This window comes from Peromyscus eremicus, chromosome 10 (genome assembly GCF_949786415.1).
Source record: "Peromyscus eremicus chromosome 10, PerEre_H2_v1, whole genome shotgun sequence".
Lineage (NCBI taxonomy): Eukaryota > Metazoa > Chordata > Mammalia > Rodentia > Cricetidae > Peromyscus > Peromyscus eremicus.
In genome coordinates, this window is record NC_081426.1 from 15,180,014 (window position 1) to 15,324,192 (window position 144,179).

Here is a 144,179-nt window from a genome sequence, read left to right on the forward strand (position 1 = left end):
CTTATGTGTGTTGATCTCTGTGTCCAAAGTTCCAAGACATTAGTCCTGTCATGTCAGAGGCTGGCCATAATCACATCTTATCTCTTAGCCTCTTTTTAATACTTATGATTTTTGTCTCAAATAGTTTATATTCTGTGACACAATGAGTGAGTATTTGCACAATGAGCATTTAGGGAGTTACAACAAATAACAACTATCTGAGTATGTGTGCCTATATATTGTTGTAGAAGAAAATCCACCCTCTTTTTACTCCTAATTGACTTTTGTCTTTACAATACAATTGTAGATATTTTCATTTTTAATAGAAATACATATTTTAATATTATTTTAATCAAAGCAATCCACATATGTATGATAATTAAAGCTGTGACTACTGACCAGTTGTTCCTCACAGTAAATTAGTCTCTAAGTATACCTAACGTTATTTCCCTTCATCATAATTTCATTGAGATAATTCATTTATCATGTAGAAAATATTTGCTTTTGTCATTTCTATTTTTGTGAATTTCTTTAGACCAGTGATTTTCCAAATGAACATACAATCTCTAGAGAAAATTACAAAAGCAAGTAATTTTCATTGTCCCAATGATGAAAAATTGCACATGCATTTGGAGTGCTGCATGTGGGGTTTTAGATGCTGTTATTATTATTATTATTATAATTATTTTTGATTTTGAGTATCTCTAAAGGACTATGTTTGAAGGCTTGATTTCTAGGTTTATTATCTCTTGCACTATCAGGAAGGGTGAAGCCTTCAGATGCAAGTCCTAATGAGTATTTAGGTTGTTGGGAGTATGCAGATGAAGATTTGGAGACTTGTCTGTCCTGTTGTCCATTTTTTCTCATTGATGATGTATATAAATGTTTGCTTTCCTCATTCCCTTATCACCTACTGCAGCTATAATGCACTACCCTTACAAACTTGCCACGAGATAATTATCTTACACTGGAATCCAAAGGAACATATGTGAAAATCTTACATTTGAATGCAGTAAAACTAAATTAGCTCTTATGATATTTATGATGCCGGTCTCAGTGTTTCATATGAGAATAACAAGTCACATGGAATATTAACACATAGGGAAAAAATTGTCTAATTGCACTACAATATACTAACTGCCTGCTTTAGATAGCTTCAATTATAGTTTGAGTTATAGAAGGAGATGACCTGATATTAAATTATTATAATTATGAGGAAAGTACAAGTGTGTTTGGAACATTCTAAGAATTTACTATTCTGGAAAACCATGTCAATAACTAATATTTTGAGGTAAAACTATTAATCAATACATATTGGTATTGATCAGTGCTTTTGTAATATTTGTGAAAAATCAACATATATGTATATATTTTGTATCATTTATGAACAGTCTACATTTATACATATATTTTGTATCACTTGTGAACAATCTACATATATACATATATTTTATAAATTTATCCTGCATAATGAGTGAAACATTGACATTTAGTTTCATAATTGAAATCACTTTTATACTTTTATACAGTCTTTTCATCTTCCAAAATATTTTTTAATGAAGGAAGGAAATTGTTAAGGGCAAGTAAACAGTTTGCTGACAAAGTCTTTAACGTGTAAAACATAGGATTGCTTGAAAAGATTAATATAGGAAAAATATTCCCTCTCATCAGGAGAATGAAGAATCAATTTTACATAAAAATAATGTAAAGTTTCCTCTAAAATGTGGAAAATTACAGAAAGAAAAAGTATCTTGAAAATATGAGATGGGTTATTAATACAATTACAGAAGTCCAAGTGAATAATATGAATAATATCTTCTTACCAATTAAACAATCACACTTTTGTGGGAAGAATCAATGAGAGCTCAAAATATTTGAACAATAAGCTGTTTGACAGGTTTAATGTCCTACAGATTTGCATTCTCATTCAGTGAAACCATCCTGAGTAAGAAATTGACTTTAACTGCTCACAACTTTAAATAGCTAAAACCTGAAAGCATCATGTGATATTAGCACATGATTAATATAACTAATGATAGATACTGGAGAGCTTCCAAGTGTGTATTGTTCTTGAAAATCACTTTTTAGAATAAAGAAAATCACTTCTTTACCTGCTGTCCTTGCCAATGTAATAAGGGAACAACTGTGTCTGTTGACAATATATGAGTTTACAGTACTTTTAGATTTCTTACTAACTATTCCAGCAATTTATTTCCTTGGTGTTAATTACAACTCCTAATAAAACTCTTCAAGTTATAAATATTAATATTGATTAATTAAATAATTACTTGAGGAGCTATTCTTTAAGTAATAAATTGTGTCATAAAATAAACTGTTCAAATATGTAACTATTATTTTATAGTATTTTATGGCAGTTTTCATTTTTCTGTTAATAAAAATCAAGAATCATCAGTTACACTTTCATTTAGAATTCAAAAAAGATATTAGTGATCTAATTTTTCAAAATACTGTAGAAAATGAGTTAATGAATAAGTAAAATTAATATTTATTCTGAAGCAATGGATAAGCTTATTTTTTTTCAATAAAGTAATTGAAGAACAATGAGCATGAAAATCTTGGTTGACTGAGGGAAGTATATATCTATCTATGGACAGAAAACCATAGTGCTTTCAAAGTCCCAAGTAAGTAGGAGTATTGGCTTGCCACAGGCTGAGGGTCTTTTACAATATTGTTCACACATCAAGGTTCTTTCTTATTCATTGGATTTTCAGGGACTTTTTAATGTCTACTACTAGAATTCACTCTTTTATTATTTTTGGTGCCTTCTATTAACTTATGATCTTTTTTCTAAGTTTGGTGATAGGTGCTCAATTTACCTTTTTTATTCTTTAAATTTTATTACTAAATTGTATAAGTATCAAATGTCCTCTAATAAATACTTTCTACCTATTACATAGATATTGAAATATTTTAAGTCATTTTTGTTAGAAAGTAAACTAGTTTAATTTGAATAGCTCTTTTGATATCATCATTCATTAATAGAAGGTGAGAATTGGTATTCTTAAAGCAAATATTACAAACATCTTTTAAGATTCTCATAAAATATATGCCCATAAGCTATAATTATATTAGCATAGAGAAAATGTGAATGGGATTATAATGTTGTGTAATATAATATTGTAATATTACAGCAAATACAGAATAATATAATGTTAATTCAAGATGCACTGTGGCTAAAGATACATCTTGCAATCCCTAGAACAGTTAAAAATGCAGTATTAACAAACTCACAATCAAAATGAATAGATAAAAAAAATGCTAAAAGAAATGACAGGACCTGAGCCAACGGAGACAAAAATGGACAAATGTGATCAAATGGAAATAAGGTGCAAGGTGGTAAAATGAAATCAATCCACATATAGAATTGCATTTAAGCAAAAGGCTAAATTCTGGAAATAAGGGCAGCTATTGTCAATATGAATTACAAGTCGAAAAACTGTCAACTATGTAATAAGTATGGTTGCAATATAACAGTATGGTTAAAATCTAAATGATTGAAAAATATATCCCATGGAAACATCAAAAACAGAAAATTCTTTAAAAAGACATCTTAATTCTATGTACTTAGCAGCAATATTTTAAAATAAATGAAACCAAGCAAACATCCCTTCAAATTCTGTATAGAAAAAAATTAATAAATGTGGCATTTCCCAGTGACATACTTGGTTGAAAAATTATTTCACTGCAATTATATAGACAATGCATAAGCAAAAACGAACAAACAAACAAGACATGTGCACTGCCTGGATGGCCAGAAACAGGTGAATAAATGGATAACCCAGAGACCTACGGTAGAACCAAATATGATTGACCACCCAAAAAAATCAGTGAGATGATTCCCAATAATATTGCACTATATTCATAGATTGGTGTCTTGTATAGCTATCGGAGAGTCTTCCTCAGGCAGCAGTTGGGAGTGGGTGCAGAGACCCACAGCCTGACATTGTATGAAGAAAGTCTAAATTGGAAGTCTTCATTGGGTCCTTCCCCTTGGAGCTCTGGGTACCACGCAGAACAAAAAAGACTATAGGACTCAGAGTGGATAGAGGACACAGGAGAATATGGCCCACAGAATTAACTAAGCAGGGCTCACATGGGCTCTTGGAGACTGAAGCAGCAAGACACCGGGCCTGCAAGGTCTGCACAAGGACCTCTGCATGTATGTTATATCTGTTAGTTTAAAATTTTTGTGGGACTCTTAACAGTGGGGGCACCTGTCTCTGACTCTTTTGCCTGCTTTTGAGACTTTCTCTCTTACTGGGTTACCTTGTCTAGCCTTGATATGAGGGCTTTTGCCTTGTCTTGTATCTTGTTTTGTGGTGTTTGAATGTTGTCTTTTCCGGCTCTCTGCAAAGGAAATGGAGGGAGAGTAGATCTGGGATGACAGAGGGAGTTGGGGGATGGGGAGAGGGGGCTTCGAGGAGTGGAAGAAGAGGAAACTGTGGTTGGGATGCATTATATAAAAAGTACTAAATTAAAATTGGTAAAAAGAATATATATTCACATCAATATTATGAATAAGCCTCAAATAGACCTCATCAATTTTATCGATAACTTGAGTCACAATTTGATTTACATTCTCTATATTTTTATAGTTAATGAAGCTGAATGTGGTTTGAAAATTGAACAGTAAGTGTTTTAAATAAGTTTTCATTTACCTTTTTTGAAAAGTAACTGTAAGGGGTTGTTCTGTCCATGGGTGTTCAGTATTAAACACATGATATCTTTGTCATCACTTGTTTAAAAGTCTGTGTGTCTATCTACATGTGGGAAGTAACAAGACACAAAAACAGTTTTATGATATTCTCCTAGCACTCAATCCAGTCCATTGATTCAGAAATTATCTTGACATCATAAATAGACTACAATGTAAAAAATATATATAAATCATACAATATAAAATAAAATACAAAGCCAATGTCTATGTGAATATCTCTATGTAAACATAATATATAATGATTACTTAACCCTGCTTAATAAACTATTTACCTTTATTCATGTCAAAAATGAGGAAGTAATTTTTTCTTTATTTAAACTAATTTTAATTGTTTCTAATATCTCCTGATGGTGACTGTTAAGGCCTTTAATATGCATCAACATACTTTAATTAACCTTTAAATTACACTCCCATCTTCATGTTCTCATTTTTGCATAACATAAAGAATGGCCATTATAAGTATATGTGAAAACCCAATTATTAAGTCTACTTGTGGCTTTGAAACAAACATTTTTCCCCACAAAATTTACTATGACAACTTTATATTGTGAGGGCACTATAAGTCATTTTGTAATTTGTATTGATGGATCACTGCCAATGAATCATAACTTAATTTTAGTCTTTAAAAATAAATTGTAAAATATTAACTAAAGTGAATGCTGTCTTGAAAGAGTAGATATTTGATTTTATATGCCAGAAAAAATCATGTCTAAACTATTATTGTTTCAATCTTTTAGTTCTTAAAAATTTCACTAATACATTTCACTAATCCTTTCTTCTTGTTGCACTTTGGCTTTTTTAGAAGTTATGGCATAGTTTTCATTTTAACTGTACAATTTCAGTTTTATCATAATTCTAACAATATTTATATTTTCTCTATTTTTAAATGAAATATTGGGTGTTTGCTTTTCAGATGAGGCTGTGTTATATTTACTTATTTTTATTTTTTAACCTTCTTTTTATTTTTTTTGTGTCTTTTACATCAAGCATCTCTATCCCATCCCTGTGTATCCCCCCTCTGCCTTTACAGTAACCCCCAATGAAATTTAAGAGAAAAAAGAAAAAGGAAAAGAAAAATAATGTAAAAAATCTCATCATTGAAGTTATAGTGTGACATGGTGAGTCATGCAGTAAATCCTTTACTTGAAAATATTCATTGTAAAGAGTAATGGGTCTGGTTGGAGGCCTCTGGTTTCTGCTACACTATCGATGCTGGGCCCCCACTGGGATTCCTCTTGGTTATTCTGCTGTTGCCCTGTGTCATGGAGATCCTGCAGCTTTGGGTATGAAGGACTAGTCTCTACACATGCTCCAGCAGATCACAGATGGTATGGATATTAGGGTGGGCCGAACATAACCTTGGTTCTGGCTTGGGTAGTTTCAGGGTTGGTCAGCTTACCAGCTCTCCCTTGTCCTCACCACCATGGTGATCTCAACTACATTGCCCTGGAGTGTTCACTCTTTGCAGCAATGAGCAAGGGGCAGGGCCACTTTTCCTACTTTTATATCCTCAGGGTCTGATCTCTCATACCTACACTTTCAGGGCCAGCTCTGCTGTGTTGCCCAGGCATGGTCTAGGGGTGATTTTCCCAAGCTCTGCAGCAGATGAGGGGCAGGGCTAGCTCTACCACCCGTATCAGGCATTGATGGGCTGGGGGAGGATCATCTCTCTCCTGCCCATGCTGCCATATGACAGGTGAGTAATGGGGACAGCTCTTCCATGCTCACAGTATCAGTGGTGGCTCGCTCAAAGCTTCTGACAATTGGGATGGCTCTATTGTGTTGCCTACTCAAGGTGCAGGGCCTGTTTTCCCAACTGTTGCAGCTGGTGGCAGGCAGGGAAATCTTTGTTTTTAAGCTTTGTGCTTATAACTAAGTAAAACATCCCTATTAATTGAATAATTTCCACTTAAAATTCCTTTGAAGGAGTTTTACTACTTATTTTGCATTTATAATATATCTTACTTTTGCCTATATATAATTTTAAGCTAACATTTTTCTTTCTTGTTACAATGTGCAAAAATTTTATTTATTGTCAGGTAATGGAAATACTTTTGTTATAAATTTGTAAATATTTTCAATATGCTATTCCCTTAAAGAAATAATAGTGTAAATTTGATTTGCTTAGTAAACAGTGTAACAAGAGGAGATAAAGAACAAGAAAACTGTTCTCTGGATGATGGGAAGAATGGAGGCATTGTTGAGGAGAGAGGAGTATCCTGGCTAGCTGCTGGCATAGCAAAGCCTGGCCTTGGTCCCTACCTTGTCAGAATTCCCCAAATAAAACCAGTTATCTTTTGTAATTTCAAGTAAGCATACTTCTGTCTAATTTCACATAATTATTTCTTAAAGCAACAGAATTCACTAACAGAGATAGGGCTTTAGACAATCAATAAATATTCTTGAACATAAGTTATTATAGATAGACAGCCATGCTGCTGAGGATACAAATTATTCCAGGGAATAGTTGGTGCCAGGTATGGTGTCAATGGCACCATGTGGATAACAGAAAGGAACCCCTTAGGTGGAATTCATCCAAGGATATACCCTTCTCAGGAGATTCTCAAGTGAAGAACTACGGAGTATCTCAGTGAGGAGAGTGAAAATGTGGCCTGTAAGAAAATAAACAAAGGTTTAATGTATGAAAACTGCATTGAAAGAAACCACAGGATTACCCTGGACCAGTCATGTTCAATGATGCAATGATTAGAAGACTCCAAAAATTGAGGAAGGAGAGAAACAGGATTTCAGATTTGGGAATTAAGTAGAATAATATCAAAATTTCTTTACATATATCCATTTACCTTATAATAAAGAAATTAGGTTCCCAAATAGAAAGCTGGGATTTCACTAAAACTTTAAAAGAGAAATGTTTAATTTGTGTTTACCCTAATTTCTGCCTTTGCATTTAAAAAAACCTTGTTGGGAGTATGTGCTGCTATTTTTGTGATCATTCATGGGTACTCTTTCTTTTCCTCTTAAACCAGTTTCATTGGCTAATTACAGACGTAGATCATGTGAGAATCAGGAGAAGCTGATGGGAGAAGGGACTACAGAGAAGATGCAGTGGAGAAGCTTAGTGGGTATCCTGGCCAGCACAGACCCAATACATACAGGTTAATAATTCACCCATATGCATGATCTTATTCATTATTGAAAATAAATTGCAATTGGAGAGTAAAATTCAATTGGAAACAGATCAATAGATATTATATGCGTAGTAGGTTATATATAATATGTAACTATATCATTTTTATGCATAGTACATATTTCATAATGTATAATAGTAATATTTAGTAATAAGTCATTTTTTCCCACAATAATTTAATGTTTATTTTTTTTATTCTGCTCAACACAGTTTTGTGGAAATATTTTGAGGTGTTGGCTTTCTAAGGAACCTATTTCTATTCAGTGCTGGGACCTTATGGTAGAAAGGGATATATAACTTTGCTACATCCTAGCATAGAAGCTTATTTTTCTTCATGAGGATGTATATATTCATGAAGACTCCATGCATTTAAACATATAAATATGTGACGTGCACATCAGGATTAGAAGAAGAGAGTGGAACTGAGGCATTTTGTGTTACCAAGCAATGTTCCCACCTTCTGATTTCATATTTACCTTTCCTGATGAAAGTAAATCAGAGGAGGTCATTTCCAGAAACACCTGTCTTTCCTTTGCACTCCAGTTGTTTACAAAGTGTGGACTGCTTGGCAGATTCTGAAATCTTCTCTGAAGTTCTGGGCCATCTTCTTTATGAAGTCCCTAAGCGACGTGACCCTATTCTAAGAAGAATTCTCTCCCCGATGATAATTACAGTAAACAAGCTGCTTGTAAATTTTTCTATGATAGGCTGCTGTGGCTAAGGACAACTCACAGTTCAATTTTGCTTTTTAATCAGATCTTGCACTCTTTTCAAATTAGAAATGGGCATGAAAGTCCTGAGAATTTTGCTACAAAGCAAACCCAAGGTTCCATTCCCAGGTTATACTTCAGTGATGAGGATGACTTGGATGGTGATATTTTGTATGCTGCTCTTTGAATGACGGAAGTCCAGTTCCCATTCCTGAGTTCTATAACCAACACTTGCTGAGCAGTTGTTTGGATTCCACTTTTTCACAGTTTTGTAACTTTAAGAATATATACCACAGATTACTTCTTGTTTCAGATCTGCCTTCTTTTAGCTTTTTTCCTCTAGGACTGTAAAAAACCTCATCAAAACATCAATATTAAGTGGGACTAATGGGGAGGGAGATTTAGGTAGAGAGGGGAATAGTAGAGTGGGGAAGAGGATAGGTAGTGAAAGGCAGAAGTAACACTACAATACGTAAAAAGCCATATGGAGAATCCTGTTTTACAAGCTTCTCTCTCTCTCTCTTTCTCTGTCTCTGTCTCTCTGTCTCTGTCTCTCTCTCTCTCTCTCTCTCTCTCTCACACACACACACACACACACACATGCACGCACACACACACACAAACACAAATGATATGAAAGAATTTAATTGGTAAAATCCTACACGAGGGATAATGATCCTCTCATAAGCCAAGGTTACAAATAAAAGACCAGTGTCAGGTGTAAGGTATATCCCCTCCATTTGTTCATGGGGTGTCCCAGAGAACCCCTAAACAATAGAAACAACTACACTGCTCTTTGCTTCTCACCAAAACTTTATGGTAAGACCCTTTTGCTGAAGATAACACATCTGCACAGTCACAGGACGTGGAGTGATCAAGTTTTATCCTTGTCTAGTTTTCAAGGTATTGGAAGGTGATAGGCAGGCTGCCGTGAGGAAAAATGTCATTAACAATCTTACCCAGCTGTGAGCCCTATGGACCACAATTATGACCAGTATGACAATAATGGCATGAATACCATGAAGGCAACTACCCACCTTCTGATTGTAATAAAAGCCAAGTTGACAGAGGAAATGTATGTCTGACGCTGTAAATCCTGCCAAGAACTAGTGGTTTTGTGCCTCACAGGCCCCAGGAGTGAAACTACTACTTTGCTAAATGGACATCTATCAAACTGTCCCCTATACCCATAGGTTAGTTAGGACAGCACTCACATCTCCTCAGAGAAATTTCTTTGAACAGTGGGCGTTGGGTAATGTAGAAACTCACAATTGATCAAAAGTCAGTGGAGTCTCAGTCACAAACGGGATGTCTATAGCATTTTGTCTCCTTCTGCTCCAGTTTCAGGGTCCGTCCACCAATGGAGAGGAGGGAGAAAGATCGCAAGAGCAGCAAATCAGGAAGGAACAGAGCAAAATTTTGTAGGAATTGAATATTCTCTTAAAATTAGTATTAATTTACAGTGAAATTCACTATAGCAGTTACTTTGGTTAAGAATTGGGATAAGGAAGGTAACACTCATTTATTCTTTTTGAAGTATTAATCAGACCTTCCATTACTTTTTATTTAAATGCTCAGAGCTTAAACTCATTTTTCCCCTGCACACCATGTCCATGATTCACTTTTCATTCCTGCTTGCAGTCTGTCTGCCTTTTGGATGAGTTTTAGCTTCTGCTGCTGCTGCTGAGGCTGCTCTTGTTTGCTGCTTTATTTAGACCAAGCTGTGGTATGCGGTAGATGGACAAGGCTGCTTGTTAATTCCATGGGTCTTCTTCATCCCCACTGAAAAGTCTGTCTTATTTTCCTATTCTTTTCTATGCTTAGACTCAGAGGAACTGACCACAGCCTTGCCTCTGGAACAAAGCTCATTAGCGTGGGAGTAATTATGTCCTTCTAGACAGTGATTAATTCTCAAATGAGTCTATAAACACATCTGGCCCAATGTGAAGCTAGATAATTTTTGCAAAGAGATGTAGAACACTCTCATTTTTTCATGTGAATTACTAAAAGATGTTTTTCTTTTAGAATTTTCTCATGATTGAGTATGACATTTGGGCATGCTATGATACCAAACTACCTGTCTAAAACCTAGACCCAGACAACTGAAGAGCCATGGGCTCTTGAGTTCCATACCACCTAAGTCTTCCAAGTGATAGTATTTGGTAATTTTACCTACTAGTTAGTCAGACTCCAGTGCCCAGCTGTATGATGCTACAGAAGTAGTCACTCAATATGAATCCAGTTATCTGAAAGCCTAACAGAAATGTCAGAAGCTTTCCAGAGGAGAAGGAATTCTGATTTCACACAGAAACACCGCAGAGTCTGCATGAAGGGAAAGCCTTGCATCCAAAATAAGATCCTCTTTAAAAAGCATGTGCATATCTACAATATACATTTAATGAATATTTAATATATGTGGGCAAATAATACTCAATTATGTAATGCAACAATATATAAATAGTTATGTACAATAAAACATATAATCATAGCAATATATGCTTACTTCTCTAGAAGTCCATGATATAAGCAGTGAAAACCCTTAGTTTTTCCTTTTATGTCTGTGTGTGAAGTATTACATGTTCATGTGTGTGTACACACGTACTCTTTGAGGTGCACACAGGGGTAGTGACACACAGGTCTGGTTTGAGGGACTTCTTGGGTCAATCTCCATTTTATCTTCTGAGACAGGGTCCCTCACTGAATCTATAGTTCACAGATTTCACTAAGCTGGATGGCCAAAGAACTCCAGTGATCTCATGTCAGCCCCCCTGGTGTTTGGAATGCAGACATGCTGCTATGCACCAGCTTTTTATGATGCAAGGCCTCTTGACTTAGGGCCTCTTGCAAGTTCAGCACATCCCTTACCAAGTGGGCTGTCACCCCAGGTCCACTGTCTTTGTTTTTAAAACATCTAGAATTGAAATTTTGATGCTTGTAGTCTAAATATCTTAATACTTCTGTAATATCTGCAGTTGTTTCATTTTTCTGTTTAGTGACCTCTTTTTATATAATTATCATTTACATTAATATAGTTCTTTTGATTTACTTCTTTTGTATCGTCTTCAGAAAAATTCCTTTCTTTACAATTGTTTTTGTTTTCAATTATATAAAATATAGTATATTGTAACTTTTTTTGAGACATTGCATTATCTGAGCTATAAAATCTGTTATTAATTTTGGATATATATATATATGCACATATATAAGTATATTTATTTATTTATTTATTTATTTATTTATTTATTATTAAGTTATTTAGTTTGGTATGTATTCTGAATGTTTCAAAGCAAAATTTAAAAAAAAAGAAAGAAAGAAAGTGTAAGGACCTGCAAATGCTTCTGTATAAAAACAATGGTACATGCCACTTAATACTCCTTAAAGCCTGCCCAATAACCCCTGACTGCACTCTATCCCCTGGTCTCCATACTAGGGCCCACAGCTCCAGCAGCCCTTGAGAGACCAGGCGGGTCTGATGAACCCCAGGTAAGACACTGTCTACTGCCCCACAAAATCCCATTAAAGCCTACCCAACAATCCAGACTGCACATCCCCCTACCCTCCAATCCCTCAATCCTGGCTCCGTATCCTGGTCTACAACTTTGGAAGAAGACTTTTGCTTTTTCAGAGGCCAGGCCAGATCTAGGGACCCTAGGTAAGACACTACCCACCACCCTCTAACATTCCTTAAATCCCGTCCAGCAACCTCAGTCTGCATCCCCTCCCCTGGGCTCCATATCTTCGTCTACAACTTTGGGAGAAGACTTGGCCTTACCAGAGACCACTCTGGATATAGGGATCTCTAGCCCCAGCAACCCCAGAGGGTACAGCCTACAGGAGTCATTCAATGGTTGGGAGTCCCCCCAAAAAACTAAAAAGGATGAAAAAATCTGAGAGCCAATTTAATATAAGTGAAATCTATAGAATAAAACTATCCAAAGAAAAATTCCTTTACATTTATACATAGAATGTTCTCCGGGATGAGACATATGTTAGGTTAGAAAGAAAGTCTTAATGTATTTGCAATGATTTAAATACCAGAATGTGATATCCTATTACAATGAAAATCTATAAGTGCAAAACATAATAAATTTAAGGAATTGAGAGAATGTGGACATTTGAAAACCCTGAACAAACATTAAATTATGCCATAAGTTACACAAAAAATTATCAAATTATTATACCTTCTTTTTTTTATTTAATGCCGAATGCCATTTATTGAAGGAGGGAGGAGGTCTTAAATACAGGCTTACAGCACAATGGGAGAACCCTGGAGGGCAGAAGTTCACTACTGATGCTTTACAATCTTGCATCTAAGCTGTTAATGCCCATTACACAGGATACACAAACAAGGAACTTCCCTTAAGCATTCAGGAGGGTGGAACCCGGCAGGGAATTAGCATAGTGAGGATATCAAGGTCAAGGTCAGCAAGCAAGTTAACAGTTACCCAGTTAACCTTTTAAAGTTAGTAAAAATGAAAAGAAATTACATAGAAGGTTATGTTAACTAATATCAAGAGATAACTGTATAGCAACTGTATAAGAAACTAGTATGTTAAAAAAAGTCTCTGGTCTACGGGCAGGCTTCTGGAACCTGGTGCCTGTGGTGTGACACCTTGCACAGCCTTGGTGCAGTGGGAAGGGGCTTGGACCTGCCTAGGCCCAGTGTGCTGGGCTCTGCTGACTCCCCATGGGAGACCTCGATTTGGGGGATGTGGGGATGCGGGGTGGCTTGGGAAAGAGGGCTGGGGGGTGGGAGGAGGGAAGAGGGGGGATCTGTGGATGGTATGTGGAGTGAGTAGAAAATTTCTTAATAAAGAAAAATGAGAGAAAAAAAAAAAAACCGCTGGGCGGTGGTGGCGCAAGCCTTTAATCCCAGCACTAGGGAGACAGAGGTAGGCGGATCTCTGTGAGTTCAAGGCCAGCCTGGGCTACAGAATGAGTTCCAGGACAGGCTCCAAAGCTATACAGAGAAACCCTGTCTCGAAAAACCAATGCCCCCCCCTCCAAAACAAAACAAACAAACAAACAAAAACCCCAGAAAACAACAACAACAACTGAAAACAACGTTCAATTTGAACAAACTAGAAAGATCAAACCAAGCCCAGTGTACACAAAGGGAAGAGAGTAACTCAGGTCAGGGGAACACTGAACTAAGACTAGAAATAATGCCATCTGTCCTGGAAGAAAGACCAAAAGTTCACAGAGCTTTAGTCAGAGGAATCCAGAAAAAGGTGAATAATTATTTGAAAAGATTTAAGTTATTAAAAGAAATATTCTAGTACTCAGGAGGCTGCGGCAGTGGTTGAATTCAAGCTAGGCCTCAGCAGATAGAGAAAGCCCATCTCAAAACGAAGTAAGGCAAGCAAAAAAACAAAAACCCCATAGGAATAAAAATCGAAAAAGAAAAAGTAACTTTACCACTACTACTGGGAACAGTTAGTTAAAATGGAATACCACAGCCCACAGCCAGTATGCTTATTTGCACTCAAATGCTTACCACTACTCAAAAAGCAGGGTTCAGAAGAAGATGTGTTCAAGGATAACATGAGCTACACTGTGTGACTGAGAGCATGCAGGTTAGATATAAAGGTCCTGCTTCAAACCAACCAAACGAAATAACATGCATTCTGGTTAATATAACCTAAATAAAATGGATAAATTCCTAGACAGCCAAAAACTAACACAAGTTAAAAATAGAATTGATTACTTAAAATAACAGAAGGGATTAAATTAATAGTAAATGCTAAAACTTGTGAAAAAGAAATGATCAATGCCAGATGGCTTCATTAATTCTACCAAATGTTCATAGAAAAATTAATATGAATCATTTAGAAAACACAAATGCCACAAACTATAAGATGGAATATGTTCCAACCCGTTCCATAAAGCTGGTTAGTCTGATAAAAAAAAGGGCTGGCAAAAGACACACAGGCAAAACCAAACCAACTGCATATCTCTCATGCAAACCGGCATCCCCCCTCCCTCAAAAGTACAGCAGTTTAAATCCAAGGGCATCGATGGCCATTTGCAAAGCAAAACTAAACCAGCACATGTGATCTCTTATAACACAAAATTAGTCAACATGCCATATTAACAAAGGTAAGTAAAAATGAACATTTCAACGGATACAGAGGACACTTGGTATGATCAACCATTCAGCCATGACACAAAATTCCACTAATTAGAAAAAGAAGGATGTCCTAAAGCTGAGAAGATGCATGTAAGGCCCACACATAAGCATTCTACATAATGGTGAAGCACGTAATAATTTTTTTCTAAACTCAGAATCGGGACAAAGAAAACAGCTTTTCCTATTTCTTTTTAGTATTATGCTCTATGAATTTAGGTCCAGTAGTTATAAAAGAAAATAAATAAAATGTATTAGGATAGGAGAAATACTGAAAATCATAATTCAAGCAAGGCTTCAAGAGACAATATCAACTGTATTCTATAAAGTTAATCCTAAAAATAAAATTAGAAAACAATTTCATTCATAACGGCATTTAAGATAATAAAACACTTAAGAATTAGTCACACAACTATGACAAATAAATACAAAGTCTCATTTTCATCAGTTAAAAAATATTCAGTTGGTTATGTCTCACAAGTCAAATAAAATTGAGGTCCCATGAGCAAATTTTTATATTTATGGTGAAATATTGTTCAATTTAAGAAACATGACAATTTAAGAAACCTGAACATCCTACTCAGATAACGGCTTTTGAGACAGGTTTCTGTTGGTGAGGTAAGAATAGAGGTGGGGCCTTATGTCATGCAACATGCAGCCGAGAGCTTAAGAAGGACCTTTGACCTAAACGCAGGACAAAAAGGAAGGAACTCTGACAGGAAGGATGCGAACACTGCCTGGGCTTTCTGTCTGTCTTTACACTCGCTGCTGAGCACTGACTGATACAAGACACATCAGAGGACTGTTTGGCTTTGTCTTTTCCAGGGTAGAGTGAGCTGAATTTCCACTTAGAAGGTACCCCCCCTCCCCAGTTTAAAAAAATCTCCTGGTTGTTTGGGCACACATCTTATTTTTATAAAGAAAATTTCTATTCATTTTACATACCAACCACACACCCCCTCTCCTCCCTCAATCTTAGTTAATTCTTACTGCCCAGCATATTTTTATCAAGCAGTTTGAATGACTAATATCTTTTTTTAAAATTTTATAATTAATTTAACTTACATATCAGCCATGGATTCCCCTGTGCTCCCTCCTCCCGCCTCCCCCCGCTCCCGACCTCCCCCCAATCTACCCCCCATTCCCACCTCCTCCAAGGCAAGGACTCCCCTGGGAATTCAGCTCAGCCTGGTAGATTCAGTTGAGGCAGGTCCAGTCCCCTCCTCCCTTCACCTAGGCTGAGCAAAGTGTCCCAGCCTAGGCCTTAGGTTCCAAAAAACCAGCTCATGCACTAAGGACAGATCCCAGTCCTACTGCCTGGGAGCCTCCTAAATAGTTCAAGCTCATCGACTGTCTCACTTATCCAGAGGGCCTGGTCCCGTTCCATGGGGCTCCTCAGCTATTGGTCCACAGTTCATGTGTTTCCAGATAGTTTGGCTATTTGTCCCTGTGCTTTTTCCAATCATGGTCTCAATATCTCTTGCTCATATAATCCCTCCTCTCTCTCTCCCCGATTGGACTCCTGGAGCTCCGCCTGGGGCCTGGCCGTGGATCTCTGCATCTGCTTCCATCAGTCACTGGATGAGAGTTCTATCATGACAGTTAGGGTGTTCAGCCATCCGATCACCAGAGCAGGTCAGTTTGGGCTTTGTCTCACCACTGCCAGTGTATCTTATGTGGCCATGAAAACACCAGCTACTGAGAGATTCCTCTTCTCCATGTTTCCAAGATGCTTGTGGCCAGCTATGATGTTTTCTCCTTTTGTTCTATGCTAATTGTGTTTGACGGTAAGTACTTACTTTTTAACTTTACTTACGATGTTTAAAAATGTTCATAAAACAAAAACTGTATTGTGCAAAATTATGTCTAGTCTCCAAAATTCCCATGACGTGTTCGGCTTTAGGTGTTGACCTAACTGAGGTGACAATGGATAAAAAAAAAGGCATACAGAAACGCTGCGGTCAAGAGGTTCACGTGCTCTGATGGAGCTGCACTAGAAGCCGTGCAGAAACTCAGTCAATATCCTACATAGAGACGGAGGAGAGGGGCTACCTGACCTCAGGAGGGGGTCTCTTTAAAGGAATGTCTCAGGCTGCAGTCATCTAGGAGGAGGAAGCTGTGGTGGATAGTTTCACTGCACAATTGATTTAGCTGAAGGTCAAATGCCCTTCAACTCCCATATTTGGATGAAGGGAAGGCTTTTCATTCTTCTGGATCTGCCGTTCCCATGGATCTTAGCCACTGAAGTCCTTGACATAGCTGTGCTCATGTCAATAACACATATTTACTCAGGGCTTCATCTATTTCTCATATTAAATTCCTGTGTGAACAAACTTGTATGTGCTTACTATAATATAAGAATACCAACAGATCTTATCACTGATTTCCCACTGCTTCTAACTCCCTCCTGCATACTTCTCATCACCTCTCAAGCTCAGTTCCTGGTTTCATGAAGACAGCCATCTCTGAGGATGCAAGCTGTGTTTTTGAGTGGCTTTTCTGGTTCCCGTGAGTCACTGTGTGCCCTTGTAATGTGTCTTGTATCCACCCCCAACTATTATATTAGCTTATTAGTACAAGTGGGAATTAAAAAGAAGTCTTCTATCTTCTATATGTTTTCAAACATTTTTACTACATATGCAGAGCTGAGTATGGCTCAGACATACTTTAGATTCCTAAAATAACTAACAATAAATATTTAAAGAGTAATACAACAATAAACCTATCATGAAGACAATTAAGCTGTTAAAACTAAAATATTGTGCTACCACCTTAATCTTCATTTTCCTCCAAGAAGTCAACATCTCAGGAGTTGGTTAAACGATGGTTCTTGAGGGATGGCCTCAACTGCAAGACCAATTTCACTTCAAAAACTTGTGACATGGGTTATTTCTCAGGGCTGCGATTTTTTTTCCCCTATTGCAGCCACAGTTGGTCTAAAGGCAATAATTTCCTGGGCAGGGATCCAATTCTCTAACCATCTCTGGCAGCATGCAGCTTCTATATTGTACCTATAAGACTCAGTCTGATCTATCAACATAAGCTCAGATAGTTTTCCTATAAAGTTTAAGTATGGTCTGAAACTAAAGCATTAGAAGCAAAGTTGACAATTGGAAATACCCACAGTATATTGGATAAGTAAGCATTTGAATGTTATTGATACAAGTAATTACTTATATGCATCATACAGGTTTGGCGCTTATCTTACTTCGCAAAATTTCTTCACATAGATCTCTCTCTCTCTCTTTTTTAACTAGTTAGCTGCATTATTATTGATTTCGCTCCATTCCCCGTGAAGCTCACTGATCTTAGTTTTGTGATCATTAGTAAAGATGACTGAAGCATGGGAGGTTATCCATAAGAGACTTCTAAGTTTCTAAAAGGTGGTATCTTTGGATGTACTTATATAAAGGAATAGCCTAAAAAGAACAGGGTGGAAGTTTGAAACTACTAAGGATGGAGTGACTGTTTGCAATGGGAAAACCTAAGAGAATTATACACACAAATGATGCAAAGTCAAAAGTCACACTCTTAGTATTTGAGTAGCAATTTTTAATGTATTTGTATTTGTGTTAAAAATAAATCCATTTTGTTACAGTTGAAGATTTCACATCTACTTCAAACAGAGAGACTTGGTGACCTTAGAGAAGCAGTTCTTTGATAAATGGGGTGAGATTCTATCTTCTTACATAGTGAAAATGACCTATCCATTTGAAAAATGCTCAGAGGAAGTGAACTTTTTTTTTTTCCTTTCCCCATCCTCTCCTCTACCTCTCTACTTCTCCCTCATATATCCTCCCACCCCATTTCTATTTCTGGGAAAAAATCCTTATAACATACACTGCACACTGGTACAATTAAGCTGGGTGCTGCCTATTCCACAATTCAAAGAAAAATTAAATAACCTAAACCTACTTAGGCCTAAGATACTCGCAAGCATAATTTTATTTTTCATAAAAGTTTAACAGGAACATCTTCCAACTTAGGCATCTCTTTTTCCACCTTTCATTTTCTTATACAGAGAGTTTATATATTTATATCTGTATACATGCCATATTTGATATATCAGAGGCAAAAATCCAGAAGTTTATTCTATAGGTAGATTGAAGCAAAATGGGTGCCCCTTGCCTGACATGTACAATGTACGCTCTGAATATGTAGCCTTAGGCAAATTTTTATAATCCTCTAGGCCAATAGATAGATCATAAAACAAAATAAATAAGATGACAATTTTTAGCCAGTTCCTTGAAGTGATGATCATTAACTTACCAAATCTGAAACACAGAGCAGAAAATGCTATTTTATTTCAAGTACAAGTTACTAAGTTTGTGGTAGACTGTTGATTCATCTGTTAACACAAACATTGAAAGGAAATATAATGACAAAAAAATCTACATTTTAACAAACTTACTTTTTATTTTTATAAATTTCATACATGTGTACTTTATTCACGTAATGTTTTACTTTCTCCCTTTTCTCAAGTGGTTCTTGTGCCCCCTACTCTACTCTATCATAAGTCTATAGCCTCTTTTTCTTTAACATATCAATGGTTATGTAAATATAGCCAGCTGAGTTCATTCAGTGCTGCTCGTATATATATTATTTTAGGGCTTACTCACTCGTATTGGATAACCAGTTAGGGACTCACCGTGGGGGACGCTTATGCTCCCTCTCTCAGCAGTAATTAATTGCCTTTAGTTCTTCATCTAAGGTTGGGAACTCCCGAGGCTTTCCCCCATCTGTTTACAGGTCAACCAGTGTTGTCATTGTTCAGGCTTCACTTAGGTATTCATTTTGATGAAATTACATAAGTGCAGCTTCCTGTCATATACAGAAGACACATTTTGCAAGAGACATAATGGTCATTTGGCTCTTACAGTCCTTTTGCCTCCCTTTAAGAAATGTTTCCTCAGCCTTTTCCTCATATGGGAGTTGTACTTGTTCATACTTTTCTCCCAAATGAGGACAGTGTCAAATAGAAAACCCCTTTCTTATCAACCTGGAAGTATAGTTCCAAATGCAATGAATATTTCTTTAGAATCATTGTTTGTTATTCTTTTTTTCTCTTTTCTTTCTTTCTTTCTTTTTTTTTTTTTTTTTTTTTTTTTTTTTTTTTTTTTTTTTTTTTTTTTTGGGACAGGGTTTCTCTGTGTAGCCCTGGCTGTCCTGCAACTCACTCTGTAGACCAGGCTGGCCTTGAACTCACAGAGATCTGCCTGCCTCTGCCTCCTGAGTGCTGGGATTAAAGGCATGTGCCACCACTTGCCTGGCTGTTTCATTGTTATTTTTTTGAGACAGCGTCTCACTATGTAGTTCTGCTGGCCCGAGAACAGGGATCAAAGGCATCTGAAACCACACATGGCTAATCTAAACCATTTTTAAACTTGATTGAGTTACTTGAGAAAACAAATGTTTGTTCAAATTGAATGAACATATTTGTGACTTTTTTTCTGACCAAATTTCCCTTGAATGGAATTGGGCTAAGATCACAGATCAATGGTACGTTACTTCTAGCATGCTTGATGCCCAGAGGTGAAAACCCCAGTATTACAAAAAAAAAAAAAAAAGGTGGAGACTATCAAATATGAGTCAGAATTTAATCCTTTCAACTTCAAATCAGTTTTCTGTTGGTTAAGGTTAAACTAGTTCCTAAGTATTTTAGCTAACTTAGTGGAAGGAAGTGTATTTTAGTCTAGCCAACAGTAACCTCTCTTGCTTGCCCATGCACATGTAGGCAACCCTAATTAAACCCAGGAGCTTACAACCACAAAAGAAATGGTAAGTAGCAGTGGCACTTCTGGGAACTAGAAGGAGTTTAGCATGACAAGGGCTGATTCATGAGAAAGCGTAATGGTGTGAACATGAAAAAACCAAAATTCATTACATTGCATGCGTGAAGCTGTCGAAGAATAAAAATATAAACTAAAAGAAGTAAAACCAATTTCCAATCACAGCTAGCTGTGAGGGTAATGTGATTTTAAACTGTATGAGGGAAATTTAAATCACTTTTAGAATATGGCCATATAATGGTAAAGTGGTTCATAGTCAAGGCATTGGACACCTGAAATAAAAGAGAAAAAAATATCACTTTTGAAAACTAGTGAATATGGTCTTTGGTTTGAGTTCTTTCCATGTTTAAGAATGTGGAGCCAGAGACTGTACACAGCTCTCTCTAGATTATATGCCAGAAGAATCTGCATTGAGTATACAGATGTGTCTCCCTCCAAAGACCCTGCTATTCCTGGGACATCATTTTTCAGTTCCTTGTGGTTTAGAAAATTAAAAAAAAATATGATAAAGTGCATAAAAAGCTGCCCAGGGGCAATTGTCACATCAGTGATGTGGCCATTTCTTTCCAACAGGAAGGACCTATGATTTTATTTTGGTTCTTCACAGAATAGTAGGTAGACCATACAGAGTTCATGCCTGGGCCTTTTACATAGCTTGTTATCATGAAGTTAACGATATTTATAATGCTGCATTTCAGCAGAAGTAAATGGGCAGCTGTAGAGCATCATGGCCTTTAAAAATAGGTAATTCTCCTTGTTTGTCATCAACAGTCAATAAGTTTTTCTGTATGATTTTTTTCTTAGGTCCTGGATACATTCACATATCCTTATCTCATTATAGTAGATATTGTCAAATCTGATATTCTTGTTTGATATTTGAGTCTTTTGTTTATTAGAACTGTTTCTCAAATTGCAAAATTTAGAGTAATCATTCAGGCCTGAATTGCCTATGTGCAATTTGGCTAGCATAGGTGTCATGTGTAGTGCAGAATATGGCATGAATTTAGTTTCTTTGAAGTTAATTGTAAGCTCTTATTGCTATAGTGACTGTAGAGTAGTGAGCAAAATACTGCAATCACTGTCATTAAGAAATGTTGAATGGCTGCCTTTAGGTGAAGCATAGAGCTTATTGATGTAGGAAAAAAGATCATTTCAGAATACTGAACATTTATCATATGGTACTCCCTATCGGCAAGTTCTTAATTATATTTTAAGACATTCTTTCTGAAAGAAGCTGCGCAGAATAGAGTCAGCTGTCAAATTCCATGATGTTGATAACAAGAAATGACAGAGAGACATCAAAATGAACATGCATACCATCGACTGTTACTAGTAGCACCGTAAACTTTATTATTAAGCATCTTACAGATAAATGACTGAAGAGACATCAGAAAAATTCTGACTTGTAATAACTGAGTAGGGAGGAAAATGTCAGTCTCTAAAGAAGATCTATTACATAATGACAATACTATCTACAGCCATAATGGTGAGTGGATGTAGGATGACCTGAAGACACAGCTCCTGTCATGTCTGGAGCATCTTTTTAGAAATACAGAAGTGACTGTGAGGCCTTGAACAAGCCAGAGAGCTGGATGACAATACTACACACCTCACAGGTAAAATACTATCATTAAAAAAAATTCAATTCTTAGGCAGTACATTTTGCTTTTTCATAAGTGACTTCTTTTTCAAAAAAAATGTCAATGATGATAACAAAATATATGTCTGACATGCATTCTATGATTTGGGTCATCACCTGGCTCATCATTATAAGCATTATTTCTTTAGTGAGTAATTGGTATTAGCTGATAATTTTGATCTCTTCTCTATTTTCACATATTTACATATTGAATGTATGACTCATGCTTCATGATAATGAACTGTTATTATGTCTGTGTGTAAACTCCATTTTCAGTGCTAATTCAGAGCTTGATGGTGTCAGGTTATTTTCATTTAAGTTGCCCAACCTTCTTGTGGTTTGGATATTATTATGAATCTAATTGTAAGAGGAGAAGGCTGGCAATAATAAGTTGTACAACTGTAAACTACTAAGAATAGCAGATATATTAAATGACAAATTACACAACTCATTTTCAGCATTATGCTGCCTCCAGGCAAGCTGGTTTCCTTCTCTCGCAGAATAAGTTTCCAGAAAGTAAATAATGTATTGCTGCACAAAATTTCAGCAGAATAAGATATATGAAATGAATCTGTCTTTTACTATTTTTACTTACTTCTTGAATTGGCTAAAAATAAATTTAGGGACATCTATAAAATTAAATAACACAATTTTGTCTTCACCGTCCTAAGAGGAAAGTTCTATAATCTTGTAATAAATATTTATCTTTAATTGTACCTATGGATAATATAATTGATATCCCTCAACCTTTGGATATGTTAATCTGTGAAGAGATACTGCAGTGAAGGGGTAGGAGGGAGGAAGGGATGGGCGGATGACTAGACTGAGGCAGTGTCATTTGCTTTAGGAATTCTATTTCATAATGCAAGGAAAATGGTGATTACAAGGAAAGTCAGAAGTGTGAAGAATAAATTCTAAAATGTGAGAAAATAAAAGTTATCCAGAGGAATTCAGAAGTTTGTCATGATGGAAGCTAGAATATGGAAAGAAAGAGAGAGAAAGACCTTGAAGAAACCTCATATGGGCAAGTGTCTGATCTGTGGCCCAAAGGCCAAAACTGATGTGACTTAGGGACTCAGTCCATCTTTTCACCAGTTTCACTTCCTAAGTAGTCCTTTCTGTCACCAAGAAGACCTGCATGACTGCACATTATGTAGTGTAAAGCAGTTTTTATGGATTAAGTACTAATGCTACCTGATCACCCATTCTTACGGTCAGCCACTCACTCAATGCTCAGCTCATGACTTTCATACCATAGACATCTGTGAAAGCTCTAATGAAGGCATCTAGTGTCTAAATATGTTTAGATCAATGTACTATGTATATGGTCTTGGTATGCTTGGTTTCCCTACAATCCTGTCTATCAGGAGCCACTTTGCCTTCCAAGCATGTTTCTTATCTTCCGTGGGGTTTCAGACCGCCTCCTATAACATTGACTGTTTTCTCTCTGTCTCTTTTGCCATTTATTCTTTTACCACATTCTTAAAACTTGAAGCCCCTCAGGCCTGTGTGACCTTCCTTTTCATTTCATATCATGCATGTTCTCCAATCATAAGCCAATGACACATTTTAGTAGTTAGCCCAACTACATGTCTTAATCTAGGGCTGAACAAGAATACAGACACACCAGATGAGTGTGTCACATCCGATTGCACTGGCAGGATCTTGTTCTTATCTTCACTAAGCAACAAGCCCCTGGGGATTGTTTGTTGTCTCAAAACACAGTGATAAGAGAGTGCTAAATGACATATTCACGTCTAACTAGCTCTTCAAGACACATCTTTCCATATTTAACTTTCATTCCCACGCACTATACGTTATTGCTTCCTAAAAGAATGGTTTCCTAAATGGTAACTACCCTGCAACTATGGGAGTAAGTATTTTCTGGGGTATAGTTTGAAAACTGTTTAGTATTAGCAAGAAACAGGACTCTAAAGTTTTAGGGTAGTGACTCTGTGAATGTCTCTAAGATTTACTTTCCCTTTTGATATGAAGAGAGTTCCTTCTCTTGTTTCTTTCTTTCTTTTCTCTTCTCTTCTCTTCTCTCTTTTTTTTTTTTTGAGACAGGATTTCTCTGTGTAGTTTTGGTGCCTGGCCTAGATCTCACTCTGTAGACCAGGCTGGCCTTGAACTCACAGAGATTTGTCTGGCTCGGCCTCCCGAGTGCTGGGATTAAAGGCATGCACCACCATCACTCAGCGTTTTAAATAGTTTTTCTTTCTGTTTTTTTAATTTAATTTAATTTAATTTAATTTAATTTAATTTAATTATTATGTATACAGTGTTCTGCCTGCGTGTCAGAAGAGGGCATCAAATCTCATTATACATGGTTGTGAGCCATCATGTAGGTACTGGAAATTGAACTCAGGACCTCTGGAAGAGTAGTCAGTGCTCTTAACCTCTGAGCCATCTCTCCAGCCCTTCCTTCTCTTGTTTATGTGAAAAAAATGCTATGAAAAACTCACCTTAAGGGATAAAAGATTTATTTTAACTCACAGTGCAACATGAGGAATTTGAGGAAACGGGAGTGTGATGATGCTGATAACATTGCATCCACAATCAGAAAATAGAGAAGAATGAATGCAAGACCATGTTAAGTTCCTTTCTCCAGTTATAAGGTCCAAGATCCCAGCTAGGATCTTGGTGGATGGTCCTTTCAACCTCAATAATCATAATCAAAATAATGGACCAAAGATATGCCCAAAGTCTCATCTCCCAGGTGATTCAAAAATCCTCTTAACTTTATAATTAACACAATTATCAACTGAGAAAAAAACTCAGCTAATTTAAAACTAAGAAGGAGAAAATGAAGACATAGATAGTTAATGTAGCTGCTGGCAACTGAGTGTTGGGGCTCTCTTCCCTTTTATTACTGACACTATTTCTTCACACTTTTCCCCTCAGACATACTGGACTTTTGAAAGAACTGTTGAAGGAACCTAACTATTCCAAAGTATAATTTTAGCATATTCATGATTTCAATTCCTTTTTCTTTGCTACTATCATAATTGTATTTGTCCTGTAACTCCTAGTTTTATATTAAAGTACTACAAATACTTTTAGAGGAATAAAGGAACCCACACATTTTTTTTTGAATCTATTAGAGAATGAATTGAATTTACAAAGGACTCAAGAATGCTTGAGGTTTCAAAGAAGAGAAGGATACAGAAACAGGAAAGAGGCCCAAATACCAATAACGATAAGAAAAGAACAGGCAGTGTGTTGTAGTCTGTGTGGAAATGATGTTTGTAAAACTGAAAAGGCTAGGGATTTTGACAAAGAACCAAGACTGTGAAACATATATCTTTTTTTATTTTTCTCTTGGTAAGAGATAATTAGGCCTGTTAGAAAATGCTAACTTCTATTTGTAACAGTTTTAGAGAGGTAGAACGATAAATAAAAACAATCTATATTGAATCCGATGAGTGTATATATACTCAATCTGCCATTCCACAGTCAGAATCATAGATGCGGTCAACACCTTTCAAGGTTGCCTTGCCTTTTGAAAAATTAATTGATTAACAAACTAAATAATTAACCAATCTATTTAACTAATTAATTAATTTATTTATTTTTGGTGACAAGAATACATTATCTCTCAACTAATTTTGAAATTTTTAATCTTGTTTACTCTAGGCACTTTACTGTACAATAGATTTCTAGAAGTTAATTCTAGCAGAACTGAAAATTTATTGTCTGTATATCAGCTCTCTGTTTACTACTGTTACTGAAAACTACTACTGTGTTATGTTATGAGCTTTACTCTTTAATATATATTTATATAAATAGAACCAAATATGTGTTCTCAATTGTGTTCAGTGAGTTGATTGAACTCTGCTGCTTGCTTTTTTATTTTATTCTACATCTCAATATCTTTCATAGAAATAGATCAAACATTTGTGTTTCTGTGTAGTGATATAATATATAATAAGGAAATATGTGGTAATTTCAATTTCATATTAGAATCCCATATCTTATTAGAGAGAAGAGACCCACTTACCTGTTTTTTTTCTTTTTAGTTTTTAAATATGAATTTTAGAAAGCAATATCACACTATGTTTTGAGAATGTTACCCTGTACACAAACACATATGATTTAATCTACTTCAAAATGCTGAAATATAGAAATTATATAAATTGGGAAGATATGACATCATAATAAGTCAAATTTACTCAACATCAAGAATAGCAGTTTTTTTTTCTTGCTTTTTCTTAGCCTCAACTTTTGTGTTCACTGACCTCTAATGTCACAAAAAGAACATTTTCTCTGCTATAATTCTTCTCTTTCATAATTTGTTGCCTTTCAGTCGAACATATTTCATCTTATTGAATCTATCGTATTTGTAAGAATTTAAGGTTTAAAAACTACATTTTGTTACTATTGGACTTCATTGTGTAGGACGTATCATCTTCTCTGCTCATTGACTGGTTCTCAGCTCCAATTATATTCAACAGTCAACTCAAGTTTTCCTGTCTCCTGTGCCCTTTTGTTTTTTGTTTTGAAGTGTTTTTCATATCTGCCATGTTGATGTCCACTTTATTGTTTCTCAAAATTAACATTAATTCAATAAACACTTATCAAATGACTTTAAACGCATGCCATAGACAAAAGTCTAACAAACCAACCAAAAAAAAAAAAAAAAAAAAAAAAAGAAAGAAAAGAAAAAGAAAAAAAAGATTCTAGTAGTGCTTGAAACCTACCATGACTGAGTCATCCTGCTGAGGGTTGATCAACTCTGATAGGTTTTGGCCAGAGCTAGAGTTGCTCAAAGATTACCTGGGGTGGAAATATAGAGCTTAGTCATGTGGCTGCTGTAGTTTGGGCTTTCACTGTATCTACTAGGAAAGTTCTGTTCTCTTTATGGCATCCTCACATGACAGGCATATGACTGCAATATTTGTGGGGCTCTAGGAGGCTCACTGGCATCAAAGGCAACAGTCACAGATATACGGCAGATCCTAATTGGTTTTAATAATAAATACTCAGAGTCAGATATCAGGATGAAAACTGAAAGATCAGAGAAGCAGAGTAGCCAGGCACTAGAAAGACTTCTTACCTTTACCGAATCCTCTGTCTGAAAGGGCAGAGATCCTGTCTCCATCCTGCCTTATCACTTCCTCTCTCTGCCCAGCTATATTACTTCCTATTTCCTCCACCCAACTGCCTGGCCTCTAGTGACTAGCTCCACACTCTGATCTCCAAGCAAGCTTTATTTGTGATAGCACAAACAAAATATCACCACACACAGAAGGTGCATAAGCTCAACTATGCCACACTTAGTTGGTTAAAAGAAATCACAGAGCCAGCTACGATTTTGGTACGAGACAAGAACTCACCTCACAGGAAGAATAACGGAAGTGAACTTCTAGGCTTTTTTTATTCCTAGCATTAACTTCCATATTAAAATAATTTACTTTCTCCCAGAGGCAAAAAATTTTCATTCTTACTGAAATTTCTGTCCATATCTTGTCACACAGAGGCTTGAAGTCCAGAAATTAATTATTTGTGACAAAGACATAATAAAAATTTGTATATGTACTTGGCCTATTCCCCATTTTCTAACACTGAGTTGATAAATCTCTTGGAAACTTCCAGTCAGAAGAGCAATGGACTGATCAGTTTTTACAGTAGTTAGTCTTGGCACCCAGTTACTGATATGAACATTTCTAATTCTGTTTGCTAAGAAGATGGCTCAAAGCTGGAGTCTCTTGACAGCTTCAGGATTGGAGCTAGTCACTAGGTAGGTGAAGACATAATTGGAGATTAAACCTTTGAATCCAAACAGACTTCCAGATATAGATTGGAGATTCAATTGATTATCATTAGCCAATGATTTAATCATATCCATGTAATGGAACCGTTAAATGACAGTATTTGGGTAGTAGCAGAGTAATGCTTCATGAAAGAATGGCACACCCCAGCATCAAAGGAGCAATATGCCTTTGCTAAAGGAGCTTTTTAGGACCCCCTATTTACCCCTTGAGCCTCTGTTTTCCTTTCCATGACAACTCAAGTGTCATATACACGAAGTCAGGCTCTGTAATCATTCAAAGGAGGCAGATGAACACCTGAGTAACAACAGACTTTGAATTCCAAAGACGACTCTCTGCAGAAAGCCAGACACAAAAGCATGGATAATTGGAGTCTGGGAACAAGAGAGAGTTTCCTATCCTATCACTGCAAGTCAACAAGAAGGCAATGTCACTATTACTAATAAATTACAGCTTTGGTTGGTAGTTAGGTATTCAGACACTATGTTCTTAAAGAGACACATCTTTATCTATAGAGTTGTTTATGCTTCTGGTCTTAGAGGAGAAAACATGTCCTTTCCTGTGAATGAGGACAGTCTGAAACATGTCCATGTGAGTCTGTTTGATGAGTGGTGGAGGGGAATAGAGAGACTGAGTTCTAGTGCTATCACTTCAGACTAAGAAAGAATGAACAACATTATTTGTTCACATGCCTCTCTTCATGGTTTCTTTGTCTTTTGGGAATATCTTAAATGTCATCTTCAAGTGTGATCTTCACTGTGATGCTGTTTAGAACAGGCCTGAATCTTACTCACTCGCTAAGCACATATGTGCAAACATTTATATTTGCTTGTGTTACAAAATATTAATATTAAAACTGTACAATAACTTTGTATATCAATATATATAACTAAATGTGTATATTATTATAGTCCAGTAGTACTGCTGTTCTGACAAACTACTTCATAGTGGTTAATTGATAAACTATAAATATATTTTTAATGTTTCTAGATTCTTTAATTCTAAGATTAGGACATGGGAAGATTTATTGTCTGCTGTGGACCCAGGGTTTTTCAAGATGGCATTATGGATGCTGCATTCCCCATAAGGGATAAACCTAATTGCAGAGTGAAAGGGCAAGAAAGTTTGATTATCTATCTGTCTGTCTATCTGTCATCTGTCTATCTGTCTGTCTGCCTGCCTATCATCTATCTATCTATCTATCTATCTATCTATCTATCTATCTATCTATCTATCTATCTATCTATCTATCATCTATCATCTGTATTATGTTATCTATTATATCTATCAATAATATCTTTATGTATCTACCCTCTTCCTCTCTGTCTTCATGTATATTGGATTGCCCTAGATATGACTTGAATGTGTTCTCAAAAGTGTAATGTTCTGGGAGCTTACTCCTCATTATGGTACTACAGAGAGGTGGTAGACTTCTAAAAGCTTAGTGCACCCCTGGGATGTATTAATGAGAGCCTCATGGAAGGAGTTGGCCTTATGAGAGTAAGTTTTTACAAAAGAATGTATGTTCTACATGAGCCCATATATCATGCATCTACAAATGTTGAACTTTCAGTTTTGCAATTGTGAATATAATAAAATGGTTCTTTATAAAATAACCAGTGTCAAGTACTTTGTTTTGTTATTAGAAGACACAGAGATATTTATCAATGTGTTTAAATGTTTATGTGCATGTCTCTGTATTTGTGTTTATATGGACAACTATGGCATATGTTCATATATAACAGACTTCACACATCCCATTTTAGAAATCATTAACTATTTGAAGACAGAATCCTGCACCCTCAGATGTTGATAAGTGGGGACTCTCATTTACAGGAGAATTACCTGGCTTTGTGCTGTGTTCTGTACTGAATAATGAATCTACAAGAGCTTAATTATTTCTGAGGCAGAGAATAAATTGCTCTGATTTTGTGAGACTTGGCCAAATTTGTCCTTTAGTGACTCTGAAAACAAAACTCAATTTATATAATGTGAGGGCTCACTGTGGTATTACTTAGCAATTATGGTCCGAGAAAAGGTAACAGTAGAAGACAGCTGTGGAAGATTCAGGCTTGCATCTATTCAGCTAATTTTTCCTAGATGAGAGTGTGCCTGAGTAGATGTAAAGTGATCACGGGATGATTTTAGTCTGCTCCGGGTTTGGTTATTTCTTTCCCACAGATGTCAGAACCTCTATTGAATCACACATTGAAGGAGCTCTTTTGAATAGGCAGGCTGAGGTGGCTCTGGTGATCCCTAGGATTCTGCTTTTTGGGGTTCATTAAAGAGAAAAAATCATGGGGGTGTTCAAAAAATAAACTTGAGAGAGAATAATGAACTATCCAGACATATAGAATCTTGAAAATAAGTCTAACAGCCCTGGAACATTTGAAAAGAAAATTTGGGACGTAGATTTGTGAGAATGTCTTCTGAGAGAGTAGAGGAAGTAAACAGTTCCAGGTATAGCAAGAGGATCTGGAGATGTACAGTAGAAGACTCTCCACGTAGGTGTTGCTTTCTACTGCTGTTGGTTACATGTGACTGGGATCTCACTTTTGTTCATTTATGTGAACATATTTGGTGCATGCCTCTTGTGACCTAAGCCTGCAAATCCATGTTATCATGGATCCTAGTGCTCTGCTTTAATTATCACATTCTCTAATTAGTTACCATGTCTTCCTTTTAAATCACAGAATTTTATTTAAATAAGAATGAATTATATGATTATAGCTTGTAAATTCCTCTAAGGACTTTAAATGTCCATTACATACTATATATATAGATTCTTCAAAACATTATTACATGACATTAATACAGTTTCAAATACAATACTCAGTGGTGTGTTAGATAACCAAATAAACTATACTTGCTTACAAAAACTAATTTGCCTGTGTGTTGTAAATATTTCCTTCAGAAAATTCAAGGTGCTAATGTTATATTGCTGATAGAACAGTCTGAAAGTAATGCACAAAATAATTTTCTCCAAGTTAGAATGTTGTAACTACACACAGGACATGTCATTGAAACTTCAGTGTGAAGCTGGTGAGGGAATAAAGTCACTTGCTGCCAGGACTGAAAGACCAGCAATCAATCCCCGAGTTACACATTTTGTAAGGAAAGAATCATCTCCTACAAGTTGTCTTCTAATCTCCACCCATACACTTTGCTGCACACACACACACACACACACACACACACACAAATAAATAAGTATAATTGAAAATACTTCCAGGTGCACCTATACTTACTCCTGTTTAAATGTTTTGATAATTTCATATTTCATTTTTATAGAACAATTTCAGTTAAATCTGTATATTGAAATTCTATCACCCATATAATAGAGAATAAGGAAAATTAGCAACTCCAGTACTGAATATATAAAATTCAATTTGTACCTGGTCAGAATATGAACTTGTTTAATTGACTTGGGGATCTTTTAATTAAAAGAGATGTGTTGCTATGCCCTGTGTTGGAGATAGTGAAGGAAGGAGAAGAGTGAGGGACTAAGTAGTTCTTCTAGGTAAAATAGATGGACGAGACAGGACCACTTGGAAGCACAGCATCATACGATAGAATCTTAGAAGTGAAGACATATTGTTGGTAGAGTGGGTGAAGCAAGAGCGGTAATTGTGTATTTGTTGATAGTGTTCCACTATACTACATCTCCCTGTTGTCAGGCCTGTCTGACAGTTATATAGAAGAGTGTTTGTGTTTGGGGGAAGTATATGCTGCATTATTTATGGATAGGAGTACATCATATCAGACAAAAATCCTCCCTCTATGTTCATGTGTATATCACTATACATATTATAAAGTGAGGAGTCATCCTAGACTCTTTATCTACCTGTAGTCTCTTTTACCTTCTATTCCCCAACCATCAGGATCCAAGTTAAGGTCATATGAGGATTTAATATGATTCTTATGTACTTACTTTTAAGCACAAAATCATCCAAAATAAAAGGATTTAATGTGGCCAGAGAAAAATATTCTAGTTTAAAAATATCACATAAAACATTTAAGTTTGTATGTTACAATTTATTTTTGTTGATTTTGAATTCCAAATCAACACAGAAAGAGTTGGGCAATATTCAGGAGACCTGGGTTTCCTTTGCTCTGTCGTTTCTCTGCTTTCATGGATTCATAGGCTATAAGTTGAGCAATGATGTACTTTAGTTACATTAGCTGTTGGTCAGCTCCCTCAGAATCCTCAGATAAATTTGAACCATTTATCAACATCACTAGAGACAGTTCTACTCATGGAAATATATTTAATATGAGTTATTTAGTTGGATCATCTCTATGCTTATGATTCCTCTGTTCTTTCCCTTCATAATTTCTCAGAACACACTTCTGTGCTCTGACTACCCATGAGCCCTCTACCCTTCTACCAATTGCTGTACTTCATGAAGCTCATTCCTAAATTCCCGCCTCTCTCCTTATTTATATTTCCAACACATAGTCCTAGACATAATCTAGACATAGTCCACTATTCTTCCCTTTCCAAGGTCTACATACTCATGTTTAGAAACATTTTTGTTTGCTATATCTGGAAAAAGGAGAAATGTGTTTATCACCCAAGGAGTAGGTCCAAGGAGGCTTCCATGTATCCTGAGATGCACAGATGCCCCACTCTGGATAACTACTTCACCAGTTCCTGAATTACTACTGGGATTCAGGGACACTGGCATACCAGAGCATCCCTCACACTCCTTGTCATGGTTCCTAAGGCCAGTTTCATTTATTTCTAACATGTATCACTATTCAAAACTATACTATGCTAGTTGAGTAAATACATTTTGTGAATCAGTGACCTTATCTGTCCTCTATATAGACTGTCCCCTATATATGTGCCTATTCTCTTCCCACACATATATTACATGTACAAAGTTGTATATTATGTATGTGTTCATGTCTATAAATGATTTAAAAGGTGGACATTCGTATTCCCTCCATTAGTTCATTTGTAAATTTAAGGAATTATCAAGTATTTGTTGGTAATTGTATTTACCTGTTGTAGACCTGGAATATAGCACAAACACATACTTCTCTATCCTCTAAAAGTGTACTGTAAAGTTAATACATTATATAATATCATCAGTGTGCTTTCAACTTAAAAAAGTAGGAGAAGGTATATAGAGAAACATTCTCAGGGATGCATCTGTGGAGAAAGCCACATAAGCACAAATTGGATGAACACCACAGGCAGAAGAAACAGCAATCTGAATGACATGAGACAGCAATACCTTCACCAATGAGATGGGCAAGGCGTCTGAAGTGAACAGTACTGTAAGTGTCAGAATGTAGTTAGGAAGTGTCTGCAGTGCTGTGCCTGCTGCAGTGAGACTTCAGAACACTATGAGACACATGGGCAGGAAACTCATCTTATCTATGCTTTAAATTAAATTCTCTGGCTTATTGTAGAAAATTATTTGAAGAGTAAGAGAAATTGAAAGGAAGATATTTACTGTCTAACCATCACTATTTCTCCCAGCAGACTCTGTGCAATGAAGGGAGTGATGTCTGTCCCTATGTGAGATGTGTGGGTGTGTCTGTGTTTTTTTTTTTTTTTTTTAATATCTGGAGTGGTAAGATCCACTCGATAATTAAGAAAGGATAAAAAGAATACAGTCAGGGAAACTTCTTTCTTTCAGGTTCTGAATACTTCCAACCCCATAGATATGTCCTTATTCCCTTTCCATCATTCTAGTCTATGCACCTGAAGAATCCCAGGACACAACATACATGAGTGAACAGGAGGAATATTGGTCCAAAGATCATGTGTCTGTTTACTCTGGAAATGCAATAGTCTAACAAGGATGCAGAACCTACATATCAAAGGCAAAGTCTATAGAGACCTCACAAGATAGGGAGCTGCATCTATGGACTGCATGCAAACGTATCTCAGGCAAACCAGAATTCTGATGCTAAAAAAGGATCAATTTGATCCACAGATCATAGGACTTTCATCATTTCTTATTGTCAGAGTTGAGGTCAGAGCCTCAGAATGAGTAAGAAAGTCACAAAAATGAAATTGTTGGCACTTAGAAGGCAGAGATGACTCAGTTTTATATATTAGCCCCAGAGTGATTTGGACAGATGTATTTTCTAAAGCTGTGAGGAAGTTAATGAAGAAAAGAGATTCCACCCTCCATGCCAGGGGAAGAGCCATGGTATTATTCTTATTTTATGTAACCTCAACAATGTGGAGGCTGAGGCGTCAAAGTCATTTCTACATGAAGAGTGACATAACTTTAGAAACATTATTAATTATTTTAATTAATTAGTGCTTGCAAATTGTTAATTTTCTTTGAATAAAATCACATTGAAATCTTTCATTACAAATTAAAAATGAATTTCCTAAAATTTTCAGCTTACCAGATTTAAAATTCATGAACCTTAAACGTTTCATTGAGAAGTATCAGGCTTACTATTCTCATTTCTCATTACCAAAAAGAAATATGCTCAGGTAAAGATGATAAAAACTTCATGATGTATATACATAATACAGATGGTTCTCCTTACGGGGAAAGAGACCAAAAGCAAGCAAGCCCTGAGGGTCTTCAGTTCATTGCTTACCACTGAAATTTGTGGAGAATTCCTTTTTGTTGGATCAGGATCATCAAGTGACGTCAGAGATAGTAAACTGACATTCCTCAACCCTACACTGCTCTTCCTTGGGAGTAAGGAGATCTTGGTTGGAGATTCTCTGCTTTCTCTCTTCAGCAGATTGTGTTTACCCTCTTACGTGTGCTGTAAGTCAAGTTACACTGTGTTGGCTGTTGTCTTTGGTTCTCACTACCTGGGTTTTCCTTTGCTTCTTCCTAACATCTTTTTTTTTTTTTTTTTTTTTTTTTTGGATGTTTGGGTGGAAGTCCCTTAAAACATAGTAGGCTTCAATTCCAATGCATATCTCACTGGTCTAGCATGCCAATCTTTACCATTTCCCGGCTGCAGCTGCTTATCAGAGAAGCTCTGCGATAATGTAGCCTTTGCTCACAGGGTCTTTGTAGGTGGTAAAACAGAAGCCTGTAACCACAATATTGTCATCATGGGTGAAAATGACTTTGAGGAACAATTTTATGCTACAAGCTTACCTTTGGTATCACTCTTTTGGTATTTTAAACAAAGATTTACTTAGTTTAGTTTTATAATAATTTACTTATTATAATTTTATGTATGAGTGTTTTGCCTGCATGTCTATGTATGAACCACATGAGTACATTCACTTCAGAGTCCATAACAGGGAATTGGATCCCCTAGAACTGGAGTCACAAACAGTTGTTAGATTTCATGTTGGTGCTGAGAATCTTATCTGGGTCATTGGGATGAGCAGCCCGGGCTCTTCACCCACAGAGGCATCTCTACAGTTGCCTATTTTTGTAATTTTGTATGTAGTTGTAAAAGTTGTGCACAGTGCATGTAATGGGCTAGAAGTCTGCCAGGGCTGCTTGAAACATTTGTTACCTTCATGCCCTTCCTCCTTCAACACATTTATCCCCATAGTCTTGCCGTCTGTGACTTTGGGGAGGTGCTTCCTGGACTCTTCATAATAGCAATCTGGTGTCACTGCTATTGTTGAAATCATATCTCTTTCCTACATTAAGTTACTTTACTGTTTTGCCAGGCTTTTGTGCATTGATCTCCTTGTCCCTTACCCCTACCCATTGTGGGATCCCTATTTGCATTTCACCACGTCACCCTGATCACTATTGCCCATGTTCATTGTGCTCTGCCTGGTGTTGTAGTGCTGACAACATGGAGCACCCTGCTTTCTAGTCTCCTTCGCGCTCAAGTTGAAGTGACCGTGAAAGTCATCTCCTCTTAGCCTGAGTGGACAGAGTGGAGTTCGGTGATTCTAATTCCACTTCTGCTACCTAACTCTGTGTGCCTCGTTAAATTATGAGATACCTGCTGTCGACTGGAAGACTTATACAGACATTGGCCACAGATTAGCACATTTTATTATATATTATTGTTATTTCTTAGGAAAAATACTAGTGAAAGGTAAGAGAACACTTTTTCTTCAATATGCAGTATAAAACTACTTGCACAAAGGATGTTGATACTACAGGTATTTTCAGGGACATATGCAACCAGATTTCAGGAACTGCAGGAAAGTGGTGGCTGCTACATTATTATCATGGTGCAGCATACCAGTTAATTATTTTTAATTATGGTTTAATGAGAGTATCCTAGTGTTTCACTAAGCTGGCAAATTACTCCATATACAGTGCTTGTGCATATAATTGTCAATAAATTTTAACTTGTAAAAGCAGATTTGTGTAACTTTTGTGCTTATAAATGATTAATTAGATAAATACATATATTTTGTTAATTTGTAACATTCCTAGTTTTACTTATATTTTTAGTTCATAAAAATTCTTTTAGATTTATTTATTTTATTCTGTATGTATTTGCCTGCATGTATCTATGTGCACTATGCACATGGCAGATGCTTGTGGAGGTAGGAGAATATGTCAAAGCCTCTGAAACTGGAGTTAGGAATTGTTGTGAGCCACCACGCAAGTGCTAGAAACTGAATCTGGGCTTTTGACAAGAGCAACAGTCCTGTTAATGACTGAATAATCTCTTTAGCCTCTTTCTTGCACTTATTTTTTTTGGGACAGCCTTGATTATCTTGGAACCTGCTCTGTAGACCAGGCTGGCCTCTAACTCACAGAGCTCTGCCTACCTCCAGATTTCTTGCTTATACTTTTAAAAATCATTTGTTGTCTCTAAAATTAGCCTTAGAATCTTTCATATTGTTGCAAAAACTCAAAAAAATTAATCTACGTTCAAATGGACTGTTGTCATTCAAAATTTATAGTATATGAAAGAAATACAATGGCTAAAGGATAGACTCAGATGCTTAGATTAGCTCATCTCTGGTGATTTTCTTATTAAAATAAATTCAGCATTCTTTATATAAGGTGTTACAAACTAAAATAATGCCAGGATTGTTGTTCTTGTAAGTTTGAAACAAGCTAAAGTTATCTGGGAAGAGGAAACTCAATTGAGAAAATGTCTCCATTCAGATTATCTTGACAAGTCTGTATGATATTTTGTTGTTTAATTATTGATATGTGAGTGTCCAGGCCACTGTGGATGGTGTCACGCCTGGGCAGGTGATGCTAGATGATATTAGAAAGCAGGATGAGCATGCCATGGGGAGCAAGCAGATAAGAAGCATTCATCTATGCTCTCTGCTTCAGTTCCTGCTTCCATATTTCTGCCTGGAGTTCCTGCCCTGACTTCCATCAGTGATGGAATATGGCCTGAGAGTTGTAAGCTGAAATAAACTCTTTCCTGTCTAGCTGCTTTTATTTATGGTGCTTTATGCAGCAATAAACTAGGTTAGATAACAAAAAAGAAAGAATGAAATTAAAAAAAATTAGTGGATGCGATGATCAAGGAAAAACATCTTGCACTTAGTCCCTGGTTCACTCAACCTTGATTCAACAAAAGGATATCAGTATTAAGGACACTGGTATCTCAGGACTAAAGTGACTCATACCATGAGGATTCTGAATAAATTTGCAAAATATAACTTATAATCTTTGTTTTATGTATATGATCAATCTTTTCTCTTCTCTTGAAAAGGACTAAATTGGTCAAAATGTATTCTCCACTTTTAAATTATGTGGCAAAACATATATGAATATGTAAAATGTGTATAAGACAATGGTAATGAAAATATAAATGTCATCAAATAAAATTTAATTTTTTATAATTTATACATTCATATATCTTGTAAAACAACAGTACAGAGTGAGTCATCAAAAGTGCTAGCAAAAAGCCATGTACAATGGCCCAACTGGGAAAGCTGAGGCACAGGAATTGTGGTTTTTGAGGACAGCATGGTCTATATAATGAGATCATGTCTCAAAACACAGCAGTGGAGTGCCAGAAATCATCTTTCTAATTCTTTGTTCATGTCTGTAGTTTCCATACTTCATAGACCCAGTATAGACTGCTGATGCTACACAGGATTTTAGCATTGTCCTTCATTTCCTGCAGGAAATGTTTTCTTTCCTCAGCACCAATGTCGCAGTAAAATCCTCAGTGACGATCAAATCTGCAACGGGTTGTGCCAAATAAACCTTAAGGGACAATAGAGACGAAACAAGGTGCTCAAATATTGCTGCACAAGCTGGCAGGGGAGTGGCAATGTAGAGGAAAATCACATGCTGCCTGCCAGGAAGCAAGAGGAAAAACTGGCAGAATGTGTTATATGAACCGTGCAGCTCTATATATTTCAGTTTCCTTATTTTTCCTAAAGCATTCATTCTTTCATTCTGAAGGCCAGATAGATAAAAGAACCAAAAGTACGAATAAAGAGAAAGGGATAAAAATCATAATTATGAGAAGAGATGAATGTTTTAAATTCCATGTGTCATAAACCTTAACTACCTGCAAGTCTTTCTGAAAATCAATACTTGTAAATAGTGTTCTTCACCATGGACCTGGCATTTCCATGCTGTGTCCCTGAGGAGGGCTTTAAAAAATAGTTTTGCAGGGCCAGCAAGATGGCTCGCTGAATCTTTACTGTCACCAAACCTGAGTTCTATCCTCACATACTACAGAGCAGGAAGAAGAGCTTCCCACAATTGTTCTTTGACTTCCACATGAGTGTTTGGCAGACTTGTGCATGTCAATGAACACACACAATAGATAGATAAATAGATAGATAGATAGATAGATAGATAGATAGATAGATAGATAGATAGATAGATTGTAGTAGAGTTTTCCTGCCTGGCCAGGTCAGGACAAATCTCTCTCACCCGCCAGTCCTGCAGCTGTTCAGACTCAACCAAGTAAACACACAGAGACTTATATTACTTATAAACTGTATGGCCATGGCAGGCTTCTAGCTAGCTGTTCTTATATCTTAAATTAACCCGTTTCTATTAATCTATAAGTTGCCATGTGGCTCATGGCTTACCGGTATCTTTTTTTTTTTTTTTTAATTTTTATTTTGCAATACAATTCAGTTCTACATATCAGCCACAGATTCCCTTGTTCTCCCCCCTCCCGCCCCCCTCACCTTGCCCCCAGCCCGCCCCCCATTCCAATCTCCTCCAGGGCAACGCCTTCCACACAGACTGAGATCAACCTGGTGGACTCAGTCCAGGTAGGTCCAGTCCCCTCCTCCCATGCCGAGCCAAGGGACCCTGCATAGGCCCCAGGTTTCAAACAGCCAACTCATGCAATGAGCACAGGACCCGGTCCCACTGCCTGGATGCCTCCCAAACAGATCAGGCCAATCAACTGTCTCACCCACTCAGAGGGCCTGATCCAGTTGGTGACCCCTCAGCCATTGGTTCATATTTCATGTGTTTCCGTTTGTTTGGCTATTTGTCTCTGTGCTTTATCCGACCTTGGTCTCAACAATTCTCGCTCATATAAACCCTCCTCATTCTCGCTAATTGGACTCCCAGAGATCCACCTGGGGCCTAGATGGATCTAGAAAAAATCATCCTGAGTGAGGTATCCCAGACTCAGAAAGACAAACATGGTATGTACTCACTCATAACAGGATACTAGATGTGGAACAAGGATGACTGGACTGCTACTCACATCACCAGGCAGGCTACCTGGAAAACAGGACCCCAAGAAAGACACAGGGATCGCCCAACGACAGAGAAATGGAATGAGATCTACATGAACAGCCTGGACATGAGTGGGGGTAGTGAAGGGCGAGGGTCGAGGGAAAGAGAGCTTGGGTGAGTGGGAGATCCCAGCTGGATCAACAACAGAGAGGGAGAACAAGGAATAGGAGACCATGGTAAATGAAGACCACATGAGAATAGGAAGAAACAAAGTGCTAGAGAGGCCCACAGAAATCCACAAAGATACCCCCACAACAGACTGCTGGCAATGGTCGAGAGACAGTCTGAACTGACCTACTCTGGTGATGGGATGGCCAAACACCCTAATTGTCATGCTAGAAACCTCATCCAACTACTGAGGGATCTGGAGGCTTACCGGTATCTTAACATCTTCTCGTTGCGGCGGCTGGCATCATCTGCCTCAACTTTCTTGTTCCCAGCATTCTCTTCTCTCCTCATCCTGCCTATACTTCCTGCCTGGCTACTGGCCAATCAGTGTTTTATTTATTAACCAATCAGAGCAACACATTTAACATACAGAACATCCCACAGCAATAGATCGATAGATAGATAAATAAATACATAAATAGAATTAAGAAGTTTAGATGTGTGTGACTTGATAAGGCAGATAAATAGGTAAAGAGAAGTATAACTAACACAAGGGATGTCTAAAAAAGCACATTAAAACCTATTTCATAAATATATGAGATACATATGTATATACTCACACAATTTTAATAAAGTTCTTCTGCACAGTTATAGTAATTACTTTAACCTTGCTGTGATAAAACACTATGACAAAATAAATTTAGGGAATAAAGAGTTTATTTTGGCTTACAGATCCAGAGAGATACAGTCCATTAAGACGAGGACAGCCTGGCATGGTGGCAGGAACAGGAAACTGGCTACTCATTTTTCTTTTTTGACTTGACAACAGATTTATTTTTTCTCAGAGACACTGGGATACAAGATCAAGTTGTTGGCAGGGTTAATCTTTCCCGAGACCTACCTCTCCAGTTTGTGGAAGGCTGCCTCTGGCCAAACTCCTGTGGCTTTTTCCCTTTATGTAGGCATTTCTAGTGATGATCATTAGTCCTGCAAGGACATCAGCCATACTTAATGAGGATTCAACCTTGATGACCCTTATGACCTCATTTAACCTTTGTTCCTTCTTAAAGGACCTGATTCTAAATGCAGTCACATGGCAGGGCATGGGGAACACTAAGGTTAACATATGGCTCAGGAGAGAACTTAATTCAGGCTACAATTTAAGTTTTAAACATCCCCTATTCCCCCAACTGTGTGTTCTATAAAAAGGAAAATAAGAGATTTAAATTGCTTCCAATTATATTTGTTTTCAGTTAGTTGCACAATTTTGCCCTTTTTGTTGTTTCTTTTGGGAGCAATATTCAGATAGCCCAGACTGACCTCAAACTTGCTATGTATCTAGAGGTGATTCTTCTTTTTAATGAAAAAAAATATGATTCTTTGTGGGTTTCACATCATGTATCCATCTCCACATCCCTTCATATCTGCTCTCTGCCATTGCAACCTCCCCCACAAAAACAAAGCAAAATTCAAAAGAAAATTAAAAAAAACTAAGAGAACAGTAACAACTTAACACACACACACATACACACACACACACACACACACACACACACACACACACACACCAAGTCTCAGTGGGAAAGCTGTAGTGTGACAGAGTGAGTCACACAATATACTCTTTAGTCCATAATCTTTACATATAAGTGTTTATTGCAATCATTCATTGGTCTTGTTTGAAGACTCTGGTTTCTGCTTTACCTTAGATATTGGGCCCTCACTGGGGCTCCTCTTGGATATCCTACTGCTGTTTTGTGTCATAGAGATCCTGTAGCTTGGAATCTGCAGGTTGGGCCCCTTCACATGCTTCAGTAGTTCATAAATGAGGTGGATATTGGGATGGGCCAACTCACAGCCCTGGTTCTGGGCCTGTGTGATAGCTGGGTTGGTCAGCCTGCCAGTTTTACCTCAGTGACAATGAGGTGAGCTCTCTAACATTGCCCCAGCAAGCTCACCCACTGCAGCAGGCAGTAAGGAGCAGGGCCAGTTCTCCTGCTCTCATGCTCTTGGGGTCTAGTCACCTGCACCTACACCACCAAGGCCAGCTCTACTATTTTGCCCAGGTGACGTGCAGGGCCCACTCTCTCCAGTGCTGCAGTTGGTGAGATGCAGGGTTAGCTCTCCTGCTCTCATAGTCCCAAGGTCAGCTTTTGCTGCAGGCCGCAGGAATATATCATAAGAACTCAGCTGGTTATGGCAAAGTCACTACCTGGAGGAATCAGGGAATTCCTCCAGAGGAAGCCAAATCCCAAGGAGTTTTTGGTGTTACTTGGCTTGTTATATATCAGCTGTATTCTGTTATAAAAATCATGTGTGCCTTCATAGTTTTCCCAATTGATTTTTCCCTAAGAAGGGCTAACAATGTGGACTGATCACTCTCTAGACATACACATTCCAGGCATTTGGAGAACAGCCTCAGGAAAGGCTTTCTCTGGAATCAGATATCTCCCCTAGCCATTTTCAAGGACTAAAGGAGACACCACCCAGGTGGTCACCCAACTTCTGAGGACTAACAGTGATAACAGCCCACATACAAGTCTCCTGACTTAAGGTAAATTCCACAAGGAGACACCACCTAGTAGAGGTGGAGGTTAAGTAACAGCTTTACACAATTTAGCTCGGACCCTCCTTTTATATACTGGGACTTCCAGGGCAGAGGACGGAGAAGAGAAAAGAGAATGGAAGAGCTAGATGGGTAAGAACTTGAGAGGAACAAACTGAGATGGAGAAGAACTAGATTGAAGGGCTAGAAGAGAGGACTAGAGGAATGAGATGGAAGATGAGGAAGAGCCAGATGGGGAAGAACAAGATGAGGAAGAGCCAGATGAGAGAGAAGGAGACAGGAGAGGAGCTGATAGGGGAAAGAACTAGATAGATGAGAACCCAGAAGGGACAGAACTAGATGAAGGAATTAAGATAGAACCTAGAGGGGACAGTAGATAAATATAGAGAGAAATCAGGCAAGAATGGAGCTAGACATGAGAGCAGAATAGAAGCTGTGCAGAGAGAGAACTATCACAGAATAATAAAGTGTATGAACTAAGGAGTTTTGTGTATATAGATTCATTTCTTTTCATCAAAGATTAATTATCAGCTGGTTATAGATTCTTCGCAGACCCTGGGAGAGGACTATCGAGGGGCTGTACCCCCCTAGTCCCCAATACCCTTTCCCACTTGAAGCAGAAGGTGGTGGGGGGGAGGATATCATTTGCTCACCCATGACACCACTTGGTAGAAAAGGTGGCAGGGTCAGCTCTCTTTTTCTTACACTCTCAAGACCTGCTTTCCTGCTCCCCTGCTCCTCTGCTAACAACATCAGCTTTACTATGTTGTCTGGGTGAGGTGCAGGGCCTGTTCTCCCAAGTGCTGCAGCTGGTGAGGAGCAGGGCCCGCTCTCCCACTCTTATGACCTCGGAGCTAGCTTTCTTTCCTGCTACATGTGGCAATGAGTGGGGGATGGGAGAGAGCATCTCTCTCTTGCTCACTCCACCATATGACAGAGGAGGCATAGGGCTAGATTTCTCATCCATGTTCACAGGGCCAGACTACCTGTGCCCAATTCAACAGGGTAAGCTCTACTGTGCTGCCCAGGCATGGTGCACTTGGTGTGTGTGTGTGGGGAGGGCCAGTTCTCCCTTGTGTTGCATCCAGTGAGGGATAGGGCCAACTCTGTTCAGCCTCATCCTCACTGTCTTCAGTGGTAACAGGAGCCATGGACATCTCACTAAGACTGCTACAGGTCTACTGAGCCAGACATGGTCCTTGTCAGCAGCCTGGCCAAGATGTCATCGTGGCCATGGTTGGCAGTGCAGATCACTCAGACCTGAATGAACCCAGTGAATGCATGGCCCTCAAACACACATGGTCTCAGGTGATGACCCAGATCCCAGATATCTGCATGGCCTTCAATGACAACAGGATCCTTGGACATCAAAGAGGACCCTGGCTACACCTGGGCCACAGACCCAGACATGGCACTGGCTACAGCATAGTCTATGGACATCATCCCTTCCATAGCTGGACATCATCCCTTCCATAGCTGGTGGCCTGGATCCTGGGCATCTGTGTGGCCTTTGGTGCTAATATAGGCCATAGACATCAACACGGACCGAGGCTGCAGTAGGTACTATAAATCTGGCCAAGATCCTGTAACTGGGGAGTTCAAAGGCACTAGGGGTAAAATCACTACCATTATTCTACTAAAGGTACATAATACCAAGTTATTTTGTAATACGTATCTCTAAACTCATGGATTAGTGTGACTCTCAGTCCTCATCACACAAATAATCTTGTGTAGTTGATGTGTTTAATACAGAAATTCACAATGGGCAAATACAAACAAGTATCTGTGGAGTGGCCAACCATAAATGAGACATCCATATTTTATATTCTCTGCCCAAGAATCAGAGAACACTAGGGAAAAAGGTGTGGGAAGTGGGAAGATTATAAGTGCAGAGTTTGTGCATGAGTGGATCAAAAACTGTCTTTTAGACATGTCAGGACTGTTCATAAACCTATGACAGCTTGGGTTGACTGCAAAAGCTCACACCAATAAACATTCTGGAATTGAGAGTAGAGGATCACAGAAGCTCAAAACTCTAGCTGAAGATGTGTTCAAACTCATGGCTGCTACAGGAAGAATGTCAGTTTTCTTTAGTGGTATGGCCTTTTAGATTGACCTTGCTCCAGTAGAAGGCTGCATACCCATGTGTATGTGAGCAGCCCAGATTGGGGTAAGTGCATTATAGAAGGAGGGAGGGACATGAAGCAGGGAGAGGCTGGATGTGAGTATATGGGAGGAGATTAGGGAACAGAGGTGTATAATCAAAACACATTATATACATGTGCTAAATTCTCAAAGAACATATAAAAATATTACATTAAAAAAATGACAGAATAATTTTGGGATAAATTCCAGAGATCAAATTTTCATCTTCTGAAATGTATCCAAGGGTCATTCATGGTAATGTGAAATCATGCATCATTCCTAGTAGAGGTTTTTTATTCCTTAGAGCTACCATTACTCAGGAAGCAGCATGTCAAACATGGGAGGCAATTTCCTCAGGAGTCATATAGTGACTAAGAATCGCACATTGATTGTTGATATGACAGCAGATGGAGAGAGTAAGCATAGATTTTGTAGTGGGCCTCATGTAAAATGACAAAACAACAGGGCTTGGAAGAGGGGAAAGTAAAAATTAAAGCTGTAATTGGTGAGAACAATCTCTCCATTTAAAAGTGCTGGGAAAATTAGTACATATTCCCTGAATTTGAATGTGGCGTAAAAAGGTGGGATTTAGGTAAGAGGTAGAGAATCACAGTAATTTTGGGCTAAAATACTATGTAGAATAAACGGCAAAATTTCCAGGGAGGCATTGAGAAAATGTAGGAGACATAAAAATTGCCTCATACTGGACAACGATTAGGATCCTAAAGTAAGTATAACAGACTCCCTAGGTGGAGGAACTGTTCTTCCCCAAAGGGAGAAATTTGAAAAAAAAATTGTTTACAATTTTAAAGTACTATTTCACCAAAACACACAAGAAAAATATTATACATAAATTACGTGTTCTGATCTATGAATTTTAATTTAATTCAAGTGTCTATTATTTTGCGTATGTGGAGGATGAGTGACATGCTGTCCATATGAGCTTAGAATGCACCTTTGTGGAGTCAACTCTCTCCTTCCACTGTTACTTGACTTCTGGGAGTTGGACTAGGTTGTTTGGCAGGCACGGTGAGTGCATTTTCCTGCTGAGCAAGGCAACAGCATGCAATATCACACAGAAGAATCCAATTAGTAGCACTACAGAATATCTCCTTGTGATTACATCTAGTCACCAAAATAATATTATTTTTTTTAAATCTATACTTAGCTTAATTCAAATAGGAGAATATAATTTACAATTTCTGTGAGTCTGACTGAAATATTTTGCTCATTGTGATGTTTGTGGGATATATTTATGTTGTTTCATATGGCAATGCCATGTCATATTGGATTGATGAACCATATTTTGAGGCCAACCGACAGTATGGAATACACCAATTCAAGAGAAGCTGTGAGTATTGCAGATAGTTACCCAAACTTTTAGAGCCCAGTTGATTATATTACAAGCTTCAGATTCAGGACATGGGAGTCCAGAATTTGGTGTTTGTCCTGGTGGGCTTTGGTTTTGCATTTATGTGATTTTTATTATTGTTCTTGAGTTTTTCTATTTTGGTAGAAGAATGCTTACTCTGAATTATATGTTGGATTTCAGAGGAGTTAACAGTTACAAGGCTTCAGACTTAAAGTATCTGTGTTTTCAACACTCTTAGGATTTTGAGAGTTAGGCTAATGAATTTTCATATTAAAAGATAATCTTGGGCCTATGTGGCAATGGATGGAAAGATATTGATTAGATTGATATACCTGTTATATTGACAAGGTATAATCATGACAGTTAGTGTTGTCAATGTGACAAAACCTAGAACCACCTGGGAGCCAAGCTTCTGAGCACACTAGGGAGAATCACATTGTGATTACATTAGTTGATGTGGGAAGATCTATCTTAATTGTGAGCAGGGCCATTCCCTGACTGAGATCCTGGTTTACGTAAACAGGGAAAGGTAACTCAGCAGCCCATGCATCCATACTCCTGTTTTCTGATTATTTAGAAGTGATGTGACCAGATGCTACAAGCTCCTGCTGTGCTGACTTCTCTGCCTACTGGACTGGGAATTAAAATCAGCCCTCTCTCCCTTAAGTTTTTTTTTTTCTCTGACATATTTATCACAGCCACAGGGAAAGAAGTGAATACAAGAGTCAAATTGAATTTCTTGATTCAGAATTCCCCATGGAAGGCATATTATATGGTTTATTTAGGGCTATTATGTATTGCAATTTCAGTATCTCGCCATATGAAAACAATACTTTCAGCTTGTATTTATTTTATTTTTGAAATTGTAATTTAATTAATTCCTTCCCTTTCCTCCCTCAAAACCATCCCATCCCCTCTCTCCTTTAAATTTATGACCTCTTTTGCATTAATTGTTAATTGTTATTGTATGCATATATATATATATATATGTATGTATGAGATCTATTAGTTCTATATAAAGTGATACTTATGTTCGGCTTTAGTAGAAACTGCCAAGTGTTTTTTTCACAAAGTGTTTGTGCCAAGTTTCACTTCTCTTAGAAGCATACAGAATTCCATCCGTTTCACTTGCCAACTGATGGAACCAAGTCAGTCATTATCCTGGGCAAGCCGGTCCGTCTCCTTGAGCTTTTAACTAGTTGTCTGCTCGCGACTAACAAGTAAATCATATTTTCAAATGACTGCTCTCACTGAGTTCCTTTTGTCTAGGTGTGTTCAGTGTCCTTTGGCTACTCGGTTGTTTGTCCATCCCCCATGTGTAGAAGTTTTTCATATCAAATAGACAGTGCTTCTTTGCTAGGTGTAGTCAAGAGTTTGCCCCAGTTTGTGGCTTTCCTTCCACATGGGAAACAGAAAACCTTACTTCATGAATGTCCTATAATCTAATAAAGATCACTTCCCTATGTCTTTTTATACATGTTTATTGTTTACTTACATGTTTATCTCCGTGGCCTCATAATTGGTATTTTGACATTTTTTTTTGAGAATGAAAATAGCTGTTACTACTTACATGGATATCCAATTGATGCAGGATTATTTAATAATAAATCATGCCCATTCTGCTATTTTGCAAAGACAGTCTTGTTGTGAATTCAGTTTGTATGTGGTTTTATATTTGCCTTTGTATGTGTGTGTACATTTATGTTTGTGAGGGTTTAAATGAATGTACATATATATGGATTTAGATAGGTGTTGAGTTTTGTGTTTGTGTGTATGTATTTGCTAAAGAGGGTTTGTGTTTTATTTTACATGTGCCTATGTGTATGAGTTTGTATGTGTGCGGGTTTATGTGAAGACTTATATATTGGCTTGTGTATGTGCTTCTAAGTGTATCTTTGTGTTTTCCCCCACATTGGGGTTTACATGTGGGTTCTTGTGTGGGTCTGTATGTGTAGGTTTGTGTTTGGAAATGTATGTATATGGGTTTATATGTATGGATTTGTGGGTGTGTGAGCTTGTAAGGCTTATGTTCATGGCCATGTATGGGTATGTGTATGATTTTATTTTTAGATTTGCCTGTGGGTTTGTAGTATGGGTTTTTATGTAGGTTTGTATTTGTGTATTTTTGAGTAGGGATTATATTTTTATCTGTATGTATTATTGTGTGTGGGATCATGGGATTTACATATATGAGTTTATGTGTGCGTTTATTTCTATTGTGTATGTATTGGTTGATATGTGGGTTTCTGTGTGATTTGTGTGAGTGTGTGTGTGTGTGTGTGTGTGTGTGTGTTTGTGTGTGTGTGTGTGTGTTTGTGCATGAATTATATGTGGATTTACTTGCAGGTACTTTTTTGTGGACAATCTATGGGCTTATTTGTACCTGATAGTACAAAATATATTAATAAGAAAATTAGTCAAGAATCCTCAGCAGCTCCAAAGCCAGTGAGTGGAAATATGAAGAGTAATGGAGCACTTTGACCCTCACAGTGCCTCCTCACACACCACCAGAAAAAAACAGTGAAAACAAAGAACTTTCCTCTTCTAGATTGGAAAAAAAGCAAATACATGAAAATTTTAAATATGAAAGCAAGTCATCTTTAATCATAATATTTATCATTGTTCTTTTTATAAAATGCATACTGAAATATTTTGCTTCAAAGAGGTGTTATGTCCAGATTTCCTTTTAAAATATGAAAAATAAAAGTTTTTATAAGTATTATACTACACCATACTCATTGGGGACTGGTCAGCAAAATTAGATGTCAATATTTGGAGGAGTTTGAGTTAAATGAGTTTGAGAATCATTTGTAACATTTATCCAAGTAGTTAACAAGTCTAAAATTATGCCAAAATTGAAAGTTAAAGTTTTTGTCTTCTTCCTTTCTCTGGTTGAGGTTTCCAGTATTATAGCAAAAACCTGAAAATAAGCCAGTTGTTGTGCTCAGTATAGTTTCCAGTTATTAATTTTGGAACCAATCTGATTTGATACTCTGTGAATGGAACAGATTATACTTAAGAAGGAGTATACAGATACATATATGTATAGTAATTATGAGTTACTGAACAATGAATTAATGAAAAAAGCCAAAAATTTGAAAGGGAGAGGGGGAATATATGAGCAGATTTGGAGGAAAGAAAATAAAAAGACAAAAATAAAACAACAAAAATAAAAAATGAAATAATTATCTAATTTAATTATGAATTTGATACCTTAATAGTTTTGAAAAGTTAATGTTTTTGTTTTTTTCTCAATATAAAGACGACATTTGAATCAGAGGATGAAGTTGGTGTTCAGGAGAACAGTTTAGTTTCCCCCTCTCCCTTCCCAACTGTCTCTGACTACATGAAGGATGTGCATTTGGGCATGTATGCTGGCTAGCAATGATGGGTGGTTTATGGGTAAAACATCGACATGTTCAGTTATCAGGCACTCTGAATAAGACAACAATAGAGGGATAATTGAACTGTAAAGCACATTTGCATTGTTTAGAAGCAAGTGTTAAAAAATGAGGATAATAATAATAAGAAAATCTGATTATGCTGCTTCTCAAAAAGAAGATAGGTGGAAAGGTTTTAGAAAGTAAGATGGAAGGATTAGTGAGGTATGTGTGTGTGTCTGCACATGTGTGTGACATATTTTGCTGTTTAACTTAATTTTTGAGATTATAATTATAACATTTCTTCTTTCAATTTCCTCCCTTCAGATTCTCTCATATATTTCTCCTTGCTGTCTTTAAAAATTCATGGCCTTCCTTTTCATTAATTGTTATTACTACAGGAAACTAAGGAATGCTGAACAGGAGAAATAGTCTTCCCCAAGGAAGGTTCCACTAATTGAGGGAAGAATGCACCAATTGGTTATCCAATAACAATGGTCATCTCTGAAGACTATATAAGCAAGTAACATGATAAAGACCAAGAATAGGAATGTATATACATATACATACACACACACACACACACACACACACATATATATACACCCATATATGCATTCAATAACAATGAAAAAAGTTGGAAGTTTTCTAACTTAGAAACTAATGTCAGTAAAAATTCAATATGAAATTATTTACAAGATATATGTTTATAAATATGTGAATATGTCATATATACATATTTAGGTGTAAATATATTTATCAATCTCCAAATGAAATATATATATAAAATATACAGTAAGATTTGGAGGATAAAGCCCGATGATTTTGGAAACACAGTACTAATGACAAGTCATGCTCTGATTCCTGTGCTTCCATCAGTTGTCTTTCTGGGCCTCTCTGGATTAACTATTGATGTTCAAGTTTTGAAACAGCATAGGAAATCACTAAAATGCTAAACTACAGTTTCTTCATTTATTACAAAAGCCTGAAGGTGTCAATGACCATTTCAGTAATGAGGTAGAAAATAGGTAATTATTTTCAGAAACACTTTGTTTAAAATGGTGTACTTAAATTCCATGTCTTCTAAACCGAGTTTTAAGAATGAATAAGCATTTTATTATAGCTTAGCTCCTGTCAAAAATAAACCTTACCATAGTGTATCTTCCATGTTTTGTTTTCTTTGTGATTTTCTATCATTTAAGACAAAATTGCCAATTGGTTTTACAGTATGAAAACATCTTCTGTATGATGAAATTTCAAGGTTGCTGGGAAATGACTTAAAATGAGAACATTATGTTTTTTATGAAATTATTCAAATTGAAGTGCTTCTAATCTACTAAAGTCCTTTTTTGATTTATGGAAGTGGTTTATTTTTTTTTCTTCTTATACTAAATCTCAACTCAAGAAAAATTGAAATCCACAGTGAGCTAGGACTAGACAGAGGCGCTAATGTCAGGAGACAGCCCTGCATGACATCCTCAGGAATAGGTATTTATTTTGAGAGCATTGTGTCAACTTCAAGAATATTTTGTTAAGAATCAAAGCCTCAAAATGAACTGTCTGAGTGCAGATTGTTGCCTAGGTTTCTATAACATAACATCTGTGCATTAGCAAAAACAAAATATGTCAGAAACTGCAAAGGCTCAGAGATTTTGTTCAGTATCTGAGCTAAAATGTTAGCCTACTTCGTTTCATGGATTCTGGCAGAAGATACAAGACCCTGGGTTTTAGGCAAAGAATTTTACCACCCATAGCAATAACTAGTGTGTGGAATGTTAATATTTTTTCCATTTGTGTTGTCTGATTCCCACTCCTATGACATGGCTGGACAGGTGCCAGATGATACCTCCACCCAACTTGAGCAACCTAGAGGCTAGAGAGCATGACTCTTTTGTAATGAGCAGTATGCCCCCATGACCTTGCTTCTGGAGGGAGGTGCTGTATTGTCTTGCACAACTGGCAACTATGCCTGCATCGCAATATGATGGTCCAGAATTGACAGTATTTTTCTTTCAAGGTAGGCAGAAAAGCAAGGTATATGTTGAGAATTGTATCACACTCAAATGAAGATAACATAACACGGTGAAAATAAAAACAGTGCTTATTCATCATAATTTTTGGAACATTTTCCACAACGACAAAAATAGAGTCTTTCCAAGTGCACTTATCTTGTAGCCTATTAAGGAATCTAGTGTTCTGAAGGACTGAGGGACACACAGCCATAACAAGCTGCTGTGCAGCACCATCCTCTGTGTGTAACAGCCATCATGTTCATCAGGAATTACTCACCAGAGACCTTCAAGATTGTGCCTGTTGGCATTTCTACATAGAAGGATGGGGTGAGTAGAACCTCTGGACCCTCTACTTTTATTCCAGACACTGCAATCTGAATCTTCCAGCCAGCTGCATATGATTCTCCCATTGCTTCATGTGACACTGTACTTTGGGGAGATGCTGAAATATACAGGTGTGGAAGGTCAACAAGTGGGAACTCCTCTTATGCAACTGTGTACAAGTTCCCATCTACATTGCAGAGAGATGTTTTTGGTGTAAGTCTGCTTTGGAGTCACTTGTGCCGATAAGTACTCTTGTATTCGTGCTCATAAGTCAGCCCAGTAAGTAACTGGCTTTCTAAACTGGATTTTGGTGGAATCATACTTTGAGTTGTCTTTGGTGGCCTGTAATGAGAGTGTGGACAACTGTTACATCTCCCAGAGTTAAGTCAGCACAAGTCAAGATGGGTCCTGATCCAAACTCAGTGTCCGAGTACCTGTCCTAACTATTGTCTGCACGTAATAAGCTGTTTACTCCAGCCCAAACCAAAATTTGATCGTTGACTCCCTGTCACAGTAAATGGTGGCCCCGCCATACTGGTCACAAAGCTAGTTATGTATTTTCCCTGGTATTTTACTATAGAAAAGAACTGTCATGTGTATAAACCTGTTTCCCATACTATTGCTGTGCAGTGGTTTGGGCCTTCCTCAGCACTGAGGTGGACTCAGTGTTCTGTTCTAAATGATTTCATTCTCAAACTTTCATTTTGTTCTATATTCCCAATTCTCAATTAGTGCCTTGTCACTATGAAAAGTGCCAGATGCATTTACCTTACGATAAGGCTCAGATTGTGTCACTTAGGATCTCTATGTTTATACTTATATAACTCAACACCCTCATGTTTCACTACCTCCTTACTCTACTCCTGCCCTATATCCATCTCAATTTACTTTATTGAAGTTATCCTTAAATGCCATGCTGATGTATACTTACATCACTGGAAACACTCTGTTCCCTTCATTTGAAATGATGCTTTTAAGTGAGATATCAATCTTCTCTCAGGGCTCCACAGTGTGGTTGCTTCCACTAGAAAGGCTCCTGTAAGAGGTTCATGCCTACCTGATCTCTTCACTGATATTTTAAGTGCACCTTCTACATTAGCCTTTCACAGAACTTAGATGATTGTGGAGTCATAGACAAGTGCAAGTAGCTATAAAAAAGTTATAGATGCTCTAATATATATATATATATATATAGTAATGTACACATATATAATAATTATATACTATATTACATATATAGTAATGTACATATAAAAACTAGGGGCTTGAAGAACATGGTCTCAAGGTTCAGAATCCCCAATTTCCAGAGAATTTGATACATTTTTTCTTCTAGCAGAGGATTTGGATACGTCTTCCAGTGTACCTAAAGCTCCTTGACATCAGGAGCTGTGTTGGGCATATTGCAATTTTTGCAGCATGGATGAATATCTGGTATGTAAGATATGCTTGATAGTTGTACTAAATTACAGTTAGAACAAATTGGTGGTTCATACACATAGACATTTCCTCAGAGAGATTAGTTTTCTACATTCCACCAATGATGTCATTAAACAATTTTAGATTGATTTTGTTTAACCATCCTTAAAGATCAGGATTCCCAAGCTACATGCAGACAGACCTCTGAGATCAAGGCTAGTCTGGTCTACAGAATAAGCTCTACAAGAGCCAGGACTACCTGATTTTTTAAAACAGAGAAACCCTGTTTTTTAAAAGTGCAAAAAATTAGAAAGCTATTTTCTTTCATTACAACTAAATGAAATATCATTGCATATTGGTAAATTTTCTTTATCTATTCAATTACTGATAGACATTTTAGCTGTTTCTTGTTTAAAACGTCAGTGAACAATGCATCAAGAAACAAGAATATTTCATTGTCCAGTTTAAAAGATTGCACTTGAATATTTCCCTACTTATTCAATTATATATTAACAGATTGAGAATTTGAAATCTTACTGTAGGACTGAAGTGAGAATCACATATTAATTCTCATGTTTTCTCTATACCATCTGTTGTTGGGAAAAATTCATGGAAATATCATCTATGAAATTTTCAGAAAGCACACTTTCATAACACCTCATAGTCAAATAATTGCAGGTGTTTATATGTCAAAAATGAGAGAGTTGTTTTTTGATTTATTTGTTAAAGGATCTGAAGCTGAAGCTGTTCAACAACAGTAGTATTTCTGGAGCACTTACACTGCCATGAATAATATCCAGGAATGCTACCCATTTTGTGTGTGTTTCACTTATGTGCATTATACTGAATTCTATTTGTCACAGATGAAAAGTTCCATTAGCTTTTCCTTGGCTTGAATGACAGAGTAAATCAGAAATAAACAAGTTAATATGTTTATCTCTTTTAAAATAATTTAAAGCAATGATTTCTGATTAAGGTTTATCATGAAAAAATATTACTCTTAATTCTCATATACTAACAAGCTGGGACATTGATTTTTCTGTGCATGTATTCATACTTGGACACTGTTGTATAGCAGTTTACTACTACTTGAAACAATCCCTTGAGGAGGAAGCTCATGATTCCAAGGGGATAAATGAACTTCAGGTGTCTGGAAAAGCTGAAAAAGTGCATGATTCTCCAGGCTTCCCCTAGCTTCACAGAAGCAGCAAACCATCACTCTGGAAGGAGACTGAATGGCTGAAATTTTCAGAGGACACTCTATGGAGCCTCCTGAAAGTTATACAGAAGCCTCCAGAAATGCATCTTCGAAGAGTCCTTACACTTGCTGGGGTGGGCTATTTTCTGATGCTTTTAAGTCATGTTAATCCTTGTAACACCCTACAGATAGTTTGGTAAGCAACTCCAATAAAGTGTCATTGGTTCATCAACATGGACTTTTGTAGTTGGAGTTTTTTCGGTCCTGTCTGTCCCACAGTCAGGACAAATCTCTCTCACCCACCAGTCCCACAGCTGTTCAGACCCAACGGAGTAAACACACAGAAACTTATATTGTTTACAAACTGTATGGCCTAATGACTCAGGCTTCTAGTTAGCTGTTTTTATATCTTAAATTAACCCATTTCTATAAATTTATACCTTGTCACATGGCTCGTGGCTTACCAGTATCTTACATGTTGGTACTCATGGCAGGGCTGGCAGCGTCTCTTGACTCAGCCTTCCTGACTCTCCTCTCTGTTTGTCCTGCCTATATTTTCTGTCTGGCTACTGGCCAATCAGCATTTTATTTATATAGAGTGATATCCACAGGAGACTTTGATGCAATCGTTACTTTGGTCTGTCATGGTCTCTCTCCCTGCATATTGTGGGTGTGGGTGTGTGTGTGTCCACAGAAAAAATATGTTGCACAACAGATACACAGCCAGTATTCAACTGGTTTTACTTTCTGTATTATACCCACAAATTTAAGAATATATTTATTAATTTATTATTGGTTTGCATTATTTACTCTATTACTACTATTGCTATTAAAATATAATCATTAGAGAATCATTCATTAGGGTTTAGTTAGGTGTATTTGCCTGACCTTCACCTCCATGAACTCTTACTGTCTCCCAAATGCATCTCAAAAGGCCAGGCTTAGAACAGGACATGCATCCTGCACTCCAGCCCAGTTGCCTGTGTCCATCTGACTTCATTCTACCTCAGCCATATTCAACCGGCACAGCTCAATTGACATCTGCTCTTTTATGCCCCAATCTACTCTGTCCATATCGGATACAACAATTAACAAAATAGTTCCACATTCCCAGATCTCATTGCAAACACACAAAATTTGTGAAAGCTCTAAGAAATACCCCTATCCCCTAACACTCACAGTCTTGTAAAATTTCTGGTTATGAAAATTACCTAGGTGATTCGAGGACACCGAATTTAAAAGAACAAGTATAAGCTTAATCAAAGAATTCAAGTAGTTTAAAGAAGATATAAATAAACATCTCAATACATTTATGGAAAAGAACTTCAAAATAATAAATGCCCGAGTAATGATAAAAAAAATACAAACATAAGTAAGACTGGTGGAAATGGAAAATACAATCCAGGATTTAACAATAGAATTTAATAAAGAGGTAAAAAATCATTGAATAGGACTAAAGCTTAAATGAAGATGGAATTGAAAAGCTGCTTCTCCCTGCAAAAAACTAAAAAATTCAAAGATAAGTCTTACAAGTTGAATTAGTCAAGCAGAAATTAGACTGTCAAGACTTGAAGATGATGTAGACTAAATATCCCAATAACCCTATTAGAAAACCCAAAGGAAAGCATTACAAGTAGAGTGAATCAGGTAGAAGACAGAACATCAGGACTCAAATATATAGTAGAGGGTCTAGATGAAATAAACAAAGAATATTAAAAAAAAACACAAGAAAGGAGGATGCAGAAAATTTGAGACTCCATGAAAAGTCCATACCTTCAAATTTTAGGAATAAATGATAGGAAAGAATCCTAGGTCAATGACATAGACCAGATCCTCAATAATGTCATAGAAGAAAACTTCTCCAAACTAAGAAAAGACATACCCATACAGATAGATATAAGAAGCACACAGAACACCAAATAGACGAAACCAGAAAAAAAAATCCCCACAGCATATCATAGAGAAAATGTTAAGATTACAGAACCAAGAAAGTGTATTGAAAGCAGAAACAGAGAAATATACAAGTTATGTAAAAAGATAAACTCTTCAAAATAATAGATGATTTCTCAGTGAAAAATTTGCAAGGCAGAAAATCCTGGAGGAATACATTTCAACTACTAAAATGCCATGAAAACCAACATAGAATAATAAACACAGAAAAATTATTAATTGTTATTGAAGAAGAAAGAAAAAAGCTTACCACCATCTAAATAGCCCAGAAAGATTACAGCCAACAAACCAAATCTAAGGTGATTTTTTAGGGCTGAAGAGAGGAATGAGCTGAACCAAGAGACTATAGAAAGAAATATAAAGCCATAATTGCTAAAACACAAAGTTTCAATGAGAACACAAACTGTAAACACACACACACACACACACACACACACACACACACACACACACACCAAACCAACAGTACAATGACTACCATTAACACACACATTTTAACAGTAGCTAATTTTTCCATGTAAGCACTTATTTTTCCTCATAGGACTGCTTTTAATGTGCCCCAGAGGTTTTGTTGTGTTGTATTTTTATTTTCATTTAGATTGAAGGGGCTTTTAAAAATTCTTTCTTGATGTCTTCTTTGGCTCATTCATCATTCAATAAGGAGTTGTTTGATCTCCATGAGTTTGCAAAATCACTAGAGATTCATTTACTCTGAACTTTAAATATCATTGCATTATAGTTGGATAGAATGCAGAGAGTTATTTTAATTTCTTTAAATTTGTAAAGGGGTGTGTGTGTGTGTGTGTGTGTGTGTGTGTGTGTGTGTGTGTGTCCATCCCAGGAGGATGTGATCTGTTAGAGAATTATCCATGTGGTGCTGAGTAGACTTTATATATCTCATCAAAAACACTGGTTGATAGAATGGATAGACCAAAACAAAATCCATCTATTTGTTGTCTGCAAGAAACACATCTTAGCTTTAAAGGTAGGCACCACCTTAGAGTGAAAGGGTGGACAAAATATTCCACTTAATTGAGACTAGGAGAAAGCAGGTGTCACTGTCCTCATAGCTATTAAAATAGATTTTAAACTAAAACTAACAGAAAAGATAAAGAGGGACACTTCATTCTAATTAAGGGAGCAGTTAATAAAAAAATATTACTACCTAAAAATATATGCATCAAATTCAGGTAAACCCAATTTCATAAAAATTATTCTATAGATTTAAAGACACAGAATCACATCAACCCATTATTAGAAGGTGGTTTTATTACTCCACATTTTCCAGTAGGCAGGTCATTTAGACAAGACAACAACTAAAACACATAAATAGAAATAAAAGTTAAATGACATACATCAAATGGACTTAATAGATATTTTCAGGTTATTCTGCAAAAACGCCAAAGAACATAAATTCTGCTCAGCAGCACTTGGATAATTCTCTAACAGACCACACCCTGGGCCACACATACAAAGCACACACACACACACACACACACACACACACACACACACACACACACACCTTTATAAATTTAAAGAGATTAAAATAACTGTATTTTATCCAACCATAATGCAATGATACTTAAAATTTAAAGCAAAAAAATCTCTAGTAATTTTGCAAACTCATAGTTATCAAACAACTTGTTGAATGATGAATGGCCAAAGAAGACATCAACAATGAATATTTAAAAGTCCCCTGAATCAAAATTAAAATGAAAATACAACACAACAGAACTTCTGGGACACACTAACAGCAGTCCTATGAGGGAAATTTACAGCTGCAAATGCCTACATGGAAAAATGAGGAAGAGCACAAACAATTCACTTAATGGTAAAACTCAAATTTTTGAAAAAAGAACAAAGCAAATCCTAAACCACTAAATGATAAGACTTAACAAATATTAGAGGAGATATTAATGAAATAGAAAGAAAGGAAGGAAGGAGGAAGGGGCCTAAATTTACAGAATTAGAAATGAGCACGGGAACATTACAACAGTCATCAAAGAAATTCAGAATACTATAAGCAAGTATGAAAAACAAATAAACAAACTGAACATCATTAAGTTGGAAAACCTAAGGGAAAAAGATGAATTTTTCTACTCAGCCAAACTATAATTGAATCAAGAAGTCAATAGCCTAAACAGATACATAACAAATGAGAAGAGTGAAATTCTAATAAAAACCCTTCTGGAAAAAAAAATCCAGGGAACGATAGAGTAACAGAAAAATTTAACCGACTTTCAAAGATCTATAACCAGTCATTTTTAAATATTAAATGAGATGTTTGGTTTCTGCCCCCATTCCCAGAATTCTATATAGATTTTGTCCAATAAGCTTCCTCCCTCACCCCAACCATTTGTCTCATTCTCCCAGTGAAATAGAAACAGTAAAGTCTTCTGAACAAAGGAAAGCAGGCCCAGAGGGTTTTAATAAAGAATTCTACCAGACTTTCAAATAAATATCAATGCCAATAATCCTCAAAATTCCACAAAACAGAAACAGAAGTAGCACCATCCAATTCTTTTGAGGCCACAGTTACCCTGATATCTATAGAACGTAAAGACTCAGCAAAGAAAATTACAGACCAATTTCCCTTATGCAAAAAAATAATAAAATAAAATACTTGAAATGTGATTTCAAGAACGCATCAAAAATATCATCCACCATGATAAAATAGATCCAGAGATGGTTCAAGATATGTAAACCAATAAATGTAGTCAACTATATAAACAGACTGAAAGACGAAGAACAGGTGACCATCTCATTAGATGCAGAAAATGTCTTTGACCAAATCTAAGACACACACACACACACACACACACACACACACACACACATCTGTGATTGAAGTCCTATAGAGACTAGGGATAGAGGGGACATACCTCAACATAATAAGAGGAATTTACGGCAAGCCCACAGCCAACATCAACCTTAATGGAGAGAAACTCAAAGCATTTCTGTTAAAATTAACATAAAGCAAGGATGTCCATTCTCTCCCTACCTATTCAATAGTACTTGTCTTAGGTAGAGCAATAGGCAACTGAAGGACATCAAGGGAGATACAATTTGAAAGAGAAGAAGTCTAAGTATCTTATTTGTTGATTTTATGATTCTATATATAAGTGACATGAAAAATTTCACCAGGAATCCCATAGCTAATAAGCACTTTCAGCAAATTAACAGAGAACAAAATTAACTTAGAAAAAATTAGAAGTCTTCCTGTGTACAAATGACAAATGGACTGAGAAAGAAACTAGGGAAACAATACCTTTCACAACAGCCTCAAAAAATATCTTTGGGCTACTCTAACCAAGCAAACGAAAGACTTATAAAAACTAAGGCATTGAAGAAAATTGAAGATCATATAGAAAACTGAAAATTCTCTCATGCTCATGGATCTATGTTAGTATTAATATGTTCAAAATAGTCATCCTACTAAAAGTTATCCATAGATTCAATGTAATCGCCAACAAAATTCCAGCATAACTCTTTACAAATCTTGAAAGAACAATTTTCAGCTGAATATTGAAAACAAACCAAAAAAAAAAAAACAGGATGGCTAAAACAATCCTGAATAACAAAAGAACTTCTTGAGGTATAAACATCCCCAAGCTCATATTATACTACAGAACTATTGTAATAAAACAACATGATATTAGTTTAAAAATAGAAATATTGATGAATGAAATTGAATTGTAAATCCAGACATGAGCCCATAGACCTCTGGATACCTCATTTTTTATATAGAAGCCAAAAATACACACTTGAAAAAGGACAGCATCCAAGATAGTCAGTGCTACCCATATAAACCCTGTCTTGAAAAATAAAAGCAAACAAAAAAATCAAGTATCAAGTAACAAAAATCAAATCTCAAGTAACATTTATATTTAAAATAAAAACAATCTTCTATTCTGGGTCATGTAAGGAGTCAACTAATTGTTACAAATTTATTAATAACAGTGAGCCAAATAATGTAATTATAAAACTTAAAAACTCTCAAAAATCAACGTTCAAAATTCACAGAATTTTACCCCAAAAAGGACCTTGAAAGGCATGTTTCATCCACTGATTATTCTTATCATGGATAAATTTCTATTCAGATTTGATATTCTTCCTTTTTTAAAAATTTTTATGAACTATTTTTTATTAATAAGACCTTTTAAGATTTGTGTTACACCCTGCTACTTACTACATTCATTCCCCACCTCTTTCCATACTTCTTGCTTTTTTTTTCATTTTTCTTTATTAAGAAGTTTTCTACTCACTCTACATACCACCCACAGATCCCACCTCCTCCCTCCTCCTATCTCCTAGCCCTCCCTCCCAAGCCACCCCACATCCCCACATCCCCCAAATCAAGGTCTCCCATGGGGAGTCAGCAGAGCCTGGCACACTGAGCCTAGGTAGGTCCAAGCCCCTTCCCACTGTACCAAGGCTGTGCAAGGCGCTACAATACAAGCACCGGATTCCCAAAAGCCTACTATCTTGGAACTCACTTTGTAGATCAGGCTGACCTTGAAATCACACAGACCTCTGTGTGTCTGCTTCCTGAGTATTGGGATTAAAGGTGTGTGGCACTACTGCCCAATCCACAAGGATGACCCCAGCTAAGACTCCTATCAATAGTAGAGAAAGTGCCTGAACTTGCCTTCCCTGTAATTAGATCGGTGATTACCCTAATTGTCATCATAGAACCTTCATCCAGTAACTGATGGAAGCAGATACAGAGACTCACAGCCAAGCACTGAGCTGAGCTCCTGGAGTTCAATTGCAGGGAGGAAGGAAGGATTATAGGAGCAAGGGGGGGTCAAAAACATAATGGGGAAAACCATGGAGATAGTTGACCCAAGCTAGTGTGGGAGCTCATGGACTCTGGACTGACAGCTGGGGAACCTGAATGGGACAGAATTAGGCCCCCTGAATATGGGTGAAAGTTGTGTGGCTTGATCTGTTTGTGGGGCCCCTGGCAGTGGGTCCAGGACTTATCCCGGGTACATAAACTGGCTTTTTGGAGCCCATTCCCTATGGTGAGATACCTTGCTCAGCATTAATGCAGTGGGGAGGGGCTTGGGCTGACCCCACATTGGTATGTCATCCTGTGTTGACTCACCATGAGAGGCCTTATCCTCTTTGAAAAGAGGATAGGGGGTCAGGTGAGAAGGTGGCAGGAAGGAGGAGAAGGGGAAGGAGGAACTGTGGTTGGTATGTAAAATGAAAAAAAATTAAATAAATAAAAAATAACACTTATCAATAAACTATTACAATATAAATAAATAAATAAATAAATAAATAAATAAATAAATAAATAAATAAATAAATAAATAAATAAAAAAAATGTTACTTGAGGGGGAAAAAAAGAAAAAGGACAGCATCTTCAACAAGCGGTACTTGTCAAATTGAATAGCTTCATGCAGAAGAATGCAAATAGATCCATAATTACCACCCTACACAAAACTCAATTTCAAATGTATCAACGACCTTAACATAAGGCCACATACAGTGGTCTGAGAGAAGAGAAGGCAGGGAATAATCCCAAACTCATTGGTACTGGAAAACACTTTCTAAGCAGAACACCATTAGCACTAAACCAACAATTACTGGACTTCATGAACCTGTAAAGCTTCTGTAGGGCAAAGGACATCATCATTTGGACAAAGCATCAGAATATAAAATGGGAAATTTTGTTTTACCAACTACACATTTGACAGAGAGCTAATATCTAAAATATGCAAAGAACTAAAAATAACTGATAAATAAGAAAACAAAGAACCCAATTTAAAAAATGCAATACATGTCTAAATAGAGATTTCTCTAAAGAGCAAACACAAATCGCTGAAAAGTACCCAAAGAAATGTTAAACACCCTTAGTTATCAGGGAAGTGGAAATCAAAACTACTTTGAGATTTTATGTTACATCAGTCAAAATGGCAAACATCACAAAATCAAGTGACAGATAATGACAGTGAAAATATGAAGTAAGGGGAATACTCATCTGTGGTAGTGCAAATTCATACAGCCACTATGGAAACTGGAACGGTAATTCCTCAGGAAGCTGGAATATCCAAATACCCAAATCGAAATCCACTTTTTGGCTTATATCCAAAGCACTATATGTTCACATTCGTAGAGACTCATCCATGTTGCTCATGTTGTTCGTCCATGTTTATTGCTTCTCTATTCATAATAGCCAGACATTAGAAGCAGACTAGATGTCTATCAATAAATGAATAGATAAGAAAATATAGTACATTTACAACATGATGGAGTATTCCTCAACTCTCAAAAAATAAAATCATGAAACCCACAGGTTAGTGGAAGGAACTAGAAAAAAATCATCCCATGTGAAGTAACCAGACTGAAAAAGATAAATATGGCATATAATCACTTATTTGTTGATGTTAGCTATTAAGTTTTCAATAAGCGGACTATGATCTATTTAAACACATCAGTTAGGTATAGAGTAAGTGACTAGGCTTATTACTGTTGGATCTTCTTTGAAAAGGCAAATAGAATAGATAGTTATGGATGGGGTTGAGGCTGGAATAGAAAGATCAAATGGAGAGTAAGGTGGGGACGAAAGAGAAAATGTTGGGAAAGTCAGATAAAACTAAGGGCCATTTGAGATGTAATATGGAATCCTAACACCGTAGAAGGCTCCTAAATTATATTAATATATGAAGGTAATCTAAATGTAATCACCAACTAATGGGGGAAAAAGAATTCCAACTGGACAATTCTCATAACCAAATGAAGTGTCTAGTAACAGAAATAGTTTACATCTGATTGAGTTGTTGACCAAAGGAGCCCTATGAGAAGCCTTGGACATCCCAAGCTATTGCCAAGGCTATTGGTAGCTCTCCACAAACTGATGGTAAGGCCCCATGGCTGAAGACAAACCCAAACAACTCACTGAACTCTGACAATATGAGCTGGTGCCTACCTAGAGTCTGCACCCTGTGACTAGTATTCATGGTGACTGAGGTATTCTGCATGCTACCAGAAGAGAACAGTAAGAAACAATCAGGCTACAAACCCTTTGATATACAATTGTGACTGCCTGCAAGATACACGGATACAATAGTGGCATGAAGCTTGTGAGAATAACCAACCAAGATCTGAATTGATTTAAGGCCCACTTCATTGGATGTGACTCATACCGGATACTGTTTTAGGTGGCCAAAAACCTGAGATTCAATGGTCCATGGACCTAGGAGAAAATAAAATATTACTTTTCTGCTAAAGAAACATAGCAATAAAATTACTTCTATACTTACAGATCAGTGTCTTGCTCGGCCATCATTAGAGAAGCTTCTTCCCGTGATGGGTAAAAGACCTATAGCTGGGCAATATGCAGAGAGTAACAGACCTTGGAACACTCAGGCCTAAATGGAGTGTCCCCAGCAAATCCTTTCACTCTGGGTTCAGAGAACTCTGTGGAATAGGAGGCAAAAAAATGTGTAAGAGCCAGAATGGGATGGAAGGAACCAAGGAAACACCTTCTAAATACAGCAGGACTGATGGACACATGAAATCATGGAGATTGTGGCAGCACGCACAGGGTCTCTGAGACAGATGGCACCCCAGTGCTGAGAGTGGAAGTAGACACAAGCCATCCCTAACACAGCAGCTGTCTCCAACTGATACTGCTCACAGATGAAAAACTGATTTCTCCAGCGGAGTGTCATTCCCCAGTTGTACTCACCACAATGCACTCTTAAGGACATGTCATCCTCAGCAGTAGATGGCCAAAACAAAACAAACTCAATGGCCTTTCTGGAGGTTCTTGTGTCAGGATGCTTTGTCACAGCCATTAAATTTTAACCTCACAGGTCATTTGGGTATATATTATGATTCCACTTCTGTGTCTTTATGGGATTTATGTGTGTGAGAGGACATGCATGCCTGCATCCATTTGTGTTTCTTTTTTCCTACCTCTTTGGCTCTTTTGATTCTGTTTGCTTTGTCTTATTCTTGTTTGTTATTTTACCTTATTGTAACATATTTTATTATTATTATTATTATTATTGTTATTATTTTATATGTTTGTTTATATTCTACTAAGATAAAGAAAGAAAGGTGTGTACTTTTGTGCATTGGAAAGCTCAGCAGGTTCTGGAGGGAGCTGGTGGAGGTAAAACGATAATCACAATATATTGTCTTAAAAATATATGTTCAACAATAACAGAAGGAACACAAAAGAGAAAAACTGAATAGCAAATAAAATGACTGTTAATGATACTTACTATACCCATAGTTCGATACCTGGATTAGCCCTCGTTGGAGAATCTTCTTATAGTACATGGGATGCAGTACATGGTACTAACACAGAGATCCACAAGTGGACAGTGTGCAGAGACTGAAAGATTTTGGAACAATCAGTCCTAAACAGGATATCTTCATCAAAACCCTCCCATCAAGGCTCAGAGACGTATGTGGAAGAGAATCCAGAAAGATTAGAAGATACAGAAATGATGGATGACTCTAAGAAATCAATATCTTCCAGACACAACAGGACTGATACATGTCTGAACTATCAGAGTCTGTGGCAGCATGCACAGTATCTGCACAGGTTCAAGCCAGACAGGCTCCTGGCCCCAAGAGGAAGAAATAGACCGGAGCTCCCACACCTAGCACAGGAATTTCCTACAACTGATATCTGCTTGTAAAGGAAAAAATAAGTTTCCTTCAATGAAGTGTCACTAGTTATACAGAGATGACTCTTTTTGGAGGCCCCATGGCCAGCAATAGATGGGCAACACAAACTTAAGTCACTGGTGTTTTTTGTAGACTTTTATTGTTCATTTTGCTTTTTTTTTCATCTTATTGGTCTTTTTGTTTATTTTTATTTCTGTTTTTCTGTTTTGGTGGGTTTTTTTGTTTCTTGGGTTTTTTTTGCTTTTTATAAACAGAGAAAGTAATAGAAATAGAAAAAGAAAAAGAAATAGCTGTGTGGGTAGAGAGGTGGGAGGGGTCTGGATGAATTGAGGAAGGTAAAATCATGATAAAAGTATAGAAATCATTTTGTAATAAAGACGGAAGTATCATAAAAGAGGAAAAAAGAAGAAATAAACAAGAAGCAACACTCTCAAATATTGCTGAAATACCAGAGCAAGGTAAAGACAAAAGAACAATGAAAAAAAAGAGAGGGAAAACTATAGGCTATTATCCTTGATAAACATAGCTTCAAAAATAATCAAATACTTACAAACCAAGTACAGACATACATAAAAAATACCATCCACCAACACTAATTTGGTTTTATCACTGAGATACAGAAATGGTTCAACATTTGCAAGTCTTAAGGGATAATCTACATAAGTGGATTTAAAGACAAAAATCATGCAATCATCCCAATAGATGCAGAACAAGCTTTTGACAGAATATAACACATCTTCCTGAAAAACTGTGGAGAGAAAGTAGGACTAGAAGAAACATTTGTCAACATGATGGAAGCTATATAAGAGAAACCCAGAGCCAATATCATCCTAAAGAGAGAAAGACATAAAGCAACCCACTGAAATCAGGAACATGACAAGATTGTCCTCTCTCCTCACTCCTGTTAATATTGGGCCCAAAGCAAACAGCTGGAGCAGTAAGGAAGGGAAGGGAATGGGATGCAAATAGGGAAAGGAAAAGTCAAGCCACCCCATTTTCACTTTTATACATAAGAGTTCCCAAAAATTCTTCTACAAAACTTTAGGAAAGCATCTAAACATACAGCAGTATGGCAGGATGCAGAATCAACTTGAACAAATCTGTAATTCTGGCATACACCAACAACAATCACACAGAGAAGAAGACTGTGGACACACACCCATTGACAATACTCTACAAGAAAGTAAATGATCTAAGAATCAACCTAACCAAGGAGGAAAAGGACCTTTACAATGGAAATCTCAAAAAAGACACCCAATCTTCTGGATTTGTAGCATTTATATTGTAAATGACAATTTTACCAAAAGCTATTTAGAATCCTTACAATCCCTATCAAAATCCTCATATCATTGACCAGAAATAGAAAAACTATCCTAAATTTATATAGAACCACAAAAGACCCCAGACAGTTAAAATAATTAAGAGTAAAAAGGAATAATGCTGGCAGGATTGCAATTCTAGATCTCAAGTTATTATAGAGCCCTAGTTAAAAAAAAATAATGTGGTATTGGCACAAAAACAGTCTGATAGACCAATGGAACAGAATCAAAGACTCAAATATGAGGACATGGAAATTTACCTTTTTAATATTTAACAAATATGCCTAAGATATACATAGAAATTAAATAAATTTCCTTAGCAAGTGATAATGGAAAACTGGATGTCCACATGCAGAAAAATAAAAGTAGTCACATCTTTATCACTTTGCACAAAAAATAAGTCCAAACAGATCTAAGACCTGGATGTGAAACCTGAAACACTGAAACTGTTAGCAGAAAACATAGGGATAACCTGCATCATACAGGTTTAAGAAAAGATTTTCTGAATAAGACTTCATTTGCCCAAAAATTGACAAGTGAGACTTCATAAAACTGAGAATATTTTGTACAGCCAAGGAAACAATCAATCATGTGAAAAGGAATCTGACAGAATAGGAAAGAATCTTTGTCAGCTATATATCTGATAGAGGATTAATATCCAGAATATAGTAAGAACTAAAAAGCTGTCCTGGAGAGATGGCTCATAGGTTAAAAGCACTGACTGCTCTTTCAGAGGACTGGGGTCTGTAATTGGAGCTCTATGTACCCCAATGGCCTATTATGGCCTCTGCAAACACCAGGCATGCACTTGGTACTCAGACTTACATGCAGGCAAAGCATCCATATATATAACACACATACATAACATATATACATAAAAATTAGCCAGGTGGTGATGGTACACACCTTTTATCTCAGCACTCCGTAGGCAAACAGAGGCAGGCAGATCTCTGAGATCCATCAAGTCCAGCCTGTTCTACAGAGCAAGTTCCAGGATAGACAGGGCTACACAGAGAAACCCTGTCAAAAAATCAAAACAAAACAAAACAAAAGCAAATAACCCACTTAAATAATGTTCATGGAATCAGAGCATCCCAAAAGAAGAAAAATAATCACTAAGAAATATCTCAAAAATGTTCACCATCTGTAGCAATTATAGAAATGCAAATAAAACAGCTTGTGATTTTATCTTACCCCTAATAGAATGGCAAAGATCAACAATTGATAAAGAGTGATGTACGGGCTCTGGGGAAAAGGACCTTTGTTCACTGTTGGTGGGTTTACAAACTGGTGCAACCACTTTGGAAATTCTCAAAGAGCTAAAGATAAATCTACCATCTGACTCAACTCTACCACTTCTTGGCATAAGCCCAATAGACTGAGATCTTACTCAACATATACTTTTCCAGCCATGTTTATTGTTGTTTTAGAAACAGTAGCTAGGAAATGGAAACAATATAAATGTCCTTCATTTGACAAATGGATTATGAAAATGTCATACATATATAATATTGAACACTACTCAACTCTAAATAAAAATGAATGTTGCAGGTAAATGAAGGAACTAGAAAAGATCATACAAGGTGAAATAACCCAGACCCAGATAGATAAAAATTCACATGTTCTTTCTTTACTGAGATTCTTAATTCCAAATTTTCAGATTAGAGTTATTTGAGTAACTGCACAACCAGGAATGTAAAAAGGGACCACAGTGTTTGTGTTTGTGTGTGTGTGTGTGTGTGTGTGTGTGTGTGTTTGTGTGTGTGTGTTTGTGTGTGTGTTGTATAGAGGGGTGTTTCAGGCCGGAAATGACCTGAGAGGGGAAACAGCAATAATGGGGGGGCTCTAGTTATGAAGGCAGGAGGGAGATAAATACAGAAGAAGGAGGAACGTAAAATAGCAAGATATCTAAAAAAGTCATAAAAACCATATTATTAACTATCTTCTCAAAATTAATGTAAGTGTAAGTTTGTATACACACACACACACACACACACACACACACACACACACATACACACAGTTTAAATAAAATTTCCCCATCTCATCTGACACATGTTATTCAAAAACCATAGGTAGACTATCAGCACCATTCCCCCAAAAAGTCCTCTTTTAAATTATTGGTTAGGGTTGTCCAAAAGATACCCCCCACAACATTATAGTTTATTGCTGAGTTATCACCCAGATGTAAGATAAATCCCTTGTGGTGAATTGAAAGAAAATCGGCCCCCAAAGGAGACACCATTAGGATGTGTAACTTTGTTGGAGGAAGTGTTACTGTGGGGGTGGGCTTTGAGGTCTCTTATGCTCAATGTACATCAGTGTCATAGTTCACTTCCTGTTGCCTGAGGATCAAGATGTAGGATTCTCAGCTCCTTCTTCAGGACCATGTCTGCTTGTATGCTGCCATGTCCTGCAATAATGATAATGGACTACACTTTTGAAACTGTAAGCCACCCCAATTAAATGTTTTTCTTTATAAGAGTTGCCATGGCCATGGTTCTTTTTCACCGCAATAGAGTCCCTAATGAAGACATTCCTATTGCTAAAGAAACCGAATGGGCTTGATATGACCTGAAAACCTCCTGTCTCAGCACTAGCCTTTATAGTACCAGAAAGTGCCATGTAAGCTTTCAAAGGAGTTAAGTAACCACCACTTCTAGCCAGCTATGACACCTATATACTACAATTTCCAGCATGGGAAGACAACTGCAGTCATGGCATGCATAAATTGATGGTAATAATCTCTCTTGGACTTATGATATGCTCAGAAAGAGAGAACTTATGCTTCTTACTGGAAACATGGCTGATTACTTTAGGTTAGTGTTATCATGCATCTTGGAGGACAACTTACAACTTCTACTTTACTAAACTAGAATAATCCCAAACTATATTCTAAGTAGTTATCCTTTTACCTACAGTAAATTGTGGTTCTTACATCTCTTCAAGGAGACTTGGTTTTGCAACAGATGGTGACCATTACAGGAAGCCACAGCCAAACAAAATGCAAAATTGTGGAGCTCATTTTTAAATAATACATCTATAACTCAACTCTTGCCATCTAAAGTTCAGGTGTAGGTGGAGTTTTCCCATCCTGGCAGCCACTTCCCAAATAACCACAGAGGGTCTTATTATTAATTATAAATGCCCGGCCAATAGCTCAGGCTTATTACTATATAGCTCTTACAACTTAACCCATTTCTATTAATCTATGTATTGTCACATGGCTCATGGCTTTACTTGTCTTCCAGTATGTCTTGCTCACTCTGTGTCTCCTGGTAACTTCACTGACTCTGCCCTTCTCCCCAGCATTCTTAGTTTGGCTGTTCCACCTATACTTCCTGCCTGGACAGTCAGTTCTTTATGAACCAATAAGAGTAATATATATTCACAGTGTACTTAAGGATTATTCCACAGCATTTGGGGATCATTGCATAAGAGATGGCAGAAAGACTGTAAGATGCTGAGAAACAGGGAGTTTACTGTGCGATTGTGTTTCCTAGAAATGTCAGGAGTTACACCCATGATGTCTCACCAATATGGCTGCCTAAGCATATCCTAAAAGAGGTTGACACCAACAGACATACTAAAATGAAAGTAGAAAAGCTCAAGAAGGCTTGACCCTAGACAAAGAACGGCAGGCAACACAGCATTCCGAGAGTGACAGAAGTAGTCTTCCCCAGGGAAGAACATACCACTTGGTTATCTAAATCAAATGGTCTGCCCTGAAGTTACATATGTATAAGTGACATTACATGGATTGAAAAGGTTGTATTTATGTATTTAGGGAGAGATATAGATTAAAAAATACAAACACAAAAATAACAATTAAGAAAAAGTGGTCATGAATTTGAAAGATAGTGAGAAGGTGTGTATTTGGGAGGTTTTAGGGGGAGGAAAGAGAAGCAAAAAAATGATGTAACTATATTAATGTCAAAAATATTAGAATAACAATATATCATAAGACCATACACAACCATTTAATCACATTCTAAAGAATGAGAGTTTTTTTATCAACTTCTATATGAGATAACTGTTTTCTAAAATTATAATTTATAGAGTTATGATTGCTATATTTAGACTAGATGATGTATACTGGTCTCATCTTAGTTATACAGTGGCATAACACATCTGTCATGCTCAATGACAAATACTATTTCATTTAAAATATCTGGAATCTCTTTTACTGGGAAAATGATATGATTTTCTCAAGATCTTACCCTTAACTCCAGAAGCAGCCACATATGAGCCGTGTTCTCAGATGAAGAGAAACTATAATCTGGGAGTGAAAGTGAAAAGGCATAAAATTTCCACATGTTTGTAACATTTCTAGGGATCTTTTATATGAATGTAAAGCACTTTGGTTCTTAAGTGAATATTCCTGTAAGATAGTCATTCCTATTTTAATTGCACAAATACACATTTTATACTTGACTTCATATTAACCAATATTAATTAACATTCACTGCATATTATGTAAATCATCTTGCTTCTTGGTAAGGGACACACCTCACCTCTGGAAAGATCTTGCACCTACAAGGCTTTCCTTACAGTAACCATCATATATGCTGGTGAAAATATGGATGTGCTTCTGTGATCCAAGCAGTATACAACATAGAGTAGGAATAACCCTCACAATGGAGGAGCTCAGGGGAGGAATTCTCATGTTTACCTGCACTAAAATGTTATGAAGATTTTCTAAAGGATGTAGACACTTGGGAACTTATACTTCCACAAAGTAAGATGAAATATAGAGAAATTACTTTATTAAAGTTACTTCCTGCATTTTAAAACAGCTGAGGAACTTTATCATAAAAACATGAACCTTAATATGAAACAGGTAATAAAATTTAACATTTGGTTGCTGCCATTTTAATCAAGGGTGCAAACTGAGATCATTGAATGTTGCATATATAATACATACCTACGCTTGATATTTTATGTTAGAAAGGATGCTCATCATATAAATTCCAGTCTCACACTGATTTTCTTAAAATGGGCCTCACAGATACAATTAGTTTATAAAATGTTTTAGTGCATGGAAAAGTGGAGTGGAGACCTCAAAGGAAGATTTCCATGAGGTAGATTTAATTAAGTGATCCTTTTATTCCACAGTGTGTGAGGTCTGGAACTCTTCATATTTGTGACATATCACACTTAAATAAGACTATGAAAATCAGTTAAAGAAATATGATTACCTATAAATATTTATACAAATACCTGAAAAAATGCTTATATCCTACCTTAAATCACATAGCACATGTCTTCCAGTTATTTTCTTCTCTTTTGCCTTATTGATATTACAGACTATCTTGAGAAATGTACTAAATGTTGGGCTCTACCCTATCTCCAGGATTCTGAGTATTTATAAATAATCATCTTCATTTTAATTAGCATTCAAATACATTCTTAGGTATTGCATATGATGATTAAATTGTGTCAAACATTTTTGAAAGACTGTTATCAAGCCATTTTTCTAAGATAATATGTTTTAAAATGCCCACAGTTTGTCTTATTGTAAACAGAAAATGATGCATTTGCTTTGCTAATAGATAGGATTCTGGCAGGCTGTGAAACCTGCCATATGTTATGAAACCAATCGTTAGACATATAATCTAAAATTGCATGGGCTGAACAATGTGGCTGTGAAATGTGTGAATTAAAAACACAGTGGATGGGCTTAATATATAACTATATTTTTCAAATCCATTGTGTTCTTTGTGTTAGTGACTAATCTAAAATCACCCTAAATAATCAGAACTATACATGTCATAAATCATGGGTTTTATCACAACTATAACTTGTGATAGTCATAAAGTATAAAAAAGTTTTAATCTCATGTGACTGGTTATTGAAATTTTGATACTTGTCATAAAATAAGAAAAATTTCCATGAATATATTTGAAGATAATATTTGTGGTATTTGGAATTATTATGTAAGCAGAAGTGCTCCATCAAATATATGAGGAAGTCAGAGAGTTTGAAGTTGACTTGGCAAATATCCTTTGTAAATGTCATAACAGTGTATACCAAAATGAATAGCTGCATGTATGAAGTCCCTGACATGAGCGATGATAAACTTTCAAAATAAGCTGAGACATTTCTATTTTTATGGTAGACAAATAATCCACAATTTTAGCAAAATTTGAATGTATTAATTGTAAGTAGAAATTTTCTGCACGGGTGAATTTTGTGCTTCTGATGTTGGTATGAATATATTCATCTTTTCATCATTAGTCTGTTTGCAACCAGATGTAATATATATGGTGGTCAATTCTGTCACGTGTTCAATTATTTTCCATCTGCTCTTCTACATTTTGCATAAGTGCAATTATTTTGTTTTTTTTAATTTTAGTAATTTAATTTTGAAAAGAGGTTCTACCTTGAAGAATCTTTCAAACTTCATTATCCCCATTTTAAGATTAGTATAGAAAAATTATCACTTTTTCCTATCAGAGATTATGATAATCTTGTCTCATTACTATAAAAATATTTCCATGTAGTTTAGCATATTGAGAGACATTCATTGTTGGACTTTCTTTGTCAAGCCACAGCTATTCTGGGGGTTTTCCAAGTATTTTGAATCAGTTGAAAAGAAGATGGATACAGAGATTTCACTGAAAATCCCCGGGTTCTTTAGTTTTCTTGCAACTGTAAACAGGTATCTGTAATGTAGCCCCTGATTGAGTGGTGGTTTGGGGCCTGGTGTTATGGGGACTTGAATATGCATGTTACAAACCAGCAAACACTATGGTTCTCTGGGGCATATGTGCACTTTCAATTTTACAACACTCTGCCTTTCAGCTCAAAGGCATCTCCAAGTCTAACAGCTAATGAGGATGTAGGTGCTCCCAGCTGGGTCTGCGATGTCTAGAATTAGGACGGGCATCCTGCAATAAGCTTGCTCTGTCTTCTTTCCAGTGTTGATGACACAGAAGCCACATTCCTCAGGGAGACCCAAAGGGGGCATCTGGATCAGCTCAGAAGTCAATTCAAAACTGGAACATTAGAGGTCCCTGAACAAACTCCTATACTGGAAAGGGTATTAACAGTGCAGTTTTGCTGTAAGAGTCATGCTTCTTAGTACAACTGACTCACACTGAAAAGATATTCTTCAATGTGCCAGGTGCTTGAATGGAACACAATGAGTCGGCTGTCCTTATGTGGCCTCTGTGTCTTCTTGTCCTGTAAACTAGCTTGTTTGCTTTTGTTCTCTCTCTGTCTCTCTCTGTCTCTGTCTCTGTCTCTCTCTCTCTGTCTCTCTCTCTCTCTCTCTCTCTCTCTCTCTCTCTCTCTCTCTCTCTCTCTCTCATTTCTAACTCTTCTCTTTCCCTTCCTTCAACTATCCCTTAATCCCTCCCTGCTCCTCTCTGATTTCTTCCTGAGTTCCATCTTTTTCTTTACTTTTAATGTCACGAAAATGTATTTTTGTAGCTTTGGTGTTAACAGATGTGGAAATTCTTATCATGTTGAAAGTCATGGATGGATTTGTGAACAAAAGTTCCCAGAAAAAGGCTCAAACTGAACCTTCCCCAAGGTTAATCAACTAACTAGAGCTTTCTGATTGCAGAGAGTTTGGGATGTTGCAGGGGCCCAGAGCCTAATTTTGGGGGCCATCTTTAGCCCCATCTTTAGTCCTGCTATGTCCATAACAGTTTTATCACAAGTGAGTAAGTGGTTTGGTATATACAGAGCACTAGCTCTCTTTTGAAAGATATTAATTTAGCAGACCACTAGCTTTAACTAACTCAAAAGCTAAGAGTTCATTAGATTGCATATGAGGCTTATAGCTGAGGCTTCCCTGCTTGACTGTGATCTCTCTCTCTCTCTCTCTCTCTCTCTCTCTCTCTCTCTCTCTCTCTCTCTCTTCTCATGATATATTTGAAAAGTGTCTTGATTAATGACGTTTTGTTGTTCTCATACTATAAAAACTTTGTGAAACTGCTTCCCTGCTAGAACATGGAATTTGGGGCAACCTGAGTCTCTGTTTCCAGGCCATGGTCATTCATATTTCCCCAGAATAAACTATTTCTTATAAACTTTGAAGAGAGAGTTGTATTTTTGAGTCAGCAACTTATGCTTTAAAATGAATTACTTGCTTAATTATTTGTTGTGGTTTTGAGATCATTCAAGTAGGTGTCAACATGGAGTATATCATAGTTTTATATCATTCTGTAATTTACTAGATTGATTTCCATAACGTCTAAATTAAAAACTTATTTTTGCCCAAAATAATACCGAATATAATTTAAAGTCTCCTAGGTTAAGAGACAAAGAAAGTCAGTGTTTTCCTGTCTGTGGCAGTAGAGTAAGCCTGAGTTCACAAATAAGGATGCAGCTAGTCATCCCAGTCCTGCCTCAAACCTCACATTTCTTGATTCTTGAAGCCAAGGGGCTCAGGAAGCAAAATAGCTTACTGAGTAGCAGAGATATGGGCACAGCCCAGGCTATTGTCTTTAGAAGCCTAATGAGTTCCTTTACTCATTCTGTTGACCTAAATGCTTTCTTTAGTGACAGGACCAATGTTGCTTTTATTATTATATTTATACTGAATTTTGATCATGTATGATGATCAGTAGTTTTCTTGAGTGATATTGGGAGTGGATTAGTTTGGCTATTATTAAAGGCAATTTTTGTGCTTCTATATTAATTTTTAAAATGTTTTACCTGCCTCAGTGAATCATTTTACTGGATATTTAATTGGGACTACATTGAAGCTGTAGATTATTTTAGCTGATGACCACTGCCCTCATGTTAACCTTAACCATTGAAGGGCATGAGAGATCTTTCCATCCTTTATTGACCTCTTCAATTTTTTCAATACTTCAATGTTTTCTTTGTGGAGGTCTTTCACATCCTTGAGTAATAATATCCCAAGGTACATTTTTGTGAGGCTATTTTCAACAGGATTTTTCTCCTGGTTAGCTGTTGAGCGTGCTTGTCACTCAAGCTACTGAATTTTGTACCTTGACACTTTGCAGAAAATGTTTGCAGGAATAAGACTTTTCTGATGGATTATTGTGGTCTTTCTCATATGTATATTATAAATGTGTAGTATAAATGTACGTGTAATCTATCTTCTACAACTAGAGAACTGTCTCTTTCCTTTCCTATTTGAAACCTTTTCATTTACTTCTCTTGTTCTATTCTTCTAGCTAAATTTTCCTGTACTATATTAAATTAGAGTGGAGAGAGTAGATACCCTTGTCATATTCCTTGTTTTAGTGCACGTGCTTTGTGTAATTTCTTCCTTTTAATATAATATCAGCTGAAAGTTTGTCATACATAGCTTTTATTATGTTGAGATATATTGCTTCTGTTAAATTTTTTTTTTCAAAAAGTTTTATCCTGAGTGAATGTTGGATTCTGCCATGCTCCATTTCCTGGAATTTTTAGCTGACTATATGTTTTGTCACCACCCAATCATTTATATGTTGTATAACATATTTATTTTAACATGTAATTTATATTAATCCTGTGATGTCATAGATCAAGTGGATTTCACATATATCAATCCACATACTGAAAAATACACTTTTTCCCAATGAAATATGGAACTTTCTCTTAACCAGATAATGTACCTGAATACAGAGGGTCCTAGCAAATATAGGAATATTATAATAATTCTTTGTATTCTATCTTATCACAGTGGCATAAAGAGTAAATAGGTCTGTAAAATAGCTATGATAAGAAAATCAACAGAAACTTTTGTTCAAGATTCTGGTATGGCAAATAATAGAAACAAGTGAGTAGAAGAAGTGAGAATAAAATTAGAAACAAATGTAGTTTTATATTTGAAAAAAAACTTATGCAAATGTTTATTGTGTCCAAATCCCTGATGCTCAACTGGTAAGAGGCGTCAATCTAACTGTGTGGGTAGAGGCTCCTTTCCTCTCCCACATCCTCATAATTCCCCTTCTCTCTCTATCCTGCCTTAACAGGACAACTGACCTGAGTGACCTCTATTTGAAACATAGATGTGATATTAGAAATGAGGACTATATAAAACAGTACCAAGACTCACCAGGTCTCAGGAAGCTATGGTATTTGCTTATCTCTACTGTAGATAACAAAATAAATTTTGAGAGTCTGATTTATGACACCATTAGCAATTTTATATAAGGAAAATGTTGAAATAGGTAAGTATAATTTCATCATTCCCTCATTTGTCTGTCATGATTTTTCTTAAATGTAAGCATGAGCAGAGCTGGGCACACTACTACAGAAGTTCTGAGTCCGCAAACATCAATGAGAGTAAAATACCCACAAATAAGACAATAGACCACATGAGTGGGAATAGTCAAGTGCCGGGTTATTCTTCAAGGCTTTCTTTTATGGGGTTCAAGAGAAGAGTGACTAGTTGATAAAGAATGTAGTTCAGGTGATGCTCTATCTTGATTTGTAGATTAGATCATACAATCATTTTCCCTATTGTTCCTGTTCCTTCCCATAATGCATGCAATTTTAATTATATGCACACCCAGTTGTGGTGATATATAAACTTGCCTGAGGATCAGTGCCAGCCACTAGATTAGACATAGGGGTCAGGCAGTGGTGGTACACACCTTTAATCCCAGCACTTGAGATCTCATACCTTTGCTTGGGAAGCAGACATGCCTTTAATCCCAGGAAGTAATAATGACAGGGCAGAGAAAGGTATATAAGGTGTGAGGAAACAGAACTTACTCTCTTTAGACTGAGAATTTATAGAAGTAAGAACAAGCGGCTGGCTCTTGTGCTTTTCTGATCTTTCAGCTTTCACCCTGATATCTGGCTCTTTTTTTTTTAAATTAAAAGACCATCTAAGATTCAAATATATAGGTACAAGATGCTAAATAGCATCTCCTTAAAGTTTTAATAGAGGACATAAGATTTTTCTTATTGATAAGTCACCTGAAACCAGTTCAGCCAGATCATCCTTTCTATTCTTTAATCCCCAAAAGGTTGAGGATACACTTGAATAAAAATGTTGTAAATTTGATTGTTACTAGGGGCAGAGAAAAACAGTTATTTGGAGATGGGAGAACAGAGAGACCAATGGACCTGAGGGGTCAACAGGTTCTGAAATTGCTTGGTAAGGCATTGTTTGTAGTGGGGTGTACGTACATAGTATGTGCATGTGAAGGACCTAAGCTGCCAGGTGAATAATTACATGTGGGGTGTCTTAGTTAGGGTTTCTATTGCTCTGAAGAGTGTATCAGAAATTTTAAAGAGTCTTATTAATAAAATCAAACTTGTGGCCAGTTATTGGGGTGAATGCTGGAAAGTCAGAGACAGAACAAACCACAGCCACCTCACCTCACCAATTCCTCAGGTGATCATGTTTCCTCAGACTGGAAGCCTCTGTGTCCTCATATCTGAATGGCTCTCAGCTGAACTTTGCTGCTAGAAGCCTGAAAGCTTAACCAGCCAAAAGCTTCTAGTTTCTGGTCCTCACACCTTATAAACCTTTCTGCTTTCTACCACCACTCCCTGGGATTAAAGGCTCGCTTTCTGGGATTAAAGGCGTGTGTCACCATGCCTGGCCATTTCCAATGTGGCCTTGAACTCACAGAGATCCAGACGGATTTCTACCTCTGGAGTGCTAGGATTAAAGGTGTGAGTGCCACCATTTTCTAGCCTTTGTATCTAGTGACTGTTCTGTCTCTGACCCCAGATAAGTTTATTAGGGTGTACAATATTTTGGGGAACACAATACCACCACATTTCCCCTTTTTTGTCTAAAATTTAAAAAAAGCTTATAACTAATACAAGAAAAATTATGTCCAATAAGTATATACAATATACACAGTCAAGATTACATTAACGATGTCTAGTCCATTAACATTTGACAGATTCAGACAAAAAATTCCATTAATATATAACAATGTCCAGTCCAGTAACATTTGACAAATTCAGACAAAAAACTTTCATTACTTATCTTATTTAAAACAAGTAATTCCTTTTTAAAAGTATTTTTTCTTTTCATATTTGATTCAGTAATCTACCTTTTGTCATTTTTATATCTTCCTCTTTTTCTTTTTAGTGTAGATTCAGTGATCTACCCATTTATCTTATTATTTATCTTTTTTCTCAGAATAGATTCAGTGATCTATCTTATATCTATATTCTTTTCTCTTTTTTCTTTCTTTTTTAAACAAAACCTCTGAATCTAATCTCCATGTTCAGCTTTTTTCCTGACCATTAACAATTAACAACTTGTAACCAACCATCATAAACAATGACAATATCCAAAACTCATTAAACGACCAAAAACTTCCCATCCTACCTCTTGGGAATGTGGGCGTCGTTTTCTTAAAATTACTTCCATCTTTAGGGGATCCTGAAAAGAAAAATTTTGGGTTAATTGTCAAGTCCTATATCATTTGTCCAGCCACTGCATAATGAGAAAGTGCAGGGCTTATTTCAAGTCCTTGTTCAAGTATTCTGTCAGGCTGGATCATCTCAGCTAGCCATCTCAAAATTGTCCTAAGCAGTTTGTAGTCCAAAGTCGATCTTTTGGTGGTGTTAATCAGCTTAGTGGCTTTACCATAGTCCATGTGGAATCATCTTTGTGGGGTCCTGTCATCTTCTTGAAGATTTCAAAGTCACTGTTAGGTGTGGTCATGGTTCCCTGCAGATTTTTTTTTTTTAACCTCCTCTGTGGTTTGGAACAATCACAGCCTAATGTCAGGACCATGAATGTTCTTCCCCAGAAGACAATATCTTCACAGCAATTTCTCCCCACCATTTGTTTTGCCAAATTTTTCCAAACTGACCTTTGCCGATGCTTTCTTGTAACATGATGGTCCTGGCAATTCTTCTATGAACAAGCAGCAGTAAACCCTTCGTCCCAGATAGCAGCATCACCACAGTCACCAACACGATGAGAAGGAGCCAGCAACTCGGAGCAGCTTTTGCCTCCATGGTCCCACCACTGTTTGTGGTTCAGCCTGGGCCGAAGCTTAGGCCGGCCTCAAACTCGGAATCCTCCTGCCTCTGCCTTCTTCAGCAAATCCAACCAGTGTGCCACCACAACCAGCTGAGTGTAGCTCGGGCCTGAGCTGGGGCCCATAAGTCCACAGGCAAGAGGCTTTTTTGTGAATTCGTAACACAAACGTTGGGTGCCAGATGTAGCAGGAATCTTAAAGAGTCTTATTAATAAAATCAAACTTGTGGCCAGTTATTGGGGTGAATGCTGGAAGGTCAGAGACAGAACAAACCACAGCCACCTCAGAAGAGATATCATAACCATGGCAACTCTTATAAAGGAAAACATTTAATTGGAGCAGGCTTACAGTTCAGACATTTAGTCCATTATTGTCATGGCAGAAAACATGGTGGCATGCAGGCAGACATGGTGCTATAGAATGTGATGAGATTTCTATATCCAGGTCACAAGGCAGCAGGAAGAGAATGCCATACTAGGCTTGGCATGAGCATCTGAGACCTCAAAGCCCACCTGCCCCCAGTGACCAACTTCCTCCAATGCCACACCTATTCCAACAAGCACCACACCTCCTAATAGTTCCACTTTTTATAAGTCTATGCGGGGACATTTTCTTTCAAACCAACATGGGTTATCTATAACCCCAAACTAAATTGGCTCTCAGGTTAAACCTCTATTTGCTGCCTCATAGTCAAGGACTAAAATTGACAGTCATCCTTCAGTTCCCGAGGGGCATGGTTTGTTCAAGTTCCTCAAATGAAGTAGCACAGTGTTTGTACATAGCGTACGCACATCTTTAGATAAACAGTGCTTGTACTGCGTGGTTTAGTTAATAAAGACAAGGAAAGAAGTCTGTCCACGTTCATTATGAGAGCAGCCATTGCAAAGCTCACACTGTTGATGCAGACAGATGACTTCACAGGCATAGCCCCCATGAATATGGCATTAAAATGGGCCTTTTTTTTTTTTAAACTTTGGGGGATGACTGGCAGATCTAGCTTTTCCATAACCCACCAAGAAAAGATTTGGAAACCTGGATTCCTCTCTTTGGAGTGAAGTAGTGCTCATAGATTTTATGAAGATTTTCCACCTGGAACTTGCTGCAGAGAAAATTAAAGGGAAACAAACTAAGCTACAGAAACATTGACACAAGCCTTATTTATTCCATTTGCATAAGAATTTCAAGTGTATTACATAAAATATTGATTATTCCGAATTATTAATCCTCCATGTATCCTTCCCTCAGCACTGATCAGCCTGGAAGGAGACACAGAAAACTGTGGCACAGGCAAGATGCAAACAAGTGAGCAAGCAGGAGTAAGAATACACAAACAAGTCCCCAGGAAGAATGAACGCCCTCTGAGTGCGGGCTAACCTGGAAGAGAAATGCACAGTCAGACACCACTCCATGCATCCCTTTCAAGACACCAGGGAGAAAGAGTGAGGCACCTCACCACATGTCTGTGAAATGACTTGGAGCAGAATCAGACACAGACTCTGTGGAGTGATTAAGAAAACCCACTTCTCTACCGTGCTGGACTAACAGGGCTGATGATTCAGATTGGGAGTGAGCTACTGAGGTGTCAGTTACCAGTGCAAGGTGATGCTGCAGTAAGTCATCAGCAAGCCATCAGAGGCAAAGCTGCAAGGAATCTGTCATCAGAATTTAGGCAGTTATTAGCTCCCCAAGTCAGCAGTAAGACAACTGAGAGGGACAGCATGTTCTCTGAAACAGGAAAGGCTGTCTACACCAAGTACATTACAGGGCAATAGAGCTGATACTCAGCCCAAATGCTAAAAAGCTGAAGCCTCTGTTAAAGCAAAATTATTGGTACCTACCTGCAAGATTTTAATGTCATGGACAAAACAAAAGGAAGTTTATGGGGTTTTAATTCAAAGCTAATTGCATTTATGTGTGCAAATAAAGACAAAGAAATATGCTAAAATGCTACATAGCTCATTATTGTGAGATGGAATTACACCTTCACTGTGCAGGGTTTCTGTTTGGTTTTGTACTTGGTTTTCGTATGTTCTACACTAAGCATGCATACTCATTAGGCTTACTTATGCTGTAAGAAGAAATATCTATGATATTCAGTTTAGCTCAAAGGACATTCCCTCTCAGGCCATGTTACCTTCTGAGGAGGAGGCCACATCCCACAGGTACGCAGTTCATCATTTCTGAAACAAGAAAGCTGGCATAAAACAGTGTGATAACAAGGTCTTTCTGTCTCAGTCTACTGTGTTGTTACAGAGGGCAACATGTACAGAACCACCTAAGGTCAGAGACGGGGAAGATTTCTGTCACAGCACCCATTCCTTCTTAATTCAGAAAAATGTACAGAGCTGTATTAAAAATTAGTTCTACAAGAATTTTCTAACCCAAGTTCTCTCTCATCTAAAACGTTGAAGATACAATAAATTTCAGCACCTCACTAAAACACTTTGAAAATATAACTAAAGAGAGAGGAAAAAAATCACAATTTGTGGTATTTTATACTCAAGGATTTTTTCTCTCTTCCATAAGCTCTCATCAGCATCATTTTTCATTTTACTTAGAGCCACCATTAAATTTTTATGCTCATGAATATTTTCTCTAATTCACATCATTGTCCCCTGCCTCCAATGCTACTATGTTAATGTTTCTGTCTTTTGCAATTATTAATTTTCTCTGTCTTCCTTACAGGAATTTTAATTTTTATTTATTCCAGTGTTGTTGGTTTTTTATATCAAGTTTCTGTATATTGCATATCCAGAGAATTTTTTCCCAGTTTCAGTTTCAGCATTTTGCCTCTATTTAACTTTCTCATTTTCCACACTAACCCAAGCTCATTTTTCACTCACTGTCTTATATGTTCACTTCAAGTTTTCCTCTCTCGATAGTGCAAGTCTTAAGGAAGTTGTGCTTCTTCTGTTAAAATATAGAAACTTTAATTTTATTATGTAGAAGATCAATATTACCAGAAATATATTTTTCTTTTTAGTAACAGGAAAACCCTTATTCTAGAGTATTTTGTTTCTAGTATAATTTGTAATTATTGCTATCTCATTATGTTTACTGGAAGACACTGGACTTGGCTCCAGATGCTGTATGGATTTCCCACAGCTGTTCAGTTCCTTTTTGTGCTTTGGGTAGATTTCCTTTAGGTGAGAACTGCTTTGTAGCCAATTCTTTCATCATCGATTCTGGCCCACAACGATGCATTAGATTGCCATTCTACTAGGTGGATTTCCTCTTACTCCAAAGCTCAGCCAATAGGAACGTACAGTCCTGGGACACTGTGGAGCCTATTGCTTATGTTTTGTAACCTTTGAAAATCCTCTAGGATAAGACTTCTTACCCAGTGAGCCACCCACCAGGCTTTACCGCCTTTGTGTGTTACTCCAATTCTTCCTACTAACTTTGTGACCCGTTTTTCTATAAAAAAGAGGCCTCAGGATTCAGTCATGTCTAAATTACTCAAAATGGAGAACTCATATCACAGTGAGGTTTGCAAGCTGCTGATGTAAGTAATCAGAGAAGGAAATGCCAACGAACCTTTTCTGTTACACAGGGCTTCTTTGAGAATGTTTTAAAATAGTATTTTCTCTTCATTGAGTGAATTAAATAGCTATTTTATTCTCTCTTATGCAGAAAATTTGATTTCAACAAATAAACTGCAATTTTAATCAGAGAATTGTACAACATACTTTCTCTATAATAAACTGAATTATTTTTAGCTGTACTCTCTCTGCTTTAATAAAAATGTGCAAAAGCAGTGCCTATTTTTAAATTAGGTTCAGGAGTTGACATTGTGTTTTGCTGATGATAAATTACAAGATAAGACATTTTAGTGGCTTAATATATATTATAATATACCCTGTGTCATTTATCTTCATTTTGTTCTATAACTTTATCAAGGACAAAATACAGTCATCTCAGTATACTTGGCAGAAATGTCTTATTTGTTTAATGATAATTGAATTACTTCCAAAGGAGTTGACATTCTTCAGAAACAATTTCTGAGTCATGCTGAAAGCAAACTAGATCCTGAAAGATGGGTAAAGTGCTGACAGGAAGTAGCCACAGAAAACCTTGTCCTCATTAAAAACAGAGGCTGCAGATGTAAATAAACACAAAATGGCTTGCAAGTCAATGTGATGTCCTTCTTTAACATACATGGTCAAGGTCAGAAAGGCCTATGTTCCACATGTCTGTTATGGGATCTCTCTCATCATCTCACATTGTGTCAGATGTCAATGTTCACCTGAAAACCAGGTTGGGGGTTTCACAGCTGAGATTATGGCCAATGCTCCTTCTTCCAGGATCACCTACCCTGTCCTCCTTGAATACTCCCTTACTCTGCAAGCCTCCATATCACACATAAGGAAGTGGTATCACTGAGTAGACACTATCTAAGAGTCACCAGCTCTGGAGCAAAGCCCAGTCCTGATGGCTGAGTAGTCAATTGAGAGGGGTAAGAATCTATTCTCAGCTAAGATTGAAGAAAAATGTGGTGAGCATCAGTGTGAAAGAAACACATCTCTTTCCTTTCCTTTCCTTTTCTTTCCTTTCCTTTCCTTTCCTTTCCTTTCCTTTCCTTTCCTTCTTCCCTTCCTTTCCCCTTCCTTTCTTTCTTTCTTTCTTTCTTTCTTTCTTTCTTTCTTTCTTTCTTTCTTTCTTTCTTTCTTTCTTTCTTTCTTTCAGAAAGTCTTTCTGAAGAGACATACCGAGAATGGGAACTCATTGATTTGTTTACCTGTACATAGATTAAAAAGTTATACACATTGAGAATGGATGAGCACAAAGGAACTCTCTTGTGGCTTGTGCCTCCAGCCTGATAGGTTACTTCTTCCTTGTAGACACCAAGGATTTCAAATGTGCTACTGGTTTTATGGTGAGCAGTATATGTAAGTTTACAGTCTCACTGGACATTCTGTTTATTTATATGAGGTGACAACCACATTTATACCATTAAGAAAGATTCACCAATAGACATGGGTTAGGGAAAGCTTACAAGTCCTCAATCTCACATAAAGAACTACAAGCAAACAAGGAATCTGAAAGTGAAGGAAATAGTCTTCCCCAGAGAAGACTACACTAATTGGTTATTCAATACTAAATGATCAGCCCTGAAAGCGTACACACAAAGAATGCTGTGCAGACTGAGCAGGTTATATTTTTGAATTTGCTAGTTTATATGCATTTGTGTGTGCATGTGCTGTGTGTGTGTGTATGTGCATGTGTGTGTATGTAACAATAATTAAAGAAAAATAAAGCCCTGAAAAAACCATCAACATTGTGTTGGATTTATTAGACTGGCTTATAGGCTGTGGTCTTACTATTTTAACAACGGCTATCTCTCAACAGAAATTTCAAGAATCCAGCAGTTGTTCTGTCTATGAGGCTGGATGACTCAGCTTGTCTTCAGTATAAGCTGAAATCCTGAAGAAGTAGTTTCTACAACCAGTAAGAATGAGAGCAAACAAGCAAAGGGCAAGTGCTTCCTTCTTCCATGCCCTTTATACAGGCTGCCACCAGAAGGTGTTTGCAGATTTACTGTAGATCTTCCCACCTCGAAAGATCTGGATTTAGGGTGGGGTTTCCCCACGCAAATAATTCAACCAATAAAAGTCCCTCATAGGAGTACCCAGCTGCTTGGGTTTTAATTAATTACAAATGCAGTTAAGTTGACAACAACAACAAAAAATTGCCATCACTGGGTCCTTTATAAAATCTCTACAGATCAATGAAATTATTAAAATTAACCTTTCAATAAGCCTAACAATAGCAGTTCAAATATAACACACTCCATTTTTGTTATTTTGTCAACTTGAAATGCTTATTTGATAAATCCAGAAAATACTTTTGAATATTATAGCTACTTAAAGCCATGTGGTGTTATTTGAAAAAAATAAATAAAATCATGGGAAATGAGAAAATCAGTGATTATGCTTGAACTCCAAATAAACCTGCGGTGAAAAGGAAAAATAAATAAATGTATGAAGGTAATCCTTTCTAGAGAGATATTGTTTGAATCTGTATCCCCAGAGTTGAAGTTATGGTACATAAGGTTGCAGAAAGAAGAACCTAGATATTGCTGTAGTGCTGGGAATGAGCATGGACTAGCTGGAGACAAAGAGATTCCTGACAACTGAGACCCCATCTCTAGAATCTACCTCTGCAGGTTTTCAGGGTACACATGAAGTAGAAGTCTGGTATACATGTTCCCTGCAGAAGATAAGGACAAGAGTGATCTTCTTGAAAACATGTCCAGATCTTCCTCATAAGTGAGGGCTTCCATTCTGAGAAAGGGCTGGTAGATGCTCAGTTGAGCTCAGAAAGTATGTTCCTTCAACTCCAGACCCTCCCAGCCTCACTGTAGTAGGAGTGCAGTAAGCAGATGACAGGCTGATTTTGGTAAATAAGCTAGGTCTGCTGTGTGCAGCCGGGAAGGGATTGGTGTAGAATGACATGTATGGTGATCTCTATCAATGGGTGTTAGGCAGATCAGAGATTAAATCAGAGGTTAGGGGGAGTTTCCTTCTACATACCAACTAACACCACAGTAGACCCAAACATGAAGACCATTAATGACAACAGAGCCATGATTCATCAGCCTGCCTCCCAAGGTTCTTATAAAGGTTGGAAAAAACAAACAGAACAAAGTAACAAAAAAAAAAAATCATTTAAAATACCCAAGCCAAGTACAATGGTGCATGCTTGTAATCTAAGCACTAGGAGACTGTGGCTAGAAGATGCTGAATTCAAGGACTGTTTAGGATTCAAAGTAATATCCTGCCATGAAAAAAAGAAAACCAAACATAAGAGTAGAAATTTGAAACTTCCCTATAAAGCAAGGTTTAAGTTTAGCTTCACTTATAGGCAAAGAGGATAAATAACCACACTAAAGCATCTTTTCCTTTGTTTCATTCCTTATACAACATGCCTGTCTTTCCAAACAACACTAAACTACTGGCTACACTAACAGCCCAAAACAACTATAAACATAGAGCAGAAAATGCAGCCATCAGAGCAGGACTTAAATGTAAGACACCTCCTGAAATCATGAAACAGGCAAGTTGAAAGAACTAAAATTAACTGGTAGAAGGTTTTAATGGAAAATATACATGAACAATGTAGGTAACCAGATGGAAACTAGAAAAGATAAAAAGGCAACGTGAAAATCTAAAACATCGGAACACGATGACAGCTTTGGAAATGTGCATGTCAGGAGCATGGACATAGCCCAAGAAAATACTCATTAAGCTTGAAGGACTGTCAACAAATTCTTCCCCAAACTGAAATTCAAAGAGAAAAATGAAGAGAGCACAGTTTATTCAAGATATATGAGACAACGTAAAAGGCCTGATCCTTCATATGATGAAAATACCTTAAGGAGACAACAAAACCAAAGAAATATTTGAAAATAGCACAAGAACAGACTTCAAATTTCAGATTAAGAAGAAACAGAGAATAAGAAGAATGAATATTATTTTCTCTACAGTTATGTATAGCATACTTATACTATAGAAAATCAATCAAAGAAATTAATCTTAACAGAAATTGTGTTTCATAAATATGCACAAATATTCTGCCAATACAATTTTAACTGAAATAAATAAGAAAATTTCTAAAAGAAAATAGAATAGAAGAGACATCTATCCATAAGTGGAAAACATGATTTAAATGTCCATCTCATCAGAAGGAAATAAGTAAGGAAAGAATGAAATCTTTAAAATACTTAGAAAAAAAATATACATCAACATCTAATTCTCTCTCCAAAAAAATTAACCTTCAAAGGTCGAGAAGAAATAAAGTGGCAAGATAAAGGTAAATTAGAGATTTTCTCCTGAACTCTTTTTAGAAATAACTTAGCTCTATTATGAATTTTGCAATTGTCATCAAGTGCATCTTACATATTAATGTATTTTGAACACCTCTCTCTGTCTCTGTTTCTCTCTTTCTCTCCCTCTTTCCGTCTCTCTCTCCCCCTTCTTCATGATCATTACCTGCTCCAGAGTAAAACAGGAAACAGAAAACTCAGGGATGAGAAAGCTGGAAAGATGTGTAAAATTCATACCAACTTCACCTAACAGATTGATGGACTCTCCGGGCCTTGACAGAGCATCTGCTATCAGAACAGATTCTACCTGCTACCTTGCTGAGAAGTGGGTGTTCTGGAGCCACTCTGTCAGAGCTCCCACTCAGGCACTGTGTCATTTAGAATTCAATCTAAGGCTGTGTGCAAGCAAACAGCTTTAAATTTCCTCATTGTATTCTCACACACAGGCTCTTTCAATTCTACAATACCTGTAAGCACAGATTCTAAATCTACTTAGAAGCTACAACCTTCAAGAGGACCAAAAGGAATTGAGTTTTACAGTAATATAACAATGATAATATATAATATAAATCCAAACAAGAGATAATGTTTTATAAATAGCAGCAACACAGTAGATTACAGAGGATGATTCATCATTCTTTTTCAGAATATAATAATATAGTTGCAAGAAATTATCTTAAAAATTGGATCTGAAGTTGAAGGGATAGAGCTGCCGTTTCTATAGCCACTGTTCCCATTTTCACACCTCCCTAATGGGCACCCAGCATAATCCCCCCAGCCCCCCAGGTATTTCAGTCTCACCAGGCTCCTCAAACACAGTACTAGATTACCCAAAATTAGCCGATGTCACAAAGAAAATGAATATTTTACTGTGCACAGGAAATATTTCAACATGTATTGAAATGCTTACTGCAGAACAATCTGTTCTAATTCAAATTTCCTTCCCCAATAAACTCAAGGTGTAGTATTTTCTTTTACATAGATTTATATTTAATAAAACACATCTCAACATTTTGGAACTTGAGTTTCTGGAGAGAAAATTATGGAAAGTTACATCTGAAAATAATAGAATCAACAACAAACTCAGAAATCAGTAGTAAATTCATAAGTACTAGGTAGCCATACAGTGGTGAAGTGATTTTTACCCAGGTGCCTGTGACAGATACATTCTGTCTTTGTTGATACAAGCTCTGGCAATATTTAAATTCATTAAAATACATAAACTACGTTATTGGATGGCAAAATTTGAAACCCTTAAGGATGAAATGAGATACAAATCAGAGTATGATCCCCAGCTGGCAGTAGGAACACCTTAAGCATAATCAACAGGCATATTTACCTTTAGATATTTTTGTAGTTAGAACAGTGTCCACCTAACCATGGCACAGGCCCTCCATGATCATAAATGTAGCTAAAATAAAGGTTTGCCTCTGTTGCTTGGGATATTAAGTATGCTGGAAGAAGTGCTTATTCAACAGTAGGAATTGATTATTAATTTAGAAAATTTTTTTACTCAACTGTTTATGATACTAGCAATGGAACTTCAGGCACATGTCCAGTCACCAAGAGGTACCTCTCAAGGACAGCCAATATGACATCATAGTGCAGGCATCCTAACAGAAGAATTGAAAGGGATACCAGCATGTCCCCTGTATCAGTGACCTCAAAGCTATAGCTGACACACTTTCATCTACCAAACAGGGCAGACACCAGATTGGCAGGAAGTCAGAATCCTTGAAATCACTTTTCTGTAGTGATAATGGGCTATGGCTTTTAGTTTATAATTTTGTACAGGAGATATTCATTGCTTTGCAAATCTCAGTGAAAGTATTGATCTCCAGAGGCAGCTGAGCTATCTTGCCCTCTCACACCTTTATCTAAGAAGCACATTCCTTAGTGCAGTCAAATGACTTATTCCATTTCAGTGTTGCTGAAATGTTTGGCTCTACGTAATCAGTTATAGATGAATCTCTATCCTGTAATTCTTTCTGTAAATGCTGCTTCTTTACTAAAGTTCTGTCAGTTTGAAAGTTTTAATTTTTCTTTCAAATGCTAAAGCAGCTCGTTCTCATTCTCTATCTTCATGGTGAACTACAAAATCAAGTCTGCATTTTCAGCAGTTTGGAGAGTAACATCCTAGAGTTTGTAGAACTCTGTAGCCATCACTGTTGAAAGGTTTCTCTTATGCTTGCTTTTACAGGATAGATAATTCATTAATAATCATGCATACTCTTATTTCTACCTCTCTCTACAAACTTTCAGAAGAAACGGAGGAGGTCTTTCTTTGACATGAACCTCTACCAAAGAAAGAGATGTGGCTTTCTTGGTAATTCATTCACTTGAAGTTTTGTTTTTATTTTTCTGTCCCTGGTGAAGTTGTTTTCTTTCTCCTTAGCCTTGTGAGAATTTTCCCAGTTTTTTAGGCAGGTGACCATTTTTTTGTGATCTGCTTGTCAGGGACTTTCACACTGGCAGCTCAGTGAACTTCACTGTATCACCGTTAGAAGATTATGATAGTGGTAGTGGTGGGGGGGATGCCACTGTTGCTGCTGCTGGTGGTTATGACAAGGATAATGGTTTTCATCCTTCTTTTCTTCTAGGGTGTTGATGTGCAAATACTTAATCTTTGAAGTTTCATTTTTTAATATGTTCCATTTATTGATTACTTTCACTTATGTACCATACCTTATCTGAAATAGCTAAGAATTTCTCATTTTTAGCCACTAATTATTTCAAATTTTTACTGGATGTTTATTACTTATTTTAAAGAACTCACTTATGGCAAGTATGTTAAAGATTTGTGACTTTTTATAAATGTACTCCACTTTTTTTCTATTTTTTTTTTTATCATTGTGTACTTGCTTTTGCTTGTACAGGAGATCTGCGTTGAAATATAATCAATTATTTTATTACAAACTGGTATTAATACTCTAAGAATGTCCACGTTCCTTATTTTTATTTGCCACATAATCTTCTTTTCATAGAAATATGTGATAAGTTAAATTATGATCTAGGAATACTGATAAAATTGTTGAAGATTTCTGCTTGGTTTGTAAATTATTTGTTTCTTCTCAGGTCTGTTCTTTCTTCAATAATGCATATTTTCTTTTCCATGCTCTGAAATTTCTCACTATCTGTGTGTGTTTGCCTTGGCAGTTCAGGCTGTGCATGAGTCCTATCAATAGTCAAAGGCTTGATCTCCCAGGTCTGTAGATAACAAATCATGTTCCACTTTCCAGTGTTTAGGACAGTAATAACTGGAATGATGTATATGCATGTTTGGTTCATGGTGTTGATAAATGTGTCACTTGTTGCTCTGTGTGCTTTAACATCCTTGCAATCATTAAAGTGCTGTCTCTAAAGATTTGGGGAATTTGGAATCAAGTAAAAGGGCCTCATCTCAGTGGACCATGAGTACCAACTTCCTCTTGTTTCCTTTAGATCATAAAATACAGAGTAAACCTTATATCAACTATTTTGACTGGTGTGAATCAACTCTAGGTAGCTTTAGAGCAGAGATAGTCCACTGATGAAATCAGGAGTTTGGGAACTACAATGGTGTCACAGACATCTTCACTTCAGTATTTTTAGGAAGATGTAAAATGTCACACACAGTTATCAACATTTCTTGTGAATGAGGATTTTGAAAATAAGCCTCCTTTTTCTCTTGATTTTGTTCATGTTCTTTTCTATCTCTATATTTCTGTAGGCATTAATTTTCTCTATGGACCTAAAACCCACATGAGAACTCTTCTGGAAGAAACAATGAAATTTATTTAAAAATTGCTGTGTGCAGCTTTTTCCTTACCCACCTACTGTTAAGGACCATGTCCAGGGGATTCTCATAAATAGATAAAGGCTAAGGCTTCAAGAAGATTGAACACATTGATTTCATAATTATTTTCCAAGGCTGCCTGCTGGTCCTTGTGGCTGTGGAGTAGGTGTTTGTAATTTGCCTGATTCTTCTGGGTCAGCACTGGTGTGCCACAACCCACTCACATTCTATCCAACATTTTGATTTGCTTTATCTTTGCTGTTGAGTTGATATTATCTTTCTCTTTTATTAAAATCCTTGGAAATGCTCGCTTTTCTACTTATAGACATTCTTATCTTCTAATAGCTGTACAATAGTGATGAAAAATATTTTCCCTTTCCTTTAAACTCTGTGTGGACAGGAAAACAAAATAGTCACATTGTTTTAATCTATTATCTTGAGTAAAAATATGTTTAGAAACTCTTAAATACCTTTCTGTAGGGTGGTTACTCTATTGTTTAATTGACAGAGTAGTAATTTGACTACTACATTGATGTGGACTAGATCAAAGTATGAAACACAAACTTATAAAATAAGAAGAGAGCACAAAATAATATAATGTGAAAGAGGAGTGAATGACCAGGTGGAGTGGCTGGGAGGCACCGAGAAGTCCATGAGTGAACAGTTCCAATGGAAAATCTAAGGGCTCAAAGAAATAGAAGGTACATGATGAAACAAACAGCACGACCTCAGAGGGGATAAGAGATAACTTAAAGTGGCCACAGTCAAGGAAAATGGATTTAGCTTATCTAAAATCCCATTCCATAGTGATAACAATTCCATAAAGGTTTATAGTTACAGAACAAAGAAAATTATAAATCAAGACACTTTTCAAATGCATTGGTGGAAGAGACATGTAGGTAGATTGCAAAACCTGGGAGATTTCACCTATAAGCCTTAGATAATATCTGACGGTATTCTTAACCTTTTGGTTGCTGGGCACTAGTTGGGAAAAATTACAAAGATTTTCCCAATGGTCACAAAGATGTTAGACCACATGTAAAGGAGGATAATAAATTTCTCTCAATGGATCTAAAGATGGTCCAAAACAATTTGGCTCTGAACTTGTAACTTTACAGTTTTCTCACATCATTCACGTTTAATCACTCACTCAGCCTTGCAGAACATTCTAAGAAAAGGGATTTTTCCAGGAACTTCTGTTCACACGGAGAACTATTTGTCAGTGGCACTCTTTAAAAATCAATATACTCATTCATGTTTTACCTATTCTGTTAATTGAAGTACTGCTTAAGGTTTTTCCACTTACCAACTGTTAATCTCCACACCCTCATGCAGAATCTATATTGTGTTGTGATCTTTGACTGTCTTTGTCTTCTCTGTCCAGAGAACTCTGCTTTACCATTTAATTCAGCATCTTCCTTTTAGAAGGTCAACTTTTACATTGATATAAGCACAGCTATTCCACCACCAAGTTACAAAATAGTGGCTGCTTTGCACGAACATATACTTCATCTCTTACAGTAAGTAGACTGTATAGTTAAAATCCTTACATAAATAAACTTAATTATTTAATCTTCTACCTGAAGTGCCTGATATACAATAGGCTCTCAAGGTTGTTTTCCCAAGAAAGATTCAAATCACTTTTCCAATCCACCTTATACTCTGCTTTATTATAAAAGGCTATTGGTGCAAAGAAGGTAAAAGATGCAGATGTCCTCAGGGCTCAGTTCTGACCTTTTTTGCTTGCTGATAGGGAAAAAGCACTCAAGGGCCAAAGCAGATTGGAGGAGAGTAGAATCAATGGAAAGAGGCAAAAAAGTTCTCGAAATACAACATTGATTCACTTGTAATATCAACTAATGTAAACTAATTTAATTAGTCATTTCTGTTTGTAAAAACAAGACCCATTCTTCAACAAGTGATTTTATAGACCAAAATGAAAAGCACTTTACTCGTTTTAGTAAACAAACAAAAGTCCTCTTCACCTCCATCCCATGTTAGGGACCGTGAAATTGGATTGAGTTCTGTAAAAAATTAGCCCCTTTTGAATATATGCATGAACGAAACACAAACACAGGTACAGCAGAAGAGAGGCCTTGCTGCTCCTACGCGGACTACTGGTGCCTTGGGCTCTGCTTTGCTTTCTCATTATCTGTGAAGATATGTTTTATTCTTTATTCTTCCACCAGAAAACATAACTTAGTTTTTACACCCAGAATGACACTTGTGACTTATATTCAGATCTTTGCCTTATAGTAAGTAATTTCAAACAATAACATTTTATTCAAAATTTTCTCCAAGGCATTTTCATTTTTATCTATTTTATTATTTTATATACATTATAAGCACTTTAATTTTTTACATAATTAAAATATAATTACATTATTTTTTCAAGGGATGAATGGATAATGAAAATATATGTATATGATGCAATCCTATTTAGATCTAAAGGAAGATGGAATCATGCAATTTTAAGATAAAAGTATGAAATTAGAAAATATTATATTGAGTGAAGTAATCTAGTCCCACAAAAACAAATGCTGTATCTTTTTTCTCATAGGTGGTTCTTAGAAATATAGGTTGTTTTGTAGATGTATCACTTGGAGCTGGAAGTCCCAGTCATTTGTTCTCTGCAATTTGATTATTTGTCACTATCTACAAGGGTTTTTGTCTACTGGGGAAAAATTCTTTGTTGAGGGGTGGAGTCTACATGTACCTTGAAAGATAAACTTTTAGAACACAGTTAGAAATTATAATGATTTTGGAAATGCCAGTGGTGTGGTCAAGTATCTTGGAGGAGAACATACTACCGCCACCTTTGAGGCCCTTCAATTATTTCAGAACTCTTTACAACTGCAACATATATTAGCCATAGGATTAAAACATTAACAAAATTCTATTGATGTACAGAATAAATTTTAATATTTATTTTTACACTTTATATTTTTCTTATTCTTGTCAAGGTAGAAAATAGTCAAATTTTGATGAACACAAATTGCACCCTCTTTTATCAATGCTTATCTGCTTTTAAGTGACAACTTGATATACTTCAGCTACAGATTTTGTTTTCAGTCACTTTTCACATCTGAAATCAATATATATAAAATATTAGCCTTTCTCCTCAACAGTCAAGGAATCCCTACTTATACCGATGTTCAGCAGCTGGATGCACTCTTATGTCTTCAGTGCCCTTTCAATCATTAGGAAATTCCCACACCTTTGTGACTCAGGTCTTTCCATGTATGAGCTGAAACTTTTCTATTTTTAACAAAGTCATTAAACATGTTTCAATTTTTAGTATGAAATCTCAAATTATCAAACAAATATGTCCTTATATTACACAATTATATCCCTTAAGATCTTCTGTATTATTGAAAAAACTTTCATGATGCTTTAGGAAAGCTACCTTTTCACCAAAAGTAACATGATCTTCAGAGATGTTTGTATTCTCCTAGTGACTCAATGGAAGTAATTCCTGGTTGACTTTATTTTCGTGATCACACTAAATTAAAAGATTAACTTTCAGCTACTTTCATTTGAACTGTGTCCAAGTCAGGGTAAAAACGGGGATGTTGTGTTTTGCATTTGCATTCCAAATTATTTATTAAATTAATCAATGCCTTATATGTGTCTATAACTTGTTTTCTCTCTGTAATGTGTAATATTCCAATTTATGAATGTCCCATTTTTTTTTAATCTCTCAGGAAATACTTTTGGTTTTATTCTATTTTCCAGTCTGAATCTATGTTGGGGATACTACATTGAATACTTTGATGTTTGTATTTATACACTTTTCTGGTCATATAGCAAGGAGTGATAAAATCATTGAATTAAAGTGCATGGAAGCATTATTATATATAAAATTTCCAAGATACTTTACAATTTACACTTTAAAAAGAAAACTATGGCCAGGCAGTGGTGGTGCATGCGTTTAATTCCAGCACTGGGGAGGCAGAGGCAGGCAGATCTCTGTGGGTTCAAGACTGGCCTGGGCTACAGAGTGAGTTTCAGGAAAGGCACCAAAGCTACACAGAGAAACCATGTCTCAAAGAAAAAAGAAGAAGAAGAAGAAGAAGAAGAAGAAGAAGAAGAAGAAGAAGAAGAAGAAGAAGAAGAAGAAAAGAAGAAGAAGAAGAAAAGAAGAAGAAGAAGAAAAGAAGAAGAAGAAGAAAAGAAGAAGAAGAAGAAAAGAAGAAGAAGAAGAAAAGAAGAAGAAAAGAAGAAGAAGAAAAGAAGAAGAAGAAAAGAAGAAGAAGAAAAGAAGAAGAAGAAGAAGAAAAGAAGAAGAAAAGAAGAAGAAGAAAAGAAGAAGAAGAAGAAAAGAAGAAGAAGAAGAAAAGAAGAAGAAGAAGAAAAGAAGAAGAAGAAGAAGAAGAAGAAGAAGAAGAAGAAGAAGAAGAAGAAGAAGAAGAAGAAGAAGAAGAAGAAAACTATGAGGATTTTACATTTCTATTCCATCAACTCTTTTTCTTACTAGTCCTTATGATTTCAATGATTTTGCACATATTCTTGATAATTTAACTTGCATTTCTTACAAAGATGACATTTTTTGTTTTTTATTAGTTGACACATATAGTTTCCTCAAAGAGCTCTTGTTGCCAACTATTATTTTGTTGATATATTCCATGTAAATGACATTTGGTTGCACACAGATACAAAATTGTTTTTGACTGTGTGGTTATATTTTCAATTTCTTATTTATAGATTTAATGAAGAACTATCATTAATGTGATCTAGCTTACCAATCTCTTTCATTACAGTAACTTTCATCTGTGTCCTTTGAAGATGTCTCTTCCCACCCAACATTGCTAAGATCAAGTGTGTCATCTTGTCCACACTTTATTCTGCATTTGACATTTTTATTCACTATCAGTCCTCTATAGACTTATGAGAACAATGTAAGGTAGACAGAAATTTATTCATTTAATTATGAATATTCAAGAGGTCATGGGATTTTCTACACTGCTCTGAGTGCATATTATGGAGCTGAATCTTAACACCTGCCTGGGAGCTGAAAGAGCAGATGTCTTTGGATTTTCACAAGAGTTTAACATGAGCAGAGCATAAGTAACAAATGCTTCTGATCTTGCTAAAGCACTTGAACTTAAGATATTGTGGTCAAGATTCTCTCCATACATTTTCATTTGAGCAGGTATGTGAATTCTTTATTATGTTTAATGGTTCTTTTTGTCTGTTTGGTGCCTGTGCATATATTAATACTGTGGATTTTTAAATTTTGTTTTTGATTATATTAAGTTTTCATATTCATTTTTTCTTAACATTGTCTTTACTTTTCATGCATCTTTGCATTTCCAAATATGCTTTCAAACAGTTTGAAAATTTCCACAAGAAAATCTGTTAGGCTATTTGAGTGTGAATATACTGAATCCTATGATCAGTTCATGAGAAGTTAAAATTAATATATGGAAGTTAAAAATTAATGAGTATATCAGTCCATTTATTAGGCATTTGAAATGTTCCCTTATGTTTCATCTTCTATGTAAAGTCTTTCACTACTCTTATCATATTAATTCTTAAACATTTTTAACAGTCATTTATATAATTTTCTAATTTCCTCTGCTGTCCCAGAAATAGCTCGTTTCTGCTACATTGGGCAGGTTGTTTGTGGTGAATTGCTTTTGCTAGCTACATTCCATGAGAGATTAATGTGATTGATCTGTGAATTGCACAATCTGGTTCACTCTGCAAAATAATTCTTGGAGTTCAAACTAAAATCCTGGGAATTTAATTAAGACCTCTTAACCATCTAAGGTTCTGATCTCTAATCCCTAGGTCAGCAGAAGTCATGCTCATTGTAAAGATCACTTTCACGTGGGGAAATCAGACTTTCAGGACTCACTCCCACAACTCTCAATAACCCATTACTCCTGACCTGGACAGCAAATGCTCACAGTACCCGTACTTCTGATGATTTAAGGCACAAATCAAGCTCCTTTAGCCTCCTCCTCACCTTCCACTCTAAAACTCAGAAAACATTGTAATGGCTGCACATTTATGAAAAAAACACTATGAAGAGTGCCAATGAAGAAACAAATGAAGACAGACACAGGCATGCAGCACAGCCAAACACTAGGGCATGCCAAGAGTGCCCTAGAAAAGGAGGAGGAAGGATTGTAGGCGCCAGAGGGTTCGAGAACACCATAAGAACACAGCACACAGAATCAACTAAGTGGGGTTCATAGGGGCTCACAAAGACTGAAAACACAAAACTGGACCCTGTGTGCGTCTGAGCTAGGGCCTCTGAATATATGTTATGGTTATGCAGCTGGTTCTTCTTGGGGGACTCCTAACAATGAGAGTGCGCGATGTCTCTGACTCTTTTGCCTGAGCTTGGGAGCTTTCCTTTCTACTGGGTTGCCTCATCCAGCCTTAATATGAGGGTTTGTACCTAGTCTTAGTGTAACTTGTTATGCCGTGTTTGGTTGATATCCCTGGGAGGCCTGCTCTTTTTTTTTTTGAATTGAAAAAGAGGAGGCATCAATCTATGGAAGAGGCGAGCTGTGGGGAGGGAGTGGGAAGAGTGGAAGGAGAGAAGGCTACATTTGGATGTAATGTATGTCAGAATAATTTAAAATGAATAAAATAAAATGATGCTGAGCATAAACTTTTCCCCCCAAGGAGTTGGATGCCCACCCACCAAAAATGGAGGGATGCATTTTCCAATACTATCATGTGGGGATTTGATCCCTCAAATCTACCGTTACACAGTTATAATCATTAGTCATAAATACTTAACTCAGATTTGAATTCCTCTGCTCTCTATGGAGTTCTGAAGTGAGGTTAAATTTCATGTCTTATGCCTATCCAAAAGCCATCTAGACTTTTCTTATGACCATATCATTATACACTGTTTATTTTAATCAGTAAACATGCAATTTAGTGCCCGCTATAAGACACTCATGCTTTATATGAAATACAGTGTTATGGGTATACCAACCTGCATGCACATTCTGGTATTTATTTAGAAATATTCACTATAAACTTGTTCTTTTCAACTTTAATAGCTGCTTTTATTACACTGTAACACTGTTCTATATTCTTGTATGAAGTCAGGAATAAAAGTTACTTTTGAATGTTAGTTGGAAGTAATGTAGGAATGTAGGAAACGGAAGTCCAGCATGTAGTTAAAGCCTGCTCACCAGGCAAAAGTGGAACCTTACACTGAAGAAGAATTTTGTTTACTCCAACTCTAGGAACAAAATTGCTGATTTTATATTAACAAGAAACTCTATGTTTTGTGAATAATGAGACATATTTGGAACTGAATTATTGATTTTTCTCAGCAGATGATTCTATAAGATATTCTTTGTGAAAAACACTATATGGATATTTTTTAATTTGAAAACTGTATATTCAAGATAAGTGTTATTTATGCCCACCAAATAAAGCCCATCTGTTGTTTTAATGCAAGTTCACAAACCTTATTTAAAGTCACAATATTATAATAACCACAGTCCAGGGCATACAGAGATATTTATTCCAACTCCAGTTTATACTTGCCTGTACTTTTTATCCATGAGATATTAAACATGGAGGAATATGACTCTTAAATCATTAAACTTTATGCAGTATATCATATATTTATATCTATCTATATCTAGAGATAGATAGATTTATAGATAGATAGATAAATAGAGATATATCTTGGCTCAGGTTCCACAGAAAGCAGACTGTCACTTAAGTGTTATAATGATTATCTAGAAAGAAATGAAAATAAGTGAAAAAGCAAGTAAAGAAAAAAACAAAGAAAATCATTAAGGTGACTGAATACCCCTCTCAGTGAGACACAGGTTGTAGTTCCTTCATGCAGCCCCTGACCACACAGGGACTGCACTGAGAAATTCCCCTGAGCAAAGCTGATTGTGGGTTACAGCTGCAGTCAGCCTGGCATTCTCCCTGTATTAACTGGTCTTCCCACTTGTCAATATTTGTCCTGGCGGAGATATGTTTTAACTTTCTGGACTGGACATTTGACATCCTTGTCAGTTTCTCAAGAAGCCACACTTTTCTCATTTTTTTTTTTTTTTCTGCTTCAAGATGTGATGTCAGAGCTTACCTGGAAATGACAGGGGAAATGGGCATGGGGTGTCTGTAGCTAGCCACTGGCATTGGCAGAACTTCTCAGAGGCTACCTGGGAAAACAGTCTGGAGTCAGCTGGAGAGCACCCAGTGATATCAGTAGAATGTGTGAACTGGGGTTTTGGGTAACCAGAAGCGCATATGGCAGAACAGTCAGATGGAGACTAAGAAAACAGATGTGTTTTTCTCCTAAGCTAATTGCATTGAAGGATTCATTGCACATAAATTTATTATTTCATGGAACATATATGTTTCCTAAAGCTCTACATAATTCATCGTGAAGTTAGTAGAGATGAAAGTGGCAAGCTGGAGTCTTCCATTCATTCTCTGGGACTGTGTCTTTTAGACTTTGACCTGTTGATGAAAATTACTTTTTAGTTTTGCAAATACAAGTTAATAAAATCCACATCAATAAATACTGTCTGTATGCAAATTGCTCTCCACTGCAGCAGATTTTCCAAGCTTCACAAATATTGCAAGAATGAAATGATACTGTCAGTCTCTTCACTTTTTAATCATTTTGTGAATCAGATTAGTGGCTGTCAAGGCTGCTGACTCGTATAATTTTTGAATTCAATATGTTTTTAACTCTCTCTTAGCATATATTATCTGTCAGATCTAATCAACTAAGAAATTATCTCATCAGCTCCATGACTAGCATTCTGTTCAGGAGGAAACAGTTTCTCTATTTATGTTGTTGTTATTAGTTTGCTCTAAAGAAATCTTCATTGATAATTCTGATGCAATACACTGTGGAAAAACATAAAAATACAAAACTATAAAACATCAAAATATCAAAAAAAACCTACAATAAAAATAGACATGAACACTGAGCACATGCTTTTGAGCTTACTTTCCTCTTATCTCTGTCTATTTTGCTTTTATTGCCCTTTCTTCTCATCCCCACATTTTTCTTTTTTCCTACATAAAAGGAATAATTCTTTTACTAATTTCTCTGGAAAAAATTAATATGTTTCAGACTTGACTTAATATGGGAAAGATGATTATTTTCTTCAAAGGATATAGATGAAAAAATTTCCAAAGAAAAAACTTAAGATACACTTATTAAAACAAGAAGAAAGAAAATGAAAAACATTTCTGAGTCAATTCCATTTTTGGCAAGTTGGAATGGTTAGAAACTTTGGTAGGATGCATTTGAATTCATTTATCCACAGACTGTTAAAACATAGACCAAATATATGATATCAACAAATTCTAAAAACAAAGTTTCCCTTCATCAGATTATAATAAAATTGGATATTAATTAAATGTAATCTGGTCATATACTTTAATATCTGAGAGTCTTTAATTGAGATATTTCTTATTTTTGTAATCTTTGGATAAAAAGAAAGCCAACAATTTACACTGCTGAGTACTTTGACAGCTAGACATGTCTCCCATCTCACAAAGGAATGTGGCAAAACACATGATAGATCACATTAGCACACTCAGGGATTCAGTCTTCAAAAAAGGATCCAAAATTAGTGAGAAAGATTAAAAAACACAGTTTCAGAATAAATTTAAATGAGAATTACCAGGAATATTGCAGTTTTCCTCATACATTTCTCAAAATAGAGTAGAGGAAAGATCTTCTAGGATGTATGTAATTATTAAGTTAAAAAATACTTTCTACTTTTTTTTAAATTTATTCTTTGCTCATGCATTACATCCAGACCGCAGTTTCCCCTCCTTCCATTTCTCCCATCCCCCTCCAAAATACACTCTCCCCCAGATCCACCCCACCTCCTGTTTCCCTTTAGAAAAGAGCAGGCCACCCAGAGATATCAAATAAATTGAACAAGTTACAATAAGCCAAGGCACACACCCTCATATCAAGGCTGAACGAGGCATAACTACAATATCTCTCCTTCTCCTTCCCCCATACCCTCCCATTAAAACTTGTTGCTCGGTGGTGGTGGTGGGTGGTGGGTGGTGGTGGTGGTGGTGGTGGTGGTGGTGGTGTGTGTGTGTGAGAGAGACTAAATACATAAATACACATTTCATATTTTCTATGTCTACATCTATGAATGTTTGCCTGAATGCATATGTGTGCACAGCATGCAAGCCTGGTGCCTACAGAGCTCAGAAAAGCATGTTAGATTCCTTGTAACTAGAGTTGTAGATGATGGAGACCAACTATGTGGGGTGCTGGGAACTGAACCTGGGTTCTCTACAAGAGCAAGAAGTGCTCTTAATTGTTGAGCCATCATTTCAGCCCCAGATTTTCTCAGTTTTAAAGTAAAATATCCACATGTAGAGAAGCTGAAAAGTTCAACTAATCCAATTGTCATGAACTCATGAAATATTTGCTGAAAAATCCATCTTTAAATAGTTTAGATAACTTGAACAATAATTTTCTAAAACTTGAATAAACATTATTTGTATTTTTTATTTTTTTTAAGAATTATATACACAAACACTGGATTTTTCATCATTTTTACCCTCCTTTTCCTCCTCCAACTCCTGTTATCTACCTCCTCTAAAATTCATGGCTTCTTCTTTAAAAATTGTTTTATAATCTCCCTCCCTCCCTCTCTCTCTCTCTCTCTCTCTCTCTCTCTCTCTCTCTCTCTCTCTCTCTCCCTCCTTCCCTCTCACCCTCCCTCCCTCCCTCCCTCCCTCCCTCCCTCCCTCCCTCCCTTTCCTATCCCTTTCCCCTTCTGCCCTCAGTCCATTTAGTGTTGTTTATGTGTGATTGAATCACTTATCTGGGGCTTATCCTAAAGACAACTGATTCTCCTTCTCTCAGATACCATATATTGCCCCTAGTTTTCTTCTAATGGTGTGTATGTGTGTGTGTGTGTGTGTGTGTGTGTGTGTAAAACTTACCCCATCCAACTTAATATGTTGAATAGGGTTGGCATTATGCAAGTACTTTTTTTTTTAGCATTCCTGTCATGTCTAGAAGACTTTATCAAGCAGCAAGAGCAAGATTCTCTGGCTCTTAATATATTTATGTCTCTCCGTCCCCCTTCACACATATGCTCTGAGCCTGAGGAATAGTGAATCATTAAGATTGAGGACTCAGTGATCATTTATTTGATAAGTTATGGATCTATATGTCAGCCTCTATTTCTATGCAAACACACTTGTTTGATGAAGGGTGAGAGCCACATTTTTTATTGACTATAATAATAAATATTTAGAGAGGCTGGAGAGATGGCTCAGTGGTTAAGAGCACTGACTCCTCTTCCAGCGGACCCAGGTTCAATACCCAGCTCCCACACGGCAGCTCATATCTGTCTGTAATTCCAGTTCCAGGGGACCTAACACTCATAGCAAAACACCAATGCACATAAAATACAAATAAATAAATTTAAAAAGCCCTGCAATTAAAAAATAAGTATGTAGAATATAGTTAGAATTTAAATTGCTTTAGAGAAATGGCCGTAATAGCTTCTTTTCTATGGTCTATGAACTCTCAAGTCATAGGTAGTGCTATACTTTCCACTGTAAATTCCCTGTTACTGAGCAGGCCTTAAATCCAATTAAAGCTATTGTTTATCTCCAATGTAAAAATACCACACGTGTACCATTCAGAAAAAGCTGCTTTGTCAGGCCAGTCATTGAGATTCATAAGCTTTACTGATTTTTCTTCTTTCCTGGCAGTTGACACAGCACCTTCTGATAATATGCAAACTACTCCATGGGGAGGAGTCTTCCAGGTCATTTTCAGTTCAATTTCTTCCATCTGAAATGTGTGGATTCTCAGTATCAGGGTCTCACATCCTCTTTGTTTGTTTTTGTTTTTAAATCCTAGTTCTGAATCTTTTCATTTGAGTGTATAATAAAACAAACAAACAAATAAACACAGATGCTAGAAAAATAGAGTTATGTCACAAAGACTGGTATTGCTTCCTCAAAGAATCATAGACAACCTAACAAAAACCCCAGTGTCAGTCACTGGGAACACTTAGAATTATCAGCAAGAAGATCCAATGTAGCTGCAAGTTTTTTTGTGTGCTGCCCAGTCCTGCAGCTGCTCAGACCCAAATAAACACACAGAGATGTATTTTATTTTTAAATTATATGGCCTAATGACTCTGGCTTCTCACTGGCTAGTTCTTACATTTTAAATTAACCCATTTGTATAAATCTATACTTTGCTATGTGGTTTGTAGCTTACTGGTACTTTTCATCTTGCTTCTCTTGGCAGCTAGCAGCATCTCCTCAGCTCTCTCTTTCTCCTTCCTCTCTCTCTCTAGTTGGAATGTACTGCCTAACCTTATTCTGCCTCACCATTAGCCAGACAGCTTTATTTATCAACCAATCAGAGCAACACACATTCACAGCATAGAGAACGACATCCCGCAGCAATCCAAGAGATTCCCAAAATGAAGTAGGCTATTATTATTGACATTTCTTTGATTCTGAGACTTTAAAAATTAGATAATTTTGATACTTAAGAAAACCATTGAATAAAAGGTATATATGGTGCCACAAACTTGAGTGTAAAACTCAAATACATTATATACATGCAAACACATATGTACATGTAAGGTGGTAATATTTTTCTGAATATCCATGCACAAGCCATTAATAAAATTTAAAACATAAAATTAAATTGCATATTTAACTATTTAATTGCATATTTAACTAGTATTATTCCATAAACAAGAAGAACACACACACACACACACACACACACACACACACACACACACAAACACACTTTCCATACACAAACAAATCATTACTAATTACTAATCTTCTAATTCAGTTTAATGATTTATTTGTACTATATAACTGTGATGGTTAATTTTAATTGTCAACTTGGTGCAATTTTCTATTACCTGGGAAGGATGCTGGGAGTATCAATGGTAGATTATCTAGATTGACTTTGGGGATACCCATGGAGGAGTACATTGACTATGCTAATTGAGATGGCATAATTCTCTGTGCAGCAGATGCTAGGTTGTCTAAAAATGGGAAAAGCAACCTAAGTACAAGCACAGATACAAAAATCCACTGTTTTCTGCTGTTGACTGTTCAGTTGGACTTTCTTTGGACTGCCAGCTCCTGAATAATGACACAGAGACTTTTTATTAATTATGAAAGCTTGGCCTTAGCTTAGGCTTGTTCCCAACTAGCTCTTAAAACCTAAAATAACCTGTTTATATTAATCTATGTTATGCTATTTGGTTTGTTACCTCTCCCCAATCCTGTACATCTGACTTCCTCCAAGTCTGGCCAGTGAATCCTTTGCCTCAGATTTTTTCCCAGAGTTCCTATCCCTGCCTGGAAGTTCCACCTATCCTCTCCTGCCTAGCTACTGGTCATTCATCTCTTCATTTAAGCAATCAGAAGGTGCCTTAGGCAAGTGAGGAAGGACATAGGCACTTCTTCACATAGTGTACAAAAAGATTATCCCAATAGACTGTGAAAGGGATATAATTACCTTGACTTTCCTGCATGATGGACTGTAATACCAAGTTGTAATTTAGATACACCCTTTTTTTCTGCAAGTTTTTTTCATAGTATTTATCACAGCAACAGGAAAAGAAGCTATATAGTAATTAATTTAGATTTTTGTCACAAGAGGTTTCAAAGCAGGCCTGGAGAGGTATGCCTGCAATCTTAACTCTCATGAGACTGGTGTGAGATTATTGTAACAGTGAACTACAGGCCATCAAGGACTACATAGTCAGATGCAAGCAAACAAACAAAGAAAATTAGGCTTTCAGTAACTAAACTATATAATCTGCTTTTGTTATAGCAATGTATTTAGGTTGTGTGAGAGATGTTGTGAAGAAATTACACTGTTCATTGTAAGTAGGAATGTAAATTAAATCTAGTTCCTTCATTTTCTCCTCCCACCCATCTTTCTCTTCCTGTCTTCATCATCTTATTCCTCTCTCTTTTCTCTTTTCTGCTCTTTACCTTCATTCCTCATTTTTCTTCCTCTCTCTCTCTATTTCTCTTGCTTTGTTTCTTTCTTTTAACTATTTTTTATACTGCCAGCCTCAGTTAGGCAAACAAACACTCCCCATTGCCCCATATCTTCAGCCTTTCATATCTCACATTGATACATCTTAAGTGGATAATCTGACAGTTTTTCACAGAGTAGCAGTATGGTAAGCGATAAAATGCTTATTAGTTCATAGTTCATGCGTTTCCATTCGTTTGGCTATTTGTCTCTGTGCTTTATCCAACCTTGGTCTCAACAATTCTTGCTCATATAAACCCTCCTCATTCTCGCTAATTGGACTCCCAGAGATCCACCCGGGGCCTAGTCATGGATCTCTGCATCCAGATCCCTCAGTAGTTGGATGGGGTTTCTAGCACGACAATTAGGGTGTTTGGCCATCCCATCACCAGAGTAGGTCAGTTCGGACTGTCTCTCGACCATTGCCAGCAGTCTGTTGTGGGGGTATCTTCATGGATTTCTGTGGGCCTCTCTAGCACTTTGCTTCTTCCTATTCTCTTGTGGTCTTCATTTACCATGGTCTCCTATTCCTTGTTCTCCCTCTCTGTTGTTGATCCAATGGCTGAGGGGTCCCCAACTTGATCAGGCCCTCTGAATGGGTGAGACAGTTGATTGGCTTGATCTGTTTGGGAGGCATCAAAGCAGTGGGACCGGGTCCTGTGCTCATTGCAAGAGTTGGCTGTTTGAAACCTGGGGCCTATGCAGGATCGCTTGGCTCGGCCTGAGAGGAGGGGACTGGACCTACCTGGACTGAGTCTACCAGGTTGATCTCAGTCCTCCTCAGGGGAGGCTTTGCCCTGGAGGAAGTGGGAATGGGGGTGGGCTGGGGGGAAGATGATGGGGGCGGGAGGGGGGAGAACAAGGGAATCCGTGGCTGTTATGTAGAACTGAATTGTATTGCAAAATAAAAATTAAAAAAATTAAAAAAAAAAAAATGCTTATTAGCCGATGGCTTTCAGTGGGTCCTCTGACACCACCCCTGCAGCTGACTATGACTGATTATAATGAAGCACCGCTAATGACAGCAGTCTGCTATGTCAAGGCATCCAAGGGGACATTCAACCTTTATTCTATTTTCTCAGAAAATGAAGAATTTATAAAAAGACCACCATTACTTAGGGATTCATATAATCATTAAGAGCATGGATGTTTGAGTCCCCTTCCTCCCTTTACTATAACAGAATATCTAAGACTGAGTGATTCAGAGACAAGAGAGCTTTATTTAGCTTAGAAGCAGAGCTCTGTAAATTGAGTATACAAGGTCAAATAGAAAAATCTAATTGTTTTATGGTGAAGGCTTTGTGATGGAAAAGGAAATATGCATGGGTGAACCAATCACAGGCAAGAAAGGAAGTGAGAGGATGACAAATACACTGTACTTTCTGTCTAACCCAATCATTCACCAATAATCCATTCCTCCAGAGAAAGAATATTATAATGATTCTTCATGAAGGCTCTGTCCCAAGACCCAAATAATGCTCCATGCACACACTAAGCCCAAACATCTACAAAGAAACTAAATCTCAACATGTCTTGTGTTGGAGACAGATAATATTCAATCCAAGCATGAGATGGCTTTGGACAACTGTGCACCTCACGTTCTTGGACACGTTCAACCTAGACCTAATAGCTTGTTTGTGGCACTGAACTATGTAAGAATTTGAATTACATAACTCCAAAATTCCATTATATTTTTAAAGCTCCAAATAATAAAAATATTCTGGATAGAAAACATAGAAGTATAGACCTATTTTGTTTTTTTTATTGTTATTGACTTAATGTAAAATCAGAGGGAAGAAAATCAGTTGAATTTGCTCTCCATTAAAACACTGCTGTGAGAATATCATATCTTCATGCAAAAACTTTTGTCTTATTGATTGCATAGAAAAGTTCAATTGAACAAACACTTAATGACTTTTAATATTGGATAAGGCATTGTGTAAGCTTATTTTACCTTGAAGAAGAGGCCACACATCTGTCTCACATGTTAAATCTCCTCCTGAATTCTATATGTAAAGTTATTGACATATTTTATTTAATGCTTTATTTTTATTGAACTATTCCCCAACTGGCACACAATTTTCCCCCTCTGTGAATTCTCACTTTAATCAGTAGATGAAAAATGTCCAACATGTTTAACATTATTTCAGCATTCACCCATCTGGAGTTTTCTCATGGTCAAATCATCACTCAGTTACAGTATACTGAAAATATTTTGAAAAGAAAAAAAAAATGACAAAAAGAGTTCCATTCTCCCTAAGTTTTCACAAATGATTCTTAGATGAGAGAACAGATTTGGATCAGAGAAAAATAAATTTAAAGTCTCCCTCAGGGCTAGCCTGCTGACCATCACTTCTAGCCCAGCACTTAGGAGGAATATGCAGAAGGACAGCAAACTGGAGATCAGCCGGGAGTATGGAGGGAGATTCTGTTTCAAAACAAACAGAACAAAGCAAAACTACAGCTACGTTATACAAGCACAGTGTCTTAGTGATATCATCCAACTCAGTGACCAAGCACTTGCATTATAGCACATAATAATTTGCATATAATCCTTCCAAATTAGATTTGTCTTATATGTCCTCTCTCCACTACTCAGGGTCTTTCAACAGATGCCAGGTTGGGCTAATCTCCATGTTTTGCCTTGATTTATCTTTTAGACTGCATTATGGAATGTATGTAACATCTATATTGGGGAAAGGGGAGCAGTTTCTAGTTAGCAATGAAATAAGCCAGCGCTTCAAAAACTCAAATGTTAAGTTAGTCAAATAGTGCATCTTCCTCTTAGATATTTGAGTAAAAAAGCTCTGTAATTTGTCTTTGAAAGAACATAATGAAAAGAACACTGAGATATTGAAAGGCAAGTCATAAGAACTTTACAATAGACTCAAATGGAAAATATTAAAAAAAATTTTTTTGGAATTATTTTCAAGATAAACTTAAATTTATTTTGATTTGATACACTAGAGGTTAATCTCAAATTGTATTGATTACTATAAATTTAATGGGATTTGGACTTGTTCTCTCCAAGACTGTGAAGTCAAGTAATACTCAGATTATGAGGAATATGGAGTCAGATCCTTATCATGACATCATCATCACAGAGTCTAGCCCTCATGCATTCCACCAAAAGTATTCAATTTATTCCACTCCTATACTTGGATATTAAATATATAGTCTTTAATAATCAAGGATGGAAAACTATATGTTAATGGGGTAAAGATTCAAGAGGAGCATGAAGGAAGCACACATCTGATTCATGTAGAGAATGTGCCTCTGAAGCCACCTTGGAGCTGAATGGCCCATAGGCCTCTCTGAACTAGAAGGTGGAGCTTGGACAGCTGACACTGTCATCAGAGGCAGAGGTATCTAAGCATGAAGTGGCCGTGCCCATTCTGCTTCTCATATTTTGGAAAATGAAAAATAGTGCCAATGTCTGTGTGGCAATTCAAGGCCTTGGCAGCAAGTTATGACCACAGAGTCCCAAGAAAGGTCTGTGTCTTACTTCCAAATGGCTAATGTCAGAGCTGGTGTGTTGTCATCAGATTTTAAAGGATCTGAAAGCATTTACGTGTCTTTAAAGTCTCTGAAACAGAAAGTAATAATAGGATGGAGTTTGTGTAGAAGTAACCATCTTATTAAATAAGAAACACAGAGCTAATGCAGCGATGAAAGCCCAAGAGGTCAGAGCTAAGAGCCTGACCCTTCACTGCTGCAGCTATCCTCTTCAGCCAAGAGACCTACTTCCTGTGTGTTTGTCTTTATGTAGACTTTCTGTTCTGTCTTCTCATTAGTTGTTAACCCAACTACATGACTGCCTCGTCACTGCCTGTCTGTACAGACCTCCAGGTCTTCTATGGTTGGTATTGAGATTAAAGGTGTGTGTCTCCATGCTGGCTGCGTCCTTGAACACACAGAGATCCACTTAGCTCTCTGCCTCCCAAGAGCTGGGATTAAAGGCATGCACCATCACCACCTAGCTTCTGGTATGGCTTGCTATTAGCTCTGACCCCCAGTCAACTTTATTTATTAACACACAAATAAAATCACATTTCAGTACAAATAAAATATCACCATATGTTTGGCACCAATAAAATACACAGATCTGGAAGAGAGAAGCCACACCAACGAGGGGTTCTTTAAGGCATTTTATAAGCTGACTCTGTCAGAATTTTGTTCATAGTAGTGGTTCTCAACCTTCCTAATGCTGCCACCCTTTAATACAGATCCTCATGTTGCGGTGATCTCCAATCATAAAATTATTTCACTGCTACTTTGTAGCTGTAATATTGATTATGTTATAAATCATAATGTAAATATGTGATACGCAGAATATTTGATATGCAACCCCTGTGCAAGGGTCATGACCCACAGGTTGAGAATCACTGAACAATAGCCTCCTAATGACAGTATCCTTGCTCTGACTGTCAGCCTCAGCTTGTAGAGTTGCAGTGATCATATCTATATTCTTGGGACCAAGTGAAGGAGATGACAAGACAATAGAAGCCAGGAAGAAGTTGTCATTCTTGTCAACTCCATTTCCTTGCCCTGAATTTAACATGAAAATCCCAGAGATAATGAGAGCCAATAACCAAAAATGTACTTCGTGAGGTGCAGAGAGGGTTCATATGATAAAGTGGTTGCTGCCCAAGCATGGGGACTTGAGTTTTAGATCTCCAGAGTGGCAGTATTGCCTGTAATCCCAGTACTGGGAAAGAAGGAACAAGAGGATCTCTTTGGCTTGCTAGCCAGGTCAAAATGAAAGTGATGAACAATTTACCAAGAGTTTTGTCATTTATTTAGCCTCTGTTGAACTCCAAGTCCCATGTTGACATTAATCATACGTTTTGATTTAATTAGTGCACTTAAAGGAAGTTGGTATTTAACACCTTTCTCTTCATAATGAAATTTTTGGTAGGTTATATTTACACATTATATCTAGTGGACAATTTCAACTCAAAATTATGGGTATATTTCTTAATAAAAAGCCATTGGATTTAGTATAGACAATTCTGAAGGGCAGTTATTGATAAAAGACAAATTAGAATTTACCTAACTTTGAAGAATATTCACCCTATTGTTCTATTGTAACTTGGCATGGCATCACAGGTTAGGAGGATCTAACTTGATGATTCAGTTCTTGTTGGGCAGATGGTAGGTGTAAGAACTAAGTTTAACTTATAGTGGTCTCTTTCATCATACTCCCAATCTATGCCTTCTAAAAGGAGTATGTAAAGGCAGTTTTATAAAGTGCAACAGAATTATTATTTAAATTTTGAGAAAAAGACTTTCAGAAATGAAACTAGAAAAAAATGAATGAAAATGAGAAGACAAAGTTTTTATTTTCTTTATTTTTTTTATTTCTTTATTTCTTATTTTCTTTTTTGTGCATTTGTGCCTCAAGTTCTTCTATCTTAGCCCCCCAGATGCTAGGATTATGGGCATGTGACCCAGCGAGGGATCAAAAACAAAACTTATTTAAAACAATTTAAAAATTAATTATAGAGAATTTTTTAAAGCTTAATATTTAAATTATTTGCCAGAAAGTGAAAAGATGAAAGAAAAGAAAGCTGTTTCCTTTAAAATTATCATATTTTAGATTTTGCTGAGATCGGGCAATATGAATACCACAAACCAGTAACAAAGTAAGACAGTATGCATAAGCAAAATATACTATATACAACATTTCAAATAAGCATCTTCATATATACCAAAAGGCAAACAAACAACAAAAAGAGATTGTCCTGGATAAATCAGAGAATCTTATGTCTAAATTGCATTACTTAAAGGGTGTTAAGAATATATATAAGGAATGGTTGGCCTTTCATCAATGATAATGTAAAAAACTATCTAGCAAACTTTGGAGATATCAAAAGAAAGTAGAGTTGAAAACAAATCAAACACTGAAAAAAATAGAAGCCAGTTTTAGATATCTGTCTATAAACCAAACATTCCCGAGGCAAAGGCAAAGGCAGGTAGATCATGAACCATACACAATCCTGGGCTAAGTAGAATGATCCTGTTTTATGCCTGATATATCCTGAAATAAAAATATCTAGAAATTTAAAGTTAGAGTTGACTGAGGAAATAGAGAAGAAAAACATGATCTGATTTTTAAAATACTTTTAAATATTTAACAGCTGTATCCACATGTATTTATTATATAAACAATTGAATATTTTCATTGAATAAAATCCATATTTTATTTTTTACATTCCTAAATAAAAGAATACCAGGAATATGTTTTCATATGAACTTGAACTAATATGCAAGGTGAGCTAATGTATTTTTTATTATAATCCTAAAATTCCATTGAACTTACCACAAAGTTCATACATATCAAGAAATCCAAAGCAATATTCAGTGAAGTAAAATATATAATATTTAAAAGATACATTTTAAACGGGAATTTGATGGAGCTGGAGAGAGTGGTAATCCAAGTGAGTATCGAGTACAGCATGAGTGACAAGAACAGCTGGCGGCAAACCTGGTCAAGCCAGCCCAGAAAACCCACCCAGTGTGCAGCAGTAGCTGTGAGGGCTAGTACCCAGTTCATGGCTCCATATTTTTCTTCTATTGTGACTCCATCTTGGTTTCAGAACAAATTAAAGAAACTCAAATTCATTTCTAAGCCAGTCATTAAGATGCCTTGTTTCTTGTCTGCTCACATGACCAATTTCTCCCCAAAGCACATCTGAAGGGCCCCCTCGCTGGACCAGTGACAAACATCTTCTACGTTGCACCTGGCTTTTATTCTCCTTGGAACATGGTGGGTGATTCTTTGCTACAAGAAGCCTTAAGTAGTATTCACTTGTTCTCACTTGAATGATTTTTGTTTATTTTACCGATGATACTTGTAGGTAATAAAGGCCAAAGAAATTCTGAGGCCATTATTTAATTTCCATGGAAGTAGCAGAAATGAAGGAAGACCTTTCTTATGTATTGGAGTCAGAGGTCATTTCTGCTTTCTAATTTTCAGGTGTGCAAACAAAAGTAAGATGAAATTATCTGAATAATGAATTGGCATATAGTCTTCATCTCTCTCTGTCTTCTCTCCTCTCTTCTTTCATCTAATCTCTCTCCCCCTCCCCATCCTGTCTTTCTCTCTCTCCCTTGTTCTACTTCTCTCAACAAACCACATTTATGAATCATATTGTAATGTTAGTAATTGTGAGATAAACAGAGATATTTCTCCACTACGTGATTTTGTTCACCCTTGCATCACTTTTCAAAATGATCTGAACCTAAAATTCATGTCCTGTTACTATTATACCTCAGCTAATAACTGCAAAATCTCCATTTTATTAATTTTAACTGCTCTGATTTTTTCCTTCTTATTGATGATTTGTGATACGGTGCTTTTTTTTCCTGAAAGGCAAATGGTAATATTTCAATCCCTTTTAAAAACATTTCAATGCACTTTTTACACTTACCAGATAAAATTGAACTTATTATTGTCCAATGTTTTACTCTGGACTGCCCTAGCAGTTTTTGTACCTTGTCTTGTACTAATATGAACTTGATACCATCTTCTATTTTCAAATTCCCCATGCTGTGTTTCTGCTGGCTCTTCATGCAACACTTATTTCCTATATCTTATCCAGCTTAGGGCAAGTTGACCCTACCCTCCCATGGCATGGAAATATTCCATGTTTCTCTCTTAATAATGTGTGACATTGCAGTAATTTTCATACTGAATGTTGAACTTTCCTCATAGTAGCACTGCACACACTATTAATGCATTTTCTGTCTCTACAATAAAATGCCTGAGGCAATTCAAAGGAGAAAAGATTTTTGTGGCATCATGATTTTGGAGGTACTATTCCATGACTGAGATTCCCCACTCCTGTGGGTCACAAGTGAGGCAACACATAGTGGTTCCAGCACATAATGGGGAAAACACCTATTACATTATCTAGGAAACATAGAGGAAATCAGGTCTCATAACCCCCCTTGAGGTCATGAACCAAGTAACTCCTTCAATCCTTTACCTTCTAAAGCATGATAGATAAGTTCTTTCAAACCTCTACAAGGACAACACATTTATTAACAGGCCTTTGGAGGACATTCATCCAAATCACAGGACTTATTTAACATTAGTGACTGTTCAAATATTAATTATTACCAAAAGACTCTGTGATCCAGAAGGGGACAATTCATATACTTGTTTTTTGTGTCTGGCTATATACTGGCCAATCTCTGTAGAAGTTTGCCACTAAAATGATGGTTTGGTGTCCCAATTGTGATCACTACTCTTTATTTGCCTGAGGACCCAAAAAGAGCATGAAGAAGTACTGTGAACATCAGCATCTAAGCTTTCTGATTCTTCACTTGGCATTAACAGTGTTGGAGAGTTTAGTAAAATGTGATTTTAAATGTTTTTAGGAGATATATAGAATGTGTTGCATTCATGAGCAATAATTTACCCTTAGCCTTCTAAAACTATTCTTTTAAAAATCATGTACCAATTTGAATTTTATCAAAATATATTTCTAAAGAAATAAACCACAGTGTTTATGTATTCTTTCTATGACTTGGCAAAATTTTATTTATTAGTTTGTGTGTTACATTGTTTATTTTAAAATGGATATAGTATTGTATAATGCATATGTTAAACAAAGTAGTAAAATTGGCACATGAAATCTTGCCATTTAAAATATTAGTAAAGGGTGTTTTCCAGAAATGACGAAGCATAGAATGTGTTTTTGAGAGTGGGTGGATGATGTATGGTCATGCTTCAGGGAATTACAGCTGAGCACCAGAAAGGCAACAGCACACACTGTCAAGTAATTCTGGGGATTCTTCACTAATACACAAGGTCAATCCAAGGCCTTTCTTTCCAGCCTTGAGTGAGAGGAGACTATATTGGCCAAGTATTTCAGAGGAGAGTTTAATTTTATATATATACATATATACCCTTAACCAACTATTTCTATAGGTTTACTTCTAGGAGGAAAATTCATATATATTTCAATTATATAACTTAGATTTTGTTGTCAATAATATTATTGGAAATGCTGCAAAAAGAGAAAAATGTTTCTTTGTTAAAAGCATGTCCATTAGTATGGTGAATATTGTGTTGTTGTGATGTTTGTAGGGCCCATCATTTCTGGAAAGGACAGGTGTAGATAGGACTGTCATTCACCACAAAAGTAATTTTTTTTAACATGGCATTCTGTTATAAAGATGATTTGTTAACAAACTATGTATAACAATAAAGCTCATTGATGTGGTTTCCATCTTTGTTTTCTAATCAGTTGTGGTATCAAATGTAAAAGAACCTGATCTTGCTAGCCTCCTAATTACAATAATTCCACGGCTTCTTTTTAGGATACGATAAGTTGTCATGATTTTAAAGTTGCTGTCTGGTCTGATCCTTCTCCTGCTCTCTGGGATGTCTTAAAAACAAGTTCTCTTTCAAAGCACACTCTGCTGACACAGCTTCCCCTTCTTTCTGTGTGCCATTCCCCACCTGCTCCACACTCTTATATCATTATGTCCAGTGTGTTCCCTGTCACTTTTTAAAGTTCAGTCATGTTATCATCTTCAAAACAAACTTGCTCTTTGACTAGTTCAACTACTAAGTTACTCACTCACTAACCAACCAAAGAACCATCTCCATATTCTTTACATAACATCAAATCCTGCTTCCTTTACTTTCCTACTGTGCTAACACCTTCATCATAGCTCTTATGGCAGTTATCACTTTAAAGTATGCGATTACTTAACACACATCTGTCACTCTGCTCGATTATATATACCCAAGGGGAATTCTGTATCTGCTCTGGCTCATCATTTTATCATCTTCCCCTTAGCACATGGTCTGGCAGATGCAATAAGAACAAAATTACCATTTAGCTTATATATAAGTTGTATTTTATATTATAGTAACCTGTAATAGGATGAGGTTTACTATTGAGAAATAGATCTTTTACCTCTGTGAAGGACAATGGCACATACATAGAGTGTTTTCATAGTGAACAAGAATTTATTCAGAATTTTGGGTAATATGACAAAATTTTTATTTTGAAGGAGTTTCCAGGAGATAAGACAGCCATAGTCACAAGACTATTTCTGATGTTCACAAGAGTTCAACTTTCATAGTGTTATAATATTAATGGATGAACAAGATGCTTTACATCTTCCATAAATATTCTGAAATAATACATGTTAGCCAGAGAATCAGGTTACCTTTGCTGGAATATAAATTATAGTAGCTTCTTTGTCAGAATCCATGATTACGATTGTGCTCATGGTGAAACTGAAGTGGGGAGATTACAATCTGAGCATGTCTCACCTGTTGACTTAATATTCCACTGTTTACCCACTCATTCACTACCGCTCTTTTTATATGTATACACAGTCTAATTTTTATACTTCCAATATTAAGTAAATCAAACATATTTTACATATCTGAATGCCTTACACAACTGTATTTCAGGAGAAATGGCATAATAAATATTTGAAATTTCTTAAGACAATTATAATTATTGACATGCCCTGATTTGCAAATTAAGCCCTATAAGCACTCATAGGGAGTCTCTGTGGCTTGATATCACTCTCTTTAAATTGGCTATTTACAACAAATAAACACTGAGAATTGAAGGAATAAAAGCACTCATGTCTTTTAGATGTACCCCTGGGAAGTTCCCTTTCATAGCGATGACAGAACAAAATAAATGTATCAGAATGTTCAATTTGCAATTACCGAAGCACTAAAACTAATTTGAAGGCATTTAGTTTTCAAGGAGGACATCATTGTAGTCATTTTAAAACATCTACCCTTGAATAAGTTTAAATTACTAAAATCTTAGTAACCATTAAGGAAAAGAAAAAAAATGATTATGTTTAGTTTGCAATAGTTTTCAGTTGCTTTAATCTTTCTGACATATCTTGATTCATGATGTGCAATGATACAATGTTTAACTGATGTGTGTGTGTGTGTGTGTGTGTGTGTGTGTGTGTGTGTTCATAAGGTGACTGATTCAAAGTTTACACAATAAATCTTATATCTGTGTTCTCTAAAGAGAATTAAAAAATGCTACAGATGGAAAAGACAGTGTTATCATTTAGGAGAAAATATATGAGTTTTGGTGAGACAAGAGCATAGAAGGCTTTAGCATCCACAGGGCAGCAAATGCAGAGGTTAATCTTCCAGTGACCTGGGTATTTCATGATGAGTTGCTGTGATTGCCTCCAGAAGGAGTCCCAAAAGAATGATCCCAGGATACATGAAGGGAAAAGATTCAGAATCTAGAACATAAGTTTGTAAGTATATGGTCTGATGAGGTGGGTTAATGCAAAAAGCAGGAGACCAAGGTGATGGGAATATAAGAGAACAATACTTTCTGACCTAAGTCCCTTTTAGGCATACCTGAAACCAGATTATTCCCAGAAAAATGGTTTTCATTCGCTAATAAGGGTTGAGTATCATTTTGAGTGGTTACTGATGTGCTGTGATAAATCCATCCATCCATGCTTCTACAATCACTGACAGCCTAGGCTCCATGTCTCTCTCTTTAATCATGCCGGCCTTGCCCCACGGGGTTGTCCTAGTCCAAGAACTAAGTTGTGGTTTCATCGAGTAGACTCAGGGCACATTCACTCCCCTGAAGAAAGGCAGGAATAAGCACGTCTAGCCACAATAGTAACTTTCCAAATACTAGCAGAGCAACTGTCACTTCTACAGGCAGAGGTCAGTCAGGGAACCCTGGGGGTCAATGATGGAATCATTGGTGAGTTGCCATTTCATTTTTGAGGTTATTACGAGTAGTTAATACCTCAGGAACACATGTTACTTCACCAGTTCCTCCATCTCCGTTCTTATCTATTTTCTGTACACATCTCTAGCACTTCATTTGTCTCTGTCTAATGTGCCTCTGGAACTGTTTGCACACATACTCTGTAGATCACATAACTAATGGGTTTTGTCCACCCCATTTCATTCACTCATTCTGTGTAGCTGAAGTGGATATTTGTAAATGACGTAGCAAACACACATCACAATTAATATAAATTATGAAGGAGGAGCAGGATGAAAGAATGCACTGAGGTAAGGAGCTTTCTGTGCTTCCACAAGCTCTTAACTAATTCTGTGTAAGTAGCCCACAGAAATTCCACAGCTAAGCAGATGGTGAGAATCTGCATGAATAAGAGCATATGCATAGTTCAGACTGTACAGAATGAGGTGTAACTGGTGGTAAAACTCTGGCCAGGAGGGTGGCCTGTAGTCCCAATGTTGCTTGTACCTTCCAAAATGCATGCTGAAATTTGGTCTCTGTAATGTAATAAGTGTTAAGAGATGGTGACACCTTCAATAGGTATTTGGGTTTTTTCTTTAATTTTTAACAACAAAACTTCATGTATAACAAACAGCTTACATATTAATTAACACTATAATAGAATAACTTGATATAGTTTTAAAGAAATGAAAAGGGGAGATTTTTTTTCAGGTAACAAAAGCCCTCCCCTCAAAACATCTTTTTTAAACAAAATCATTTGTATTTAAGTGGGTTAGTGTGACAAATGTATTCCACGAATAATCATTTCTAACTCCTGTTGCATTAATGGTTGTTAGAATTAAAAGAAAACTCAGCTTTCACAATCATGGAATTAAAGTAATATCACGTGGTGGAGTTCTTCAGAATGCATGAATAGTTCTTGTTATATCAACAGCTAGAAAGCTGAATTCACGTATCTACCCTGAAAAAAGAAAAACAAACAAACAGGCAAACAAAAACAACACAGCACAACACACACACACGCACACACACACACACACAAAAAAACCCTATGGTATACAACTAGAAAATGATAGCTTTTTATTTCATGACCAATGTGCCTTCTGGCCTCCATCCTTCTCCATCATCTAATCGCCTTATCTTAGTCTTCTTTTTAAAGTTTAGGCTATACCCACACTTAACACCTACTAATTTATGTACACATGTACAACATAAGGAAGTACAGCATGGTCAACATAAGCTGGGCCAGCATATACAACATAAGCTAGGACAACACATGAGTGATCGCAAAACCTGACTTATATTACAGTTCTATACTGACAAAGACAACCTTTGTATTTGCATGAAATGGACAGTTAAATCAACTGAACAGAATAGAGGAACCATAAATAAAAAGATAAAGTTATGGCCATCTAATTATTGTCAAAGGTCACAAAAACAGTAAGTAGAGAAAATACAGCCTATTCAACAAATGGTTCTGGCAAAACTCAATATCCACCTGCTGAAGAAAGAAATTATGCCCATATCTTGTACCTTGTGCAAAAATCATCTTAAAGTAGATCAAGAACTTTAATTTAAAACATGAAACACTCAAAGAAGTAAATACGGGGGATACTCTTTAAGATGTTTGGGTAGTCAGGAACTTTCTGAACAGAACTTGAACAGCATAGGAACTAGCCCCCAGATTCGAAATATGGGACTATATGAAATTAAAAGTTTCTGCATGGCAAAATAACCTATCTATACAGTAAACAGATAACACACAGAATGGGGGAAATCTTTAGCAGATTTACAGTTTAGATATGAAGCTTATATCTAGAATTTACAAAGAACTGCAAAAAATTAACAAAGAAATAAGACTGCCAGTTAACAAATGGGCTAATGATATGAACAGATACTTCTCAAAAGAAGAAACACTATTCATTATTTTTAAAAGTGTCCAACATCCCTCATTATCAGGAAAATGAAAATTAATTCTAATTTGAGTCACCACCTCAGCCCAGTCAGAATGGCTGTCCTTAGGAAATCTGAGAACAAATGTAGAGAGGATGTAAGGAAAGAGGAACTCTGTGTGAGAAATTGATACAGCTATTTATGTAGCAAAACAAATCAATTTGGAAGTTCCTCAAAAATTAACAATTATAATTACTATATGATCTAACTACATTAATCCTGAGTACATTCCCAAAGGACCTCATATCAAATCACAGAGATACTTGCTGAATCTTTTTTATAGCTACTGTTCATGATAGCAGAGAATGGAACCAGTCTTGCTGGCCATCAACAGATGAACTGACAATGAAATGTGGTAAAAATACAAAAAGGGAATATTAACAGACTGTAAAGAAAACTACAATCGTGAAATTCACATGGAAAATGGATGAACCTAAGATGTATAATATTAAACAAGGTAACCAAAACTCAGTAAGCCTGAAATAACATGTTCAATAGATAGTTGATGTATGGTGTCCTCCATTGCTATAGATTCATGCTATTGTTAGAGAACTTAGAGAGTTCTTGGTGATGCAAATGATTTCTTCCTCTGGTGTGACTGGATTAGGTCTACTGTTATGAAGTAATCTCTGTTCTCTATCACTTCTACTCACACCATGTGGCCACACAACCATTCTTTCCCCCTGAGACATAGTGCAAAGTGTCACCTGAAGTCTAGTAAATACTGATACCATGCTCTTGGGACCAATAGCCTTGAACAAATGTGTTCAATGAACTTCTTTTCTTTAAAAAATTGTCTGTTGTCAGGACTGGAGGTGAGTGGTTCTTCCAGTAGTTGGGAGTAGATGTCCCTTCCTATTTTGAGCTCTCTGACAGAGTTTTGACAGTAGGCAAGCTTAAGCCTTGAGAGCAAAAGTAGCTTCAGAGAGCAATTTAATGTAGTTACTGCTACAATAGCAACAAAGGAAACAAAAGTATCCCCCCCCCCCGGCAAACACACACACACACACACACACACACACACACACACACACACACACACACACACACACCCCTCAGCAGAGTCAAATCCCTGGCTGAAAGAAACACAAATAGCAGGCAAGCAGTAGGAAGCCTGTAAGGGCTGTGGTAGCAAGCAAGAACACACAGAAAGCTTCTTGAAGTTTACTTAGGCAGTCACCAAGGCAACTGACTATGGACCTCTTTCTAGCAATGTTTCTTCTCCTCAAAGTTCTGCTTTACCAACAGTCTTGACAGCTCTTCTGTGTCCAGATTAGCCCCATTATCTTATTTCCATGCCCACATTCAGCCTATCAGGACCTAAGTGGCATTCTGGACCTCTATAAATTCAGATGTTCCCGGGCCAAACCAAAGCTGCTAGGGAAGCCCATGGAGGAAGAGGTGAAGTAAGGCTTCTGAGCCGTGTCCCTGGGTCTAGCTGGGACCCTGGTCACAGAGACTTTCGATTTTTTTTTAAAGGTATATACCTGAAGATTTCAGAGCCTGCTGCTAAGTGTATTCACTCACCAGAGAAGAAAGACACCTGAAAGATTCATGTAAATCTCCCTGCACATCAGGCTTCTTTCCTGCTCAGGGTGCTCGCTTGAATCAGCCTTCAGGACCTTAGCAATGGCTGCAGGCAGAACGACTTTCATGCTGCAGCCATTAAGACACCACACTAGCCTAAGCTGCAAAGGGCAATTTGTACCAGTAACTGCTTCCAGACTTCCATTAGAGGCCTCCTATCCACAACTTGGTAACTTGTCCTTGAAAAAGACTGTTCCAGTCTGCCACCCTAGGGCCCCAAGAGCTTTTGAGCTGTAACGTTCAATGATGTAACACTTATCAGAGCTGTAATGCTTTCAGCTAGCATTCTCTTTTTACCTGGAGTTAAAATTTGTTTTATTTAAATCCCACGTGGCTATCTCTTTTAAATTGTTTTGTTGTGTTTCAAGCTTATTCATCTATATTTGGCAAACAAAGTACCGTCCATTTGGCATTCTTTGCTCTCTGCCCCCTCCATTCCTGGAGGAAGGTGGGGCAGAACCAAGTTGTAGATAAAAGATGATCTGCACTACTTTGATTCATTTGGTAACGTACTTGAGTTAAGTATGAGTACTCCAGTTCCATCCCCACCACCCACATATATAAACACCGGGCATGGCAACATATATCTATAATTCTAGCTCTGGGGAAGCATTGGGGAAAGAGAAAAAAAATGAATCATGAGATTTGAAGACCTATTAGCCTAGCACATTCAGTGAGGTCCAAATTCAGAAGAAATTCTGCCTTAAAAGGTAAGGTGGACATTGATGGAAGCAGATACTGGACACTGACTTCAGGTATCCACATGTATGCATACTCACACATCAAATACATATATGCATATACTGGACATTGACTTCTGGTATCCACATGCATGCATTCTCACATAAACAAATACATATACACGTACACGTGTACAAAAATGACAAATTACCTAGTTTCAGATGTTTTATTACACCTATAAGAATTAAATTACGATGGTGTGGTGACTGAATAAGAATGGTCCCCACAGGCTCATATATTTGAATGCTTAGAGAGTGGCACTATTTTAAGAGATTAGGAATTGTGGCCTTGTTGGAGTAGATGTGCCTTATTGGAGGCAGTGTGTCAGTGGAGGTGGGGTTTGGGGTTTCAAAAGACCAAGCCAGTTCCAGTGTCTCCCTCTTCCTGCTTGCTTCAGATACTGATGTAGAATTTTCAGTTGCCATGTATGCCTGAGTGCCGCCATGCTTCCTGCCATGAGGATAATGAACTAAACCTTGAAACTGCAAACAAGACCCATTAAAATGCTTCCCTTTATAAAAGTTGCTGTGATCATGGTGTCTCTTCACAGCAATAGAACATTGACTAAGAAAGGTGGTATTCATATCCACCGGGCCATTGGAATATTAAACATTTTGTAATTTATTTTTATTTTTATGAAAGTATCCCTATTTGTGGGTTCATATCTGACCCATCTATCCATTGGCTATAGTTAAAGCCTAGACATGTGTGTGCCATGTCCAGCATGGATACAAGGACAGATCTGATTGTGCTAGAAAGATAATAAATAAAAGACAAACAGACAGAAACATGGACAGACTGAAATGCTGGGGGTTAGGTGGTCTGGAATCTCTCTCTCTCTCTCTCTCTCTCTCTCTTTCTCTCTCTCTTTGTTTGAGACAGGCAGGGTTCCTCTGTTAAACAGTCCTGGTTGTCCTGGAAGTCACTCTGCACATTCTGTAGATAAGGATATGTCTGTCTCTGTCTCTGTCTCTCTCTGTCTCTCTCTGTCTCTCTCTGTCTCTCTCTCTGTCTCTCTCTCTGTCTCTCTCTCTCTCTCTCTCTCTCTCTCTCTCTCTCTCTCTCTCTCTCTCTCTCTCTCTCTCTCTCTGTCTCTGAGACAGGCAGGATTCCTTTGTGAAATAGTGAGATCTGCCATCCTTTGCCTCCTGAGTGCTGGGATTAAAGGCATGTGCCACCACCACATGACTGGTCTGGAATCTCTTTTGGAGAAACCAAGCACTTTGGAAGCTCTGAATGTCTATGATATAGAGTTGAGGATGCAAGCATGATTACTGCATACAGCTGAACAAGAAGGCAGAGTTATTACATGTAGATGACCAAGAAGGTGGGATTTATGGTATATAGGTCAGTCAAGGAGACAGGTTTAGCTAATATCAGTTGGAGCAGTCTCTATAGGAGAGAAGACTTCATTCTGTAAATATCCAGAAGCGAGAACTCTATGGTGGACATTTTCAACACAACTTAAATCTGCACTTGATTGGTCCCTTGAGGAAGGCTTTACCCATTCCTCTTATTCTGAGGCTATGGGATTCTGGAAATGTCTGTGTCCATGTCAATAGCACACATTCATTGAGGACTTCACTCAGGACTTCCTCTGCTCCCTACATATGTGCATGTTAGAAAACTTTTTTTCAAGAACAGTCACAGTGAATTTGTTTTTCTTCTTTTTTCTTCTTCATGGTCAATACCCTGGCTTGGTCTGAGACATTTGGAATCTCTCCTACACAAACCTCTCAGGAAGCATTTTGTCATTATTCACCATCCCAGGTTTAAAGGAAAATCTATAACTCATCTGAATTTCAGAATGAATCTACTGGTTTATGCATAAAATGATATGGGACTTCCTTCTTTTTTTAGGTAAACCTGAAATACAAGTTAGGGTGTATGAATTAATTTTTGAGATAAAAATAATAAACACAGTCTTGAGTACAGGACACTGGACTACTCTTGCTTCCTGTGCTAGATCTGCTCTCCTGTTAGTGTTTTTAGATACTTCCCATTACACATGACAAACACACTCATTGTCCTCTAGGATCCCTTCTTTTCTGCCTAGTTTTCAATTTATTTTTAAAGTTGTTACTCCCTCAACTTCCCTTACTGTGTTTTATGGAAGCTGACCTGCTTCTGTCTTTGGCATTTTGCTTTGGGAGTAATATATTTAGTTTTATGAAGTATATTTTAATCTCAAAATATGGATTCATAGGAATATTTAAAACTTTTAGAGGTTTAGGTTATTTATTTGTAGGTGTAACACAAGTTGTAACCAGGAAATTTTCTGATTTCATCTTTGGTGTATTTACATTTACCTTTGACAAGTTCTTATTTTGTCTGGCTTATATACCATGTTACTATATATAGCCAGCACAATCTAGCATGCTGGGGAAAGGACCTTGATGTCCTTAATTTCTTTTGTATCCAAAGCCTTTGTAGCAATCTGTGCCTAAGATTGTCATTTTCAATGAACTTTGTTTGAGGACAATGACAAGACCAAAATCTCAATTGTTTCATCATAGTCTCAGATGCTGTGGATTGTGTTAGTATAAAGACATTTCAAAGTACAGACTACTTGAATAAATCATCAGGAACCAGTAGGGAAACATAGCCAGTTGAAACTATGATTTCTGAACAATAAAAAAGATAAGCTCCATCATCACCATCCTGTTCTTCTGAGGTGCCTGGTCAGGGACAGAGCAGACAATTTGTCTGCCAGTGTATGAAGTAGACAGGAAAAGTCCAGAAAACATCACATCTTACTATTTGAAATGGATTTTCAGATATATATTAGAAACTACTGTGAACTCACATTGGCAAGTGACCATTTACTTCTCGGAAATGTGGATTAAAACACATTGGGATTAATGAGACTGGAAATATTTTTACTCAAAATAGTATAGCTACCTATAAATGATATGGTAAAAACTATAAGCTTATTTCCATAGTTTTTATGAGATTTATATTTCACATTTATGAAAATGTTATTACTTCCAGTATACCTTCAATCTTAATACATTTTTTTTCCTGAAGCCTGATAAGAGCCATGAAGGTAATATAAGTTCTTGAAAGAGCAAATATTTGAGAGAATTATTAATATTAAATAAAATATGCTTTCCGAGTGTATCATCAAGACATGTAATCTAGAGAATAACATTAGATTTAATATTCTCCATTCCAGTGTCTGTGGACACTATTGATCCAATCTCTGTATGGATTTTTATATTACTGAGTGTGGAGGAATGCTGGACCAATTTCCACACTGCATTTGATTTTGAAGCAATTTTATTAAAACTTGATGAAATGCATTCCACAGTTCAGTTTATTAATTCATTTTATTCATAAAATTATGACTGAGTTCAATTTATTTGAAGACATTCTTCACTTTTTTGTTTTCAGTGGCATGGTAATACCAGCCAATCCTTCAGTTTCAGAAACACCCAATGATATTTGTGGAAATTACATGCAGAGTGATTTAGATGAGTTACCCAGAGTCATACCATCTGAGTGTCCATCTTAGGATTTTATAAGACATTGTAAGTGATGTCCCCATATTTTAGAAAAATCTGTGATCATGAGACTACTGAAACACATAATCCCATAACTTTGCTTATCATTGTTTCAATTTTAAGTTAAAATATCTAATAAGAGTCTGTATAATAATATAGTAAATATTCTGTTTCTTTGTAGAAGAAATACACATAGACTTTTATTTGAATATGTTGTGCAAATGAGTTACGATTAAAAGAAATTATTATAGTATTTAGGGATCTACGTTACATTTCAAAAGCTATACTAGAATCTTAAAGTGGATGGTGAAGAGGAATTGATATTTGCATCTGGGTCTTAAATGCAAATGACCTTCCCAAGAGGGTCCTAACACAGGCTTTCTTTATGCATTTGTTTTGTTTTCCAAGCCAACAGCATCCTTGCTTCTAACTAGTGTTTTATTTTTCTACATTTGTCAGCTAAATTATACACTAGTCTTACTCTGGTCTCTAAATTACCATCTATTCAGAAGCTAAGTTTTCTATTTATGAAAATTATTTGTGCATTCTCTTGTTCAATTTTCATAAGCAAATTTTATTTCCTTATTTGCAAATTATCGTGGGGTATATATGTATATTGTATGTGCATATTATATATATGAGCTCATGTAAATGATCGCAATTCCCCTTTTCACATACAGCTAGTGATATAAATGCAGAAACAAGTATAGTACATTATTATATTTTGTTCAGTAAATATCTTCACATATTAGTGATTTCTGTGTGAGTTCATTGCTCCATCGGCATGTATTTGCTGTATGTTGAATTAAAATTGAAAAATAATAAACCAATGCATTTCAATGTCTTTCTTAGACGTTTCATCTGATTGCTCTATGTAAGAGTGTTAACTCTCACAAAACGTTTTAATATCTGAAATTTTCACTAAGGGTCAAGTGTGAACACAATGACATGAGGAAATCTAGCTCCTGGCCATTTCATTGTGGCCTCATCTCTTACTAGCATCCTGCTCACAATTATGGAAGCAATACTTGCCATATTCAGTTATCATAGAACAAGTCTTATGTAGTTATCTTCTATGAGAAACTAACATTTGAAATTTAAACATAATTTGTTGATTTTTTTCATAATACTTCAAAATACATTGTTTATAACTTTAGGAATTAATATTCTCTTTCTTTGTTGAAATGTCTCCTTTTAAGGAATATCAGTTACTTTTAGTTAACATTCTAGGGGTTATCTGAGCTTTACTGTAAAGGCATTCAAAATGATGTACTGGTTCTTAATGCTTCTGAAAACTTTCACCGAACTGTGTGTTCAGTACACCTCTCTAAAATATCCTTCACAGTCCTTTCAGTTTTTCTGTAGATGTGGATGTCATATGCTTCAGACTCATGAAGGTATTATGAAGATATGGTATGCCATAAATATGTATCCTAAATTATTATCTTTTCTTCACTCTTGGGAATTACAATGCCCATAATATTATGCAGACAGTTAAAATAAGAAAAATACTTTACAATAGTGACAACATATAATCTTCTATACCATTCTCTCAATCTCAAATTTTCATGAAATATTAACTGAATGAATTATAGTAAATGATGCATTGTCTTACTTTTTCAGCATGCTTTCATAATCAATACAACTGAATCAAACATAGTAAAAAGATCCAGGACTATGTAGATATGCACCCAGGCAAATAGATGCACCAAATGAGAGAGCCATTGAATATGAGCATGGTTCTCTAGAAAATCTAGTAGTCTTCTCCCAGTATTAGGGATGAATCAAGCTGAAAGAAATGATCACTTCATTTTTTTAACCAATGAAGAACACCTTTTCCAGAAGTATGAAGCAGTAATGTAGGAAAAATTTGAGATATTTTCCTCAATTATGCAAGAGAAATGAATAATAATAATAATAATGATAATAACAATAATAATAATAAAAACACCAGTGAAATGGAATTCTACTACTCACTGTACTTTTTTCATACTAGCCTGTACACTATTACCCACCAATGTATACTGGAGCATGTAGGCTTTATAGATCTAATATTTCCCTAGTTTTACATATGAATTAAGAAATTAAGTGACTATGTCATAGCCTGGGTTCTGCTTTCAGTTACTTGGACATAGATTAGTTTTAGGGACAGGAGAAATGGCTCAGTAAGCAAAGTCCTTGCTGGGTAAACATGAGAAGCTAAATTCAATCTCCGTTTAAAAAACAGCAGGTGCAATGAGGCATGCTTGTGACAGCAATGGTGGATATCCAGAGAGAGGAGGATTCTGGGGACTGCTATCCAACCAGTTTAGCTCAATCAGTGAGCCTGAGTTTCAGTGAGAGAATCTATTTCAAAAAATAAGCTGGAAAGTGTTGGATAAAAACAACTCTGACACACACACACACACACACACACACACACACACACACACACACACACCAAGAAAAAGCTGAAAGTATACATCTACCATCTTTAAGCTTCTTACTTCTCTCTATTATTGTTGCACCATTTCTAAATGGTATTACAATCAAAACCTGGAGCCACATATTGGGGTAAATGCTGAAAGATCAGAGAGACAAAGGAATAAGCCACTAAAGAAACTTCTCACCACCACCAAATCCTCAGATCAAATGGAAGGGCAGATCCTATCTCCATGAATCCTCAGACTGAAAGCTTCTGAGTTCTCAGCTGAAAAGCCTTTGTTTCTGTCTCCTCAAGCCTTATATGCTTTTCTCGGCTGAGCCATTTCACTTTCTTCCTAGTTCTGGGATTAATGGCGTGTGTGCTTCCCAAATACTGGTAGCAAAAGTATGTAATCTCAAGTGCTGGGTTAAAGGCATGTGACTTCCAAGTACAGGGATTGAAGGTGTGTGATTCCCAAGTACTAGCATTAAAGATGTGTGACTCCCAAGTGCTAGGATTAAAGGTGTGTGCCATCACTGCCTGGCTGTTTCTCTCCTAGACTGAATCAATCTCATGTAGTCCAGGGTGGCTTTGAACTCACAAAGATCCAGATGGATCTTTGCTCCCCGACTGCTAGGATTAAAGGTGTGTTCTAGCACTGCCTGGCCTCTATGTTTAATCTAGTGGCAGGTGCTGTCCTCTGATCTTCAAGCAAGCTTTATTTGATACATAATATATGACCACAATTATTAATCTTGTTTGTTTATTTGTTTGATGATTTGTGGGTTTTATTTTTTGTTTGTTTGTTTCTATTTAGACAGGGCTTCATCGTGTAGCCTCTGTTAGTCTGGAACTCACTATGTAGATCAGGATGGCCCTGGAACTCAAAGAGTTTTGCCCACTCCTACCCCTTAAGAGCTGAAATAGAAAGTGAGAGTCACCAAAGTTCAGTTTATTATCAATGTTTTATAATTGTGTGGCTTCAGTGGAAAACTTCATGTCCATGCTTTGGTTTTTAAACTAAATTCTGAAATTTACATGAGAAATATAAACATAGTCTTTTTATGATAAAGTTTGTGGATTTTGATGAATGCATCCTGTCAAATAAACATTTCCACGTCATACAGAATAGTTTCATTATCTCTAGTCCCATGTGTCCTATTCCTTCACCTCCAATTCTTCCACATTCCTGAACATTTGTGAGCCTATGTTGTTCCTACAGCCTTCCTATTACATGACATATTTTGCAACAATTTACTATAATATTATTTTAAGATTCTGGCCCCTTTCCATTACCAATATTAATTTAAAATTCTCCCATGGATTTTCATGATTGTATAGTTCACTTCCTTTTATTGATGTATTGTGTATCTCTGTAAAAATAAATTCTTTTTGTTTATTTAATATTTACCTTGTAAAAGGTCCTTTGGTTGTTTCCTTTGATGAAACAATAAATACATATTTATACAAAATTTTTGTGTGGATATACATCATTAGCTTATTTAGGTAAACATTTTTCAATGCTGTGTTGTAAGAAATTCTAAACCGTTCTCTTGTGTAATTGTTTCTTTACTGTTCCCACGAACAATGAGGAGGAGTCCTGATTGCAAAATGTACTAGCTAACATTTGGGCTTGCTAGTGCTTCAGCGTCTAGCCACTCTAAAATGGGTGCTGCAGCACCACATATTGTTGTGAACTGACATTTGTTGGTGATGTGTGTGCTGAGTGTCCTGTGCTTGTTTTCCGTGCATGCGCCATTTGGGGTAAGATGTGCAAGGTATCTTGTCCAATTTATCATAGATTTGTCTGCTTTTGTATTACTGTGTCAAAAGCCTATTTGTTTGTTTGTTTCTTTCTTTCTTTATTATTTATTATCTATTTATTGTGCTCTTCATGTTCTTCACAGAGGAGGTGTTTTAAAAGTCTACTGAAATTCACTGTGTTGGAATTTATTCTATGTTGTGGATTGTGGCTTTTGTGTATATCTAAAAATGTCGTCAAATCCAGGATAAGGGCATTTGCTCTGATGTTAACGCTAGAGACTTTGTAGTCTTTTGTTTTACAATTAGTTCTATGTTTAATGTATTATTTTATATACATATATATGTATATACTATATGGTTTTTTAAGTTCATACATATATGAACTTCTAGTATATATGTATAAGTTCATACACACACACATATATATGAACTCTATAAGACTATATATATTCTTTTTACCTAAAATATATCTGTAATTGTTAAAGCACACCTTGTTTAAATGCAGTATTTTTGCTATTTAATAGCTTTTGCTTCTATGTAAAAGCTAAGTATCAATATTAGTATGTGTCTATATTCTTATCATTTATGACTTGTCTGCTCTTGAACCAATATCACAGTTGTTATTGCTATAACTTTATAGCTTGTGATGCATGTGGCCATCTTATGAATCAATGTTATATTGGGTATTTTGTAATTTTATAATTCCATAGAGATTTAGAATTATTTTTTGAGGGATTTAGAATCAATTTATTGATGTACCAGAAATAATTTGCTGGAATTTGTATTCTATTTAATGCATATATCAAGAGTAAACACTGATTTACTAACCACTGAATCCATAAACAAAAGATCTATGCATATATTTACTTTTCTCAGTTTCTTTCATCAGTTTTATAATTTTCTTCATAAGAATTAATGCACATATTTTTCTCAAATTAGGCATCATTTGTTCCTTTCTTTTGTTAATATGTCAATGTATTAATACAAATCTCACAAAGGGAATAAGGGCCAGTTTATTTTGGAGACAAAATTCTGTCTTCCAAATGGTAACAGTTTCAAGAAGTTCTTGTAAAAAAAACAACAAAGAAAGTTGGAAATCCAATTTTCAAATGTAGTGGTGAAAACATTGATACTTAGGTTGCAGACAGGCCAGGGGCATTTCTGTTATAGACCTTACTTAGATGCTGTGTGGTGACATCCTTAGCTTTTGGATTGATAGAAGATAGTGGCTTACTGAATATACAGTTTAAAGATTTTCAATAGTCACAAAAGTTTTAAGGTAGACATAGGGTAAGGCAATAAATGACTTTGAAATGGAGTAAAATAGTCCATGATTATTTGGCTTTGATATTAAACATTTAAACTCTCCATAATCACAAAATTCAGTCACCTGGCCTTGTACAGTCTTTAACACAGGTATGGTTCCCTGTCACCTCAGGAACTTCAATTGACATACAGTTCGCCATTTAGTTTGATTTTACATATATTTTATCTTAATATCTTAATATCTTAACAGGGGGCACTAATACAAATGGTAGTGGATTTAAATTTTAACTTCCAATTGCTCATTAGTGAAGAAAAATCCATGTTACTTCTGTATTAACCATGATCCCCACAATCTTCTGAGCTTGTTGGTTTTTTTTTGTTTTGTTTTGTATATTTTTCCCCTGATTCTCACATTTTCTATGTAGATAATCGTACACCATCTTTTCTCACTGTTTTGCTCTTATTTACTTCTTTTGTCTCACTGAAGACAGCATGCACTTTCTCAGCATGCTGTATGATGTCAACTGGTTATTCTGTACATGTTTTTATCAAGTTGAAGAAAAGGTAGTTCCCTCCATTTGGAATTTGATTAGCTGAAAAATCTCTCTTTCTTTTGCTCTCTCTCTCCCTCTCTCTCTTCCATTCCCTACCCATCTTTCCTTTTTTTTTTTCTGTGTGTGTGCAAGAGGTTTATTGGGGAAAGGGGAGAGCGAAGCATGAAAGACCAGTGCTGTGATCCATTCAGGATCTTTCTTGTGCTAGAGAAGTGTTCTGCCACTTAGGTCTGTCCCCAACTCAGCTGAGCCTTTCTCATAAGTGGGTGTTGATCTTTTCCAATATTCTTTCTGTATCTATTGATGTGATTTTTATGATCTCTCCTCCTTCATCTGATACTCTGATGGATTGCAGCGCTTGATTTTCAAATATTGAACAGGACTCAGTCCTGGGATAAATTTTACTCAGTGATGCTGATTACATATTTTCACAGATATTTAAATCAAATCTGTCAATATTTTTGAAGATTATTATCTTCATATTTATGAGAAACTTTGTTTTTTTAAGTTTCTTTTCTTTTGTTGTTGTAATTTCCTTGCATGGTTTAGATCTTATGTACACACAAAAGCATGGAGAATGTATTCAATTAAATATTTTTGAGAACTGCAATAAATGACGTGTTTATAGAGTTAATTAGAGTCTTGGCAACACAGTAAGTTATCAATAAATTAATTACTTGTTATAAATTTTAGCACTGTCTTGTGACATGATTTATATTGTTACCACATACCCCAAATGATATGTTCTTAAATTTGGCATACAAATTTAGTGCCTGCAATGGAAAAAGTCCCAGTTCCAAAAAGGGAACAGGTCTCTTATCAGGGACTTCCCATAGTATAATCCCTTTGCAGGAGGCATTCCTAATAAATGATAAAAGAAAACATTGGTTCCATTCTGGCCAAATCAGGAGCAGTGGAATTATAGGACTAAGCTTAGATAATCAAAATAATCAGAGCATTACAGTAGACTTGCTGTCCTGTAAGATCTCCCAATTCTGACCATCTTGAAGCAGATTAAATAGCAGAAACCAGAAATGAGTGGATAGCTTATCCCAAGCCATGTGGCTTGGATCTAAAAACCTGAGTCAGGTAACATGGGAATGAAACAAATGACAGACACACAGAGACACATGCAACAAAGTTGGGGTCAGATGGGCTGTGAGTGTTGATGGAGCTGCAGTTACTACTGCCACCACCCAGATCCTCAGCAGGTTCGTTTTGTACAGCCCAGTTGGAGGAGTTAGCCAGTCTTGGTAGGAGTTCTCTGTAGATGAGCAGTCTTAGGCTATAAATCCTGGAAAGGAGGAAGCTGCAGTTGCTATTTATTTTTAACACATTAACCACTGAACACTCATATTTGGAAAAATATAGTACTTTGCCAATTCCAAATCTGAACCATATGGGGAAAGCTTTTGCCAGCTTCCCACAGGTCTAAGGCCATATTCTTGTCGTAACTGTGCACATGTTAAGAATACATATTCACTCAGAGCAATCACTCGGGGCTTTCTCCTCTTCCTTGAACAGCCCAAATAAAAAAACACCTTAGCCCATTATCTCAGAATAGCAGTCCTTTGTATTGCTGTCGCTGCCTGTGATGCCCGAAGTGTTCTCAAGAAACTTTGTTTTGTTTTGTTTTTTTCTAGTCTGATGAGATTTTTTTCTCTTATTTTTCACTGTCCACAACTCTGATACATGAAAATTACTGAGGAGGCAGACAGACAGATGTCTGCTTATTTTCAACATTTCTGATTACTAGCTATCCAACTAAGCAGTGAGTTATCTGGCGTTAGTGCAGCTTCTCATTAAAAGTGGAATTGATAGCAGGAATGGTAGCACCTACCCACAATCCCAGAATTTGGGAGAGTGATGGGAAAGGATGGAATGTTCTAGGTTATCTGATTTACGTGATGAGACCACATTTAAAAATTCTTAAAATAAAAAGAAGAAATAAGCTAAAAGAAAACAAATAAAACAAAGGTAGGATGTAGAAATACTATCAGTCCCATCTATGAGGGTTGCTGTGAAGATTGAGATATGGTACCCCTGTCATAGGCTCAGCATACCAGAGATGACATGAGAATTTTGAATTTCACCACGTAAAAGTGATGGTGATTTAATGTGTTCAGTGGTGAGCAATTCTGAGGATGTCTTTCTGAAGTAACATCTAATTTTTAGGTAAATTTTAAAAAAATAATTGAATATAAGACAAGTCTTGGTTTCTGTGAGTATATGAGGCCCCAGTAGTGGGTAGAGGAGGAAGGTAGATTTGAATCTATCACTGGCTTGGTGTCCAAAATTTTTTTATAATACACTTGGGATACAACATGAAGATTTTGTTTCTATATCTAGACAAGAAAGGACTAAAGTACCCATCATAAAATGCTAAATCTCTAGTTGTACGCTTCCGTATAATCACTTCATTTAAATAGAAAGCACCTTGTAGACCCCATGCAAGCATAAATGGATTGTGACTGATGATAATGATGATGACAGATTATCATGCTCTTTTTCTGCTGTCTTTTCCTACTTCAAGGGGATGAGGAGATGAGTTTATTTTAATTAAACATAAAAACCAGATGTTTTTCTTTCAGGAAGAGTGGTAAGCTTACTATGGTCTATCTACATGTTGTTAGAAAAGGATGTTGACATTCTAAAACATTCTACCTGTTAATGCTCCTGGTTTTCTGCCAATCACAATCATTATTAGCTTACTTTAACCAATTGCTCACATTGAATGATTTGTCTTAGTTATACTGATATATTCTTGTATTTTACAGGATATCTTGACTATAAACAGCATTATATACTATGTTTAAATGTAAGGTACATTTATTTTCAACATACATAGAAATGAAGTTTGAAAATAAGCTTAATAAATTTAGATTTACCAAAACCTGAAAACTTAGACAATGAGGACAATGAAAGCTTTCTTTTGGTGGGGATTAGTGACAGGAAGACAAAGCCTAAAATGGCACTAGGATGGCTTCACCATTTATTACCCCAATTTCACAAGTGTTTTTCTTTGACTTCAGTAAATCATGAGTATTCCTTTCTCACACAATGCACTGTTAAGATTTCTTCCCTGCCATTCAGTTCCGGGTCCCGTCCAACCTGTCGAACATTCCTGAATAGGGGAGTGTGGATTGAGAAATCATAGATAGGAAAATTAGAGATGCAGACATAAAAGAAAAAGACAGAGACACTGGATAGCTTCATGGGGGCTCTGAGCAAATACCACAGCAGCTCTGAGTTTATTTCTCACAGCCTTTTCATACCCAAAGCAAGGAGGGAGAAAGACCTTCCCCTCTCAAGGACACCATGGTTCAAGGTACAAACAAGTATAAACACCTCCTTAATTCTCAAGACATCTGGTAACCACACCTTTGGCCACACATCTTGTTATCCTGCCTAAAGACAAAGCTTTAACTCTCTGACCTTGAGTCAAGATGGAATCAAGGCAAAAACTGGAGTCATTGTGGGCTCCCACAATTCAGTTTGGTGTTTTCAATGGTTCTTTCCAAATCGCCATTGGTCATATAGTTACATATGTGCCCCCCCCCGCCCTCCCACCCACCCTCTCATCCCCCAACTCCCCACCCATCCCCCCACCGCACACATAATTTAGTTCTCGATGGTTGGTTTTCTTTCTCTTGCATGGTATTATTTTGTCATTCTGTGACCCACTTTTCTCTTTCACTTTAAAAGAAATCCAACACATGGATCTCCCTGGAAAGGGGAAATAGAAGAGATCTCTTGTGTGGACTGTGGGAGGGTAGGGATGGGAACTTGAGGGATCAGGTTGTGAGTGGATGGTGGGAAAGAATACTAAAAGAGATGTCTGGAAAGGAGGGGCACTTCAGTGTCAGGTAGAAACCTGATACAAGGGAAACTCTGACAAATCTACAAGGATGACTCCAACTAAGACTCCCAGCAATAAGGGATATGTAGCTTGAACTTGTTATTTCCTATGGTCAGATTGCTGACGACACCAGTTGTCATCAGTGGGCCTTCATCAGTAACTGATGGAAACAGATGCAGAAACCCACAGACAAACATTAGGCTGAGCTGGGGAAAGGCTGTTGAAGAGAGGGAGGAAAGACTGTAGGAGCCAGAGGGGTCAAGGACATCAAAGACATCCCACAGAAACAACTAACCTGGCTTACAGGAACTCATAGAGTCTGAACCAACAACCAGGGAGTCTGAATGGGACTGATCTAAGCCTTCTACATATTTATGAGAGTTGTGTAGCTTGGTCTACTTGTGGGACTCCTAACAATGAGAGCAGAGGCTGTCCCTACTGCTTTGGCTGGCTGTTTGCAACCTGTTCTTCTTACTGGATTGCTTTGACCAGCCTCCCTGCAAGGGGAGATGCTTAGTCCTACCACAAGATGATATGCCATGCTTTGTTGATACCCATGGGAGGAACAGAAACAGAGGAAGAGTGGGTTGAGGGGGAAGAGTAGAGAGGAGGGGATAGGAGGAGAGGAGGTAGGGGAAACTTGGTCAGGATATAAAATAAATTAATTAATTAAACTTAAAAAAAGCAATCCAAAGCATTTTTTTCTACAAATAGAACTCTCTAACAAACTTTATTATACATGACATCTGTGTATTTCTGAGTAATAATTTATCTAGTATTTATTCCTTAAATTATGTATTTGTTTGAAGACAATGCTCATATGGATGGAAAAGCAAACTAAATTCAGGATAAGTTTGCTTATGATGAAAATGGTGGGCAATTTAAATGAGAGATGAACCAGAGAGATTACAGCTTGTTTTAAAATATTTCTATTACTAAAATATATCAGAATTAAGATAATATTGTACAAAAGAATAAATTTCTTTAAACTGTGTGTATGACTTTTTGATATATCTAGAAGGATATATAGATACTTTTATATACTTTTAAAGTTAAAAATTATATTTATACTGCCAAGAAAGTCACAATCTATTACTAGATACAGCAAATCATCCCAACACCACAAACTAATAAGTTCTCTAGTTTAAACACACCTATCATGTATTGCTTATGTTTGTGTGAAAAATAGAGAAGGGGAGGTTCCTGCCAAAAAGCACATGAACATAAACATGTTGCTGAATAAGATTATATTCACATGTGTTCTGGCTGGTTAGGTTCTAGTACGGCAGGCATTTGGGAAAATTCCAAAGAAAAACTAGCATACTTGAAAGTGTACTTTTACAAATTTTGTGAAAACTTAGAAAATTTTAAGAAAACATTCATCCTGTGGTAGAGGCAGATAAATCTGGAAGAGCAGTAAGGGAATTGGTGCCAGGCCACATGAGCCAGGAGCAAAGTGTACAGACACATTTTCACTCTGTGGGCAATTAAAGGAGAGTGATGCTCAAAAGTGGGACTGATGAAGGTCATTCTCTTATGTCAGGAATCTTACAACATCCTGTCTCTCATATTGAGGTCCTTGGCAACACCTTTTAACAAACTTTTTCTCAACTGGAAATGTATGTACTTGCTGGACTGTCATTAATCTTAGTATAAAATGTCCCCAAGTGTAGGATTTTTCACTTCCTTTAGTAACAGTAGCAGACAGGAAGGGAACAAGTGTCTTCAGCTAAGTGGGGGTTTTAGATTCTGTCTTGAGAAATTGTGTTTTTGAAACTTCCTTCTGTGAACATTCAGGTGATAGAGCTCTGGGGGAAATAGAATGTATCAGTGCTGCCATCATATTCAGCCACAGAGGACATGTGTAGGGAATGCCCAGGCTATGTGTTAGAGCCAAGTGTGCTATACATGTCACTATTCCACTCTTCTAATATGTCTTCACCATTAAAAACTTTTAGATAAGCAGAAAGATAGGCAGCATTCAAAAGTAAATACAATGGCTATAACAACTTCTGATTAATTTTATCTGGAGTAAAACATGAAAGGGATTTCCTAGAATAAAATGTATTTGGGGTAGTTAAATATCAATTAGTAATTGATAAGAGGAAAGAAGCAGCCTCAAATGACCAAATATTCTATAAAATAGCAGCATCATTAAGCTTAACTGAATAATGTCTTCCTTTCATCTTACAAGGCCACATAGATTTCTTTGAAAACAAAATATAAAGCTACTATACTGAGAAGCATTTAAAGAAAGAAATACCCTAACAACCAACTACAATGCCATCAGTTCTTCCTTTGTGATATGGCAGAATTCCAGAACGAGGAGATAAAGAACAGATTAACTGATATTCTTTGATAGAAGAATGGGAGAGCATAAAAATGATATAACATGTTCGTTTTCTCTGCTCCCGTTAGCCTGGCCAATATTAAGAACTGTCTTAAACTTAACAGCCCAGGTATCTAACCATCTGTGATTTAAAGACCCTCATCACTTATTGGTGGTGTTGGTGTCTAAGCTTGGCTGCACATACAGTATGAACGGAGCAGATTTGAGGCTGGGTGCTGTTGGAACCCAGCTTGATCCACATGGCCCCTCTGCAAAGATGCTGGCATATACCCATGATGGCTAAGACACTTAAGACACCAAGATGAAAACAACCTGTCTACTTACAACCCAAGTTCAAGACTAATATAGTACTCATTATATGCCCTAAGTACAGTGATTTAGATTCAGAGAGAGGGGCCAAAGGCCACATATCCCAATGGAGAGTCTGTCAAAAAATCTTGTTTGCATGTAGAACCCTTTCTCAGTTCTATAAGCCTGAAGCAACAGTGACTTTCTAAATTTAACAGTCAGTTTTGCATGTGGAAGGGAGAACAGTGTCCAGACTCTTTCAATATTTGGACAGAGCAAAGAATAGACGTATAATCCAGCACTCTGAATTATAGCTGAATGAGAAACTTTTTTTATCTTATATCCAACTCACTTTGTACAGAATGGGAAAAAATGTCCTGGCAATCACTTCTCTTGTCTTCAAAGGTAAGGAGGGCCATAGGAGTACAGAGAAAATTCCTGAGGTTACTTTGAATTTCTGAGATGAGGTAATATTGCTAATGACCTTCAAAAGTTCATCAGACACAAGAATTACTTCTTAATAGACAACTTTAACATAAAATTAAGACAGCTTTCAAAAACAGGAATGCACTGCAACATCTAAGGGAACTCATCCCATCTACATAGATTGAATAGGACATAATGATGGAAAGTGTTGGGTGTGTAGAAAATTTAATCCAAAGATAGTCAAGTCATTAAGTATACGTTTATTTAATACAGTATATTTCTGGTGGTATATTTGATAAGGTTTATATGAATGATCAGAAAATTATTGAGCTTAATATTGGAGATTAATTATTTACTCATAAATCATTATAACAGTCAAAAGTTGGAAAATATACAATAAATATTTGTAAGTTACAAAAAAGAGTTCAAAAGTAATGAATAGATTAAGCAATGAAGAAACATCAAAATAAGAAGGATCCAATTATTTATCTGAGCAACTTATAAATATATAAATGATCACTGCAAATTATCTTAACATTAGCTGGTTAGCTCTTATGTGAATTTCACCTATGAAGGTAGTGAATGGAAGTTAGAATGAGTTTATAAATTTTAAAAAATTATATGGAATATCAAAATAAACTAATAACTATATAAGTTCACAAAATCTTCTGAATGTGTATGGTAAAGAGTTATGCATTTACCTCAAAAGCAAGAATAAATATGCTGACTAAGGGTTAGAATATGGGCAACTATGGCACACTAAGGTCAAGAACCAATGTGGAAACACCCAGCCCAGGAATCTCATTCCAGACACTAATTTTAAGGCTGCTTTCATCAGGTTAAAAATCCAGCCTCCCACTTGCTTCCATCTTACCAGTTCTGACTTTACTCCCAGCACCTTGCCCACATGGCTCCAGCACCTAGTTTGAGGATCAGCCTTTCCCACTTAAGTCTCAGCAACTGTGATCCAGAAATTTGATTATAGGAACCCAATTCACACAGACCCCAACACCCAGTAAGAGACATGGGTTTCCTATTTTTGTCCCATCCTCTCAACTCTGATTTTCATTCTTCTTCATGGTGTAGGATATGTCTGTCACTAGACACCCACTTATCCCATGGCTCTGTACTCAGGAATCCCCCAAACCACTAAGCCCATTGTCTTTCCTCAGTTGTGTACTTAAAGTTTATATATCAAAAGACACAACCAATAGCATACCCCAACATGCCTAGGACCTATCACAAAGAAACATAAGCAACATAAAAATTCTTTTAAATATGTCTTCCAAAACCCACAATCCTGTAATAATGGTCCCTGATGAGATCAACTTAAATGAATTTGAAGACAGAGAATTCACACACACAAAAAAATTATAATTATTTTCAAAGAGTGCAAAGCATCAAAGAAGGACATTGTCTTAGTTAGGGTTACTATTACTATGATGAAACACCATGAGCAAAAGCCACCTCAGGAGGAAAGTGTTTATTTAACTCATAGTTTTAAATAACAGCTCATTATCAAAAGCAGTGACAGCAGAAACTCACACAAGGCAGGAATTTGGAAGCAGGAGCTGATGTATAGGCCATGGAAGGGTGCTGCTTACTGGCTTGCTATCCATCACTTGCTTAGCCTGCTTTCTTATAGATGCCAGAACCGCCAGACCTGGAATGGCCCTACCTACAATGGATTGGGTCCTCCTCATCAATGACTAATTAAGAAAATGTTCTACAGGCATGCCTACAGCCTGATCTTACGGAGGCATTTCTTCAGTTGAGGTTCTCTCCTCTTGGGTGACTTTTTCTTGTGTCATGTTGATGTAAGACTAGCCAGTACAGTCATGAATAAGCACCTGAATAAACTTTAGGGGAACAAGAAACTGTTTGAAGATCAAGAAAACAGAAATGGTTGAGTCAAGTAAAAAAAGAAAATACCCAATATAAAAGTGAATTCCTTAAAAAAGAAATATTGTAAAAAGCTCCAAATGAAGTGAAACTGTAGAATAAAACAAAATTAGTGTCTAATTAAAAAAGAAACTCAGTAGAAAGCTTCAACTCTAGAATGGATCATGTGGAGGACAGCATATCAGTACCTGAAGACAATATAGAACAATTGAAATTTTCAGTCCAAGAAATGATGTTTAAGAACTCATGAATATGCAGGAACTATGCATGATGTGCAGGAACTCATAGAAGAAGAATTCTGAGTTAAAGTTGAATACATATCCCATAATATCAGAAAAAAGGATGTCAACAATCTAGAGAAAAAAGTCCCTGAGTGGAAAAGGAGAGGTGGGCATGAAGTCTCATGCCTACCTGAGGAAAAAGTGTCTTTGACAGGCACTGGAAAGAATATCTGTTTTTAAAGTGGTCTCCCCTGCTAGGTCAACCAGTCTACACAACAACAGGGCAGGTACATACCCACGAGTACTCAGGCAACACAAATAGAGTTAATGGTTTAAATAAAGAATGATGAAGGTGAACATTAGAGTTGGGGTGAATATTATCAAATATATTGCATTAAGTTGCCAAAGAATTAATACATTTTTAAAAGAAAAAATTGCCCTTATATTTTGTTATGAAATATTTCTTTAAGATGTGTTACATTCATTTATACTGTGGAATATTTGTTTAATGATGAAAAGATGTGTTCCATTCTGTTATGTTGTATTTGTTTAACTCTCTAAGGCTGTTTTACTTTGTCTGCCTAAAACACTGGATTGGTCTAATAAAGAGCTGAACATTCATTACCTAGGCAGGAGAAAGGATAGGCAGGGCTGACAGGCAGAGAAAATAAATAGAAAGAGAAATAAGAGAAAGGGAAGTAGGAGAAAATGAGGAGAGGAGGTTTCCATGGGCCAACTACCCAGCCACACAACCAGCCATGGAATAAAAGGAAAGAAAGGTATATAGAATAGAGAAAAATAAAAAGCCTGGCAGCAAAATGTAGATGGGATAATTTAAGTTAAGAAAACCTGGCTAGAAATAAGCCAACCTAAGACTGAACATTCATAAGTAAGGATAAATCTCTATGTATTTATTTGGGAGCTGGGTGGTAGACCCCCAAAGAACAAAGAGTAAAAAAAATACAGGGCACTGGCAGTCCATAGCTGGGGCATTTTATGTAGTTCTTGGTCACCTACCTCTGACTTGCTGCAAGCTTAAGGCTTGGCTTTCAAAACCTGAGAAGTGAGTATAGCCAACTGCTAAACTACATCAGAGGTCCTAGCCATACCACTTAGCAGTTTTTACTCATGTGGACAAAAAGACTAGAGATAAGCAGTGAAGACAGATCCAGATTGGAAAAAAAAAAAAAACCCAAAAAAGTGTGTTTAACAATGTGTGTAGGCTTAAGAAAAAAGAAAATGAGAATAGACAGTCATAGAAATAAATAAATGAAGTCTTTAAATGGAGAAGTAAAATAAAAGAAGAATAAGACACATAGACATAGGAAATACACAGGGAGTATGGATCCTATATAGTATTATGCTGATTTTGTATATTTGAATGATAATGAGGAAATGACAGCTGCTAAGAGACACGAGATTGAGAACTGAATTGCTGAAATAAACCAGCCTTGGTATTTAAAGAATGTTTTAACTTTAAAATGGAACTCAAAAATGCATTGATTTGGAGAAGTTTTGCTTCTATTTCTACAGAAAAGAAGAGGCTGTAGATTCCTTCAGCATTACCAAGGATTACGTTTGATAACAAGAGACCTATTGAATCTTGTCAGGTGATATATACCAATAAAGGTTACAGCTGTTCTTCCCAGGTCTTGGCTATTGTCTCAATTTTCTCAAGGACCCCAAAAGACACCTTTACCCACAGACAATAGGCAGCAGTCTAGAGAAAAGGATGCCCACATTCCCAAGAGTTGGGCTGTGGGTGGTTGTTGGTTATTTGGTGGGTTATGGGTGTTTGTTATCATTTCAGGGAACATAGGAATATAGGATAAAAAGACAACTATTAATCTCAGATATTTTGCCTTGGCATGGATTTTGGTATATTGATACAAATTTCAAGTTACTGTATTTCTACTCTTGTTTAGGATATTGTGCTTATGCAGTTTATTTTAAAATTCAATGTATAATTAAGAAATGTGGTTAGCAATTAATCTATAATAATCAAATTTGTAGTGATATTAGACATATTGTGAGGTTAAATAAATATATTTTAGATAGATGATTTTCAAACACTTCAAAGACCTACAATATATGGCATTTAAGATGTTTAAAAACCTAAGGTTTTTCATAACAATGAGACACATATGCTCCTGGGAGCACCAATTTACTTCATAAAAGAATGATGAGCTAGCCAGGTAGTGATGGCACATGCCTTTAATCATAACACTTAGGAGGCAGAGCCAGGCAGATCTCTGTGAGTTGGAAGCCAGCCTGGTCTACAGAGTGAGATCCAGGATACACACCAAAACTACACAGAGAAACCCTGTCTCAAAACAAACAAACAAAAGAATGATGGGCATCGAAGAAATTCCATATAGAGTTTGCTTTCAATGTGGCAAGGCTAGCCATACGAGCGAGAAAATACTCTGACCTTGATTGCTGACAATATGCTGTGCAGACTGTGCAAGTGGTACACAGGGAAAAGACTGTTGAACTTTGCCAAGACAACTCAGGACAGTCCTTCGATATTACTGCTTCATAGAAGAGTCTGCCAGATATTCTGCAGGGCACAGAGGAAAGCAACTGCTGACCTTTGCCAATACAAGGCAGGAGGATACTTCAAATTGCTTGCATCACTGAAAACTTTGCCAGATATTCCAGGCTAATAGGTCAAAAATGGATGTCCCAACATTGCAGAGGAAATTTGGGTGACTGTCTAGGCAACCAGATGTCTCTGTTGTTAGGTTATATTTCATCCTTCTGCAGTCTTTGATGAAGGTAAAGACTAAATAGTAGGGTTATAGTTTTCCTTAATTGTGATAGAAAGGAAATTATGTATAAAACTTTGGATTTACTAACATAGGATAGATAATGGAGTATTTTCTTTAAATTTGTCAGACATAAATGGACTGGACATTGTAAATGCAATTCTTACTTGATAAATGTTTTTGTTGTACATAGTTATACTATATTAAAGTTAAAACCTTTCACTTTTATTTACACAAAAAGGGGGAAAGGTTGTGAAATATTTATTTAAGATGTGTTACATTTGTTTATGCTGTGGAATATCTGTTTAATGATGCAAAGGTGTGTTGCATTCTTACTGTTGCACGTGTTTAACTGTGTAAAGCTGTATTACTTTGTCTGCCTAAAACACCTGATTGGTATAATAATAGCTGAACAGCTAATAGCAAGGCAGCAGAGGGATAGGTGTGGCTGCAAGTCTGAGAGAATAAATAGAAGGAAAAATCAGGAGAAAGAGGAGGAGAAAATGAGGAGAGGTCTAGACAGGGGTCAGCCATCCAGCGACACAACCTACCATGGTCTAAGAAGGAAAGAAAGGTAAATAGAGAAAGGTAAAAACCAAGAGGCAAAGGTAGATTGGCATAATTTAAATTAAGAAAATCTGACTAGGTGTCTGGGAGTCCAATTAGCGAGAATGAGGAGGGTTTATATGAGCGAGAATTGTTGTGACCAAGGTCGGATTAAGCACAGAGACAAATAGCCGAACGAACGGAAACACATGAAATATGAACCAATGGCTGAGGGGTCACCAACTGGATCAGGCCCTCTGAGTGGGTGAGACAGTTGATTGGCCTGATCTGTTTGGGAGGCATCCAGGCAGTGGCACCGGGTCCAGTGCTCATTGCATGAGTTGGCTGTTTGAAACCTGGGGCCTATGCAGGGTCCCTTGGCTCGGCCTGGGAGGAGGGGATTGGACCTGCCTGGACTGAGTCCACCAGGTTGATCTCAGTCTGTGGGGATGGCTTTGCCCTGGAGGAGATTGGAATCGGGGGCGGGCTGGGGGGGAGGGTGAGGGGGGCGGGAGGGGGGAGAACAAGGGAATCTGTGGCTGATATGTGGAACTGAATTGTATTGCAAAATAAAAATTAAAAAAAAAAAAAGAAAATCTGACTAGAAATAAGCTAATCTAAGGCTGGTCATTCATAAATAAGAATAGGTCTCTCTTTATTTATTTGGGAGCTAGGTTGTGGGCCCCCAAAGAGCAAATAGCAAAAGAAAAAAATATTTATTTTTAAGTGAGTTTTAAAGAGTAAACAATGAACAATATAAAGAATTAGTATCTTCAAGGAAGTTTTTTTGTGTAGATACGTACACATCTATAACTACGCTGGTACATTCAGGTTAAATAGGGAATGTTTAGCAGAGAATAGTCTCTATAAACTTTATATGAATAGAAATAGAGTATACAACATAGAAAGTCAAGGATTCCCAAATCACATAAATCAGTGTTATAGGCCAGGCATCATACTTTACCTACTGTGTGCAGACTTATGAAAGTTTAGTTCATTTGGGCTCCATCCGTGTATGCCCAGGAGAACAATCACTTTACATTTTTAGGTCAGTATTAAGTGTTGCTATTTATGAAGAAGTGAAGACTCTTTACAATATTTCCAGACCTCCGTAATATCTTGTTTTTATTATCTAAATGTTATGAATATGTCTTTGGTTTTTTTTTTCCCAATACTCTCATAGGAATGGTATTCATACAATGAAACTTAGGGCCAGATGTGGTGGTGCATGCCTTTAATTCTAGCACTTGGGAGGCAGAGGCAGGTGGATCTCTGTGAGTTTAAGGCCAGACTGATCTATAAAGCAAATACCAGGACAGTCACAGCTGTTACATAGAGAAACCCTGTCTCATAAAACAAAACAAAAAAAAATAAAGAAAAAGAAAAAGAAAGAAACTTAAGAAGGAATGAAATTCTCAGAAATGAGCATAGAAAGTAAATCCCTGAAGACCACACAACTATGCCTGCCTAGTTCTCCTCTCCTCCCCAGCCATGTGTTCAATGTCAGTCTTACCAAACTATGTTACTTGTGCTAGGTGCTAAATAAGATAATAAAAAAGTCTCAAATAAGATATTCTTATCTATTTCAGCACTTATGTCATTAACATCACAAGTCTAATGTTTTGTTTAGTTGTCAAAGAAGACAAGCATTGAAATTTCAAAGTATAAATGAATCCAACTTCATAGTACTTTGATCATCTTTTCCTCTGCTAATGAAACACTTTAAAGTTAAATCCAATAATGGTAACAGTCAGCTGACACTAAGTACTCTTTTTGGATCATGAACAATCTTCTAA

At 36.6% G+C, this 144,179-nt stretch overlaps 2 long non-coding RNA genes across 2 annotated transcripts; both read right to left on the minus strand.

Moving 5' to 3' along the window:
* Window positions 1–26,826: 26,826 nt before the first annotated feature.
* Window positions 26,827–70,229, minus strand: LOC131920934 (uncharacterized). The gene is made up of 3 exons (XR_009381803.1): window positions 70,176–70,229; window positions 63,256–63,412; window positions 26,827–26,906 (listed from the first exon to the last, which is right to left on the minus strand). It is a non-coding gene; the product is annotated as an uncharacterized LOC131920934 (long non-coding RNA).
* Window positions 70,230–80,097: 9,868 nt separating this feature from the next.
* LOC131920955 (uncharacterized) lies at window positions 80,098–88,272 on the minus strand. The gene is made up of 3 exons (XR_009381811.1): window positions 88,049–88,272; window positions 81,019–81,064; window positions 80,098–80,258 (listed from the first exon to the last, which is right to left on the minus strand). It is a non-coding gene; the product is annotated as an uncharacterized LOC131920955 (long non-coding RNA).
* Between the last annotated feature and the right edge of the window lie 55,907 nt (window positions 88,273–144,179).